At 39.8% G+C, this 144179-nt stretch overlaps 3 protein-coding genes across 7 annotated transcripts in view; 2 read left to right on the top strand and 1 right to left on the bottom strand.

Moving 5' to 3' along the window:
• The first annotated feature begins 30842 nt into the window (after positions 1–30842).
• On the top strand, positions 30843–138022 carry LOC127433447 (SH2 domain-containing protein 3C-like). Of its 4 annotated transcripts, XM_051685360.1 has the most exons (13): positions 30843–31008; positions 34787–35531; positions 66767–66806; positions 118777–118905; positions 120644–121071; positions 122044–122118; positions 122446–122570; positions 123758–124248; positions 126571–126686; positions 127333–127504; positions 128783–128894; positions 132705–132911; positions 133787–138022. In XM_051685360.1, the coding sequence occupies exons 1-13, from the start codon at positions 30990–30992 to the stop codon at positions 133960–133962; spliced, it is 2835 nt and encodes a 944-aa protein (XP_051541320.1). In that variant the 5' UTR covers positions 30843–30989; the 3' UTR covers positions 133963–138022. The 4 variants fall into 4 exon arrangements, with proteins under 4 accessions (XP_051541320.1, XP_051541321.1, XP_051541322.1 ...); XM_051685361.1 differs by lacking the exon at positions 122044–122118 and having other exon boundaries at positions 30844–31008; XM_051685362.1 differs by lacking the exons at positions 30843–31008; positions 34787–35531; positions 66767–66806 and adding an exon at positions 84009–84486.
• Positions 70510–73676, bottom strand: LOC127433448 (uncharacterized). The gene is made up of 2 exons (XM_051685364.1): positions 71323–73676; positions 70510–71049 (listed from the first exon to the last, which is right to left on the bottom strand). The coding sequence occupies exons 1-2, from the start codon at positions 72351–72353 to the stop codon at positions 70662–70664; spliced, it is 1419 nt and encodes a 472-aa protein (XP_051541324.1). The 5' UTR covers positions 72354–73676; the 3' UTR covers positions 70510–70661.
• Positions 138023–143129: 5107 nt separating the features above from the next.
• LOC127433626 (ubiquitin-related modifier 1-like) overlaps positions 143130–144179 on the top strand; it is a 15471-nt gene continuing 14421 nt past the window's right edge. For both annotated transcript variants that reach the window (XM_051685671.1, XM_051685670.1), the window contains exon 1: positions 143130–143207. In XM_051685671.1, coding sequence (XP_051541631.1) covers positions 143173–143207 — 35 coding nt within the window. In that variant the 5' untranslated portion in view covers positions 143130–143172. The remainder of the gene's footprint in view (positions 143208–144179) is intronic.

Raw genomic sequence — 144179 nt, 5'->3', positions numbered from 1 at the left:
CAGAGTCCCAATATGAAAATGTATCAAAGGAATTTTGAACTTTCGATTCATCGTCAAATGGTAAGCCAAAACGTACATAGTTGGTGTGGCCACTTTTACTCAAATGGTTATAACTCATGAATGGAATGAGATATTATCACCAAAAAATAAAATAAAAAAATTGCATGCCTCTGCTTCTTGGTGGTGCTATAATAATTATAAATCTAAAAATGGCTTTAACTATGGAACTTGTGGTCCGATCAACTTGAAATTTTGCATGCAGTGTCTTTGTCACAGTCTTTGGACAGTCTCATATCTTGAAAAACATGGCCGCCATCGACCAATCAACTTTTAGCAGCTATTAGATAGGGTTAGAAAAGGCAGATCAGAACGAAACATGGTAGGCCTATTTGTCTCTTGGCCCAAGAGGTCTGTGCAAAATATGAAAAAAAAAAAAAAATTGGCCACCGGGAGGTGCTATCATGTTTTTCATGCACGTAAATCAGTGTATATACCGCTGTGTTTCATTCAGACACACACGCGAGCTATCGTGTTTTCATGCGTGTAAATCCTTGTATATACCACTGTGTTTCACTCAGACACACGTTATTCATACCATATGATAGATTTCCTCATTCTGAACAACTTTGCCTCAAGAAGCATTGGTGTGAATCAAATTTGTTGTGAATCGTTTGTTAAATATTTATGATTATTTAAAAAATTACCTTTTTAAACTAGTCCTAGGCTGTTCGCCTGATCGGAGCCAAACCAGTGAAGAGAGATTCTCTGGAGTCCCAATATCAATAATTATAATTTTTTTTTTTTACTTTCGATTCATCGTCGTAACGGTATGCCAAAACGTTCAAACTGGGTGTGGCCACATTTACTTAAATGGTTATAACTCCTGAACGGTACGAGATATTATCACCAAATTTTAGACATTTATGTAGGATGTCAATCTGAGGACACATGCCTCTTGGTGGCGCTATAACAGTCATGAATGTAAAACAATGCCATATGTCTGTGCTACCTACAGTAATATGATGGTTCTAAAAAATTAAGGCACTTTATCATTGTTTTAGGTGCTAATGGACTGTCTAATTAATACTTCATATTGGTTGCATATGTACTTAAAGGACCTTAATAGCTTGAACCCCATTAATTGCTGCTTGCAGCTATATTTTAATTGTCTCTTTTCTGCAATCAAGGCTCATATTCATCAAGTACCCTACACTAGGGTGTTAATTGCCACATGGTTTAAGATTTAAGCTTTCAGCTAAAAGGTTACTTTTTTTTTACAAAGCTGATGAGAAATGGTAATTAACCAGATACTAAACTAATCTAAAATTTGTCTTCCCTGTATTAGCAGTCAGAAGCTGTGTGTGTGGAGAGACTTATGCATTAGTTTATACATTTCACAAATTAATCATCTGACTCTTTACATGCTGCAGTTTTTAAACACACACACAAACACAGGAGTCTACTTTTCGGGATGAGCTGTCTACCCTGCAGACACAGTAAATGGAAAAGTGTGTGGGTGGGGGTGGGGGTGGGGGACCCTTGAGAGGCATTAACGTAATTTCTAATGTCAGAATAATTTGCATGAAGTGGAACATATTTTTTGAATGTTTGTTTGGTAACATTGAGCTATGTGTAGTTCCACGTGTATGTCTGAAAATGTGCATACAGGGTGGAGGTCCCAAATAGAAAAAAAGACAAGAACAAAAGAAAAAAAAACATTTTGTTGGAGGGGGAAAATAATGTTGCCAAGCACGAAAAGCAAGAGAGCACAAGCCACAGCTGAAAAACAAATTTAAGATACAATTAACATTTGATTTCCTTTCTGAATAAAAGCCCAAAAATTACATACCTAAATTTAACACAAGTTTTCAAACCTGGAATTGTTAACCCGGGGTCATTTTCAGTTTGAATCCATTGTTATCTTGTTCCATGTTTCACACTGATAATACTTTACCCTGGTTTAGTAATTTGCACGGCATACCTTTGGCACCATAATGGGGTTAAAAATGGTGCTAAGTCTGCTAACACTCTTTCAAAACTTCAAGTATGAAATGTTGCTTAACCCAGGGTTTAAAAACAATTTATTTGTACAATATTTTAGTTGTTAAATGTGATGTGCAAAGCAAGACAGCTTTCCCTTTGAGGGGACATATTCAACTCCAGCAATAAAATATCTGAAAACCCTCTACTGTACTCTGAAAAAAATGTTTACCTAAAAAAAAAATAAAAAAAAAAAATAAAAAAAAAATATATATATAATAATAATTTTAAAGTTTAGATCAGCTAGAAATAGCTCTTTTAGGGAAAAATTGCATGTTACTACTTTTTACACTGTATAGCACTGACTTCATCCTGTTTTTCTTGGTCAGACACTTAACCTTATAGTGGTACACAAGTGTCTATGGTGGTTACAGCCCTGGTACTTTGGGCCTAAGGTGGGAAAATATAATTTCTTGAAAGTTTATCAGTAACCTTTTTAACTGAAATGATAAATATTTTTGGCTGTGAGGAAAAACTCAAAGCAACAAGAATTCAAATATTGTTGCTATATTATATATATATATATATATATATATATATATATATATATATATATATATATATATATATATATATATATATATATATATATAATATTAGAGCTCAAAGTTTAACTAAATTAATGTACTACATTTTTTAAGCTAAAACATACAAGTTACAAAATGTTCTGTTATGACTGTAACCCTGGTTCCCTGAAAGGAGAAAGGGAAACTTCTCCTGGGAGTGACGGTCTTTGAAGCCCTTTAGAATCACACCAATCTATTGGCAGACGGTGCTTGACGCTCCACCACTGATGCGTGCATATAAACCGGAACACAGCGCCATTTCATCAGGATGTTACGACTGAAAGGAAAAGAGTGCTTCTCTCTGTCCTTAAACAGTGAGAACTCAGTAGTCGTGGCCTTTACTGAACAGACAAAGCTGCTTTAGATGGAGAAAATAAGAGATGCAAGGCCCAAGCTGGCGACAAATCATCCTCAAACTCTACTTGCTCTATATCCCGACCTCACGCCCATTCCTCGTGCAGCTCCTTGAGAGCCACAGAAGGAATATGGCGGGAGGAGAGGGGAGCAGATTAGGCTTTCATAATGAAAGCAAGCCGAAAGAAAATAATTTTGAGTTTCAGGAGTTCACAATGAACACAATCAATCGCAGCGAGCGCTATGTCAGCATGGGCTCAGCCCAGGAAATAACAGTGCTCATACTGAATGTGCAAAGCCACTTGATATGAAGTAGAGGAGGCACACAAGGCTGGGCCAGTGACAAATCCTCCTCAAATCTCTGCGGTTCCTCGGAAGCCACAGAAGGAGCATAGCGGGAGAAGAAGGAAACAGTTTTGGCTTTCAGAACGTAAGCGAGCCAAGAGCAAAGCGTCTGGAGTTTCATGCGTTCACAGTGAAAGCATCGGCCTCAACGAGCGCCGCTTATATAAAACAGTGCTCGTGCCTGTCACAGAGGGATACATCATGTGCTTGTGGAAATATTGCAAAATGTCATCTTTATAAAGGATACACTGTTCGTAGGAGCATAAGCAGGGTGGTAGAAATAATCCACTTGCTGTTAAGGTGTGCAGTTTCAATGACGAAGCGAAGATTCAGGTGTCCAGAGCACGAGAAATTAATTTGCAACCAATTCTGATGTGTTTCGGTTTATATGTCTGCGATGATGCTAGCATCAGGGGTACAGCATCAAGCCCCATCTGCCAATAGATTGCCATGATTCTAAAGGGCTTCAGAGATCGTCACTCCTGGGAGGAGTTTCCCATAGCATCAACTACTGACACAGCATCGAAGTGACCGACTTGAAAGGAAACCTCCCATTGTGGTTATCTTTAAAGAAAAAATTATTCATAAATAAACAATGTTTTTATTTTTGAAATTCTAAAAATGCAAAAAGCTTTTTTTAGGGTTAGGGGCCATTCACACCCGCTGTTATTTGCATCTGTCTGCACTGCAGTTGATGGACGTACTGTATTTGACCATTACATCACATCTCACTGTTTTTTCTGGGTCTCGCGAAGGAGCGCCACGTTTTTAGATGGCATGTCAAGTTAAGAAGAACTTCAGCTTTTAAAAACACATCTCAAGACACCTGTGTTCTGTTCTTTTCATTGCGCTGAATCTAGCTTTTTATAGCACAAAGACGCATTCGATGTGTAACATAGGCCACGTCAACACTAATCGGTTTAAGGCCACTTCCACAATAATCCATTTTCGTTTGAAAAAGCATTTATTTTGCCATATTTATGCCACTCTCCATAACCGCATACTTTGGAAACCGATGATGTTAGGAAAGGAGTTTTCAAAATGATTAGACTGGACATGAAACCTTAATTTTCAGTTTCCTAACATTATAGTTTTCCAAAGTATGCGGTTATGGAAAGTGTTTTTCAGGTCACTAATATGTTTTCACTTGAAAATGCATTAATTTTGCTACACTAACACCTCTCTTCCAAAGTAGAGCGCTGTTTTCTTTCACCAAAATTTTTGAAAATGCTCTCCATTACTGCATACTAAAAACAGAGGTTTCAAACAAAAACAGATTAATGTGGATGTGGCCTTAGTCTGTACTAATTATAATAAATAGACAAACAATAAGTCTATGGTATGTCCTCATTTACATTGACGTGTAGGATATAAACATGTAAACGTGTTTGTTTGTTTGTATAGATAGAGAGAGCAGTATGAGAGAAACTAAAATGATTTATTTGTGTTGGGGATAAATGACCAAATAAAAGCCTAGATAAAAAAACAAGGGACAGCCAATAAAGAAAGAGCAAACAGAGAGCCAGTGAGACAGCACTAAAAGCACACCTGCTCAGCTGCTGTGAATCGAGCTCTCCTGCAGGGGTCACCTTCAAATCCCCTGCCATCAGTACAGAGCATCTCAACTTCATCATTACCTCACACCTGGCCTGGACCACTTTGCCAACTGTCCTTCACATGTAAAAACAGTTGTGACACACAATCTACATTAAAGGAGGATAAGGAGACAGCCAGCGCTCCGTCACTCCCTTGAACTTCCTGTTCCTTGACCCATATTGTCACAACCCTCATCCATCTCCTTAGTAAACAGCAACCACTTTTGCCTTCTTCCAGCCTTAAAGGAATACTTCACCCAGAAATGGTGTGTTCATTATATATATATATATATATATATATATATATATATATTCATTATTTATTTGCTATTATTTACTCAACATAATGTCATTCCAAACCTGTTTGCTATTTTTTTATTATTGTTATACATTTTTTTTTGTGGAACACTAAAGAAGAAATGTTTAAATAATTCTTATGCAGCTCTTGCCATACAACAACAGTGTGTAGTGACCAGGGTTTGTCAAGCTTTAAAGAGAGTGGGTCTCCATCATCACCCATATATCAACAAGCTGACTCGCTTCAAAAACACAGACAGCTTTTGAACCCTTAGAGAGGTCATGTTGATGAACCAAACCAATATCTCTTGATAGATGTTACTGGATGTTATCCAATTACGGATGGCACATTTTAGTAATAATTTAGTTATGTGAATTCCGACACACACACACACACACACAAACAAACACACACACACACACACACACACACACACACACACACACACTCACACACACACACGCATACACACACACACACACACACACACATTTAAAGGTAGTCCATACAACTCATGCTATATATATTTCTGTTATTCTGAAGCAATATGATAGGCCTGTGTGATGCAAGCTTCAGGGGAGAGCAAAATTATTAGTGAATAATGACCAAATTCTTGAATTGTTTCTCACACAAATTTATCGTATGGCTACTGAAGATTTGAAATATAGCACACATATCATATGGACCATTTTTATAATATTTTATTGGTGCTTTTATGTTTTTTTTTCTTCAAAAATGTCTCATTTTGAACACCGAATTGACATAAGGGTGAGTAAATGAATGAATTTTCATTTTTGGGTGAACTATTCTTTTGAGACTCTCTTTATCCATTACTGCAGCTTATAGACATTCTTTACTTGTGAGCTTAATTGTAATACCCTGAGTGCCGACTTAGACTAGGCCCACATAATGTAAGAACTTACAATTATCCAGGATCACCTCCCACACTATTCATGTAATGTTATGAATTAAGATAAAGGAGACAATTACTGATCTTTGTGTGTCACTTGTATGGATACTTCACTTAAAAATGAAAATTCTGTTATCATCTATTCAGTCCTCATGTGATATAATTTCTTTCAGTGGAACACAAAAGGAATTGGGTCATTCTCAGAAAAAATTGTGTCAATGTGTGTGTGTCAGTATGACATCCTACTGATATAATTAACTGGTTACTGAACTTAGTCACATTATTTGATAGATTTAACTCAGGGTAGTGCATAATGGAAAATAACTTTTAAATAAATTATTTATTTATTTTTAAATGTTTGTTTTTCATCAGAATATCAGCCACTTTGCAGTTTTTTATGTCCCCATTCATCACTATTATATTTTAATGTGTTATATAGGATAAAAAAAAGTTTAATTCATACATTTTGCTTTTATTGATATACCTACATTATACGTAATGTTATTATTATTAAAATGTAATATATATTTAAGTTTTATATTTAAGTTATACTTTATTTGGTTATAGATTACTCTTGATGAAAATTTGTACAATTGAAATGCATAAATATAAATATAAAATGTTATTTATTTCTACACTTGCCTTCATATTAAAATCATATCTATGAATTTCTATACTCCTGTAATTCATGAGTGCCTTCTCCCATGCAGTGAACATTGTGTGACTGGCAACATAAAATGACGTGGTTCATTACACGTCTCAGGGCAGTTCTAATGTGAAATGTCCACTGTGTGGCGCTAAAAGCAAGTGAAATGTTCTCCCGAACAGATGAGGTTTTTAAAGTTAATGTTTTATTGAGATTTAAATCAACAAAACCTACAGTACCTCCCTACCCTAAACCTTAAACCTAAACCTAACCGATAGTGTCAGAAAAAACAAAATGCAACCACGTCATTTTGTGGCGCTTCTGTGACACTTTCTGCTCACGTGTCGACTCGCATGCATTGTGTGAGGAACAGGGTGAAAAGTAAGTTGTTATGAACTGATAATCTGCCGTTTTACTAGTGATTTGTGTGAAAAGGGATAAAAGTCATTGTTGTTTTAGCGCCTCTAGTGTTCATTCCACCAGGAAATTGGCGTGTTACGTACAGCAGCTTACATGAAAATCATTTTGCACAAATTTAGTTATTGTAACATGATTCTATCACCAGGTTGCAAATGCCACTGAGGGAGAAATATGACAATCATCAGAGACAGTAAAAAGGTGACTTAACAAACTGATCTAATTGAACAACATCCTCTCTCACACAATCTCCTCTCCTGATTTTATTCTAGCTAGGAGAAAAGTTACTTTTCTTTTCTAATACTTTTTACTTTCACTCAAGTATGTTTTTGGCTAGATACTTGGACTTTTAATTTAGTAAAATTTTCACTCAGTATCCATACTTTCACTTAAGTATAATTTCTGAGTACTTTTTACACCCCTGCAAATTATGTAGTTTTACACATTATACCAATGAATCAAATTTCTGTAAAGCATCTGTGACTGTTTGCCACCCTCCGTTAATCCACAACTCACCCCAGCGGAGTTAATCTGGTGTAGTGTGGAGGAGAGTGACAAGATGCATTGAAAAATACTTCTCACAAGTACACACACACACACACACACACACACACACACGTGGATACACAGAGATAATGGCAGTTGAACCACAGGATTGCTCTCATTTAAAAAAAATTACATTTCAACACATCCCTCCAGTTGCCTCCTTCTCACTGAACACATCTGTCTATCATGTTGCACTTTCTTTCTCTCTATCTTTCTCATGTATAATAGTTATTTTGTTCTCATTTCCACTACTTTTCCCCATTTCCATCTCTGTTGAGTATAATAGTGAGCAGAATTCTTTGTGAATATAATACCAAGCATAAGATGGGGAAATCTTTTGTTTTCATATATAATCATCTTCTCTCAGTGGATCTCTCTCTGGAAAGAGGGATTATGGGTAAAGAAAAGGTCAGTGATGTAAGACTGATCTCTATCTGGATTCTCCACACTTTAATAATTAATATAATTAATAATAATTAATAATCACTCCGTTTGAAATATAATTTAACTCTGTAGCACAAACAGTGTGGGGTGATTTATGGAACCAAAATGTAAAACTTAACCCCTAACCCTTAATAGTGATGTTTGCCTTTGTGTGCATGTGTGTGTGTGGAGGGAAAAGGAAAATGAGTGACAGAGGAAAAGAGATGTTATCAAATTGTTATGAATTATTAACATCTTGCTTGTCTCCAAAATGTGAGAACTCTGTGAGAAAATATCTCACAGAAACAGCAAAAGCTTTAACCAGCTGGATCCATTAGCTACTGAAAAGCTTTTTTCCTGTAAAGTAATATTCACAGTCACAATGGCTTTTGTCACGTGCAAGAGGAATAAAAGCCCTTGACTCCGACTCACAGGCTGTTGATCTTAAACATCCTCGACTGTGTCAGAAAGCAATATCTGTACTCACAGGGTCATGAGCAGCATCAGGCCTCAGGGAGCTGACGTTTCTTCAAATCCCTTTATCAGAGAGGGAACCATTTTACAAATGACATTTATCATTATTTGTTTTCCTTGACTGTCTTCATAGCTTCTGATTCCTCTTCTGAGAGGAAGAGAGAGAGAGAGAGAGGGACGGTGGGATACGAATGACCTGGGGAGGAAGAGCAGGAAAGATTATGTTTAAATGGAGAGATAGACAGCACACACTGTGCACACATATATTTTATGTGTGGTTTATGGGTGGTGTGGCTTAGTGGTTATAGATCTGGGCCACTTTCCCCAAAAGCATTGTAAGTTGATCATTGAATACATTTTACAATTCATCTTACTTTGGTGACCTGTTTCCCAAAGGCATTGTAACTTAAGTAGTAGTTGAAAACAGTCATTGCTCTGGAGTAAACATAGAGCGCTAAGAGCATTGTAAGGAGACAGACTTATGCAGGACATCGCAAAATTACACTTAAAGGAATAGTTTATGCACACATGTCTTTCCGGCATTTCTCCACCTCCCCATCTCCAACCTCAATCTTTTAAGAGTTCCTATCCTAAAGCTTCCTCCATATATATTAAGTAGTCAGAACTTGAGTTGAGCATCATCCTCGAGCCCCTCCTTTGCGGACAGCAAGCCAAATACGTTTATCCTTTATCACTCAAAGATTATATGGGCAGGTGATCTCATGAAATATAATGGCGTTACAATGACGTGCCAACATAGTGGTCAACATAGGTCATGTGACAATGTAGTATACTATCAAATATAATTGCTTTTGTTGCATATTGCATACTGTTTTAGCATAAGTAAAAAAAAAATGTTAAAAAACACAGTAGTGTATACTGCACAGTAGGCCTATGTAGTAAGCAGTGTACTAGGAGGCCCTATACCTCCCAAAATTAGCCAAGACAATTTTTAATCTGGCTCCAGTGATTTGTGTTCAACATACAATTTACAATTATGTGCTCAATACATGTTAAAAGAATATTCCCAGATAGCACACGTACATCTCTGAGATATCTGTTTTAGATATTTTCATCTGGACAGCATCACAGTCTTCTTAACGTCTGCTAATCATCTAAAACAGATTACATAAACATCTCAAAGCTGAATGTCTTACTGACGTCCAAGACATACTAATTCACATACATCTTAAAGATGTATTGCAGATGAGCAAACAATGTAAAAATATACTTCTTCCAGATGTAAACACACACATTAAATAGATGTCTAGGTGATGTACGTGTGCTATCAGGGTTCTGGGTTCAATACAAGTTAAACTTAATCGACAGCTTTTGTGGCATATTGTTGATCACCACAAAAATACATTTCAACTCATCCCTCCTTTTCTTTAAAAAAAAAAAGCTAAAATCTACGTTACACTGAGGCACTTACAATACTGTAAACCCTAAAGTTTTGGACTCATAACTCAAATATTTAAGTTCATTGAACATATTTTTCTTAATAATCCATAGACTTAAGATTTGATGTGTTAATAACTCAAACTATTGAGTACAAACTTGAGGCTATGGGGAATACCCACAATCCCTTGCTGCTTGAATTATGTTTCTTGGTCAGAGGGAACAGATTGGGGAATTTAAATAATTGTTATTAAGAATACATAGATGTTTTAGCTCTTTTGTTGTATTATTTATACTTTGTTGCAAATAGATGTTTGGTATAATGTCACTATTAGGGTGATCTGTGTCTCTTTGGTCAAGTTGGACCCCGGTCACACTATCTTAGTTCTCTTTGTGCATGTGCAGCTGAAGTGCATATATGCATTTCTGTAAAGAATTATTTAATAACTGACCTACAATCAGTTATCATCTTTATTTGAGCTGTGCTGTTGTTTGATCTAAAATTTACAGTAGAAACAACAATATTTAAATTCAAATCTGAGTTAAGTCTACTTGCATGTAATTAACTCAACTTAAATACAATACTAATAGATACTCTACTTGAAAACCAAGTTAATTGAACTTAAATACTCAAGTTTTGGGAGACCCCATTATTCAATTGAATTGAGGGAATGAGTTTACTCAATAAAATGAGTGCAATGAACTAATTAGGGTTTTCAGTGAATGGAAGTGAATGGGGCCCATTTTTGGAGGGTATAGAGGCAGAAATGTGAAGCTTATAATTTTATAAAAGCACTTGCATTCATTCTTCTATTAAAACTTGTGTAATATTTGAGCTGTAAAGTTTAAATTGTAATTTGTGAGGCAGACTACTGTTCTAGGTGGTTGAACTTAAAAATTGGACATAACTTTACACAGAAAAGGTTAGTTAGCAATTTTATCAAACTAAAATCATGTTAACACGCATATCCTTTATGTTTGTGGCTATACGTTTGATACAGTGAGTATTTTAATGTTTACAGATTGGTCCCATTTACTTCCATTGTAAGTGCCTCACTGTAATCCAGATTGTTGCTTTTTTGAAGAAAAGAAGGGACGAGTCGAAATACATTTTTGTGGTAATCAACATTATGGCTCAAATGCAGTAGATTGAGCTTAAATTTAATTTTTTTAATTTTTCTGATTGGCTAAAAATTTATTAATCAGTTTTACTGTAAAAGTCTCAAGCTGTCTTTGGTAGGTGTTTAAACTGAAGGAGTCTGAAGACATTTCTAAATTTCAAAGATTTTTTCAGTATGTCCTCTTGGGACCTTTGAGCCCAGAGGTCTAAGATGTTCATGTTGCCTTCCTTTTAGCACTAATGTGAGCATACAGACCTCTAGTGCCCTGAACCTTTTCATTCCATTAAAATCCATTAATAAATGTTTTCACATTGATGTCCTGCTGCACACATATCAAACAACCCTGTGGTGATAACACTTTGGTAAAACTTAAAAACTTTCTCAATAAACCATTGACTCATATCAAACTGACATTGTGTGTGAGTGTGTTGGGGCAGGTTTGGGTGGTTTATGAGGACATTTTTTTAGGTTAGGTTAATTACAAGGGTATTATGCTATAAATGTGGTTTATGAGGACATTTCTAGCGTCCCCATAATTCAAATCACTTAAAAAACATACTAAACGATGTTTTTTGAAAATTTAAAAATGCAGATAGGTCTCTGTGAGGGTTAGGTTTAGGGGTAGGGTTAGGGTTAGGAGATAGTTCGTACAGTATAAAAATCATTATGTCTATGGAGAGTCCTCATAATGATAGCCGCACCAACATGTGTGTGTGTGTGTTTCATGTGTAGCTTTAAATATCCATGTGCACTTTCACCACTAAAATACTTTCCATTACATTCTATTGTCACTCCTGAATGTAGTCGGATACGCCCGTTTGGAGCGGGTCGAGCAGGACCGGTTACATGAGTATTTCACACAGGTGTCTTGCTGTCAGAGAGAAAACATGGAGGACAGCAGTTTCATTCTTGTATATTTCTTGGGGAACTCTTATTTTGACACCGACACAGAATCTGTACACTCCTCTGCCATGTTGAAAGTTTACATCTCCTCACAACTCGAAAACTTGGGTATCAGGTAGGCACCCGCATTGATTACTCCCTCAGTCGCAACTCTCAGCTGTGTTCGGCAGTAATGCTGAAGCTGTTAGTTTAACTCAATTTCTCAGCTGTAGTGTAGCAGTAAGCTGAGCGATCAAGGAGTGAGAGGAAAGCCAATGATGTCAATGAAACTCACACACAACGCAGTCTCTCCCAAAGTCAACTCCTCTCCCTCATAATACATAAAAGACAGTCTTTTGTCGCCAACTGCATGCTAAAAGGTTTAATGTCACAGGGATTAATCAAAATCCCTACATCTACACATACACAACTGCACTGCTCTTACATTTTAGTTTGAAATTCTACGAACACAGTGATACAAACAGTGAAGCATCCCAGTGCTGAAATAACTCCTTTATCAGCACTTTTGTAATGCCACGCGTCCAATCAGAATCAAGGACTGCTGTTGTATAATACACAATATAATAAGAGCTATGATGTGAAACACCTGATCACTTAGATAGGGTGTATTACTTTTCAACACCAATAGAGGCAACTCTTTACCATAGCAAAGTCTTTCTAGCAAGTCAGTCCACTTGGTGGCCATCTTTGGAACGCTCACGGGCAGCAATTGTTCTATGTAAAAAAGCAGCATACATGAGCAGCTCCTATCTACTTGAATGGGGAAAGTCAAAAACTCCAAAACTGTTGGTCAAGATTGACAGGTGATGTCTGTATCTAAAAGGTGATAGGCTCTTTTACCTGTAAGATGGGACTTCCTTTCTACATCCACTGGGCATTCCAATTTCCCCCATTCATTTTAATAGAGTTGTCCCGTCTCTGCTAAATACTCTCTGACCATATTTTACATGTCACTCGCTTAATAAAATACTTTTAAATAAATATTTGTGTCCTTAATATTTTTATCATGTACTAATATAGGATGCTCAAGGCAGTGTTATATTGAGAATATAGTCATGGCTGAAGGGGTTGATGGTATTCTATCGCACATGTGCCTAACAACAAATATAGTCCCATTAGATGGGACTATATTTACAATATTATGTCCTTCCATACCTTATTGCTTATTTATGGAATGTATTTAATTATTCATGCTTTAATTCACTAATGACAACTGCTAATAACTACCAAGGTAAAGCTAATGTTTTGTTGGGCATAGTATTCTTTGAAGTACCTTGGAGTACCATATTGAATTAATTTGTACAAATCTACATATCAAACCATGTTTTTACCATCTGATACCATCGCTGTAACATATGGTGCCACAGCAGTGTACCGTAAGAATTGTTTGTTTTAATGTTGAACAGGTCAGTAGCTGCCCATGGAAAAGTCTAGCATCTAGCATTTATTAAGCCTCTTAAAATATTGTAGGCATTAATATAATTGCCCAGTATATTGCTTCAACAATGGCACATCATATACATCTTTCCTCGCAACTTAGCAGTGCTCCATTTGATGAACTGCCATAAAGTTATTAAAAGCCTCCAGTTATGAATTTGTTCACAGGCTTTCACTTACATGATGTAATGTTCCATGACTGAATTACAGAAGATTGATTTTTGCCTAATTTTACTTGGGGCATTTGTTGCACATGAAACAAACTCAAGGCTAATATGCTGCTTATATCTGCTCAGTTCATTCTTAATCATGAGTGTGGTAGTTGAGCGTGCAGCATGAGCACTGCTGTCCTCTGATGGTCAAACGGATTATTGCATGTGACAGTTACAGGCAAGCATGTCAGCTGCTGAGTGTACCCCAATTTGCATACTTATACTATGGACTAAAAGTATATACTTCGCTGGTGATAAAGATACTAGTAAGACAGTACACTTATTGGAACTTAGCCTGCATCCATGTCATAATTGTGTCTTGCTATCCCAGAACTCCTTGTCACATATTATTTACATTTGCATGCAAGTATTAGCATATAACTAAATTCATTACCTTCAAATTTATTATTAAGTTCATACATTTAAAAAAACTGCTGTGGCAGCTTTGACCCCATGCATAGGCTACTTCAAAAATCCCTTTTGAATACTACTTTTAACATACTACGATTTGGGACACATTAATTATAATCTCTATTTTTGATAGATAGTATGCAAATTAGGACACAGAGAATTGCCTTCTGCAAGTCAGGGAGATGTTTGACCGGATTTGATGGCATATTAAACTCATGTATGTCTTCACAGTGCAATGCTGCAAAGTGTCAAAATCAACAACACTATGTTCTTGCTAAAAAAAAACAACAAAAAAAAAAACAACTCAAGTCAATTATGATATCATAATTTATTATTAAGATATTTAGGATCTGTTAAAAAAAAGTTGTATTTGTGTCTATGTCTTTAAAGAAATTATTTACCAAAAATGAAAAATATAATTCCAAACCAGTATAACTTTCTTTCTTCTGTGGAACACAAAAGGAGATGTAAGTTTGAATGACTGGCTTGGTCACCATTCACTTTCATTGTATGGACTGAGGCTAATATTCAGCTTAACCTCTCTATATGAAAAAAGTCATATGGGTTAGGAATAACAAGAAGGTGTGTAAACGATTACACAATTTTATGTTTTTGAGTGAACTATCTATCCATTTAGCTCTTAAACAATACAGCAAGATGAATTAGATTGCAGGTTTTCAACACTTTCCTGACTCAACAAAACTAGCTACACCCTTTCACACTTCTTGATTTCTCTCTCCCCTGTTTATAACACACACACACACATACACCCTCACAAACAACTCAACTTTCAACAGGAAGTAACGTTCACAGTGTCAGATAACAAAAACGGAAGTGCAATGCAACACATTTGTACATTTACACATGTCTTGCTTCTTCTACAAACCCGCCACATCACGTCTTAGTGTATGTGTTATAAGAGGCTTCAAGTTCATCACAAAAAGTTGCATCAGTGTTTATTTTTCATGTGGACAGTACCCATTGTATGGACTGAGGCTTATATTCATGCTTAGCTTCTACGTATGAAAAACAGTCATTGGTCATAGTGGTTAGGTTAGGGTTAGGGTTAGTCCACTGGACACTACACATTACACAGAGAATATATTATATTTATATTTAACCCTATAAAATAATGCACATAATATTTGATATTTGATTCTCTAAAGCCCTTACATTATTAATAAGATTCTTCGCTGAAAAACCTGTTGTATGCAATATCTACTGGTCAAAGTTTTTATGCTTTTCTGGAAAAGAACTTTTAATGTCATTTCCAAAATGGCAGCCTTCATATTGTGATGCAGATGTGTTTTTGCTGTAAAACCTGCTGATTTTGGAAAATGTAGGAGTAACAATAACATTTATATTGTTACTGATATTTCAAAATGAGTACTTGCTGAATTGAAGCAACTTGTGCTTGGTTAAAAGTTTGTACATTATTTTATAGAAAAATCACATTGAAATGCATGTATCAAATATGATACAACAGGCTTTTGAGGTCTATCGCTCAATCACCATTCCATTCCATTCATGCCCACAACAATAAAAAATACAGTTTCAAAAATACTGACATATCATTTTTATTAAGATTAAAGTGTGAACTGATATTTACATGTATTTTTATATATGCAGCTTGCTCAGTCATTATAAGGATCTCATTGTTTCACATTACAATTTTTTAACATTTTACATTACAAAGTCATCTCACTATAACCTCCTGAAAAAGTTAACTCCACACAAATTATTGTTTTTAAATTGTACTTATCGAAAACATCATTTAAACATTCAAAGTGTAGGTTCGAGAAAGTATGTGAACCCCTAGGCTACTGACGTCAACAAAAGCTAATTAGAATCAGGGTTATGTTGGCAAACAAGAAAAAAAAAAAGCATCCAATGAATGAAACGAGATCTGAGGTATGGGTTAGAGCTACTTTGACTTATAAAAAGCACTCAAACATTTTGAGTTTGCTATTAACAAGAAACATCTGTTGACGTGGACCATGCCCCGCAAAAAAGAGATCTCAGAAGACATACAATCAAGAATTGTTGTTTTGCATAAAGCTGGAAAGGTTTCCAAAGTTATCTTGAAGAGCTTAGATATTCATCTGTCCATAGTTAGACAAATATCTATAAATGGAAATGATTTAGTACTGTGGCTACTCTCCGCAGAAGTGGCCTTCCAGCCAAGATGACTCAAAGGGCACACCGCAGAATGCTCAATGAGGAGTGACAGCTAAAGACTTGAAAAAGTCATTGGAACTGGTTAACATCTCTGTTCTTGAGTCACTTCTTCTTATTCTTTCGGCTGCTCCCGTTAGGGGTCGCCACAGCGGACCATCCGTGATCCGCATATTTGACTAGGCAGAGGTTTTATGCTGGATGCCCTTCCTGATGCAACCCCCAGTGGCTTGGGGACTCTCCCTTACACCTACGGGGCAATCTAGAGAATCCAATTCACCTAACCTGTATGTTTTTGGACTTGTGGGGCAAACCGGAGCACCCAGAGGATACCCACACGAACACGGGGAGAACATGCAAACTCCACACCGAAAGGCCCAGTTGAGCCAGGGACTCGAACCTGGGAACTTTTTATCTCTGTTCTTGAGTCTATTATACAGAAAGCATTAAACAGGCATGTTGTCCATGGCAGGACACCACGAAGGAAGCCGGAAGAACGGTGGAAGCAGGATCATGATTTGGGGCTGCTTTGCTGCTTCAGGGCCTGGACCACTTGCCATCATCGAGGGATCAAGGCTTCACTAACTTATACAAGTGTTGTTAGCTAAAGCAGATTGTGTTTGTCTATAACAGTGCCTGATGAAAATGAGATCACATTTTATGACCCATTAATGCAGAAAACCAGCTAGTTCCAAAGGGTTCACATATTTTTCTTGCCACTATATATATATATATATATATATATATATATATATATATATATATATATATATATATATATATATAACATGACATACAATTCAAATAATATAATAATATTTCTAGGTCACTAAGCAACTTTGTTCCACTTGGTCCAAAAGTTTTTGTCAGCTTGAGTGCAAAAAGGGAATGTAGGCCTACTAAAATATTAGGAAATTCAGAAATTCATCTAAAATTTTCAGTTAAACTTTTCCCTCAAATTGTCATGCTGATAATATAATGTCATGAAAACAGTTGAATTTTTTTTTTTTTTTTATAAATTTTTTTTTATTGATTCATATATTAAACACAGAAAAACAAAACATATATACACTATACACAGAATCAATATTTAACCCCCACTATAACCCCTCCCAATCCCCAACCCCACCCTGGCCCTCAACAACATCTCAGTGGTCATACATGATTATGAAATAATAGTAATAATAATAATAATAATAATAATACTCACACATATTAACAACTACACCTCTCTCTCCAATTCCTCTCCCCGAGAGCCCTCCAAAAATGCCAGATATCTGCCCCATTTCCCCACAAATGAGTCCAATTGTTCTAGAAGACCCTTCTTCAAAAGCCGCCACCCTCCCCATCTCCGAGCACCAGCCCAACTCTTTATGTGTCTATTCTCTACATCGATGACTGCCCCATCACCCAAAATACAGAGTCTGGGGCAAAATGAAACCCGAGTGCCCAATACGTCACACACAAAACTCTGAAACTTCAACCAAAATTACTGGATCTTAACACACCACCAAAAGACATGGGTTGTGTCTCCATCCTCTGATTGGCATCGCCAGCAGGTGGGTGTGTCTTTAAGACCAAGCCTATACAATCTAGAGGGGGTCAATAGAACTGATGTAAAATCTTGATTTGCATAAGGCACACCATTGCATCTCTAGATGCAGACTTGACATTTTTTAGAATCTCAGCCCACACTCCCTCCTGCAATACCAAGTTTAAATCTTTCTCCCATAATCTCTTGATAGAAGTTAAAGCTCCGTCCCCCAGACTCTGAATTAGCAGGGAGTAATACACTGATGCCTCATGACCTTTTCCAGAAGCAGTAATCACCACTCCCAGAGTGTCTGCCGCTTTAGAAGGTGTATTCTTCTCCCAAAAATAGTACAGAGCAGTTGGCGCAGCTGTAAATACCTAAAAAACTGAGATCTGGGAATCCCAAAATGTTGAACCAAATTTTCAAAGGATCTCAACACTTTCATATAGGTCACAGAGTGTAGTAATCCCCCTCACAATCCACTCTGACCAGCAGAAAGGGGACTTATTAATACGTAATTTTGGGTTCAGCCATATTCTTGAGACAACATTTCAATAAATGTCCGAATTAAACACTCTGGACACTTTTGTCCATACCGAGTGCAAATGCGAGATAACAGGGTGTAACTTAACTTCTCCGGTTAGTTTGATAGAAAGGTTTTGCAATGGCGAAATAGGGGCAAGAACTTCCTGTTCAATACAAACCAGGGAGGAGCTCTCTCAGGTGGAAGTGACCAATGGGCCAAATGTCTGAGACTGAACGCATAATAATAAAACAAAATCTTGGGTAGGCCAAGCCCACCATTGTCAATCGGCCTATGCAGTTTACTGAAATGTAACCTGGGACCTTTATCATTCCAAATGAAGGACTTTGCTATGCTATCAAATTGCTTGAAATAAGAGAGGGGGACATCTATAGGGAGAGACTGTAGCAGGTAGTTGAATTTTGGAATACAATTCATTTTAATAACATTGCTAATCATAGATAAATGTAATGAAGCCCACCTGCCCACATCACTCAAAAACCTTTTAATTAAAGATTCAAAATTAACTCTAACTAAATCACACAAATTTGCTGGGAATAAAATACCCAAATACTTAATGTCCTGTTTAGACCACTGAAAGGCGCCCGGCTGAAAAGCCGTTACCAGGCAGTACGCTGTCAGAGCCAAAGCTTCGGATTTAGACCAATTAACCAATTAATTATTCTCCTTTTTTATTACGGCTGCTAATGGTTCCAGGGCAAGACAGAACAATAATGGGGAAAGAGGGCAATCCTGCCGGGTGCCCCTGTAACAATGTTGGCAACAGGCAGACGAAGAGACGATGACGATGAAATAAAGATGAACCCAAGTGCAGTTTATTTACAAACATGGAATCACAAAAAACCCTAACTATAAACATGAACTAAACATGAACATAAACTACTTGATTTGACATGAAACTAGACTTGACATGAAACTAGACCTGACTTGACTTAAACAAAACAACAAAGATACATTCGCAATATCTCACACCAGACAATGGCAAACATGAGGGCTTAAATACAAGGACATGGGTAACAATATCAGAATATCAGAATGAGCTTTATTGCCAAGTATGCTTACACATACAAGGAATTTGTCTTGGTGACAGGAGCTTCCAGTGTACAACAATACAAAAACAAAACAAAAACAGCAGCAAGACATAGATAATAATAAAATAATAATAATAATAATAATAATAATTATACACATATGTTCAGACACACACATACATACATACACACATACACATGGGTAGTGCAAATCTAATACAATCTGTTATGTACAGTGTAAATACAAATCTGTTTTGTACAGTGCAAATGTTTTGTTATTTTTTTTGTTTTTTTCAGAGGAATGAAATGGCAGAAGAGGTTGGATGTGTTGGATAAATATATGAAAGACTAAACTGTGTATTGCACATAGTTATTGCTCAATGGGGCAATTTAACTGTTCAAGAGATGGATAGCCTGAGGGAAAAAACTGTTCCTGTGCCTGACGATTCTGGTGCTCAGATCTCTGAAGTGTCAGCCAGAAGGCAACAGTTCCAAAAGGTAGTGGGCTGGGTGAGTGGGGTCCAGAGTGATTTTTCCAGCCTTTTTCCTCACTCTGGAAGTGTATAGTTCTTGAAGGTGGGGGGGGCAGGGGGCAACCAATAATCCTCTCAGCAGTCCGAATTGTCCTTTGTAGTCTTCTGATGTCTGATTTCGTAGCTGAACCAAACCAGACAGTTACTGAAGTACAGAGGACAGACTCAATGACTGCTGAGTAGAACTGTATCAGCAGCATCTGTGGCAGGTTGAATTTCCTCAGCTGGTGAAGGAAGTACAACCTCTGCTGGGCCTTTTTCACAATGGAGTCAATGTGGGTCTCCCACTTCAGGTCCTGTGAGATGGTAGTGCCCAGGAACCTGAATGACTCCACTGCTGCCACAGTGCTGTTTAGAATGGAGAGGGGGGTCAGTGTTGGGGTGTTCCTCCTAAAGTCCATAATCATCTCCACCGTTTTGAGCGTGTTCAGCTCAAGGTTGTTTTGACTGCACCAGACAACCAGCTGTTTAACCTCCCTTCTGTATGCAGACTCATCATTATCTCGGATGAGGCTGATGACAGTGGTGTCATCTGCAAACTTCAGGAGCTTGACAGAGGGGTCCTTGGCGATGCAGTCATTGGTGTAGAGGGAGAAGAGTAGTGGGGAGAGCACACATCCCTGGGGGGCACCAGTGATGATTGTACAGGTGCTGGAAGTGAGTTTCCCCTGTCTCACAAGCTGCTGCCTGTCTGTCAGAAAGCTGGTAATCCACTGACAGATAGACATGGGAACAGAGTGTTGGTGTAATTTATTCTGGAGTATAGCTGGGATGATGGTGTTGAAAGCCGAACTGAAGTCCACAAAAAGGATCCTTGCATATGTCCCTGGTCTGTCCAGATGTTGCAGGATATGATGCAATATGATGACTGCATCATCCACAGACCTGTTTGCTCGATAAACAAATTGAAGGGGATCTAGAAATGGTCCAGTTATGTTCTTCAGGTGGGCCAACACCAGTCTCTCAAATGATTTCATGACCACAGACATCAGGGCGACAGGTCTATAGTCATTAAGTCCTGTGATTTTTGGTTTCTTTGGGACAGGAATAATGATTGAGTGTTTGAAGCAGCATGGGACTTCACACTGCTCCAGTGATCTATTGAAGATCTGTGTGAAGATGGGGGCCAGCTGGTTAGCACAGGATCTAAGACATGCAGGTGAAACACCATCTGGGCCTTGTGCTTTCCTTATCCTTTGTTGTCGAAAGATGCGGCTCACATCATCTTCACAGCTCTTAAGTGCAGGTTGAGTAGCAGGAGAGGGGAGGAGGGGGGTTGCAGGAGGTGTTGGTGTTTGTGTGAAGTGAAGGTCAGAGTGGGTGTGGGGTGTGAGATTGGGCCTTTCAAATCTACAGTAGAACACATTCAGGTCGTCAGCCAGTTATTGGTCCACCACAGGGTTGGGGCAGGAGTCCTGTAATTCGTAAGTTGTTTCATGCCACTCCACACTGATGCAGGGTCGTTAGCTGAAAACTTGTTTTTCAGCTTCTCAGAGTATCTTCTTTTAGCCACTCTGATTCCCTTATTCAGTGTGTTCCTGGTCTGATTGTACATGACTTTATCCCCAACTCTGTAAGCATCCTCTTTGGCCTGACGAAGCTGCCTGAGTTCCGCTGTAAACCATGGTTTGTCGTTGTTAAATGTTAAATAAGTCCTAGTAGGAATGCACATATCCTCACAAAAACTGATATATGATGTAACAGTATCTGTGAGCTCATCCAGATTGGTGTCTGCAGCCTCAAAAACACTCCAATCAGTGCAGTCAAAGCAGGCTTGTAGTTCCAGCTCTGCTTCGTTGGTCCATCTGTTTACAGTCCTTAATACAGGCTTAGCAGATTTTAATTTCTGTCTGTAGGTTGGAAAAAGATGAACCAGACAGTGATCAGATAGTCCCAAAACTGCTCTACGAACATAGCGATATGCATCCTTTATTGTTGTGTAGCAATGATCCAGTATGTTCCTGTCTCTGGTTGGGCATGTAATGTGCTGTTTGTATTTGGGCAGTTCACGTGTGAGGTTTGCTTTGTTAAAATCCCCAAGAATAATAATAACTGAGTCCGGGTATTGTTTTTCCATGTCTGTGATTTGATCAGCTAGCTGTTGCAGCGCTGTGTTCAAACACGCGTTTGGCGCAATATACACACTCACCAGAATAAACTAGGAAAACTCCTGTGGCGAGTATAAAGACTTACAGTTAATAAAGAATGCTTCCAAATTAGGACAGCACATCTTCTTTAACGTTGTTACATCTGTACACCAACTTTCATTGATGTAAAAGCATATTCCACCACCTCTCGTTTTCCCCATTAACTCCGCGATGTGATCTGCTCTGAACAGCTGAAAGCCCGGCAGATGTAACGTGCTGTCCGGAATGGCTTCACTCAGCCAGGTTTCTGTGAAGCACAAGGCAGCAGAGGTTGAAAAGTCCTTGTTTGTGTGGGTGAGATGTAGTTCGTCCGTTTTGTTAGGGAGAGAGTGGAGATTTGCTAGATGAATGCTCGGCAGTGTTGTTCGAAAGCCCTGCCGATGGAGTTTGACCAGCGCACCTGCTCGTCTCCCTCGCCTGCGTCTCATAGCGCATTTAAATCACAAGACTAAACTAATAAACAAGATAACAAGACTAAATGAACTTAAACCAATGAAAGGACAAGACTAATAACAAAGTAATCAAACAAAGAACCAATGAAAACAAGACACATGAACAGAGGAAACACATGACAAGATCACATGAGGGAACAGGAAATCACATGACATGAACAGGAACTAAACTTGAAAAAAAAAAAGACATGAAAAACATGAACCAAAACACATAAACGTGACATAACCGCAAACGAAGAGACGATAACGATGAAATAAAGATGAACCCAAGTGCCATTTATTTACAAAAGTGGAATCCCAAAAAACCCTATGTCTGCACCTCATTTATTGACCACGGCGTGGTTTTGCGCACAGCCATTTCTTTTTACAATTCGAGTCACTTGAGCAAGTTGGTCAACAAGTTCTTTACCTGTTGGTCATCGGTTATCTTTGTTACCTCATATCCTGATTTAATCTGTGGTTTTTCCTTTTGTTTGTCTGTTTACCCCTGAGTTGTGCAATAAACTGCATCTGGGTTCAACTCCTTGTCTCGACTTCGTAACATAAGACTAGATTGCTAAACATGAACCCAGCAGGTACGGCGTCAGCCATGGAGCATTTTCTTGAACACGAACTACAACTATTACAACACAACGAAGCGCTTCATGACATTCAGCATCATCTGGAGAAACTATCACTTACCCCGACTACTGCAGCATGTACTCCTGCTCCAGACTTAACTGCAGCGCTGGTGGCGCCAATCTCTGACTCTCCTCCTCCGTTCACTCTTTTTCCTGGTAACTTCTGCCCTCTGGCCCCACCAAAGTGTTTCTCTGGCGATGCAGAGACGTGCAGCGGCTTCCTCCTTCAATGTTCTCTGGCTTTTGAATTACAACCTCAACACTTCTCCACGGATCGCTCCAAGATGGCATACATTATTTCTATCCTCTCCGGGAAGGCTCTACAATGGGGACATGCCATCTGGAATCAGGGAGGTCCTGTGATGCAAATCCATTGATGCCTTCACAACCCATTTCCATGAGGTTTTTGAGTCTGCTGCTGGAGCCTGGAGTGAACAACTAAGCTGTTTCCATCAAGGCAAGCTATCTGTTGCTGATTACGCCCTGTGCTTCCGCATGCTCGCCTCCGCCAGTCATTGGAACGCCAGGGTTTAAACGTCTCTTCAAATGCACCTAGCTGGTGTAGATGACTCTCGTGGATTGGAATCCCTCATTCAGTTCTCTCTTCATGTTGATCACCACCTTAAACAGTGCTCGACAGACTGCGACCATTCAGCCTGTCACTTCCCATAACAAGGACTGAGGAGGAGGAGCCAATGCAACTAGGCACAACCCACCTGACACTGACTGAATGAAAGAGGCGGATTATCAACAACCTTTGCCTCTAATGTGGAGCGGCCGATCACCACATTTCCACCTGCCCTATTCGTCCTCCCAGGCTGCTGGTAAACTCTGTTTCTTGTGAACCTGTATGTGGGAAACCCTTTTGTATAGACATCACGGTTTCGACTTCCACTTCCTCAATCCTTGTACATGCTCTTCTAGACTCCGATTTGGCCGGCAACTTCATCACTCCCTCACTCGTCAAACAGCTCCACCTCTGGACAGAACAAATAACTAAGCCCTTACCCATTCTCTCAGTCATTGGCAAACCTATCGGCTCAGGCTTGATCACACACCAGACTGCACCACTCACCATCCAAGTAGGAGTCCTTCATACGGAGTCATTGCCATTACTCCTCCCCGATTCCACAACAGATCTCATACTCGGTCTACCATGGCTTCTCCATCACAATCCAGTCATTTCCTGGTCCACCAAAGAGGTAGCTGCCTGGGGAGAATGCTGCTTTACCCAATGCCTTACATTACCCACTCGCCCTTCATTCTCTGGACCCATCCATTGCTTGGCCACTTCTGTAGAGAGCCCTCAAATCTCGCCAAACACCTCCATCCCATCGGCATACCAAGATTATCTACAAGTGTTCAGCGTTCAAAAGGCCTCCCTACTTCCTCCACACTGTCCCTGGGATTGCGCCATAGACCTACTCCCGGGCTCATCTCTCCCTAGAGGCAAATATATCCCCTAGAGCTAAGGAGGTATATGTGGAGGAAGCCCTGAAACAGGACTATAGTTACCCATCGACTTCTCCAGCCACCTCAAGTTTCTTCTTTGTGGCCAAAAAGGATGGAGGCATTCGCCCATGCATTGACTATCGTGCCCTTAACAGTATCACCATGAAGTTCTCTTATCCATTGCCTTTGGTGCCAGCTGCTTTGGAACTTCTCAGAGGGGCCAACATTTCTACTAAACTCGACCTCTGCAGTGCTTATAACTTTATCCGTATCCGTAAGGGGGACGAGTAGAAGACCGCTTTCATCACCTCTAGCGGCCACTTTGAATACCGGGTGATGCCATATGGCCTGGTCAATTCCCCATCAGTTTTCCAATCCTACATGAATGAGATCTTCCGTGAAGTACTCCATCGTTTTGTCTTGGTTTACGTTGACAATATACTCATCTACTCGACATCCTTAAAGGAACACAGTCTGTACCTTAAGGCCGAAAAATTCCTCTTCCACCAGTCCTCCATTCAATTTCTGGGTTATATCATCAGTTCCAGCGGAGTTCAGATGGACACTTCCAAAGTAAAAGCCGTAACTACCTGGCCCCAACCTACCACCATTAAGGAGTTACAGAGGTTCCTTGGTTTTGCCAACTTTTATCAGAGATTTATCTGGAACTTCAGCACTGTGGTTGCCCCTCTCACCAGCCTTCTAAGAGGTAAACCCAAGACCCTCTCTTGGTCTCCACAAACCTCTAAAGCCTTCCAGCTTTTAAAGACTTCCTTTACTTCAGCGCCCATCCTCAGACACCCCAACCCGGACCTTCCCTTCGTCATCAAGGTAGACGCTTCAACCTCAGGGGTAGGGGCCATACTCTCCCAACGTCAAGGTAATCCTCCCAAACTGTTCCCTTGCGCTTTCTATTCAAAGAAACTTTCTCCTGCCGAGATGAACTATGACATTGGAAACAGAGAACTACTGGCCATCAAGCTGGCGCTCGAAGAGTGGCGCCAATTCATCATCCCTTTACCGTAATCTCCGAACATCGCAATCTTGATTATCTGCAATCCGCTAAACGCCTAAACCCACGTCAAGCAAGATGGGCACTGTTCTTCACCCGTTTCCATTTTACTGTCACCTATCGCCCAGGATCCAAAAATAATAAAGCTGATGCCCTTTCCTGGTTGCACTCCTCTGACCAGTCCATATCACCAGAATCCATCCTTCCTCCTTCACACTTTGTCAACCCCCTGCAGTGGGACATTGACCTACAGATTACTCAGGCAACTGCCTCGGAACCCGCACCAGCCAGCACATACCAACCAGCAGGAGTGGAGCCGCTACCTACCCTGGGCAGAATATGCACAGAACTCTCTCCGCCACCCTTCCACTGGTCTCACCTTGTTCCATTGCATCCTTGGCTACCAACCACCTCTGTATCCCTGGTCTGGAGAATCTTCCGAAGTGCCAGCTGTGGATCACTGGTTCCAGAACAGCGAACGGATCTGGAATGCCACTCATGTACACCTTCAGCATGCTGTTCGACGCCAGAAGACCCAAGCTGACACCAGACGCTCTACCACTCCCAAGTACCATCCAGGGCAGAAGGTTTGGCTCTCCACTAGGGACATTCATCTCAAGCTCCACTGTCAGAAGCTAAGTCCTCGTTACATCGGCCCATTCACCATCACAAAACAAATTAACCCAGTCACATACCGTCTAGCACTGCCTTCACAATATCGTATCTCTCCTTCATTCCATGTATCCCTTCTGAAACCTCATATACGTTCTCCCCGTTCTCCCTCAACAGAGTCTGATGAGGGTGACCTACCTCCCAGCTTACATCGTCAAGGCCATCTTGGACACTCAACGTCACCTGTATCGACTAGAATACCTTGTCGACTGGAAGGGCTACGGTCCAGAGGAGCGGTCCTGGGTTCCCCGACATGACATCCTGGACCCATCACTTCTCACTGACTTCCATAATCAACATCCTGATCGTCCAGTTCCTCGAGGTCACCCCAGACGTCGAGTGTTCTGGTCCGCAGGAGCTGCCCGTGGAGGGGGAGGGTGGGGGGTACTGTCACGCCCTCATCAGCCTATGTTCCTCCAAACCCCTCGCACTCTACTGATTATTCATTATTTTCACCTGCTCCCCATCTAACCATCAATCAGAACACTATAAATTCTCACCACTCTCCCTCAGTCTTTATCTAGTCTCATTTGGACCTGCTTCTAGTGTGTTCACCTCTTCCTTGAATCCTAGATTCATGAGTTCTTTACCTGTTGGTCATCGGTTAACTTTGTTACTTCATATCCTGATTTAATCTGTGGTTTTTCCTTGTGTTTGTCTATTTACCCCTGAGTTGTGCAATAAACTGCATCTGGGTTCAACTCCTTGTCTCAGCTTCGTAACAGCCTCTAGGCAAGGCCTTAATTATCTCACCCATGAGTTCTCGTGCTTTGGATTTTTTGGTGAATGAGGCATACTGTATGATCCGGCCCCTAAGAACCACTTTAAGTGCCTCCCAAGCCACGCCCACAGAGGACACTGAGGACCAGTTGGTCTCCATATAAACATTGATTTCAGCCATTAACATTTGTTGGAATTCAGGATTTTTCACAAGGGATACATTAATGCGCCAACTATATGATTTCCTTTTCTCCATATGTGGCAACACCTCTAAACTCACCAGGGCATGATCTGAGACTAAAATGTTTCCAATTGAGCAGTCAACAACAGATGAAATGAGGGACTTTGATATAAAAAAAAATCTATTCTAGAATAAATCTTATGGACTGATGAAAACAAAATGTATAGTCCCTTCCAGATGGGTTCAAAGGTCTCCAAATATCAGTAAGACCAAGATTTTGACACATCCTGTGTCAATGTTGCTCTAGGAGGCTTATACACTTTAGCTTCACTTTGATCAAGGACTGAGTCCATCAAAAGATAAAAGTCTCCTCCCAATATTGTATCATGAGGGGTGCCCATGACTTGCAACATCCCTTCAAGATCTATAAAAAAGCCCTGATGATCAACATTAGGTGCGTATATATTAGCCAAAATAAGACTCTGCCCCTGAATTTCTGCTAAAACAATAATGACTCTTCCTAATTTATCTTTAATCTGTTTGAGATATTTGAATTGTAGATGCTTACTTATCAGTGTAATGACTCCCCTGCCCTTACTTGAGCCAGCACTAAAGAAAACATGTCCACCCCATATCTTCACAAATTTTTAAGCTTCCTGCGGGGATAGATGCATTTCTTAAAGAAACACTATATCATATTTCTTACGTTTAATAAGAGAAATAACCAACCTTCTTTTTATGGGGTGCCCCAACCCATTCACATTCCACATGGAGAGAAACAATCCACTCATACAAACATTTGACATTTTGACATATTAGAAAAAATAGATTGTGTGTCAAAAATAAAATTATAAAGACCACATTCCAACATTAGTGCAACAATCAAACCCCAAACTACCTCCCGAACCAAACAAACAGGAAAAACGTGCACATTAACCCCGTGCACGACAGCGCCAACTGGCGTCCATCCCTCTAAACTCAAACAGTCCATGTACGCCTACGAGAGCCACCGCAACAACTTTGCCGTCAGATTGCTCAAGTCCGGTGTTTCTATACAAATTTTGTGAAACAGAATTACACAACAGAAGATAATTGTGGCATGGGGGGCGTGGTCATGTGTCAGTCTGCGGGAGAGGGAGAGCGGTAAGGCTCGTCACCTGGCTCATAATTATCTCTAACACCTGTCTCTCATTATAGTGATGGCAGAGGGAGACTTAAAAGGCACACCAGAGCATCAGAGAGAGGGAGAGAGAGTGACCGACAAGTCCAGAAATGGCCACGAATATTGTTATTTATTATTTAATCTGTATCAACGGTTACCGTCGATTGCGTGTGTGTGTGAGAAGCTGAGGATTAAAAGACTGACCTTGAATCTGCTTCACTGTCTCCTGACTCCTCCATTTGCCCAAACTAAGAACTTGTTACAATAATCTATCAAGCAAACTCCAGCCAATAGGCGGAATAAACACAAAAAACTTGTAGATTCATCCACACAACTGTCCCGAAGGTGTGTTCCTTCACAAAACAAACTCCAGCCACTAGCGGAAAATTAAATAAAAATGCTGTTCAGTTTCCTCGGACAGTCAAACGAATGTTCAGTAAGCTGGCCCATTCAGCTGTTACATGAGTGCAACAAATGACCTAACCACTCCAATGTCTTGCAAGAAATACTCCACAAAACAAACTCTAACCAATATGAGGCATAAGCACATAGAAAATGCAGATTCATCCACAACACTGTCCTGAAGGAGTGTTAGTACACAAAACAAACTCCAGCCATAAAAAAAGAAACAAGAAAGGCGCTCGGTTTCCTTGGACGGTCAAGTGAATGTTCAGTGAGTCGGTCTGCTTGGCTGCAATGTGAGTACCACAAAATAACTTACTCAGTCCATTGACTTTATGAAGGACATAGATCATTGGGGACATGTAAATATTTTACGGCCATCCTTAGCATCTGTTCTCAATTTGGCCAGAAACATCAGTGCAAAAACGACCTTCCATTGATGTAAGAGTTTCTTGCATTCCTTGAAACAATCACGTTTCTCTCTTGTCGAATTCACAAAGTCTGGGAACCAGAAATGCTGTGGTTCTTCCAAGAAAACCTTCTTTTACACCTTGCCTCGCATAACACGAGATCTTTACCTTGCCTCGAGTAACACGAGATCTTTATCGGATGATCTCCGAAATTTGGCCAGAATTGATCCTCTCAGCGGATCGCCGAGCCGGAACCCTGTGAGCTTGCTCGATTTCCAGCTTATGACCTGTTATTTCGATCAGACTCGGAAGGAGCCCTTCCAGGAATTTCACCTTATCCCGACCTTCTTTGGCCTCAGGAATTCCAACAATCCAGACATTTTTCCGCTGACTACGAATTTCCATATCCTCCAACTTTTCCCAGACGCGCTCCAAATCCACCTTGGTCGCTAGCGGATTAGCAGCTAATTCCCTATCCGATGACTGCAGATAATCAATTTGTTTCTCGACATCCCCCACTCTTGTAACCATCTCAGTGAATTTCATCTCCATGGCAGTGATCGATCAACGTATTACAGCAAGATCCTCCAAGTCAGCAACCACCTTCGTCAGCATTGTTGTCAAGTTCAACAATTCTTGCAGAATTTCCCTCTTACGGCCTGGTGCACGGGGGTGTCAGCTTGAGCATGTAAGTGTCTTTTAATGTCTCCAGAGACTGAGGATTTTGAATTCTTTGACATATCGTCTTCCTAGAACAGTTAAGAATCAGGGTATATTGAATCTCACCGGTTTATGACATAAAAAGTATTAAAACCAGCAAAGTGCGCAGAGCTCGTCGTTCACACGTCTGAACCTCACATGGCGTCATGTGACTCTCAAAAACTGTTGTATTAAATTGGAAAGTAATGCAAAATATAAACGTTTTCATTAGAGTTCTCAGACTTTTGGATTTTTGGACTTGGAAAAATAACAATAGAATACTGGTGTGCAAGATGTGAAATGTTTTTAACCAGAATATTTTTGTTATAATTCGTTGTAGTATTTTACAGTACAGTATATTATGGTATAATATGATTTATTATAGTAGCCTTTGGTCTTATCATTCAGTCTTGAAAAGAAGACAGCATTCTACACTGGAAAATAAAAAAATAATCCTTTTCAAAATTAATATTTTTTTGTCTTGTGTTACAATAAAAATATCAAAACATCCTGAAAAGAGGATACATTTACTATAGAAGCGAAACGACAAGATGTTAAATCTTTTTTTTCCCCAGAGAAATGTAGAAAGATTGAGGTTTATGCTTAAAAGAAGAAAAGAAAAACTATTACATTTTAATTCTTAAATTGTTAAATAAACTTTTCTTGTTTTGAACATAAACCTCACTAGATTTTGTTAGATTTTTCTGAAAACAAGACTTAATATCTTATGTTATTTCACATCTCAAGTAAATACATCTTGCTTTAAGGATGTTTTTTTTTTTTTTTTTGTAGTGTGCTCTGACATACACAGCACATTTATTTGTATGCGGATGCCGAGACAAATTCTGGTGGTGTCACCTTTGACAGAGTGACCCTTGAAACTTTCTTGCATGTCAACATCTAGTGCTATTATTGAGTAAAAATGGTATTGCTTGCTGTAAAGTATATGCATATGTCTACGCCCAGCAACCACAGGAAGTCTTCGTTCACTCTTGCTTATTACAGAGATCAACCTTGTGCAACGAAAGTACACACTTGTATCCGCACACTTGCATACAAACACACCTAAAAGAGCCAGCAGTGGAAAAACTGTGGCTCTGCATCCCAGAAAAGACCATCCACATCCTGTCAGACAGAGTCAGACACCATGATCAAGCGCAAACTGAGTAAGTATATTTGATTGAGGATTTCATTGAGGTAGGGAGTTATCATTGAGAGTGCTATTGCTTTGCCATGAGGTTTCTGACTGTGGTTAAATTCTCTGGTTGGTTAAGAAATACTATTTATTTATTTGGCTGTATTGATTTTCACAGGGGCCGTAAAAGCCTAATGTTTCTTTTCTTATGAAGTTTAGTGTATTTTATTGTACCAGTGCATAGAAAAAATACATTAAAGTGGTATTTTATGTCTTAATCCATGTGGCATGCATTGAGGTAAAGTCAAAGCCAGTATCATCCCATTCTGAAGACAGTGATGGGATATGGATTACCGTAATGACATTTGAGGTTTCAGCTGCGCAAAGCAAATTAATGTACTTCAGACTAGGTCAATATGAGCTGAATTGAACATTGACCAAAAGAAAACAAACTCATGATGAAAATAAAAGTCCAGTTTAAATCAGATTTGGTTGTGTATTATAAGGTCAAATAAGGGCAAATTGTATATTGTACATGGATAAACCACAACTAATGTATAATTCTATGACTCAGTGAGAGCAAATAAATGTAAAAGCAAACATGCTATTGAAAACCTCATAAAGACTTAAAAGTGAACATTTTTACCACAGAAGGCTTGTGAAACAAACCACACACACTAAGTTCTTATGTTTATCACTGTGAAACCAAAAGAAAAATATCCTTAAAGAGCTAAATATATTAATATATACCTGTACACATCCTAGATTGCTGTACAGTATTTATGGAAAACTGTCTAGCTACAGTATATTTAATATGTATTATATAGAATTAAATGTAATTATTGACTCATTTATCTATTTATTGATGTGATATGTCATGTGAAACATCTTTACATATTTGTCATAAATGTGTTTCAATGAGAAATCATTGTCTATGTTTAATTCTCTAAATTAACAGTAAAATAGACATCCTATCTAAATAGTAAGCAAAAACAAAAAACAACAAAAACATTGGATTTGGTGTTTTGTCATTAGTACTATATTTAATCTTTAACAGATGTTTGCACATAGAGGAATAATTTATTAATAATAATAATTAATTATCTTTAATAATGTTTAGTTTGTGGAATCTAATTGTGCCAACATGTAATTATTGTTCAGGACCTAAAGCCTAAAGAAAAATATGGTTAAGGTAAAAGGTATAAATTACTGTATGTAATATATGGTTAAAAGCTGTTTTGTATTTGTGTTTTGTAGCTAACACCTTTAACCTTTCACATCTTTCACCAATATTTTGTTTTGTTTGCCTTCATTTATAAAGGGATAGTTCACCCAAATATGAAAATTCTCTCATCATTTACTCACTTTTATGCCATCCCAGATGTGTATGACTTTTTTTCTTCTGCTGAAAACAAATTAAGATTTTTAGAAGAATATTTCAGCTCTGTAAGTTCATACAATGCAAATGAATGGTGGCCAGAACTTTGAAGCTCCAAAAATCACATTAATTCAGCATAAAAGTAATCCATAAGACCTCAGGGGTGTAATATATGTCTTCCGAAGAGATGCAGTCACTTTGGGTGAGAAACAGATCAATATTTCAAATCTTTTATACTATCAATCTCCACTTTCACTTTCACTTTCAGAATGTGAAAGAATGTGAAAGTGAAAGTGGAGATTGATAGTAAAAAAGGACCTAAATATTTATCTGTTTCTCACCCACATCTATCATATGGCTTCTGAACATATGGATTTAACAACTGGAGTCACCTTGTATGCTAAAAGCACCTTATGTGCTTTTTGACGCTTCAATGCTTTGTTCACCATTCACCACTACAGAACTGAGATATTCTTGTAAAAAACTTTGCTTGTGTCCAGCAGAAGAAAGTCATACACATCTTTTTTTTTTCTCCCCAATTTGGAATGCCCAATTCCCAGTGCGCTCTAGGTCCTCGTGGTGGTGTATTGTGACTCGCCTCAATCCAGGTGGCAGAGGACTGTCAATCCACGCAACTTATCACGTGGCTTGTTGAGCACGTTACCGCGGAGACATAGCTTATGTGGAGGCTTCACACTATTCTCCGCGGCATCCACACACAACTCACCACGTGCCCCACCGAGAGCGAGAACCACATTATAGCAACTACGAGGAGGTTACCCAATGTGACTCTACCCTCCCTAGCAACCGGGCCAATTTGGTTGCTTAGGAGACCTGGCTGGAGTCACTCAGCACTCCAGGGGTGGCAGTCAGTGTCTTTACTCACTGAGCTACCCTGGCCCCCCATCAGCATGAACATTTAAGAGAAAGGTTTAACTGAAAAATTTTTATTTCAGAATTTCTTAGTATTTGGTACATCCCCTTTTGGCATCTGCACAGTGGAAAAAAATTGCGTGGTGACCCAGATTTTAAAAATTTCTTCATTTTTCATCATAACTTTTCTTTGTATTAACATTTTCAGAACTGTAAAATATATATATATATATATATATATATATATATATATATATATATACACACTACCGGTCAAAAGTTTTGAAACACTTACTCATTCTTTCTTATAATTTTTTTTCACATTTTAGAATAATAGTAAAGTCATTAAAACTATGGAATAACATAAATGGAACTATGGGAATTATGTTGTGACTAAACAAAATCCAAAATAAATCAAAACTGTGTTATATTTTAGCATCTTCAAAGTACTCACCCTTTGCCTAGAATTTTCAGAAATGTACTCAACCAACTTCTTGAGGTATCACCCTGGGATATTTTTTAAACAGTATTGAAGGAGTTCCCATCTATATACTGGACACTTATTGGCTGCTTTTCTTTATTATTTGTCCAAGTCATCAATTTCAAAAATGTTTTAGATTTATAATGAAATAAATTAATATGGTGGCACAATTATATTTTTGTCTACGAAACTAATTTCAAACATTTAAGCATACACCTTCAGATCAAAAGATTTTTAAGATCATGAGAAACATTTCGGTCAAGTGTTTCAAAACTTGTGTGTATATATATATATATATACATATATATATATATATATATATATATATATATATACACACACACACACACACATACATACATACATACATAGAGTATAATTCAAATGTTTCGTGTTTAAAAGGATGTCATAATTAAAATGGATGTAACCAAATTTTAAGGATTGTGAACATTTAGTACCTTTGTTATCATTTTATGTATTAATATAATCAAATGTTCAGGAAAGTGCAAAAAAAAAAAAAAAAAAAAAAAAAAGCTGTATTTTTCTACTGTCTCTAAAACAGAATACCCAGAAATGTCCCATGTGCTATTTCAATGTGACTAAGTCCATGACTGAATATTCTCAGGAGCAATCTGGACCATAAAACCAGACAACTTGACTAGAGTCAAAACAGAAGGGTTTAGACTGGAGCTATAACTATTAAGATGTATAGATAGACATTCCAAAATTGGCAATGACAAAATTCAGGCCCTGACACTGCAGATCATACTGGAAACATTTCATATATGATATAGCATTATTTTTATCTAAATTTCCTCCCCCGTTAATCAGTGTTTTTAGGGACGTAAGGGACCAATTCATTTTCCCCCCAGACAAGGTCAGGACTCATATATTTACTTAAAGACTGCATGTTGCACTCTCATGTTAAAGGAACTCTTGGAATGACAGAAACCCAAGAATGCATATTTAGCCCCATTGGGTACACAGTTATCACTATATAAGCTATTTATTGGCCATTAAGGGGTTTAGATACAAAACTGTGCTGAGTTACATACAAAATGTTTTCTTATTTCTCAGATTTCAAGTGGTTTGGTAGTCTCACCAACCTGCGACGAAAGTCAGATGCCCAAAAGGATGAAGGACCTGATCCGCTGTCAGTTAAAGAGGTGTCAACTGACGACATGGGGATGCATCCATGGAGCCCGAGCTATGCCAGTTCCAGTGAAATGTACACCCACATGGGCACCATGCCACGTCACCAGAAAAAAGACAGAGGTTCGAAGAAGAGCAAGTCCAAAGACAAGACCAACCTGGGTCGGAGCCTGAGCTTAAGACCTTCACAGGACTATGTAGTTGATTCACCCCTTCTAAGTGTGCTTTCTGGGAAGGGCTTGGAAGCCCTGGAGAAGCCCATCATAGAGGACAAACCAGCTATGCAGACAAGAGATACAAGAAACATTCAGAATCGTGATCTTCCTCTTCCACCAACTCTGGATGGATGCTCAACAGAGCAAGGAACTGCAGATAAGGACCCGGTACTTGAGTCTATACAGCATGTTGATCAGGCAGCTCTGTGTCTACAACCTTCAGATGTTTTGCCACCAGAACTAAGTCTGACCAAAGAGTTAAAGTTTCAGCCAGTGCTGCCTATGAAGAGACTCAAAGGAGACACCTCCATGAAATGTTCAGAGGAGCTCCATTTGGACAGTAACTTGATTAATTTGCCTCAGAAGATTGTCAGTCACGTAGAGCAGAAGAAAGAGCCAGAGGCTAATATGGGATCAGGCTGTAAACAAGACAAAAAAGAGAAGGAACCCAACAGGTAGGAATCAGATCAATTTCTTGACTCATTCTTTGAAAAATGGCTGATCTTTGTTTTATTCCCATGAAACACCATTTGCAACAGATTTTATTTGTGTAATCTGATGTATTTTCGAGTGAAACAGGAAATGCAATGAGACATTTTTTTTTAAGTTACTCAAAGATCTTTTCCTTTTTGTTCTCTAATTCTTTAGAAAAACATCTATGTATTGATAACTTAAAGAACCTAGAAACTATGAGAGCTGTTCAGCCGTGACATCAGTTTGTAGGCGAACAACACCCCCTCCCCCCCTTTTAAAGTTGAGATCTGTTATTTACAGCAAGATTAATTCAAACACACAGCACGGATGTGGTACAGAAACCACTCAACCGAAACACATTCACTGAACAGCCACTGTTCTTAAAGAGAAAGTACCATTTTAACGTTTGTTAATGTTTTGTTTGTTTTTTCCTCATAATTTGGAATGCCCAATTCCCAATGTGCTCTAAGTCCTCATGGTGGCGTAGTGACTTGCCTCAATCCGGGTGACGGAGGACGAATCTCAGCTGCCTCCACGTCTGAGACCGTCAACCCGTGCATCTTACCACGTGGCTTGTTGAGCGCATTACCGTGGAGATATAGTGCGTGTGGAGGCTTCACGCCATCCACCCACAACTCACCACACGCCCCACCGAGAGCGAACCACATTATAGTGATCATGAGGAGGTTACGCTGTGTGACTGTACCCTCCCTAGCAACTGGGCCAATTTGGTTGCTTAGGAGACCCGGCTGGAGTCACTCAGCATGCCCTGGGATTCAGACTAGCGAACTCTAGGTGGTAGCCAGTGTCTTTACCACTGAGCTACCTAGGCCCCCCATTTTAACGTTTGTTAAATACAATGTAAACTCAATATAAATACTACAGATTATGCGTAAAAAATGCATATATTTAAAGGGGCCATAATAAATTATTAATTTTTTTAACTTCATCAAACACTTTAAATATTTATGAATTTAACAAATACAGTAGGCTCCTACAGTATCTGCTCAAGAGAAACTTGGCAAAGAGTTCAGGCAGTTCTGGCTCGCGCTACCACATCTTTTGTAACTCATCTGAATGATGGGGTGTGTTCCGTTCAGAAGTGATCATCCCTACACCCTCTTTCCTTCAAAGACTTGTTCCATTGTGAGAACTTTGAAGGGCTGAAAGATGTGGGGCTCAAAAAATAATGGTCATTTGGTCATATTTTGGGAAATTCTGTTTGGAACAACCCTACAGCTTGGCTACCATTATTATTCTTCCATCAAAAAGCCCTGCTAAGGCATCATTTAAGCCATTTTAAAGTGTCCAAAAATCCCCTAGACTACATTACATTGACAGAATATTTAAATGAGCTACGAGTCTGTTTTGGAATGTTTGTAATTTCAAACTTCAGCTGTCAAAACTTACACACAAGCCTTTTAATCTGCTTTAAGATGCTCTCTTCTTTCTTTCTTTCTTTCTTTCTTTCTTACTGTTAAACCTGTAACAATTTCTAACTTCAAGCATTTAAAACTATTTTATACTTTCAGACAAGGTTTTGTCAGACCAACATTATAGTTTGTCTCAACCAACTTTACATATCTATTTTAATCAGTTATTTTGAACCACACAAAGTAAAATATTAATATTGTCTTTTTCTCAACCACCTAAGCTAAGGTATTTTTTGTAATGTAGGGCAAACATGCAATTATAGCAATGAATAGTATAATAAACGTTTTTGTTCAACATATAAAGCCTAACATAATAAATAAAAGTCAGAAAATTATATTTTTAAACCTGTTTAAACCTATTTTTCTATAAAAGATTGAAATTTTAAGCACATGTTGCTTGAATTCAATAAATACTCATTTTGAAATATCAGTAACAATATAAACATTATTGTTAATTTTACTTGATCAAAATCAGCAAAGATTTCAAATAAAAAAAGATGAGTGCATCAAAATATGAAGGGAGCTATTTTGGAAATGATTTTACAAGGTCTTCTGCTTCCAGAAGAGCATGGGAACCTTTACCAGGCGGCGTTATAAAATTTGTCCCAATTTGTCTGTTTTAGATCTTTTCATCTGGAAAGCATCACAATCTATTTAAAATCAGTTAAAGATCTTAAAATTGTCAGATTTACAAACATTCTAAATCATTAACATCTTAAAGACATCTGTTGAATGTCTTATTGATATCTGAGACATAACTATTGACATATGTCTTATAGACATATTGCAGATGAGCAAAAAACCTTTACAAAAATACATCTTCCAGATGTAAACACACAAATCAAATAGACATCTGGGTGATGTATGTGTGCTATCAGGGTATAGTATGGGCCCATTTGAGTGTTTACATGCACAACGGTACCCTGATAACTATCAAAAAGCATTTTAAAAAATGAAAGCATATGAAAACCACGTTCACATATTTAAAATCAACAGGGATTTCTTTGGTTTTGACATCAAAACTTAAACAAGCGGGTCCAAAGGGGGTCTCTATATCATGAAAAAGTTTACGCTTAAAACGTTAAAGTCTCCATATACCAGGGTTTCCACCAGCCAGTAATTACCATTTTTTTTATGCTATGAAAAATCTGAGAAATATAATAAAAAATAAAGAGTCAAAGAAATTAGCCAAGGTGAGAAATTAAATGACATAAGGAGTAGGCGATATGACCAAAATCTTACATCACGTGTGAGTAATTTTATTACCATAATGATATCACAGTATAGTATTTTATTTTTAATCAATTAAAATTGGTTTAAATACTTTGTCATTCCCAGACACGTTGGCAGGCACCAACATTTCTTAACAGAAACTCTGCCCTATACACACTGTAAGTCAGGCATATGAGGAATCATTTGAAAGCTTAGAATCTGAACTGTTCAGAGATAACCATAACTTCTGCATATATGTTCCTTAAAATAACAAAATAAGGCCTCAAAACATTCACTTTGAAAATTCTGTAGCTAAATGAAATAGTACATTTAGATTTTATATTATTAATACATTTAAGAGACTCCATAAACAAAAATAAATCAGTTATAAAAACATTAAAACATGGTTTAGATTTACTTATTTTGATTTTATGTATATTAAATTTACCAAATAAAATCAAAAGGTTCACAATTTTTGGACTCAAGCGTTTACATGACCTTACACATTGTCGAGTTACTTTAGTGACCTCATAGATTTAGCTGTCCACATTAGTAGGCAGCAGAGAGCAACATGGATTCAGAGGATAGTTGCTATTCACTTCTATCAGCTTTCCAACAGGAACATAAAGCGTAGCCTGTATTAGGAAATTACATTTTCAGGTTTAAACGCGTAACTAGTAATTGAGACTTTTTATAAGAGCGCAATTTCATCTGTGGACATTCTTCAACAACAGCAAATCTTTTGTTGGTCCCATGTGTTGCTGGATCATGAAGTTGCAAACGAGTCTGAGGTGAGTTTATTATCTATGAAGGTAAAATAGTGCCTAAATGATTTGCATGCGCAGAGTAAGATTTGTAAAGGTGTAAATCAAGTTGCAAGTGTAAGAAAAAAATATTAGCAATACTTTAATGCTTTGCATAAGTTTAATCATGTGCTGTGAATCTGTAATTTCATATTAATATAAAGTAAATTTGGTGTGTATTCTTCTGACTTCCTTTTTTTCGCACTTACACTTTTAGCACTGTTTTTTTCACCTAAACACGGCCAAAAACATTGCAAACATGCAATCAGCGATATACAAGCAAAGAAAGGGTATCATGAACAGCAAAACGGATTGACCGCATAGAATCAGTCATGTGTAAAATAAACTACTGCAAACGTGTAAATGACTTGTGTATTTGGCATAAATCATTTCCAGAAATAATCCAATATACACTGTTCCGTCTTCCTTTTGTTGTGATTACACTTTTGGCACTTTTTTTTTTTTTTTTTTTTTTTTAGAGTTTTGCAAGTGTAAGGGTGAAGGCGGGTCTACCTGCTTCTAGTAACCAATCAAATGAGGTTTTCCTTGACCAGTTTACTCTGACCTGATTAGTTTAACAACGTGACAGACAGTTTCTTCTTCATATGACTCAGCGTCGTTTCTCTGGGTATCTTTCCTCTGAAATATTGAAATATTTAGGCAATATCACACGAGCAAGAGTGCGATATGGCCATACATCAGAATCAGAATCAGCTTTATTGCCAAGTATGCTTACACATACAAGGAATTTGTCTTGGTTACAGGAGCTTCCAGTGTACAACAATACAAAAGCAATACAAAAACAGCAGCAAGACATTGCTAATAATAAAAAATAAAAATGAATTATACACACACATACATACAGACACACACATACATACATACACACATACACATAGGTAGTGCAAATCTAATACAATCTGTTATCTGTTATGTACAGTGCAAATACAAATCTGTTATGTACAGTGCAAATGTTTTTTTTTCAGAGGAATGAAATGGCAGAAGAGGTTGGATGTGTTGTATAAATATAAAAAAGACTAAACTGTGTATTGCACATAGTTATTTCTCAATGGGGCAATTTAACTGTTCATGAGATGGATAGCCTGAGGGAAAAAACTGTTCCTGTGCCTGATGGTTCTGGTGCTTAGAGCTCTGAAGCGTCGGCCAGAAGGCAAAAGTCCAAAAAGGTAGTGGGCAGGGTGAGTGCGGTCCAGAGTGATTTTTCCAGCCTTTTTCCTCACTCTGGAAGTGTAAAGTTCTTGAAGGGGGGGCAGGGGGCAACCAATAATCCTCTCAGCAGTCCGAACTGTCCTTTGTAGTCTTCTGATGTCTGATTTCTTAGCTGAACCAAACCAGACAGTTATTGAAGTGCAGAGGACAGACTCAATGACTGCTGAGTAAAACTGTATCAGAGGCACCTGTGGCAGGTTGAATTTCCTCAGCTGGTGAAGGAAGTACAACCTCTGCTGGGCCTTTTTCACAATGGAGTCAATGTGGGTCTCCCACTTCAGGTCCTGTGAGATGGTAGTGCCCAGGAACCTGAATGACTCCGCTGCTGCCACAGTGCTGTTTAGAATGATGAGGGGGGTCAGTGTTGGGGTGTTCCTCCTAAAGTCCACAATGATCTCCACCGTTTTGAGCGTGTTCAGCTCAAGGTTGTTTTGACTGCACCAGACAGCCAGCTGCTAAACCTCCCTTCTGTATGCAGACTCATCGTCATCTCGGATGAGGCCGATGACAGTGGTGTCATCTGCAAACTTCAGGAGCTTGACAGAGGGGTCCTTGGCGATGCAGTCATTGGTTTAGAGGGAGAAGAGTAGTGGGGAGAGCACACATCCCTGGGGGGCACCAGTGCTGATTGTACAGGTGCTAGAAGTGAGTTTCCCCTGTCTCACAAGCTGCTGCCTGTCTGTCAGAAAGCTGGTAATCCACTGACAGATGGACATGGGAACAGAGAGTTGGTGTAATTTATTCTGGAGTATAGCTGGGATGATGGTGTTGAAAGCTGAACTGAAGTCCACAAAAAGAATCCTTGCATATGTCCCTGGTCTGTCCAGATGTTGCAGGATATGATGCAATCCTATGTTGACTGCATCATCCACAGACCTGTTTGCTCGATAAGCAAATTGAAGGGGATCTAGAAAGGGTCCAGTGATGTTCCTCAGGTGGACCAACACCAGTCTCTCAAGTGATTTCATGACCACAGACGTCAGGGCGACAGTCATTAAGTCCTCTGATTTTTGGTTTCTTTGGGACAGGAATAATGATTGAGTGTTTGAAGCAGCATGGGACTTCACACTGCTCCAGTGATCTATTGAAGGTCTGTGTGAAGATGGGGGCCAGCTGGTTAGCACAGGATCAAATACACGCTGGTGAGACGCCATCTGGGCCTGAAGCTTTCCTCGTCTTTTGTTTCTGAAAGACGCTGCTCACATCATCTTCACAGATCTTAAGTGCAGGTTGAGTAGCAGGAGGGGGAGGAGGGGGGTTGCAGGAGGTGTTGGTGTTTGTGTGAATTGAAGGTCAGAGTGGGTGTGGGGTGTGAGATTGGGCCTTTCAAATCTGCAGTAGAACACATTCAGGTCGTCAGCCAGTTGTTGGTTCCCTACAGGGTTGGGGGTAGGAGTCCTGTAATTTGTAAGTTGTTTCATGCCACTCCACACTGATGCAGGGTCATTAGCTGAAAACTTGTTTTTCGATATACACACACCAGAATAAACGAGGAAATCTCCCGCGGTGAGAAGAAATGCTTACAGTTAATAAAGAGTGCTTCCAAATTAGGACAGCACATCCTCTTTAATGTTGTTACAACTGTACACCAACTTTCATTGATGTAAAAGCATGTTCACCCGCCTCTCGTTTTCCCCGTTAACTCCGAGATGCGATCCGCTCTGAACAGCTGAAAGCCCGGCAGATGTAACGTGCTGTCCGGAATGGCTTCACTCAGCCAGGTTTCTGTGAAGCACAAGGCAGCAGAGGTTGAAAAGTCCTTGTTTCTGCAGGTGAGGAGATGTAGTTCGTCCATTTTGTTAGAAAGAGAGCGGAGATTCGCTAAGTGAATACTCGGCAGTGCTGTTCGAAATCCATGCCGACGGAGTTTGACCAGTGCACCAGCTCGTCTCCCTCGCCTGCGTCTCTTGAACAGCAGAGTTGTGCCTCCAAATAAAATGTCCAGCAAAACGTCTGAATATTCGAAAACCGGGAAAAGATTGTCTGGTATATGCTGTAGAATGTTCAGCAGTTCGTCTCTGGTAAAACTGACTGGAAAAAGATTACTAAACACAGGACAAACAAACAAAAACAACAAAACAATAGGAGCGCTCCACACCAAGGCAGCCATTCGCGGCACCATCAGGCCATACAGCACGATTGTGAGTGTGATATTGCTTATATAAAACAGTTCAATGAACAAGTAAATAAAAAAATAAAAACATAATTTTAGAACTACTAGTATCATGGCTTGGGCTGTTTCTAACATGTTATTGGAGAAACAGGGATGTGTGTGTGTATGTGTGTGTGTGTGTGTGTGAGAGAGAGAGAGATAGAGAGAGAGATGTGGAGCATGTGTGATCACCTGTTGATGATGCTGTAGTCTGTTAGTCAGCTTTCTGAAGATAATGTAATTTTGGTGAAATTCATCCTATTTTCTCAGTGAAAAAATAGCCATATAAGTGGGGGTATTCCTCCCTATTTCACGGTAGCTGGTGTGCAGGAGTCTTTCACTATAGAAACCGCAGTCTCCTCTGCCATTTGGAACAGGATGTCCTCTCCAAAGTGGAAACTCCGGTAAGAGGTATGCGCCCTGAGTTTGTGTAATTAATCAGTCTGTTGTGTCTCTCAGCTGTGATGAGCCTTAATGCTGAAGTTGTTAGTTTAAAGCCGTTTAAAGCTATTTCCAAGCTTTAGAAGTGTAATAGTAATACGAGCGATCACGTAGTGCTGATGAATAATAACACTGACTGATGCTGACTCACTTCACATCACCAACTGGCTCATATTACACACAAAAATTATCTTTTGCTCCACCTGCTGGCTAAAATATGTAATGTCACAATCTTAAATGTAAAGAGTCACATATAGCTCTTAACACATTTGCACTGCTCTTACACTTCAGTTTAGAATGGCACGAAAACAAGCGGAGTGATACACACAGTGAAGCGTCCGAGTGCTGATGGTGTGAGACCATCAGTACTCATGGAACGTCTCTCATACAATCTGATTCAAGGACCAGAACTAACTGTTGTATATTAATACATACAGATTCTTTTATTGCGAGTGTAAAGTTGAGCTGACACCATTTATTGATATAAATCTCAGTCTGGTGTTCAAATATTTCTTGTTGCTGTTTATTATTTTAATTATATTTTAATTACTTTTGATTATCATTGGCATGGTAAATGGATGGATGGATAGATGGATGGATGGATCTTGCTGGTATCATTGAACTCATTCTAAAAAACAAAATGATATAAGTAAACTATCTATCTAAACTCACCAAAAAAAGAAATGTCCCTTTTTCAGGACACTGTATTTTAAAGATAATTTTTTTTAAATCCAAATAACTTTACAGACCTTTATTGTAAAGGGTTTAAACAATGTTTTCCATGCTCGTTCAATGAACCATAAACAATTAATGAACATGCACCTGTGGAACGGTTATTAAGACACTAACAGCTTACAGACAGTAGGCAATTAAGGTCACAGTTATAAAAACTTAGGACACTAAAGAGACCTTTCTACTAAAAACACCAAAAAGAAAGATGCCCAGGGTCCCTGCTCATCTGTGTGAACGTGCCTCAGGCATGCTGCATGGAGGCATGAGGGCTGCAGATGTGGCCAGGGCAATAAATTGCAATGTCCGTACTGTGAGACACCTAAGACAGCACTACAGGGAGACAGGAAGGACAGCTGATCATCCTCGCAGTGGCAGACCACGTGTAACAACACCTACACAGGATCGGCACATCTGAACAGCACACCTGCGGGACAGGTAGAGGATGGCAACAACAACTGCCCGAGTTACACCAGGAATGCACAATCCCTCCATCAGTGCTCAGACTGTCCACAATAGGCTGAGAGAGGCTGGACTGAGGGCTTGTGGGCCTGTTGTAAGGCAGGTCCTTACCAGACATCACCGGCAACAATGTCGCCTATGGGCACAAACCCACCTTTGCTAGACCAGCCAGGACTGGCAAAAAAGTGCTCTTCACTGACGAGTTGCGGTTTTGTCTCACCAGGGATGATGGTCGGATTCGCGTTTATCATCAAAGGAATGAGCGTTACACCGAGGCCTGTACTCTGGAGTGGGATCAATTTGGAGGTGGAGGGTCCTTCATGGTCTGGGGCAGTGTCACAGCATCATTGGACTGAGCTTGTTGTCATTGCAGGCAATCTAAACGCTGTGCGTTACAGGGAAGACATCCTCCTCCCTCATGTGGTACCCTTCCTGCAGGCTCATCATGATGACCCTCCATCATGACAATGCCACCAGCCATACTGCTCATTCTGTGCATGATTTCCTGCAAGACAGGAATGCCAGTGTTCTGCCATGGCCAGCGAAGTGCTTAGATCTCAATCCCATTGAGCATATCTGGGACATGTTGGATCAGATGTTGAGGGCTAGGTCCATTCCCCCCAGAAATGTGGGAACTTGCAAGTGCCTTGGTGGAAGAGTGGGGTAACATCTCACAGCAAGAACTGGCAAATCTGGTGCAGTCCATGAGGAGGAGATGCACTGCAGTACTTAATGCAGCTGGTGGCCACACCAGATACTGACCTTTGTTCAGGGACACATTATTCCATTTCCGTTGGTCACATGTCTGTGAAACTTGTTCAGTTTATGTCTTAGTTGTTGAATCTTTTTATGTTCATACAAATATTTACACATGTTAAGTTTGCTGAAAATAAAAGCAGTTGAAAGTGAGAGGATGTTTCTTTTTTTGCTGAGTTTATCTATCTATCTATCTATCTATCTATCTATCTATCTATCTATCTATCTACCTGTTCACAGTTTTTTTATATGACTTACTTTTTTAATTTGTTTTCTAGCATGAGTTCTGTGATACCAGCTAATTCCATCTATTCACCAAAATGCCTTGCCAATGATAATTGAATATAATTGCATCGTGTAAGTATTAATATTTCAGTTTAATATTTAAGAGAGGAGAGATACCCAGAGAAATGACACTGAGCCATATGAAGAAGAAGCAGTCTGTCACGTTATTAAACCAATCAGGTCAGAGTAAACTGGTCAAGGAAAACCTCATTTGATTGGTTACTAGAAGCAGGTAGACCCGCCTTCCCCCTTACGCTTGCAGAACTCGTTTCAGTGAGAAATTTGTGCCAAAAGTGTAATCGCAACAATAGGAAGACGGAACGGTGTATATCTGATTTTTTCTGGAAATTATTTTTGCCACAAACACAAGTCATTTACACGTTTGCAATAGTTTATTTTACACATACAGACTGATTCTACACAGTCAATCCGTTTTGCTGTTCATGATACCCTTTCTTTGCTTGCATATCAATGATTGCATGTTTGCAGTGTTTTTGGGCATGTTTAGGTGCAAAAACAGTGCCAAAAATGTAAGCGCGAAAAAGAATACAAGTCAGAAGAATACACACCAAATTTACTTTGTGTTAATACAAAATTACAGATTCACAACACATGATTTAAACTTATGCAAAGCATTAAAGTATTGCTAATATTTTTTCTTACGCTTGCAACTTGATTTACACCTTTACAAAACGTTCTGTACGCATGCAATTTATATTTACACTTACAATTTGATTTACGCTTTCACAAATCATTTAGGCACTATTTTACCATCATAATTATCATCATTCACGATAAATTAAAGGATGTCTTCAAACTTTCAGTAAATTTGTTTAATTTCTTTTTTAGGTGTCTGTTGAGGCTAATGCCGAGTTAACACAGTGTTATTGTAGAAAAAGTGAGTGGTATATAGTATATGGTCAATTACCATGGTGAATATTTGTAAGGGATGTCAATATGAAACATGTCGTCACAGTCTCTGATTAATGTGGGCTGCCCAAAGTCAGTTTCAGTTGAGTGTCACTGTGTGTTTGTGTGAGTAAGTGAGTGAGAGGAAAACAGACTGTGGTGAGGGTGTTAAAGAGGTAAAGTGATCTAAATAGAGTGAATTAAAAAAATCATTTTGGTTATTTTGGAGTAATGCCATTGACATAAGCCACAAGTGATTGTGTACAGATGCCATAACAATTAGATTGCACTTGGTCAGAGCTTATTACAAAAGACTGATGATGAAAGACTGTTTATTGCAAACATGATCTGCAAATGAGACTGAAGGAGGATGCGGTGAAGGATGCAAGATAAATATTTTAAGGAAACCACAGTGTTAAAGTCTTCCTGCTTTTGTATTCACTGTCTGAGGACACTGCGTCCCCGTTCTGTATATTTTATTATCTCTGAATAACCATTATTTCTTTAATGCTTGTTTACCAATCCTCTTGACATACTCTGATCTCCATTATAAAGTACTCTTTCTGCCTTTGCTTTTTAAATGCAGAATCTTAAAGTCTTTTTAATCCAATTAATGAATAATTATCAATTAAAAACTCATTGTGCTCTAAAGGCCATCTATTTAATGGATGGCATGAATGAATTTAATAGGGGGTTTACACTCTTCATCTTAGTGTTTCATCTTAGACTCCCAAACATTACTTTTGAAAATAGAAAATATTAGAATAGAAGAACAGGGAGCCCTGCAGCAGGTGTCATGTCCCCCACAAAGCACTCCACTGAACATCGTATCAGTCTGAGATTACACAAACTAACAGAAGCAATTGAGAGAGATATGTTGGTCTTGACAATGCTGCTCAGTTTCTAAGCTGAAACTTTCCAACGTGTACTCCATTGTTTCACTTTGATTGACTCAAACTGAAGTGCTGAGGGCATTTATAGCATGTCTTTTCAGTGTTTGGCAGTGGCTTCCACACGCTTGTGCTTGTCTGAGACTCTTCCCACGCTCAATGCTGTTTCTTGGCCTCCTTTTTTAACTTCCTTGTTAAAAACTCCTCCCACACTGAGGGACTTTTTTTCTCTCATTACATATAAATTGTCTGGAGGTTAAAAACTTTGAAATATTTTTCACCCAAAACATTTTTTATATAAATTATAGGGGAAACCAGGGCTATTTGTACTATTTTTACTCCATTTCTCAGGGTAGGTTTATTTTTGAAAGTCAATTTCTTTGTAAAGAAATACCTTGAAGTCTTGACTACAATAAAGCCATTGGACATTTCCACCTTTACTGACCAGAGAGAAAAAAAAGATACAGTTAATTTGACACTCTTTTGATAATAGGAACCTGATGGTTATTTACAGTGTGTCTGTTTACATGCACACCAATACGCTGATAACTCCCAAAAATCATCTTATTTAAAAAAGCAAGAGAAGATATTTTAAATAATCATTCTCAGCTTTTGATGTCAAACCATGAAAAGGCAATTGCACAACATGTGCGTACATTCGATAAGCCAGTAAGAACGCTCGTAATGGTGTTTACATGGAACATAAAATCAGGGTAATGGGCAAAAATCTCCCTGTGTCAATCGGTTTATTCTTTTTTATTTATTTATTTTTTGTTTTTTTTTCCCCATTTTTCTCCCCAATTTGGAATGCCCAATTTCCAATGCACTCTAGGTCCTTGTGGTGGTGTAGTGACTTGCCTCAATCCGGGTGGCAGAGGACAAATCTCAGTTGCCTCCGAGTCTGAGACCTTTAATCTGTGCATCTTATCATGTGGCTTGTTGAGTGCATTACCATTAGCGCATGTGGAGGCTTCACGCTATTCTACAAGGCATCCACACACAACTCACCAAGCGCCCCACCAAGAGCAAGAACCACACATTATAGTGTGACTCTACCCACCCTAGCATCTGGGCCAATTGGTTGCTTAGGAAGCCTGACTGGAGTCACACAGCACGCCCTGGATTCAAACTTGCGACTCCAGGTGTGGTAGTCAGCGTCTTTACTTGCTGAGCTACCCAGGCCCCGAATAATCGGTTTATTCTTAAGCGGTTTATGACCAAACACTGATAAAGGTCGTTTAATGTGTTTACATGATCACACGTTTTCGGCTCATTAAGCATAATTGGTGTAAGAACGTGTATGTAGACAAACGAAAACAAACAGGACTGAAACTGGAGCATGAACTGGGGAGAAACATTAACAACTGACAAAGGTGAACAGAAAACAGGGCATTATATACATGTGGGATAATTAGGTAAATGACACACAGGTGAAAACAATAGGGAACGTCATGGTTACTTTCGTAACCTCTGTTACTTGATGGAGGGAACGAGACGTTGTGTCAATGTAGTGACACTGGGGGTCAATCTTGGGAGCCCCAAACACCTCTGCTTTTTATAAAAAAGGCCAATGAGAATTGGCGAGTGGAATTTGCATGCCACTCCCCCAGACATATGGGTATAAAAGGAGCTGGTATGCAACCACTCATTCAGGTTTTGTGCTGAGGAGCCGAGACCAGGTCTCGGCCATTTCAGCGGGTAGTTCAGCGTTGTGGCAAGAGGGACACAATGTCTCATTCCCTCCATCAGGGAAGGGAGGTTACGAAAGTAACCATGACGTTCTCTATCTGTCACTCACTCGACGTTGTGTCGATGTAGTGACACTAGTGGTCCCTATAAAAAACGCCACAACAATCTGAACTGTATTACATGAACTGGCGGTGTACGATGGGCAGACGAGCTGTGTGCGTCATAGCCAGCACACCAGGCCATCACGTAACCTCCCCCAATGCTCTTATGTGCATCGAACTATCCTTGAGGAACAAGTCGACTGCCCAACGATAGGGACAGTCTAGCCCAGCCGAGGCCTCTTTTCCTCTCTTTTCTCCCCAAAAAGAGTGGAATTTGTTAACCAACTGGGAGCCATAAGTGTCTGCGTCGGGGGGTGTCCCTCCCAAGGGGAAGACACCGTGGAGACCACACCCCAAGGAAGATGCAGTTTACCGACAGGGAAACGATTTTGTGGAAGATATCACATGGGGTCACCTTCGGGGAACCAGCACATATGGAGCATCTACCTCAGTACAGGGTCTCATTATCGCACATACTAGGCTGTCAAAATCAACTGCCAGAGGGCTGAGGAGGAAAGTCATCCAGGGATCACAGTCTGTGAACACGACTGGGAGTCAAGAGCACACATCTTCACCTCAAGGGAGGGGAAAGGTGCTATGCGCAAACGGTACACCCGTCCAGCTTCCCGGAACTTACCTGCTCATGCCTGCCAATACACGGGACGAGACCGGCTCAAACTGGAGATTGTAGAACCTTGCAAAGGTGTTGGGTGTTCCCCAGCCCGCTGCTCTGCAGATGTCTGCCAAAGAGGCGCCACTGGCCAGGGCCCAGGAGGCCGCCACACTCCTGGTAGAGTGGACTCATAACCCTGCAGGGGGTGGCACTTCCTGAGCCTGATATGCCATTGTGATGGCGTCAATGACCCAGTGGGCAATCCTCTGTTTGGAGACAGCGCTTCCTTTCCGCTGTCCACCAAAGCAGACAAAGAGCTGCTCAGAGCTTATAAAGCTCTGCGTATGATCCAAATAGATGCGTAGAGCTTGCACCAGACACAGCAATGCCAAGGCTGGGTCTGCCTTCCCCTGGGGCAGCGCTCGCAGGTTCACCACCTAATCCCTAAAAGGGTTCGTGGGAACCTTGGGCACAAAGCCCGGTAGGGGTCTCAGGATCATGTGAGAGTAACCTAGACCAAACTCCAGGCATGATTCACTGACAGAGAACGCCTGCAGGTCCCCTACCCTTTTGATGGAAGTGAGCGCAGTCAGGAGGGCAGTCTTCAAAGAGAGTGCCTTAAGCTCAGCTGACTCCAAGGGCTCAAAGGGAGCTCCCTGTAGACCCCGAAGGACTACAGAGAGGTCCCACGAGGGGATGAGGCGCGGTCTGGAGGGATTCAACCTCCTAGCGCCTCTCAGGAAACTGATGATCAAGTCGTGCTTCCCCAAGTACTTACAATCTACTGCATCGTGATGAGCCGAAATAGCGGCTACATACACCTTCAGGGTGGAGGGGGACAACCGCCCATCCAGCCTCTCCTGCAGGAAGGAAAGCACCGATCCAACTGCGCATCTCTGGGGGTCTTCGCATCGGGAAGAACACCACTTAGCGAACAGACGCCACTTCAAGGCATTCAGGCGCCTTGTAGAGGGAGCCCTAGCCTGAGTGATCGTGTCTACCACCGCAGGTGGTAGGTCACTTAGGTCTTCCACGTCCCATCCAAGGGCCAGACGTGAAGATTCCAGAGGTCTGGTCGCGGGTGCCAGATGGTGCCTCATCCCTGAGAAAGAAGGTCCTTCCTCAGGGGAATTCGGCAGGGGGGGGCTGTTGCGAGGAGCATGAGATCCGAGAACCACATCTGGGTGGGCCAGTAGGGTGCTGCTAGGATGATCTGCTCCTCATCCTCCCTGACCTTGCACAGGGTCTGTGCAAGTAGGCTCATTGGGAAAACATGTATTTGCATAGTCCAGGGGGCCAGCTGTGTGCCCGTGCATCTATACCGAGGGGTGCCTCAGTCAGGGCGTACCAAAGCGGGCAAAGGGAGGATTCCCGGGAAGCAAACAGGTCTACCTGTGCTCGACCAAATCGACTCCAAATCAGCTGGAACACCTGAGGGTGGAGTCTCCACTCTCCCCTGAGGGTAACCTGATGTGACAGTGCATCTGCTGAGGTGTTGAGGTCGCCCGGGATGAGAGTAGGAGACGGCGGGTGAGTTGTGACATGCTCGTTCGTGAGGCGCGCTGTCATCGAGACTGAGTCCAACTCCAAACCAAGAAAAGAGACGCTCTGAACCGGGGAGAGCTTGCTCTTTTCCCAGTTGACCCGAAGCCCCAGTCGGCTGAGGTGCCGGAGCACGAGGTCCCTGTGTGCGCACAGCAACTCTCAAGAGTGAGCTAGGATTAGCCAGTCGTCGAAGATAGTTGAGGATGCGGATGCCCACTTCCAAGGAGCAAGGGTTGCCTCTGCGACCTTCACGAAGACGCGAGGGCACAAGGACAGTCCGAAGGGGAGGACCTTGTACTGATACACCTGGCCTTCGAAGGCAAACCGTAGGAAGGATCTGTGTCAAGGTAAGACCGAGATGTGGAAGTACGCGTCCTTCAGATCTACCGCCGTGAACCAATCTTGATGCCGGACGCTCGCTAGAATGTGTTTTTGCATCAGCATCTTGGACAGGAGTCTGTGCAAAGCCCGGTTCAGTACTCACAGGTCCAGGATTGTTCGCAACCCACCGCTTTTCTTCAGTATGATGAAGTAAGGGCTGTAGAACCCTTTCTTAATCTCGGCTGGAGGGACAGGCTCTATCGCACCATTGCACAGAAGTGTAGCGATCTGCCTGGGAAAGCATGTCCGTCATTTCCACATCAGCCTGAGACTGGGCGACCATTCCCAAAGGAGGAAGCCCAGCCGAAGCCTCTGCGTCAGACTGGACGAGCCCGCTCTCCGATGCTGTGCTCAATAACTCATCATCTTCCCGAGCTCCGAACGAGAAGTCAATCTCGCCATGAGACGAAATGGGAGGTCTGTGGGGGGATACCCGGCGGAGGTGGTCCCATTGATGTCCCCAAATCTCCCCCAGTGCTAACCGACGGGGCCTCAAACCCGTAGGTAGAAGGACCGGTGCGGGGAGCCGCTGGGGTGGCTTGCTTTCTTATGAAAGATAAGAAAGCAAGGAGAGATAATGACCGCAACCAAGAATAACACACAAACGGAAAGTCATCTTTAAAAAGACGTTCCGTGTGTGCCGCTCTTTTTGTGAATGAAAATATACTCTTTTAGAATATACTCTCTTATTTTCGCTCTGCTGAAGCACCCAGGGGCGTTCTCTGCACTCCACGGGTGCAGAGGGGGAGAGGCCGCTGAAATGCGCCGTAAATCCAGCAGTTTTGATGTGCGTCTTTTGAGGAAATTGAATTCAGTGCACTGAATACAACCGCTCGGCTCCAAAGAGAAAATCTGAATGAGTGGTTGCATACCAGCTCCTTTTATACCCGTATGTCCGGGGGAGTGGCATGCAAATTCCACTCGCCAATTCTCATTGGCCTTTTTCAAAAAAGCAGAGGTGTTTGGGGCTCCCAAGAGTGACCCCTAGTGTCACTACATCGACACAACGTCGAGTGAGTGACAGATAGGGAACAGCTGGTAGCGATCAGGGCAGGGAATCATGGGAAGTGTAGTCCAGGGGGAAACAGATGACAGAGGCAAAACACAGGGCAAACAACAGAGAATCGTAACAGGTGCCCTTCGCAGACAGCGTAATCTGTGTAAAGGGAGCGCAGTAAACGGCTTTCTGGTGTCCATGTAAACAAGCTCTGATTTGAAAAGCACACCTTTGTTTGAAATATGAAATTATATCTAAATTAATAAAATATATATATATAATGAAGTAAAACAATAATGAAACACCAAACAATTCTTGAAACAGCAAGAATAGAAAAAGTAACATAAAAATAATCAAACCAGTGTTTTGGCCAACACAAATTGTAATTAATACATTGTTTAAAATTTCAACATTTAAAAAATGTGACAACTAACCTTTATATAATTCTGACAACCTGACCTGACATTTATTTAAAAATAAAGCTGACGAAATGAATATGTTTATGCATGTGATTTTTATTTATTTATTTTTTTTTTACACGATTAACGCATTTAAAAACTTTGACATTAGATTGTGACATTTTATTCAGCTCTGTGTGAGTTTTGAACACTGTTTGGAATAGGTCAGAACCTTTGCGATGTGTCCAGGGTCAATTCACTGACAAACCAATCAAAACACACACAACAGCGATTCCATGTAATCAATTGATGAAGAAAGGACCTCTTACAAAACAAACTCAGATGGGACTTGTGACAAAAATAAAGTACTTTGCATCATTTGTAAATACAACAGAAGCATGTTAAGTCTTAACAATCAGCTAAAAGCCAAACACACGATACATGTGTCACGGTTTTGACCACCGGCTTCCCAGACAAGGGGATCTGCCGACCCTCAAACTCCGCCTTGGCCCTCGAGCCCTGGACACTGCCTTGGCCATCCGATACCTCGCCGTCACCTCAGCTCTGCATCCCCTCGTCTCCGCCGTGGTTCTCCAGACTATCGGCGTCACTGGGGTTCCTCGTCCCTCCAGCTCAGCCTCGGCCCTTCGAGCCTTCGGCTGCTCTCTGGGCACTAAGATCCCCAGTTCCGCCCCTCGAGCCTCTCACGGCTCCACCTTCTATGGCTCCGCCCCTCGAGCCTCCCTTGGCTCCGCATTCCCTTGCTCCGCCTTCCTTGGCGCCGTCCCTCGAGCTTTCCATGGCTCCGCCCCCCTTGGCTCCGCCTCCCATGACAGCCTCCCAGGCCTCCTGACCTTGTCCCTGCTCTGTGGCTGCCTCTCAGGCCTCCTGACCCTGTCCCTGCCCTGAAGCCACCCCCCAGGCCTCCCGACTCTATCCCAGTCCTGAGGCCACCCCCCCAGGCCTCCCGACTCTATCCCTGCCCTGAGGCTGCCCCCCAGACCTCCTGATCCAATCCCAGCCCTGAGGCCACCCCACAGACCTCCTGACCCAGTCCCTACCCTGTGGCCACCTGATCGTCTTCCTGGATCCTTCCTCACCTTCTGCGTCATCCTACCCTCCTCATCCATTTTTGGGACACCAGAAGTCGCCCTTTTAAAAGGGGGGGGGTTGCGTAATATCACTGTTTTGTCACCTTTCTGTTCCAAAGAGTTTTATTTTAAAATGGCTTTTGTCTTCTGTCGTTAGTTTCTCCCAGACTACATCTCCCATGATGCACTGCCCTCATCACTGTCATCTGTTCCATCTTCCTCACCTGTTCTCCGTTCCCTCATCAGCACCTTTGTGTATAAATACCCTCCAGCTTTGTTCATTCCTGGTCAGTTCTTGTATTGTTACGTTGTAGATTATCCAGTGTTGTTTTCTTATAGTTTCCTTGTATTATATTTGTCCACTCCAGCATCTCATTATTAAAAGCCTGCAAATAGATCCAACGCCTCTCATCTCATCTCTCCATACAACTGTTACAACATGGCACTGATGAGGTACCACTGCGTCCGGCTAGCTTGTTCGAGTTCTTTTGTGGAAGATTTGTCATAGCACCAACTTTGACCCAGTTACCGCTGATCTTTTGAACCGAACTGTCAGCTAATGATTACCGGACAATTCGGATTAATGAGTCACTTGTTTCCTAGCAAGACATAATGCTGTCATGTGCTGACTTACATTTATATCGTTGTTCTTGGCAGATACTTTTAACAAAAATTTTAACTCAAAAGGAGGTGTTGGACAGAAGTCACCATTCACTTTTACTGCACTTTTTTTTTTCAATACAATGAATACTGAGACTAACATTCTGCCTAACATCTCCTTTTGAGTTCCACAGAAGAAAAAAGTCATGAGTTTGCAAAAATGTGGAAATATGAAGTGATGACAGAATTTTCATTTTGGGTGGACTATCCCTTTAACAGTCAAGCGCACAAGTTCAAAGTAGACAAAATACACTGAATATGTTAAACAATGGAAACCTAAAAAAGGATGTTGCTAAATCAGTTATGATGTTTACTGAAAGATAATAACATGTACATAAAGAATTATATTTTGAATATAATGCATGTATATTACATGTATTTATATTATAGTATTTATATTATTATTAAGTATACTATTACTGGTACATACAGGTGCATCTCAATAAATTAGAATGTCATGGAAAAGTTCATTTATTTCAGTAATTCAACTCAAATTGTGAAACTCGTGTATTAAATAAATTCAATGCACACAGACTGAAGTAGTTTAAGTCTTTGGTTCTTTTAATTGTGATGATTTTGGCTCACATTTAACAAAAACCCACCAATTCACTATCTCAAAAAATTAGAATATGGTGACATGCCAATCAGCTAATCAATTCAAAACACCTGCAAAGGTTTCCTGAGCCTTCAAAATGGTCTCTCAGTTTGGTTCACTAGGCTACACAGTCATGGGGAAGACTGCTGATCTGACAGTTGTCCAGAAGACAATCATTGACACCCTTCACAAGGAGGGTAAGCCACAAACATTCATTGCCAAAGAAGCTGGCTGTTCACAGAGTGCTGTATCCAAGCATGTTAACAGAAAGTTGAGTGGAAGGAAAAAGTGTGGAAGAAAAAGATGCACAACCAACCGAGAGAACCACAGCCTTATGAGGATTGTCAAGCAAAATCGATTCAAGAATTTGGGAGAACTTCACAAGGAATGGACTGAGGCTGGGGTCAAGGCATCAAGAGCCACCACACACAGACGTGTCAAGGAATTTGGCTACAGTTGTCTTATTCCTCTTGTTAAGCCACTCCTGAACCACAGACAACATCAGAGGCGTCTTACCTGGGCTAAGGAGAAGAACTGGACTGTTGCCCAGTGGTCCAAAGTCCTCTTTTCAGATGAGAGCAAGTTTTGTATTTCATTTGGAAACCAAGGTCCTAGAGTCTGGAGGAAGGGTGGAGAAGCTCATAGCCCAAGTTGCTTGAAGTCCAGTGTTAAGTTTCCACAGTCTGTGATGATTTGGGGTGCAATGTCATCTGCTGGTGTTGGTCCATTGTGTTTTTTGAAAACCAAAGTCACTGCACCCGTTTAGCAAGAAATTTTGGAGCACTTCATGCTTCCTTCTGCTGACCAGCTTTTTAAAGATGCTGATTTCATTTTCCAGCAGGATTTGGCACCTGCCCACACTGCCAAAAGCACCAAAAGTTGGTTAAATGACCATGGTGTTGGTGTGCTTGACTGGCCAGCAAACTCACCAGACCTGTATTGTCAAGAGGAAAATGAGAAACAAGAGACCAAAAAATGCAGTTGAGCTGAAGGCCACTTTCAAAGAAACCTGGGCTTCCATACCACCTCAGCAGTGCCACAAACTGATCACCTCCATGCCACGCCAAATTGAGGCAGTAATTAAAGCAAAAGGAGCCCCTACCAAGTATTGAGTACATATACAGTAAATGAACATACTTTCCAGAAGGCCAACAATTCACTAAAAATGTTTTTTTTATTGGTCTTATGATGTATTCTAATTTTTTGAGATAGTGAATTGGTGGGTTTTTGTTAAATGTGAGCCAAAATCATCACAATTAAAAGAACCAAAGACTTAAACTACTTCAGTCTGTGTGCATTGAATTTATTTAATACACGAGTTTCACAATTTGAGTTGAATTACTGAAATAAATGAACTTTTCCATGACATTCTAATTTATTGAGATGCACCTGTATGGCCTATTTATATAATTAAACTTGACTTATTCACAAGGCAGAGAAAATACCTATATAGCCTATGTCAGATGATGGGGATGAGGAATGTAACAGGTGTTTAGCAGGGAGATTAATTCTGTGTGAAGCTTTTCTCTTCACTCTGAGTAGGCATTACACACAAAGCAGTTTGCTGTTTCTTCCTTTCTTTTCAAAAGTGCTGATCTATGAGCGAGCAGCACGATGTGACATAAAGAGGAGCATCTGTTTTATCACGTCTCTTGCTTGCAAAGATGTGTGTAGAGCCGAGGAGGGCGGGGCCGGGCTGGAATGAGACACACCCGGTCCCCAATCAGCCTGATGGGGCGCGCGAGGGATAAAGGCGGCCGGGGACGACAGTTCGAGAGAGAGAGAATTGCAGGCAGCTGTACTGTGTGTTTTTAGTTGTGTGTTTTGGTTGTGTTTTTTGGTTAATAAATTGTTATTTAAGTTGTCAAGCCGGTTCTCGCCTCCTCCTTTCCACTAAACCCCCTTACAATGTGGTATAACACAATTTTGTGTTGAATTAGCTGGTTTATATAGGTTTGATCCTAAATTTCAGCAAATGTGTGACTTCCTTGTCTTAATGTGTGCTCACACTAAACTCTCGACAAGCATGCATTGAGAATGCTGCACGAGAGAGAGAGAGATTCAATACCTCTTTATTTATTCAAAACAGAGTTTTCTGCAACACAATGACCAATAACCAAATAAGTAAAATAAAAATAAAAACAAAAACATGTAACTCAAAACAGTCCCAAATAACAGAACATTCTCCACAACAGAACATAAAACATTTTTAAAACACCAAATGTTTGTGAAAACCTCTACATTATTTGTAGTATTATAAAATTCAAAATCAACTTTCAATCTAGCTTTCATCATTCTGACAAAACCGTGTTTGCATCAGAATCTAAGGACTCTTCTATCTTATTCTGTCTGCTGAGGTAGATAGCCATTTTTGCTTGACCCAATACAAAATTAAACAACAGACATTTCACTCTCCACTTCTGACTGTATCTAAAACCAAGTATAAAAAAATGCTTAGAAAACTTTTCTCCAAACATCATAAACATTCGTTGTAACAACTGAAAAAAAGAACACAGTCTGCTACAATCCAAAAAGCAGTGATAAACTGTTTCCCTCTGCAAACAAAAAGGACAATTTTCACTTACATTGGAATTAATAACAGAAATAAAAGCATTGAGAGCCACAATACCATGTAGGATTCTCCATTGTAAATCTCCTACCCTTTTTGTCAACGGTGGTTTGTATATCGCTCTCCACACAGGTCTGACCTCATTGTCAAGCCCTAAATGAGCTCTCCAAGGAGTGTCAGCCCTACCACTTAGTTTGCCCTTGTTTAAAACTTTAACAAACATTTTATACATGATTTTTCCTCCCATGACATCAAACTCATTTGTGAGAGTCTCTCTGGACTCTAACAGTTGACTGGTACAGTCTCTAAAATCAGGAAAAAGGGTCAATGCAGGAAAAGAATCATCAACAACTGGTTGACAGTGTCCATTACAGTAGTCATTTAGCAAAGATAGTTCAGTCTTAGTAAGTTCACACTTCCAAGTGCTGAGCAGTTGATTTATGAACCTGATAGATCTAACTCCCACATGAGAGGCTAGACCTGCAGTGTCGATCAAATTAGGTCCACATAGATCAACCACATGTCCCAGTGTGACAATCCCAGCCGAACAGAACAACTGCATCTCGAAGGGTCCTGTTATATGTTCTACGTTGAAGTGAGTGCCATGCACTACTGGCTCTTTCAACAGCCATGACAAAGACTCACAGCTTGTCATTCTCTTTTTATGGAACATCCCCCACAGAGTGAACAGTCCATGGTAAAACTTTGGGAGATTATACAGTTTATGAGCGCTCAGGTCCATCAAAAACAAAGGCTTAGCAAGACCCAAATTCCCGCCTCGGGTCAATATGGTTTGGGCTAAAGGTCTCCAGACAAGATCTATGGGCCCAACAAGGAGCCTCTGAATAAACTGGAGTCGGAAAGCAGCACCCCTACTGGCGAGATAAAATTAGTCCCTGCCCTCCTTCCTCTTTTGGTAGAAACAGTACGCTCTGCGGGACCCAATGCAGATGGTCCCAAAAAAAGTCCACCATCACCGCCTGTATCTTGGCCAGCAGTTGCACTCGAGGGTCTACACATGATAATCGATGCCACAGCATAAATGACACTAGGTTGTTGATCACTAGTGTACGACCCCCAAAATACATGTGTGGCAAGATCCATTTCCATTTTTTAAGACATCCTTCAACTTTCTCTAAAACATTGTCCCAATTTTTACACACAAAAGTATCATCACCAATATAAACACCAAGATATTTAAAACCACCCTTGTTCCAAATTAACCCGGTAGGTAAAACGAGTTTTCTGCTTAAGTCATCACTGATTGTTACGGCTTCACTTTTTCCCCAGTTAATCTTAGCAGAGGACAATACACCAAAATCATTTATATTTTCTACGAGGTTGTCAATATCTTGTTTTTTGACAATGACAACAACATCATCGGCATACGCAGATAATTTAAAAACTGTTTCACATCCAGGAAGGTTTACACCCAAAAGAGAACATGTTAATTTGTACAGGAGAGGCTCTATGACCAGGGATTACAGCATGCCAGATAATGAACAGCCTTGTCTGACTACCCTCTGAACCTTAAAAGGAGCACTTAAACCACCGTTGATCTTTAAAAAACTCTCAATGTCATTATACAAGACTCGAATCATGTTTATAAGACCAGAGCTGAACCCAAATGCATCTAGCGTTTGCCACAAATACTGATGTTCAACTCTGTCAAAAGCTTTTTTCTTGATCTATTGAAATCAGACAAATTTCACAGCCCAATGAATTGGAGAGGTCCTAAACATCACGAATTAAAATAATGTTGTCAGATATCAACCTATTGGGTATACAATAAGTCTGGTCAACATGAATGATATGCTCCATAACTTTTCTCAGCCTCATGGCCAACAACTTTGACAAAAGTTTGTAGTCAGTGCAGAGCAGAGCCACTGGTCGCCAGTTCTTAATCTCTTGTAAATCTCCTTTTTTGGGGAGAAGAGTAAGGATCACTCTCCTGCAGCTCGATGGTAAATGTCCTTTAATTAAACTGTCTCTGATAACAAGCAGCAAATCTTTGCCAATCACAGGCCAGAAAACTTTATAAAAGTCTACAGGAAGGCCATCAATGCCTGGAGCCTTGCCGCTCTTTAGGCTCTGCAACGCAGAATGTAGCTCATCAGCAGAGATTTGTGTATCCAACTCTGCGTTAGCCTCCTCGGAAACCTTAGGTAAGCCCTCAAAGAAGGACTGCGCCACCTCTGGTCTCTCTTGGAACTCCTTCTTGAAAAGTTTCTCATAAAAAGCAACTGCACATTTACGGATATCCACAGACTCTTGAAGCATATGCCCGGTACTGGACCGCAGAAAGTGCATGAGTCTCCTTTGTCCATTTTTGCGTTCAAGGCCAAAAAAAAAAAAAAGTGAGAGGGTGCATCCATTTTAACAATATTTTGATAACGGGAGCAAACCAGAGCACCTTGGGCAGAAAAACCCAACAGGATGGATAGAGCTGACTTTTTTCTTTTGAGAACTTTAAAATGTTCTCTTTCTCTTGTGGAGTCTGCCAAATCTTGCAGCTTCACTATTTCACTCTCCAAAGCTTTCATAGACCTAGTCATGTCCCTTGTGACATTGAGAGTATACTGTAAGCAAGTTGTTTTATCTTGCCCTTCCCTATGTCCCACCACTGTTGTAAAGAAGTGTATTCAGATTTTGTCTTTGTATAACCACTCCAAAAATATTTAAAAGCATCTTTAAAAACATTATCAGAAAGTAGGGACACATTAAAATGCTAATAGAAACAAGATACCAACTCCACCACTGTTACTACTCTTATGACTGAGAAAAACTTCCCCATTCCTTCTTCCATGCAGTTTCATTCTCAGCTGTGCTGTGCATTTCTTGTAAAAAGATGACATTTAATTTCTTAACCATAAACAAAACGAAAAGAGAAGCTCTCTTCACATCTTCTCTGGCACCATTAATGTTTAAAGAACCCAGCTTTATGTCACACATATTAAATATAAAGCTGCATTTAAACAAAACAGAGAGGTTAACACAAAAAAAGAAAAAGAAAAAACACTTAGCCATCATTCGCTAATTGCACTCTAACTTTTATCATCAATTTTTTAAGACGAAAAACTTCTTGGTCAGTAAAAGTCGGTTGGCCGGTGCGTTCTATATTTTTCATGAATATTCTAACTGAAACTGCAAGTTTAACAAACCGTCATCTGACTGAGAAGAACAGCTCACTGGATTTGTCTTTGACACTTTTGTAACTTGTTCAGTGTTTGATTTGTTTTCTGGATTTTTTCTCTTGGTTGACAAATTGGAAAGATCAGCATCCATCAAAACATCTTCCTCATTAAACAACACCGACTCTGCTACTCTAGTCGCAGTGTGACCAACATTTAGGTCTGCCCTCACGTCATCTTGTACTTTTTGTTCACTTTGTTTGCTCGCTAAATTTTCCATCACCTAATTTTCTTGATCGCTATCATCTCGGTTTTCTTCCTGCACAATACCTTGCGGTTAGTCCAGTAAATGGGCTCCGCTTTCAGCCCAAACAGATGACGGTTCCACTGCATTAGTGGTTGCCCGGCTCTCACCTACTCTCTCCAGGCACGAATGAATCACATGCCCTACAGTTCCACACCCAAAGCATTTCATTGTTTCTGATGATATGTGCACAGTATAATCAAAATCATCAATTTTAAACTTAAATACCAAGTTAAATTCTTCATCACTCTTTTTAAGAATAATTTGAACTTGTCTCCTAAAAGACACAACGTGTTTAAGATGAGGAGATTTACAGCTGATGGGAATCATTTTTATCAGAGGCACTAATTTTCTGTGTTTCCAAAAGCTGATTTTTCAGAAACGGGGGTACATTCGAAATGATGACCTTTTTGTCAGGACTTACTAGTGACAAATCTGGTGTGTAGGTACCTTGAATCACAAGTCCGCTCTCAAGTAACTGGTTTACTTTTTCCACATTATCTAGAAAAATCACCAAGGCACTATTCATCCTAGGAGCATATTTAACACTTTCATATCCAACAATCTCACCTACCACTAGACTACACTCTTCAACCGAACACCCGTCAGGCAGAGACAGTTTAATAGCATGTCGGCGTGTGAGTTTGTGTAAACTAAACTGTTCACCTGCAGCCATGCTGACCAGCCATGCCGGCAGCCGCCACCTCCACAAAACAAACAAAAAAATAAAACCACACCAAACACTGTTTCTCTAAACAACACCACAAAAACTCAACAGAGAAACAAGAGTTTAGGAAAAAGAGAATGAGAAAACTCACAATCTTCAACACGCTCTCAGCAGCACTCACCACACTCACTCTCAACACACACTCAGAGATAGAGAGAGAGAGAGAGAGATGCGGCAGGCGGCGCTTGAGACAAAAAATCAGGTTAATGAAGATGTAAGAACGGAGAAAAGTAGTATGCCGAGCAATACTAAAAATAAAAGTAGTATTGCCATGGCAATACTATGTGAATGAGTGTCCCACCAACCAACGGGTATTTGTAGAGGATGTGATAGACCTATTTCACAGACTGTGATGACGTGTTTCCGCCTTATTTAGCAGCGTAAATCTTTTTATTTTATACATTTTTAAAATATTGAGTGTAAACTTATAACATTATGCTTTGTGTTATATTACCCTGGAATTAGTTTTAAAAACTGAATTACTACAGCTGCGAGGGGGTTTCTATTAGAGCTGCCGAGAGAGTGACAGTAAATTTATCATCTCCCATCTGACTGGCTTAATCCAACGCTCTCTATTTTTTTCCTCTTCTGGAAAGTCATTCAAACGTAATAGTGGTCTTTTTCTTTTTCTCTTGGAGCAAATGGGTAAGTGAAAATAATATTTGCTGTGATCTCCCATTCACTCCTATTCACTGCTGTCGAAGTTTACCCTGCAAACGTTTACTTCCGTGTTCCAAAACCCAGAGTGTGAAAAAGGTCTATTAGTTCTTAAGAATGCTAATTCATTGATTTGAGCTAATCTCAACATCCTGTTTGTAAAGTTATGGAGTCAAACAAAATAATTTAATCCTGTATTAGGGTTGACTCCGATACTAGGAGTCAGAGTCGAGGAATCGACTTCCCATCTCTATTTGTCGCATATTTTAACCACGGTATTCGTAGTAAAACCACAGTAATAATACAGGGAAATGAAAACTATGGTAATAAAAATCACAATTTTGTGGTTATTATAGTTTTACTACAAATACCATGGCAGACAAAAAACAAAAACAAAACATGGTTAGCCTACAACTGTCATGGTTACTATAATAATACTAAAGAAAAATGATTTCTGCCAAAAACTATGGTTAGGCTACTGTGGTTTTATTGTGTTCCCTTATTTACCCAACAGCTATTACAAAAATATGATGATATTGCAACTAGTTTGGAGGTTAGAATTCTCAGAAGACAATAACAAATGTTGATAATTTAAGACATAAATAACTACTGCAGGTAAAACAAGCATTTATGCATCTACCCTATAGAGCTTTTCTCTAGTATTTCATTTCACTTCTATTATCAAATCTATAAAAAATATTGCTAATGCATTCCTCTCTTATTCATAACAATTTCACCAAACTTGAAATAGCAGTGTTATTAATGGTCAGTAAATAGAGATCTCTTATATGCATATATTCATTAATTATAACAAACACACTTGTTACTTGACATGAATATTGATGAGGGGAAAAAAAGTGAATTCTTGTAAAAATATGCTTTCTCCTAAAATAAAGAAAAACAGTCACGAAAGGCTTGCAGAGGCTCACATACACAATTTTGCATAAAAGAAAAAATCTCAGTTTTTGGTGGCTTTGGACCCTTTAGTGATGCCCCTCCTCTACAATTTATCTCTCTGATGCTGCCTTCCTCTTTTTTTATGATTTCTTTGGTTTAGAAAGACAAGATTTAATGGGAACAAAATGAGAGAGAATGATTTTATCTTGTCTTTTTAATTAAGTCTTATAATTATAAAAATGTTCAGGATGTTACTGTGCTCACATGCACATGTGTTTGTACTTCCCTATCTGATCTGGCCATTGATGTGGTGTGTGAAAAGGAGTAACATGAACACACAAGTCACATCCTTTAAATGTTAACAGGAGGTGAAGTTCCTCTCTTTGTTTAACTAAGCATTTTGTGATGTCAAAAGAAATGAAACAGGAATAACAATAAAGTATAGAGCAACCCAGTGATGAAATCTCATAACAGCTCTCATTATAAGTCTCAGTCTCTCCATTAATTAAAGCATGACGCTGAGTTGCCTTTCAACATCTTTCATATATACTGTACTGTGGGTGTCTCTTCATCTTCAGGCATTTTGATGTCCCAGCTGATTTGTATTAAACAAACACATCTTTCATTTTTATATATCTGAAAGTAACATTAAAACTGACACATTAAAACTTTTTCCTGGCCTTTATCATTTATTGTTGCTACCTTTCAAATGGCCTGTACAGTGCTTACAGAAAATTATCAAACCCCTTTGGAATAGTCACTTTTTTGTCTTATAGCCTAAAATCAAAACCCATAAAAAAAACACAGCTTTATTTACAAATTTTTCCTTACAACATTCAGGTAATGAAAAATAATGCAATAGTAAGAAAATATATATAAAAGATGAAAAACTAGAATAACAGGTTTTACTGTAAAAAGTGATCATACCCCTGGATTTAAAACTTCAAAGAGCTACCTTTTGCTTTAATGACCAGCCTGATCTCACATAAAATTCGGTAAGTGTATGCCGATTTTTCTTTAGCCAAAATTGGTATGCGTTGACCGAATTTGAAAAAACTGCCTAAGAGGCTAAAGCGGTAAGTGCTTCAGAGCTTATAAACAAGTGTGACATCCATTTATATCCAGGAGAGGTTGCCAGAAGCCAGTTGTAAAAAGAATTGTTTTCAGCTGAACAGGGTGTAAAACAGTGAAGAGAAATGCTTATTTTAATTAATCTACCCCCAACCAAAACCCAAATCTAACCCTAACCATTAGTAGAGACAAAATGCAATGTTAGGGACAAAAATACAACCTCCTTTTCACGCTTGTGATTGTTTATACAAACATGATTACTTCTTCATTTGAATGGGGATTGAACTGTGGTCTCCCATTCGACTGACGCAACGCGCTACCAGTCGTGCCACGAGGGAAATAATTGTTATTGAGCCATTCCAAATATGTCCGATGGGAGATAGGGCATGTCAGTGAGTCGGCATACTGTTGCCGATCCTAGAGTACCGGAACTTTCAGAAACAGCATGCCGACTTCCTGTGTGATCATGTTGTAATGACAGCCATCAGTCTGTTTAGATATGTCTCTCTTAGCTTTGCGCAACTAGTTTGGGGAATATTTGCCAATTCTTCCTTGCAGAATTGTTTGAGTTCAGTCAAACTGCAGGATGAGCAGCAGTGGACTGCTCTCTTCAAGTCCATCCACAGGTTTTCCATTGGATTTAGTTCAGGGCTCTGACTTGGCCACTCAAGGACTTGGACCTTCCTATCTTTAAGCCACTGCATTTTTTTTTTTTTTTTTTTTTTTTTGCAGTGTGTTTAGGGTGATTGTCCTGCTGAAAGGTGAACCACCTACCCATTTTCAGTGGTCGAGAAGAGGGCCGCAGCCCGCAGATTTTCCTCAAGAATTTGAGTGTACATGGCAGCATCCATTTTCCCTTCAATCCTGACCCATTTGCCCAGTCCCTGCTGAAGAGAAACACCCCCACAAAATAATGTTGCCACCACCATACTTCACAGTAGGTATAGTATGTTCTGGGTGGTGTGCTGTATTTGGTTTTCTCCAAACACAGAGCTTGAAGTTCAGTCCACAAAGTTCCATTTTTGTCTCATTTGACCATAAAACCTGTTACCATATGACATCAGAATCCTCCAAGTGTTTTTTCACAAAGTGCAAACGAGTCTTAGTGTGGCACTTTTTCAGAAGAGGCTTCTTTCTTTCCACCCTGCCATACAGGCCAACTTTGTGTAGAGCTTGGGAGATTGTTTTTACATGCACATACAAATCTATCTCAACCATAAAGTCTTGTAAATCTTTCAAAGTTGCCTTTGGCCTCATGATAGCTTCCCTGTTCAATATCCACCTGGCACGGTCATCCAGTTTATAGGGATGGCCAGATCTAGGCAAGGTTTTGGTGGTGCCATGCGCTTTCTTTTTTTCCTTCTCCTAACCTGTGACTTTCCAAATGTATCAAGGAGCCCTTCTGAAAGCACCTTTCTAACCATGGTGAATTCTTAAATTCATTACCATGCACTACCAGTAATGGAATCCTCATGGAACAGCCGGTTTTATTCTGAAGAAATCAAAACCACTACAGTTGATGTCAGGTGGGGGCCAGTTAGCCAGGTGTGAGATCTGAAAGGTGATTAGTTGCACCTGAGCAAGTTTGTAATGGTTAATCTTAGAGAGAGATCACTTCTCTCAACTATTTACTAATTCATTTTTAATAATTGTTCAGAATTTACTTGTTATTTTCATTATGATGTTGAAGGTGTAATGTGACAAATGATCAGGATTTTGACAAGGTAAGATGATTTTTCTGTTTTAGCCCTGCCTTGTCCCAGACCCAGACTTTTAATATTCAACGAAAATCAAATATAAAAATACAAATGCTTACATATTGCATTATAACATTGTCATTATTTGTTATAAATAACCAAAAATGTTCCCCCTATATCTTCTTTTTTCAAACGTTAGTGTACTTGTTAACAAGGTCAACAAAAGTGTCAATGAAGAGCATGCTTGAGATGAAAAATTTGAAAAATTTAGTTTTATGTTTTATTTGGTGTCATTTCCAATAAAGCTGTAATTTTGCCAAAGTAAGCAAAAAGTGTGAAAATATTTAACTATGTGTATTTATGATACATAAAATGTAAGCTATACAATTAGTCTTAGAAAGACAAAAGAGGTGACCATTTTTTTCCCACAAATGTTACAAATTTCATTTCCATCAGCTTCTTTTCCACTACGGAACACTATACAGAATTGAATATGTGCTGGAAATGACAATGCTGTGGGAGAAAATGATAAAAAATGACATAAATCTCCTGTGCTGCATGAACATACTGTACGCTGCTGGACATTGTTAGTAGACAAATGAAGAAAACACAAATAGTGAAAGTGTGCAAATGTTTTAAAGAGACTTTACTCTCTAGAAATCCATAGTGCTTAAAGTGCCAAAGTTGAAGAAACACCAATACATGAATATATATTAAAAAAAAATTTTTTTAAAAAACATAAGAATACTTTGTGTTAATCATTTGTCACACTGTCAATGTCTTTTTCACAGACAGCTGGACACCACAGATGGCCAAGAAGAATATGTAGAGGTGAGACATTTTTAATTCTTTCTTTCTTTCTTTCTTTCTTGTGTAATTTCTGTACCAGAATTGTGAAAACAATGACCTTTTTCAAACTAATTTCAGGGACACTCCCACCTCTGCCATTGGTCTAAAAAACTTTTAGTCCTGTGTCCAAACTCACACCATTGAGTCAATGTTCCAAGCTGGGTTGAGGGAAATTTTCAAAATAGAAAAACAGTTTGTGTGCGTCCTTATGAATTTTAGCTGCAAGAAATTGTGCTTGTGTCTGTATGTTCTTTAATCTAGGCTATATCTCCAAAAATCTCACTATTTTTGTTGAAGAAGCATTAAATGTGGTTATTTTATACTTAATTAGGTAAAACATCCATTAAAACCCTGTATTCATTAACTAAAAGCAGCACTTAAATATGTAATGAGAAATGAGTGTAATGAGTTCTTATGGTAAGTGCTGATTTGGTCCAAATTAATGTCTTTGCTATCCCCGGTCCTTTGCTCTGTCATTAAGATATTAGAATCTATGTGTGTAGTACACTCTGCTACCACTAGATGGAGCTGTAAATTGTTTTAAAATCATGAAGCTAGAAAACTGAGTTAGCCTTCGAAACACACAGTGCTAAACATATGCACATTCACACACATTACATATGAATACATGCACACATATACTCAGAATTCCTCTAGGTCCAAAACCTATTAGGGTTATACAGACATATTAGACACCTCACTTGTGCACACAGTCTAATGCAGCACAACTAAGACCCAGTTTTACATTTGACATCAAGTGGAAACCCAACGCAGTTTGCTTATCGAACAAAGGTAAACAAAAGTGTCCTTAAAATCAGACATTGAAATTGAAATATTTAATAATTTAAGAACTGCATAGGCCCAACAATATGCTAAAGTATTAACATTACTGAATAGGCTTAATAGGAAAATTGCCAATTGACAAACAATCACCAATTTTGGTTTCTAAATTACTCTTGAATTTTGATGGTTTCATGCTCTCAGCAGCCAATAATTCACAGCACAATACACATTGTGATCAACCATGTTTATCCTCACTGCATTTTACCCTTCATAGTTTTTCCATAGTTTTCGAGGATGTGGGCATGTCACACAACCTGACCATGTTGGCATCTGTCTAATTTGGCTTAGCTTCGACCAAGTTACTGATGAATAGGGATGGAAATCGAGAACCAGTTCTTGTTCACAACCTGTGCCATTCTTTACAAAATACCAGAATCATATGAACTTCTTGACTTTAGGTTCCGTTAATGGTTCCCGAACACTGTCTTAAAATACTCAAAGTGTTTCCAGCACTGCATTTCAACAGCAGCGCTGCCCTCTACTGGGTCAAAAGCTTAAAACACACAAACAAATTACTCTTATGAGCTGGCTCTGTTGAATCTACAGTGCAAAACAGACAGCACTTCCAGTATGGTCTGATTCCCGAAAGAATGATTTAGATGAGCCGTTTCTTTTGAATCTACAGCACAAAACATACAGCGCTTCCGGTCTAGTCCGGTATAGTATTAATCTTACACTGATGTGCAAATTATCAATGTCCAACTCGAAATCATATAAGAACTGTTGAAGTCTTACAAGCTTGAAGTACAACATTAGACAACAGAACACCGTCTAAACAGTCTCTGGAACTGTGAGACTTTAAATCAAGCAGTGCAGTTACTAACTGGTTGTTCACATTAGAGGTCTACAACCTGACCCGGGCCCAACGGGTTTCGGGCCGTGTTCGGGTCAGTTTTTCAAGTAGGACTTCGGGTCAGGTTCTGATTTGTAATTAATGAAAAAATAAACAGGCTTACTGAACTTGTTTCAAGCACACGCTCTCACTCACAGACACGCGCGAAAGGACGAGTTAGGGGCCATTCACACCGAACATGTTTTTGCACGTGTCTGTTCTGTTTTCCCATTGTTTAAAAATGCTGGATGAATGTCTTTGACATTTGCACTGCGTCTCGCTTTTTCTTCAGCGTCACATGTACGACGGCATATTTTAAACACTATGTCAAGTTAAAAAGAACTTCAAATTTTTTTAAATGCATGTCGAGTCACCTGCGTTCTGTTTAATTATTTACACTAGATTGTTTTCAGCACAGTTGTCACAAAAATTCAACATTCTAATAAAATTCAGGCTGCATAGGGGGTACTGTTGCATTGTTTCATATTATTCCAGATTGTTCTGCACCAGGTGAAGTTTCAACAAATAAAACGGTAAGGCAATGCTTTTTTCCCCTTCTGCTCTAGTGCACTGAGGGGCTGCTGTGCCTAGTTAAAACTGTATGTTTACTGTTTCAGTACTGTTATGAATGTTGCCTACAGTATATGCTTACATAAAACAGTTGCCTATTGCAACAGTACTTGCTAGAAGAAATTAGATAGTAAGTGAATTCGGGTCGGGTTCGGGCTTAAAATCTGACAGTATCGTTCGGACCGGGTAGGATACACTGTCTCAGGTACGGGCCACACGGTCTCAGGTATGGGTCAGGTTTCATTTTAAGGCTTGTAACGAGGCAGATGTGGAATGAGGATCTAAATGCAGCTTTTAATGGAAACCAAAAATAAACAAAGCAACTCAGAATAGAATGAAACAAAAACACGGGAAACCAAGCACAGAACAAGACAACACATATGAAGACTAACAAAGAAACCAGGGGAAACAAGGGCTTAAATACAAATGGGCAAACGAGGAACACCTGGGGAAAACAATCAGGGGAAAACCAATCATGAAAAGAAACTACAAAGGACTACAAAATTAACAGGAAACAGGAACGGGGAACTAAACAAGAATTTCAAAATAAAAGTCTAAGCAAAAACACAGGGAATACGTGACAGAGCCCCCTTTTTAAGGAGCGGATTCCAGACACTCCAAAAAACAAAACAAACTGTCCATGGAGTGTGGGAGAAAACAGGTAGTTCAGGGGGGCACAAGGGGTAAACAGGCAGTTCAGGGGGACACAAAGGACAAGGGGAGTAGAGGAACAAGGCAAAGTCAGGGAGGTTTGAAACCAAGGTGGAGCTGGATGGAGAGCCAGAGCGACGCTGCAGGCTTGGAGGACCAAGTAGACCAGAGCAGATCAGGTGGGCAGCCAGGAGGCCAGGGAGACCAGAGCAGATCAGGCGGATGGCCAGGAGACCAGAGCAGATCAGACGGACGGCCAGCAGACCAGGGAGACCAGGGCAGATCAGGCGGACGGCCAGGAGACCAGGGAGACCAGGGCAGATCAGGCGGACGGCCAGGAGACCAGGGAGACCAGGGCAGATCAGGCGGACGGCCAGGAGACCAGGGAGACCAGGGCAGATCAGGCGGACGGCCAGGAGACCAGGGAGACCAGGGCAGATCAGGCGGACGGCCAGGAGACCAGGGAGACCAGGGCAGATCAGGCGGACGGCCAGGAGACCAGGGAGACCAGGGCAGATCAGGCGGACGGCCAGGAGACCAGGGAGACCAGGGCAGATCAGGCGGACGGCCAGGAGACCAGGGAGACCAGGGCAGATCAGGCGGACGGCCAGGAGACCAGGGAGACCAGGGCAGATCAGGCGGACGGCCAGGAGACCAGGGAGACCAGGGCAGATCAGGCGGACGGCCAGGAGACCAGGGAGACCAGGGCAGATCAGGCGGACGGCCAGGAGACCAGGGAGACCAGGGCAGATCAGGCGGACGGCCAGGAGACCAGGGAGACCAGGGCAGATCAGGCAGACGGCCAGGAGACCAGGAAGACCAGAGCAGATCAGGCGGACGGCCAGGAGACCAAGGAGACCAGAGCAGATCAGGCGGATGGCCAGGAGACCAGGGAGACCAGAGCAGATCAGGCTGACGGCCAGGAGACCAAGGAGATGACCTCAAGGTGGAGACTGGGTCAGGAGTTCTGGGAGGCCACAGGGTCGAGACAGGGTAAGGAGGCCTGGGAGGCGGCCGCAGGGCCGAGACTGGGTCAGGAGGCCTGGGAGGTGGCCGCAGGACAGGGACTGGGTCAGGCGGTGGAGCCGCTGTAAGAGGAGTCTCTGGGGGAGCGGGCGGAGCCACTGGAGGTATAGGCTCTGGGGGCAGAGCTGTGGAAGGCGGTGCCATGGCAGGCTCGAGGGGCGAAGCCGTGGAAGACAGAGTTGTGGCAGGCTCGAGGGACGAAGCCGTGGAAGGCGGAGCCGTGGCAGGCTTGAGACAAAGAGTCCTGGATGAATGGAAAATGACCTCCATTGTCGCGAACATGGGAAAGGACTCGGGAACGACCTCTGTGGTTGTGGGCATGGGCAGAGACTCGGAAACGATCTCCGTGGTCGTGTTCATGGGATGAGACTTGGGAACGACCTCCGTAGTCGTGGGCATGGGCAGAGACTCGGGAACGACCTCCGTGGTCGTGGGCATGGGAGGAGACTCGGGAACAACCTCCGTGGTCGTGGGCATGGGAGGAGACTCGGGAACAACCTCCGTGGTCGTGGGCATGGGAGGAGACTCGGAAACGACCTCCGTGGTCTTGGGCATGGGAAGAGACTCGGGAACGACCTCCGTGGTCGTGGGCATGGGAGGAGACTCGGGAACGGCCTCCGTGGTCGTGGGCATGGGAGGAGACTCGGGAACGGCCTCCGTGGTCGTGGGCATGGGAGGAGACTCGGGAACGGCCTCCGTGGTCGGGGCATGGGAGGAGACTCGGGAACGGCCTCCGTGGTCGTGGGTATGGGAGGAGACTCGGGAACGACCTCCGTGGTCGTGGGCATGGGAGGAGACTCGGGAACGACCTCCGTGGTTGTGTACACGGGAAGAGACTTGGGAACAGAAACTTTTCTTCTCCTCCTCCGGATGGCCGAAGTTGACAACGCAAGCTCTGGGACGGATGAGGCTTCTAGCTCGTTGGCCGTGGCAGGTGTGGGCGTTGGCTCGTTGGCTGTGGGCATGGGCTCATTGGCCGAGGCGGGTGTGGGCTCGTTGGCCGAGGTGGGCGCTGGCTCGTTGGCCGAGGCGGGCGCTGGCTCGTTGGCCGAGGCGGGCGCTGGCTCGTTGGCCGAGGCGGGCGCTGGCTCGTTGGCCGTGGCGGGCGTGAGTACTGACAAGCTTTGAGGAAGGGTCTTCATGACCCTACGCACTGACATAAGTGGTGGATAATTTAACTTGGAATCAAGGGCCGTGGGAGGCTGGGTTGTGGTATGGCGTGGAGCAGACTCAGGCGTAGCTGTGGCATGGCGTGAAGCAGGCTGAGGTTTGGCTGAGACATGGTATAGAGCAGGCTGAGCCGTTGACATGACATGACATGGAACAGGCTGAGGTGTGGAAGACTCAGAAACCGGAACCGGGGTTGAGAGAGGAGGTTCCTCTGAAGCGAATGTCTCTAAAATTAACTCCACATACTCCTCCCACGTGTAATCACCGGTCTCTGGCAATTCCCTCCACTTGTGAGCTAGGAGACCGATCTGATATAAGGACTTCAAGTGGGAATCGGTAACTCCCGTGTATCTGGCAACAGTGCTAAACAGACGATAGTATTCTCTAATTGGTAAGTTTGCTCGGCTCAACTGGACAAAGCATGCTGCTAGATCCATTTCGGATGGTCAGTCTTTCTGTAACGAGGCAGACGTGGAATGAGGATCTAAATGCAGCTTTTAATGGAAACCAAAAATAAACAAAGTAACTCAGAATAGAATGAAACAAAAACACAGGAAACCAAACACAGAACAAGACAACACATATGAAGACTTACAAAGAAACCAGGGGAAACAAGGGCTTAAATACAAATGGGCAAACAAGGAAACGAGAAACACCTGGGGAAAACAATCAGGGGAAAACCAATTATGAAAAGAAACTACAAAGGACTACAAAATTAACAGGAAACAGGAATGGGGAACTAAACAAGAATTTCAAAATAAAAGTCTAAGCAAACACACAGGGAATACGTGACAAGGCCCATGCAGACCTCTAGTTCATATGACAATGTTTCATTAAAGATACACAAGTTTTGTAATACAAGGAATTGTATATTTTAAAAAAAAAATTATGAATGAAATATGCCATCACATTTCTTGTTTGTTTAGATACAGTCCAGATATAGCCTAGTTAGGAATAATTATTGGATTGGATATATGACTCTAAAAAGTCAGCAAACACACCTTTTGCAAGAATTGTATTACATTTATTTCTGATTTGTTATATCTGCTCTGTAGAAATCTAAAAGTATCTCATCATTTGGTAACAGACTGCAGAGGACAGTAAATCCAATAAAAAATTGAATTTCTCATTTTCAAATATTTCTTCTTCAAAAGTACTAAAAGAACCACTGGAATCATTACTGGAACCATTAAGGAACCGGAATCGTTAAGAGGAACCGGACTGGAATTGTTAAATTCCTAACAATTCCCATCCCTACTGATGAATTTGTGCTAAAGTACTGTAGAGTTTGATTTGACCCTCAGCGTTTTCTGCTCCCTTTTATAAGTCTATTTATTTTGCTATTCTAACTATGATAGTGGTCCAAACTACATGATTATATTGTCAGTTGCATTTTATTATTTGTATTTTGCAATGTTTTCCCTGGTGTTTGCTACCCTATTAGTACCAGTCCCACTGGTCTAATGCATACTGTATATTGCCTTACCTCTTCCAGCCATCCTTAAACAGTTTTTTTAATACATAAAAATGCTTTTTTAGACTCACCATTTTTTTTATTCACATTCTCTCTCTTTTCTCCACCTTGAACATCTGAAACTTTAATGGTGTCAAATGGAGTTAAAATGAGTCTTTGCCCTGAATGATCACTTTAATGGCAAAAAAAAGAGCTCTTTCATCTGGAAACAGATGAACAACTGGTCTTCACTCTAGAACAGAACGTTCCCAGAGGCCAGAATGCGAGTGGTCGATTGAATTGTTTGTAATTGTATTTTTCCATTCAGCCGTTTCCACCTGATGTTTATTTGCAACTGGACGGGGTCTCATTATCTCAGCAGTACCTGGATCTCTCACCTTTTCTACAACCTTTGGATTGAACTCCTAGCTAACCTTTCTGCTAGCAGTAAGGACACCAACACCAATTAGCTGGGTCCTCAATGCTGATATAATTGAAATTCTACTAAAAGCCAATGATCTGTCCTTTCAAATTAGTACTGTGGCTGTACCATGGTACAGTGATGGTATCAGATTGTAATACTGTGGTACTTTGATATATCCCATGGTAATGAATGATTACCATTTTAATGTACCATGGTATCTGCGTACATAGTACTGTAAGGTATTTCAAGGATGTCCAAAAAACATGGTATTACAATGGCATCATGTCCAAAAAACCTAGTAGTACCATGGTACGTTTTGACACATTTTGGTTAGTGTGGTCTGTAGTGTAGAGGCAATGAATTAGACATAATTAAAGAGATGTTTACTTTAAAAAAATGTAATTTAGACACAACAAGCAGAAGGATAAATTAGATTTTTACTAAGGCTGCCAATCTATTAAAACTTGTATCAAATTAATTGCATATATTAATGTTTAATGAGAAAGGCCCCCAAATAAACATCATTTAGTATATATTAAATATATATATGTAATATTCTATATAATATTAATGATAATTCAGATAATTCAAATACATGTCATCATATTTAGATAAAACAAATGTGGCTTTAAAAGTCTAAATATTGTTTGTTTTATTTCCATATCATTGAACACAACCCTATGGACCATTTTCACAGATTGTGATGATGCATTTCTGCCTTATTTAGCAGCGTAAATTTAAGTAACTTTTTTATATGTGCAATTTTGTAATTATTTAGTGTACATTCCTAACATTACACTTTGTATTATATTACCCTGAAATAAGCTTTAATAAAGTTTTTTACTTCTGCATTCTTTGGTTTGCACTATTGTTAATTGTCAGTCTATGGACTCATGCATCAGACGGATGCTTTTAAATGTCTCACTTTGGTTGCGTTGCGTCTCACTAGTTGTCAGCGTCTAGTCATAAGCGCTGTGTTTTTAGGATGCGAGATTCCTGCATTCTGTTGTGCTCGATCCAGCTGTCTCTGAGCACATGGGCACATCATCTGTGGAAGGCTCTCGTTGGTTTGCCTGTACAGTCACACTGACTGCCCCCTACTGATTTGCAAAACATCATACTTAAATTACTCTGATGGTAAGAACATTCCTTATGACGGAATTTATGTAGGGGTCGGGGGTATGATTCATTGTGTCAATTGTTTTAATGTAATATTTTTCATATAATTTAAATGCAGGCTATGTCCACATTAATCCAGATACATTTGAAAACAGCATTTTCATTTTCGAAACGCTCTGCATCCATGTACAGTCTGAAATGCAATTGTCCTCGTGTTCCACCTTTGAAGGAATGCAATGTGAAAGTTGCACAAAGTAACATTTATCTTTAACAACACTATTAAAGTGACTATTAGGCACAACAACGCCGCTACAACATGGGCCGCCATCTTGATTGTTGTATGTTAAATGGATCAAATGACTGTCACATGACAACAAATATGTAATCGTTTTCAAATATCTCAGTTTTCCCTGTCCACACTACACTGCAAAGATTGCATTTTCAAATTAATCAATTTGTGAGAGCGTTTTCGAAAAGCTCAGTTTTCGTTGTCAAAAACGCCATCATCAGTATGGACAGATGGCCAAAACGTAGAAAAAAAGGTATTAGGGTGAATGTGAATGCAGTAAATGAATGTGTTAAATAAACAGACCTAATTTTTAGTGGTGCTTGCCTATGCCCAAGTTGCCGCCACAATGCTAGGGTGTTGTGGACGCTTGACAGGTTGTTGCCAAAAGGTGCTCTGAATAGTTTTTAGGTTGCTAGAATGTTCTGTGTTATTGCTAGGTCATTGCTAGGTTCTTATGGTATTCTGGATGGTTACTAGGTGGTTGCTCAGTGTACCAAGTCTCATGATCTCATGAAAATCATGTGAATGTGGCTACATTTTTCCAAAATGATATTACTTGCAGCAGTTCCAAAATGAAATGTCTACTGTGTGGCACTAAAATTGGGTGACCAGACCTCCCCGTTTTCCGGGGACAGTCCTGATTTTTGACAGTCTGTCCCTGACTGGAGCTGTCCCTGGAAATGTCCCCATTTATACTGCACGTTCAAAACAATCTGCAATAAAGCCCCTATTGAAAGGCTAATCGTGTGCTGTTTATTTTGACCAACAGAGGGAGCTGCTTGCTATTGCAGCTTTAAGTCATTTGTCTTCCTTTACTGATAACTTATTTGCGCCAGTTTTGCCATTAAGAACTGGACCAGGGAGCAAGCGCAATTGAAAAGAATCATTGAAAATAATTAAAAAAGAATCATATCAGCTCCGAGGTGAGGCACATACTTGCATACTTACATACTATGGTATGATAAAGAAGTTATATTGTTATGTATTATATAAAATTAATGCATTTTAAAATATGAATATGACATAAATAATATGGACAAATAAATTAAATGTATAATAAAGTATCTGCAGTAAATGTAAGTCAGCACATTACAGCATAGATTACATTGCGCCTTGTTGGGAAACAAGTGACTGAAAAGAAACACCATAGTGCATAAGAATTGATCAAAATAAAAGGTATAATTAAGAAAAACAGGTCCATGAGATATACCATATGAGACAACTGATAGAAACAGGTGAAATAGTGTAATAATAATTATTATTTTTCCAATTAACATTTTTTATTGACTCAAACATTTACAAAGGCCAGGAGGTAATTAACATTCAAAGAAAAAACAACATATTTACATTGAGTCAACATTTAACCCCCACTATTACCCCTCCCCCTCCCCCTCCCCAATCACCAACCCCACCCCGATCCCCAGTGAACACCCCTGTGGTCACAAATAGAATATACACACACACACAAAAAACAACCCCCCCCCACTGAACCTTCAACCAAAACTCTTGGATCTTAACACACCCCCAAAAAACATGGGTTGTGTCTCCATCCTCTGATTGGCATCGCCAGCATGTGGGTGTGTCTTTAAGACCAAGCCTATACAATCTAGAGGGGGTCCAATAGAATCTATGTAAAATCTTGAATTGCATGAGGCAAACCCGTGCATCTCTAGATGCAGACTTGATGTTTTTTAGAATCCTATCCCATACTCCCTCATCCAATACCAAGTTTAAATCTTTCTCCCGTAATCTTTACTGGTTGTTTAGATCAGTGTTACTATCAGAAATAATTGATAATTATTTCTTTAGTTATTCATTATTATTTAAATAATTAATTAAATCTAACTCATTAAAACCTCATATGGGGCTCCAGTAAATGTATTGCGCTACGTTTAGGAGCGGGTTTGGTTATTAGCAATAATTAATAATTATCAAAGATAATTATCAATTATTAAAATCAACAGAACATTGATGAGAATCAATGTTAGCTTTTTTTAATCCTTTAAATCAATGATTATCAAAGATAATCACCAATCATTAACATCGATGAAACATTAATTAAAATTAACACTAGCTTATTGATCCTTCAAATTCAACAATCATCAAAAATAATTATCAATTATCAAAAATCAACAGAATATTAATAAGGATTAATATTGCCGGGGCACCACCCTGGAATCAGGGACTAATAACCAGATAGTATAACAGTCTCAATATTAGATTGTTTTCTTAGGAAAATCGATAGAATATCGATTTTCGGGAAAAAAAACAATGAATGAAGGCTTGAATCCTAGCACTGACATCCCGTCAGCATGACATCCCGTCAGCATGACACAGGTGTATGCAAAACAAACCAAAACACTTCTCTTTGAAATATAACAAAGTTTATTTATGCAGTAATATTAATTAATAATTAATACAATGCAGTCAATAAACTTCCGACTTACAATTACAAACTAACAGTGATATGATTAGATATGGAAATCAAAATAATCCTATAACACATGAGGGTGTATGTGTGTGAGAGTGTGTGTGTGTGTGTGTGTGTGTGTGTGTGTGTGTGTGTGTGTGTGTGTAAGGAGGGACGTGCACAAAATGGCGGATGTGACTCTCGTGGAGAGTATGTCACGCGAGACTTCCGGCCAGAGAATATGGCCGCGAATGTGGGTGGAGAGAAACCAGTCAATGGCATCTACCAGTTTACTGCGTGTATCCGCTTGTACGATAGCTTAGGGACAAAGCTTAGCTTTATCACAAAGCTATCTACTAGACAAAAATGTGTGCGAGAATGTTTGTGAGGGGTCGCATGTGTGTGGTTAATACGAGAGAGAGAGAATTAAGTGATGGCCCCAAAACCGGTTTTGCGATCGTGGGAGAGTAAGCAGCTGTTAGTTTATCACTCAGAGATGCAGTGGACGGCTCGTAAACCATCCCGCGGTCTTTGATTCTTTAATGGATAAACTCAGTGTGCCGGTCTCACCCGCGATGGTGGAAATGCACAACAGTCCAATGTGGTTGGACTACAACACAGCAGATCTCATTCATGATAATTAAATACCTTGAGTATTAGCCGCAATGAGCGGACTCGGCGGTCCATAAACTGTACAAGCAATAACCTTGATACACAAGAAAAACACACTATAATATTTTATCTCTGCCCAGACGTAAACCTCTTACTTGAATCGCATGAGGACACAGACGAATGTGTGTTCATCCGTCCTTTAACTCCGACTCGGTTCCTCGAGGCTTGGGTGATGACGGGAGGCCGTTTCCCCGCTCGCCTCGGGCTGGCAGATAAATCAGCGACGTCGACTTGATTGAAGATGGAAGAGAAATCTTTTATCTCTTCACTTCTGCAGGCAAACGGATGAAGATGCGGACTGTACGGTGGTCTCCTTTGGATCCGTTAGAGTGTTCGATGGAACACAGAGTAATCTCAACTCGCCTAGCGAGATGGAGATTGTATGGCCACAGTTTCAAGTCGGACGTTACTTCCTTGTGCCACGAGGCTACACCTGAGAGCAGCGATGAGCTGCGTCTACACACGGCGAGCAAAGTTGCTGGAAGCAAATCCCGGAAGCAACTCAGAGTTATTTCTACTCCCGATGACATCATGGTTGAGGGCCGTTCTGTTGTGTGCCTCATCCAATAGGAGTTGAGAGTTAGATCCTTTAGTGAGCAAGGCTTCATGGGATTTGTAGTCTGTTTTGGACTCCCTTTGTTTGATTTTGGCACGGTTTTATCAGTAAGATTTATGACTTTGTATGTGGGCCTCAGTTAGGTTTTATGACTGGGTTAGGCCTGCCTTTGTCTTCTATCTGAATACATGAGGCCCAACAATCTCTTAAGAGATGTTGAAGTTCCATCCCCCAGACTCTGAATTAGCAGGGAGTAATACACTGATGCCTCATGACCTTTTCCAAAAGCAGTAATCACCTCTCCCAGAGTATCTGCTGCTTTAGTGGGTTGTATGCTACTCCCAAAAACAATACAGAGCAGGTGGTGCAGCTGTAAATACCTATAGAATTGAGATCTGGGAATCCCAAAATGTTGAACCACACATCACACACATGCTCAATGTCAGCAGCTCATCGGTTCTCAGGATGTCGGACACCTCCGAAAGAGGCGATTCTCAGTTCAGTGTACTGTTGACTCAAGAACTGTTACGAGCAACTCATTGTACAGTTGACTCGAGAGCTGTTGCGACCCGAGCGTTCAGTCCAATTTGTGAACTAGTTGGAGCGGTTAATTGCAAAGAAGATATCACCAGTTCTAGGACCATATTACTCCCGGTTATCGACTCATTTTGATTCGGAGTGTCAGGCACATCCGAGAGACAGGTTAAGATTAAGTAACTTGTGGATCAGTGTTGTCTCGAGACGCGAACTGTTTCAAATGATTTGGTGAACTAGTTCAACTCATTCACTAAAAAGAACCGGTTCAAAAGAACGATTCATTCACAAACTGGACATCACTAGAATAAAATGCCCAAATACTTAATGTCCTGTTTGGGCCACTGGAAGGTGCCCGGCTGGAAAGCCGTAACTGGGCAGTATGCTGTCAGAGCCAAAGCTTCGGGTTTACACCAATTGATTTTGTATCCTGAGAATTTAGAAAAGGAATTAATAATTCTGTGGAGGCAAGGCATAGTTCTAGTAGGGTCGGAGACAAATAATAACATATCATCTGCATTAAGCAAAAGCTTATGTGCCATACCTCCTGCCACCACCCCTGGAAAATCATCCTCCTTTCTTGCTAATGGTTCCAGGACCAGACAGAACAATAAGGGGGAAAGAGGGCACCCCTGCCGGGTGCCCCTATCCAGAGTAAAATAATCTGAAATTAATCAATTTGTTTGTACCGCCACTTCCGGGTGTCTATAAAGTAACTTAATCCATCCAATAAAAGTTTTCCCAAACCTGTATTTTTCCAAAATCTTAAAAAGCTAATCCCATTCTACCATATCAAATGCCTTTTTGGCATCAAGTGAGATAGCAGCGACCAGAGTCTGATAATTCGCCACTGACCACATGATATTGATGAAACACCTAATGTTTTCAGAAGAGCTGCGGCCCCCAATAAACCCCACCTGATCTATATGTATAAGAGATGTCATAACTTTACTTAATCGGTTAGCCAGAATTTTTGACAATATTTTTAAGTCTAGCTGGATCATGGAAATTGGATGGTAACTCTTACACTCGCTTGGATTTTTGTCTTTTTTAAGAACCATACTGATCTGGGCTTGTGTCATGGTTGGTGGAAGCTTTCCATTCTTTAATGATTCCGTATAAACCTCTAATAAAAGTGGAGCCAGTTATGTAGCATAAGATCTAAAAAATTCAGCGGCAAAGCCATCTGGCCCCAGAGCCTTCCTATAGGCAAGGCCTTAATTACCTTGCCAAGCTCCTCCAAGGTTATCTCAGAATCAAGATAATTTTTTTGCTCAGTCATCAGTTTAGGGAGTTCTAATGGTTCCACAAAGTTGTATTGTGTAGTGTATTCAGGGGAATACAATGGTCCATCTTGCTGGACTCAAGATGGCGCCGAGTATGGCTGCTGCGTTGCGAGCTCTGACACAACACTGTAGTGTTTTGTTTGTTTTGTTTACAATTCTTATGTTTTTTGTACTGGATGTTGTCTGCCTTATTGTCTACGACAGACAAACACTTTTGGACATTGGTCCAGCAATTACACAATTATGTGTATATTAGATTTTAAACTGTGTTGTAAATCTGATGTTTATAGTAAACTGTCTCATCACTGTCACGACTACTATGTTCCTCGGAACTGCACCCAAGAATTTCACACATTATTGCACTTGTGTATATGGTTGTGTGACAATAAAAGTGATTTGATTTAATTTGAGATTTGTGTGAAAGTGAATAAAAGTAATTGTCATTTTAGTGCCTCTAGTGTTCATTTCACCAGGAAACTGAAGAGAAACATACAACGAGGCACGTAAAAATAATTTTGCACAAATGTAGTTATAGTAAAAAGATTCTATGAGACCTGGTTGCAAGAGTTAGTGGTTTGTTCAAATTCCCAACCCTGTCATTAATCTGTCATGATTTAATCAAAAGTATGAGCAATAGCCATAGTGATGCAGCCAATCAAGATCCACTTTGCAAAATGGACACAGTTGTTACACATGCATAAACCAGTATTTAGAAAGATACAGTGATATAGACCCAGCTGGAGAAAGATTTGGGTGGAGATCAGCCTCTATTTCACCACCCCCTTGTTTATCAGCATGGAAATGCAAACAGAAGTGCCAATTATTAATTTAAATCAAATCAATACACAGCTCTGAATTGATTAGCCCAGTAAATCGACTTCACTTTACTCACTAACATGCTTCTCATGGTCTTGTATTACTGCAAAAGATCAAACTAAATGACCGATCTGCTCGATCAGCAAAACAGTCCTGACTTGGGAAGGAGCCATACCACATGCCAAACTACAATACCCAGAATTCTAAAGAGGCCAAGCTCATTAATGTTAATGGAAATGGTGAGGTGAGGTGTTTGGGCCCTGTAGGCAGATGGAGGTTTAGACAGAACACCCCCACCCCCGCCCCCTTCCACCTTCCTCATTATCAGTGCACTTACAGAGTCTACACTCCTCTCCATTGTACTACTGCACCCTGCCTGCAGGACACTCACTGTGTAATTAATATTTAACTGGGAGAGAGACAGAGAGAGTTTGAATGAAGAAGTGAGGAGGGGTTGTGAAGGAAAAGCCTCAATCAGCATAGATACAGAACAGCATGAGGCAAAGTGACAGAAAACGAGAAAGCGAGAGGGAACATTGGGAAATAGGGGAAAGAGAGGTTTAAAAATTTAGGAAAAGTTACTCTTAGGAAAGAAAAATCAAGATCTCTTTTATATCTCATTTGTTTCTTCTAGACAGCAATGAGATTAAATAGAGTGCAAATGTAGACATTTGCTGAAATTTCCTGCTTCTCAGATTATTCTCAAGAGAAAAAGATCTCACTATAATCTCACGTTTCTCATCTAGAGTTATAGAGGATATATCAACAATGTTTAAAACTGTGCTCAGATTTGCCAAGATACCAAAGTTTGCACTCAAACATCAGAGATTTTACAGTAATTCGAACTCCCAACATTTCTCATTAATTTCTTCCAAGACCAAACTATTATAACTATTATTATTACATTAAACTGGGAAAGAAGAAAGTATTTTAACATATACTGTAAAATAACACCCATCACCTTTAAATGGACTATGGAATGAAGAAGTATGGAATGCAAGTGAATTATAGAAGTAATTTCCTCTCTCAAAAATATATGTTTTTGTGCATGCATGTATGCACGTGTGTATTACCAGGTGTGTGTCATGTGAATTTCCTCATTATATGTGGTGTAGGAGCACCAAATCCTTATTTCATTCCCTGATCTCAAGAGACACACACACACGCACCATAACACATGACATTAACCCACGCCCCGTATTTATACCACGTGCTATCTTTCCCTCTTTAAGAGCTTCAACTTGACATTCATCCTCCTTTTGTCTCAAGCTGATCAGCGTTGAACATGAAATGAACATGTTCTCACAAGAATATCTGAATATCCACAAAAGCATCCGTGAGATTTCTTTACAGAATGGGTCTCACCTAATTATCTCTTAGTTTTTTTATTGTGTGGCTTCCCTAGAATTCACTGTAAGCTTTATCATTAAGTAAGCTTACTACAGACACGCATATGCACATGTATACTTTACACGTAAACATGATATCAAAGATGGCGACGTTCATGACACCAGAAAGTGTTATCATGATTGGAGCCGTGTTATGAAATAAACGAGTTCAATTGATGCGCGAATTCATTCACCAGATCTTGATTAACTGACAGCCGCTTTGAATCCTATCGGTTAATTAAGTGCAAAACACAGCATTTGTGTCATGCAGCTCATGCCCAGACCATAAAACTGAAGCGACTAGCTCTATGGAAGACAGCGAATGGATCTTCGGATGATTCGGAATAACACGAGACACGCAAGTGTACAGTGCAGCCTGGCTCTCACATTATATGACCTGACAGACAACTAGTTGTCCAGTGCAGTTCTAATCACACAGCATGGATATATGGCTGTGAGTCCTGAAAATTTACGGGTGTCAGTTTACTTATCGAATGTGGCTGTAAATAACCATATTCTGCTGCAGTGTGAACTTGGCCATTTTTGGGTAAACTGTACCTTTAAGGGTGTTGTTGTAAAAGTTTTGAGTTGATTGCCATAGCAAGGCGTCCATTCTGATGTCACAATGATCCCCAGGGAGCAAACACCCCACCCTAGATTGCTGTGCTGAAGTCAACATCATTTAACTGGAGTGGGTGTGTGTGACATAAGTGTGTGTGTACGTGGGTAGTGTGCGATATTCTAAAGGACTGAGGCTCATCAGCAGGTTTTTGCCATTTTCCTAGAAAACATAATTTTATTTCCAAGCACAACTCAGACTCGAAATAGCTCATGCATGCATAGTCATACTGCATCTACTCTTGTGTAAAAATGAACAGATATGTGTGCCTGGATTTAATTGTTTTGCTGCATGTGTGACTTGAGTGTGGGAGTGCGTTTGTGTGTGGGTGTGTGTATAGACTCTATTCCCTGACAGCCCCCCTCTCCCTTCTACTTTTCTTTTATGCTCTTTCAAATCGTAAAAAAGAGAAAATTCCTTTGAGTAGGTGCTGAATACATGCGCCACATACCACTGTATCTCGCTTTCTCTCTCTCTCTCCCCCCAGCATTGTTTGGAGCCCTGGAGGAGGGGGTGGGTGGGGTCTTGGTGCCTGCAAGCATCTCTCTCTTTCTACATCCCTCCCTCTTCCACTCTGTTCCTCCCCCCACCCACCACTTTCATCCAAGAGCGATGAGGTAATCCCTGCCAGCGCTGTGAAGCATAGCATGCACTAGAGTGAGAGTGAGAGGTAGCAGAACTGAGCAAGAGGGATACATTGAGAGTCTGAGAGGGAAAGAGAGAGAACAAGATATTGAGAGGAAGAGAGAGAGAGAGGAAGCCGGTGCAGATCTGGGATGACACTGGCTCCAGCGGAACAACGATAGCACTGATCACTTGCGGCGGTGGCTTGTGTGCGGGTGTACACGAGGGGATAGGGGCATGACCCTGTGCTTCTAGTGGACTCCAGGGGTGGAAGAGCCGAAGAGAGGAGGACAGGAGCCATGACGGAAAGATGCAGCCTTTGGAGTGCCCTGTCAGCCGCTGCCTGCTGTTTCTACAGGGGCTCCTTCATGCAGGTGCAGGTAAGAGGGGGGCCGCCTGTGTGCGTGCAGCTACAGAGTCTGTGCATGCAAACACTGTGTAATGTGGAAGAAAAGGTGTGGATCTGGGTTACATCATCTCTCAGGAGTTCTTGCATGAAAAGTGGAGGTAGATGCATGTCAGATCGGCAGGGTGTGTGGTGTATGTAAGCATACATATGGATTCTTGTGATTTCCTCCAGGGCATCTGCTTATAGGGAAGGGTGCCCCTCAAGGCTATGTTTTTGGCCCGTTGCAATTGTGCAACCCCAACAACTGTGTCATTCCACCAGTCTGAACAATGATATCACTGCACCGAGCATGTGGGTGTGTATATGTATGTGCACTAACTAGGGTGAGCTCACTTTGGCTCAGCTGTAACACTAGTGCTGATGATGCACAGTTGGATGAGCAGGCAGGCAGGGCTCTGTTGTAACCCTACGGTTAGTTATGTAGTGGATTGTAATGGGCCTCAGGAAACAGAATCCAAAGACAGAGAGCAAAGTAGCTCTGGAGGTCATGCTTTTTATATCTGAAAGTGAAGATACAGTATATTGTTTCATGTATGGCTCAAAATAATAAAAAAAAACCTTGCATTACACTGTCAAGGACTGATATATGATCCCAATATGACACAGGATTTGAGTGGAAAAGCATGAGTGAGAGAATGGGTGTTGTCTAATTGTCCTCAATATTGCAGCCAACTTGGACTAGAGAACAGCAGTGTTATTTTGGCTGTGTTGAGTTTGGGTTGTGCACTATAGAATTAGGGACAATACTTTTTTGCCTCATCTCTCTCTCTATCGGTTAGGATTATCACGCTCTGTTTTATTTATTTATTTATTTTTTATTTTATTTATTTATTTATTTTTTATTTTTTGCTGGTCCATTCAGTTTTGATAAGAACAGGAGTTGTTTACACTTTTTAAGTGTTTGTATTCTTCTATTTGCCAAAGTGACCTACTCTATCACTACTACAAAACCTTAAAGCACCATAAATGCATATCTGGAAGAAGATGGTTTAAATGTGCCCCCAAGAAAATAAAAACACATGAAATCTTTACATTTTAGCATATGAGGTAATAGGCAGGTTAGTGTAGTTCTAACCCATAGCCCTAACCCTTAGGTTAAGGTAACACTAACCCTTTTGTAAGGTAACCATAACCCTCTGTATACCTCAAATGGGGGTGCTTTCATGTTTACTGTTATCAACTGCATTCAGGTAAGACACGTAGCTAGTACAAGTCCAGTACAGCATGCAACATACTAAGAATGAAATTGAACTATTTACAATATCGAGGTAGGGGTCAAAAGGGTCTACTGAGTGTCTTTAATGATGTTTGTGTTTGGGGGGCCTGGGTGGCTCAGTGGTAAAAGACTAACTCCGCTAGTTCGCTAATTCGAATCCCAGGGCTTGCTGAGTGACTCCAGCCAGGCTTCCTAAGCAACCAAATTGGCCCAGTTGCTAGGGAGGGTAGAGTCACATGGAGTAACCTCCTCGTGGTTGCTGTAATGTGGTTTGTTCTCAGTGGGGCACATGGTGAATTGAGCGTGGATGCCGTGGTGGATGGAGTGAAGCCTCCACATGCGCTATGTCTCCGTGGCAACACGCTCAACAAGCCACATGATAAGATGTGCGGGTTGACGGTCTCAGACATGGAGGCAACTGGGATTCGTCCTCTGCCACCCGGATTGAGGCGAATCACTACGTGACCAAAAGGACTTAAAAGCACAATGGGAATTGGGCATTCCAAATTAGGGAGAAAAGGGGAAAAATCAACACAAAAAAAATTATGTATGTGTTTGTCCTGTTGGCCACTCGAGCTCAGAGAGGCACCAGGAGAGATGATGGTGTCTCAGCTGCATATTGATAATGGCCTTTCTGGCTTGATATGAAAATGAAGAAACAGACCATGGAGATATTCTTTTTGTGTGTAGATTTCAGTCAGGCATATTGACCTGGTCTGTACCTTTATGTTAATCACAGATCTTATGCTTTACAGGTTATGGAATTTACAAGAGAGATTGCTGGATATTATAGTTGTGTTTGTTTTACATTAATATAATTGCCCTAAACCTGATGTTACTAGCCCGACAGTACCCTTAACCCTAACCCAGCTATAAGGCATAGCATGCATCTTGTCAAAGGATCTTTCACCTTAGACCTGAGTTTGAGTCCTGAGATCCAGTTTGGATCCTGAAGTCCAGTGTATGCAGTTCTCACATTGATCCTAGATCTGCCCCTGCAGATACTGATGTTCTTTTGCTTTTGATGCCAATCCATCAGTCTTATTACCATTAAAGATGGTGTGGTCTTTATTCTAATTGGGCTAGGGTGCTGTGCATTTGTTAGGGATCAACCCCAAATCCCCCATCTGCCTCTCGCAGTTGAACTTTGATTGTTTCAGTCTATCCTAATCCCCCCCTACCCCCCATTTCTCTGCCGGATGGCGGTTCGGTGATCTTCTCGTCTGTGACCCCACTTGCATATGTGGTTATGCCAGTTTTAACCCCAGGGGTTGGGAATCGTATTTACAAAGAGAGTTTAAAACTAATACCCTACTACTTTTAACACAGATTCCAGACACATTAAGGCTAGTGTGATTGTCTGTTTTGGTGGGTCGTCACTCTAAGCTGGTGGGTGAATCGGCAAATTCCACCCTCACATCTCTCCCTCTCAGACATTGCAAAAAAAAAAATTTCATATTTAAATATTCAGGGGTACAACCCTCCTCCCCTTCCTCTCTCTTTCTTCTTCTTGTGTTTTTCTTTCTGTACTCTCCAAATCCTCTCTGGAGCTGCCGGATCTTCCCCAGGGCTGCCGCGGCTTAGCAGCTGTTAAACAGAATAGTTCAAGAGTAAATCTGGATGTTACTGAATGTGAGGATAACCTAATTACACAGGGCTGTTTTCTCTCCTAATGAATGCCACGCGGATTTGGAGTGCTAGGGTTTTTTATCCCTCCCCCTAAACTGCTTTTATACTGAGTTTTCTTCATCCGTCACTCCCCTGCGACTTTACATTTGGAGGGCAGGGTTTTGATGAATGTGGCTGAACTAGAAGCCCCTCAGAGTGTGGATTAGTTTTTTATTCATATTGTGTATACTTATCAGTCTAATGATGTTTGTTCTGCTTTGCTTATTACACAAATAAAAATGCTGAAATTGTCAAAAAAATCTTACATTAGACACAGACAATCTGTGCAAAAGTTGGATGTTGTTGTAAATCTTAGTGATCCTGAAATATGGAAGGATAGTTATCCTGAAGTTCACAGGATGGTCTATTTCAGTGTTTCCCAATCCTGGTCCTGGTTTATCCTTAACTTTTAGATGTCTCTCTTATTTGACGCACCCAATTCAGGTCATGGGTCCACAACTAATAAACTGATTGGTTAAATCAGTTGTGTTATAGAGATATTCCAGGACAAGGACTGGAAAAAATTAGTCTATTTGATCTGGCAGTTGATAGTCTTCAAATTGCTTCAACAAATGGCTACCTTCTCTTTCATCTTTGTTAGCTTAATATCCAGGAAATGGATGCTTTAATAAGAAGAAAATCAATATGGTTGAGACTTTATAGTGGCTTATCCTGACCCTGTCAGTGCACTGTCTATAAAAATATGGGCTGGTTGTATGCTATTTTAGATTTGTTTTACATAAGTGTTAGTGGAACGGAAGTGAACTTAACGAGAGAGATTTTGTATTTTCTGAACAGAGATCAGAGGGAGAAGATTTTTATGGCTGTCCGTTAGCAGTCTTTTATGCTCTCATCCTTTTTAGAGAGCGGTGAGATCACAGGTAGACAATGAGATGCTTACAGCTCATCTCCGTCCAGTTTTTACTGCATACTGCCTCTCTTCCTTCCATTCCTCTACTCATCCTCTCCTCTTCTTCCAAGACAATAACAGTGTCAGTCCAAAATATCAATATGATTGGTTGTTTTGTCTAAACAGGAAGTAGCTGTGACTTAGGTGTCCACTATTAGATACATCATTGACAGCACATTATCAACACCACCAGGAATTAATTTCCTTTGAAAAGGTAGGCCGACTTGTCCTATAGTTTCGGTCCCTCAAAAGGTCTGTTGATCAGGTGGGTGTGGACTGGAGAAAAGGGTGCTGGGTGCTGGAGTAGGCTGGAGTCAGGTCTCTTATGTATGTCCACTTGACCTTAAGTCTAGCTTAACCTCCATGGTCAATATGCAGTGGGACGCCCTTTTCTAGTTCACTGATAAAAAAAGGTGCATGCAGGTTTGTGAGGAGACTTTTTGGTAGACATCCCAAGAAATATAATATAGCTTCTCTTTTAACCTTCATTAGACAGCGAGGAACCTTGTCATTACTCACTTGTTTTGGTCACAAGAGAGGGGACCACTTCAAGGCCATCAGTGGGGCCAATTCACCAGTTGAATCAATCATGCATTCAGGATACACTTGAACGTAGTTGAGGGTTTAAGACATGGCCTGTCCTTTTTTAACTTGCTGTCTTTTTTTTTACCCCAGTCATTTTAAAACTATGTTGTGTAAGTGGCTTTATCTGGATTTGAAAACATGGTGTGTATGTAACTTGGGTTCATGCTTTATCTATACACAAGGTTTCGTGAAGTATCTATTGATCTTTATTGTTTTGTTTGAGATGTTATATCTAATCACCTGTTTTTGTGGCATATCAAAAATGGTTGTACTGTGTATATTTTGCATGGATCAGACATAGGAGATACCTGATTTGTGGTTAGAAAAGTGTGCAGATAATTAAATTGGAATTGCAGCAGAAAATGGCATAATTGGAATCTTTTAAGCTTCTTTAGACTGTTGTGTTGGGTGGATTGGATTAGTTATAGACTCGTGTAGAGCATGTAATCTCTAGTTTTGCATTGTATATTAAATTTAATTAACCCAGTTTTTGCTAGGGTCGCGCAAGGTAGGGGGCTCTAGTCGTATTTATTGGCCTATACTGGCAGAGGACTTCTGTGAGAAGCAAAAAGGAATGAGGACAAGGAGTCGGAAACCATGAAGATCTAGAGGTGTGGAGCAATGATTTTTCCTTGGAGCTCTTGGATGGAATCATATTCATACAGTATGCCTCTACAGCAACTACAGAGAGACAATAATGACATCATATTCTTGGTGGAGAAGAAGAGAGAGTGGGCAAGAGAACAGAAAAAGAGAAGTTGACATCACAGTGGGAGATTGCTGGCTAATATCTAGTGTGAGTGGTACGGTTTAGCACATGCTGAGCAGGGATAGTGTACATCCAGTGGGAGAATTGCCAAGTGGCAATAAACATGCACATGCACAAACATGCAGTCTGGTGTGTGTTTATCGGTGTATGAGGGAGTTCCCTAGCACTCTCCATCTTTACTCTGCTTCCCCCACTCCAGGAGGAGTGCATCAACATCTGCGACATCACCATGGTGACAGCCTCACACTCCTGGATAACCCTCCTGTGCACCCTTATTCCAACCCCCATCAGAGACGCACTGATTAGCTTCCTCCAGTCACCATGTGGCTGTGTGTAAATGTGTGTGTAATGAATGTGTGAACACAGTTAAGCCTGCTGGTGCAGACATATACTTATTTGCATGTGTGTGTGTGTGTGCACACCTGAGCTGTATGGACAAAGCCCCAGGTGTTACACTTCCTTTCATCCTATTATAAACTCCCATTAGCACTACATTCTAGTGTTTGTCTGAAGTATCATTGTGCCAGGACAGTTTTAACAGTGTACCACTATAATGCAACAACCCTGCCTGCGAGGCCACGAGTTGCCCGCCAATGCATGCCCCACCCCAGCTGCACTAAATCCAGCTCCACACATGAATGAAAGTGAGAGCTCAGCGCTCCACTACAGTCTGCACTATTGGCCAATAGCATGCACCGCTGTGGAGCTCTTCAGAAGCGATGACATCATCTCCAGCCAATTGCGACAAAGCTTAAGGGTTGACTGTTGCAGGCTCAACAATGCAATGAGATATACTGAGAGAGAGAGAGACACTGAGGTGACACAGGAAGTGAGAAAAAAGCATATATGTAAGAGGAAGCGAGTTACGATACCCTTCCTTTCACTGCAAACACCAGACATGATGTTGAAATGACCTCAGAGGCATTCTGGGTGCTATCAGGGGTGCATGTCAGGATGACAAAAGGGCAGTGTGTGTGTGTGTGTGTGTGTGTGTGTGTGTGTGTATCTGACAGTGATATCTCTCTGTGATCTGCCAGCTGGCATTATGAGGCAAATCTTTTTCCTAATGTGTGTATGTGTGCTACCCAATTGGTGTGATACATTTTTGCCCTCATGTTGCTAACCAGATTGTATGTTTAAAATATCCCAAAATCCTGTGAGTGTGGTTCGCTGGTTGGTAGAAAGAATAAACATGGCATCTGATAGAGCAGGTGAAAGCAGCAATTAGTTTATAAATGTCCTGTTTTTAATTTTTTTCAACATATGACATATGTTGAAAAGTTTTTGTGAGAAATAAGCAATGTAGTTTCTAAATATTTGCTGGTTTATGTCTAAAGCTAACTTTAAATATTTTAAGATAATTCTGGATATGACATTATGGTGGCCAGGGTTGGGGAGTAACGGAATACATGCAATAGGAATATGTATTTAATATACAAAATATAAGTAACTGTATTCCACTACAGTTACAATTTAAATCATTGGTATTTAGAATACAGTTACATTCTAAAAGTATTTTGATTACTGAAGAGATTACTTTGCATTTTATTGTCATTTGTTTCATTTAATATTTAGTCCTTTCAGATGGAAAACATTTATACATATAAATGATGTGATCCAAAGTGCATTTGAACAGCAGTGAAACACTTTCTTATGATGTGTTATACGAGCAGACAGAGAACTAAGTTTGAAGTAAGTTTGGAGCAGAAGAAATAGAAATAAACCTTGTGTAAATTGTCAGCTTATGCTAAGCTAAAATGCTATTTCTAGACATTTTACATGCACGTTACCAGGCATGATCATATTTTTTTATCAAGAAAATTCACGTTGGATCATAATTTCTTTTTTCTAGTAAGACCTTTGATATTAGGGCAAAAATCATATTCTTGATAATAATTTTTGTATTGTTTTCCTGTAAAAAATATCTAAAAATCCTTAAAACAAGATCAATTTGATTAATCTTGTTTTAGAAACAACACTGCATAAGATATTTAGGTTTTTCAGAGAATGTATTTTTAACATGTGTATTTTGTCACTGTACTGGCAGAGTTTTTATAGTCAAAACAAGTGAAAAAATCTACCAGTGCTGAAGAAGTAATCCAAAGTATTTAGAATACGTTACTGACCTTAAGTAATCTAACGGAATATGTTACAAATTACATTTTACAGTATGTATTCTGTTATCTGTAGTGGAATAAATTTAAAAAGTAACCCTCCCAACCCTGATGGTGCCTTGGAAGGCCGTCTGAAACCAGCGTCCTTACAAGGTGCCAAAATATGCAAATCGCTCCCTGTGAAGTCATTGACAGACTGGACAGGGAGGCATCAAGACAGCTGCCTAAGCATTCGGATGCAGCCATACTCTGCACATGTATGAAAACAGAGACACTAATGCTTGGCCAATGTATTTCAAGCGCTTATGTGTTCTTGCATAACTATGGCTGTAACAAACCTGAAGGCAATAAAGTTACCTTAAAATGTCTGTGCCATTGAACCATGTTATTATCACGTAACAAGCTCTACAATGTTTATAAGCTCTAACTTGCTCAGCATACTTCACCATGGCAGTAGTTGACCAGAAAGAGAAAATTCTGTTTGCGCTACTGGCTGTTATAGTGCCCCTTGTGGTACGCAAAGAATGCAATGCATATTTGTGTTGTGTTATGAATTGCATTCGGACTGATTCCGGAACATAATCACATTAAATTGTGCTTGCATAGTTAGAAGCGTCTACATTCATGTACTTGGATCATACGCCAGGTACATATTGTCCTAAGCTTTGCTTGTTTCCAGTGACAAGCAATTTGTCTGTCCACACTGAAAGTGAAATTGCTGCGTGACGTGACAATTTCAGCCAATCAAAAGATATGTGATGTTTGATGCATAGTTATAAGGAGCAGGGTTTTGTACCAATGAGATTTCACAGCGGGTGGGGCAGAAATAGAAACAAAGCATCAAAATCTCCTGTCCTGTTGCAGATAGTTAGGACAAAAACTCTGATTTACATTAAAAAGATAGCTTTATTCCTTGCCGCTTTATTGCGTCATGCCTGTTTAAGAAATTGTGTTATGTGAGTTGTGCTTATGTGTAATGTCAGGACATCAGTAGGTCATCAGAGTTTGTATAGGTGTTTTATAATGTGCTAAGTGTGTAGGAACAGTTTTGATACATCAGCGATAGCTATGCTACTCTTTAACTGGATGTCCTTCTGAGGGCTGATGGTGTGTGACTATGTGTATGTGTATTGATCAGAGCGGAGTATGCATCACTTCTCATGTGTCTCTCTTAAAAGTCATCATTGCAAAAGTTCAGTTGAAGGAATATTTTGGGTTCTATACAAGCTGAGCTCAGTCAACAGCATTTGTGGTATAATGTTGATTACCACAAAAATTTATTTAGACTTTTCTTTAAAAAAAAAAAAAAAAGCAAAAATCTGGGTTACAGTGAGGCACTTACAGTGGAAGTGAATGGGGCCACTCAGTAAACGTTAAAATACTCACTGTTTCAAAAGTGTATAGCCACAAGACATTAACAATATGTGTGTTAACATGATTTTAGTGTGACAAAATCACTTACTAACCTTTTTTGTGTAAAATTATATCCAATTTTACAACTTTGTTGCCATGACGAGAAAACGGTGTAAACCCTGAAACCTTAGACAACCATAAAAACGGTTTAAACAACTTATTAGCTCAAATAATACACCAGTTTTAACACAAGAATAAATGTATATAGTTTTATAAAATTATAAGCTCCACATTTCTGCCTTTAAACCCTCCAAAAATGGGCCCCATTCACTTCCATTGTAAGTGTCTCACCTGATTACTGCTTCTTCTTTTTTTATAAGTTGAAATCAATATTTGTTGGTAATCAACATTATACCACAAATGCTGTCAAATGAGCTTATCTTGTACTGAAGCCGGAATATTCCTTTATGTTTTCAAGTTAGTCATGATGTCAATGAACCGGAACATAATTTGAATGTATTTACTTTATTTGTTTTTGTTTTTTATGACACTCAGACATCTTTTACCAGTTTGTTCTTATAAGCATTTTTAATCATATTTATCATATTTTATATTTAAATATATACTATATAACTATCATAGGTTAGAGTAGACACTGTTAGTAACCCCTACAAAAAATGACAGTAAATCCTGTTTTGGGTGGAACTATTTGTTTACGGCACAATGTTATGATTATACATATGAAAAATGTTGCCATTTTTTGCCTCCTAGTCCTCGTAATTAATCGCCTTTACAAACCAGTGTCTGATATGGGCAACATTTAAAAGCAAAACATATTTTAGCAGAAAATCAGAATTGGGCACTTTGGATTACAATGAGAATGGAGCCATAATCACATGCACACATCCATACCACTTTAGAGTTCCATTAGCAAAGGTCATAGAGTGATCCGTTAACATTTATTAAAGCACAAACTCTGCCAGGGGACTATGTGCTTGCTAGAGGCCCAAGTTCTCTGTCTGAGCTTTCTCCTCCACTTCCGTTCATTTTTCTTTTTTACATTTATCTTCAGTCCTCCTCTCTGAAGGTCTGAGAGATGGATGATGCTTGCAATGAAAGATGCTTGTAAGGCTAAACTCATAAATTCCCTTGCATTGACCTTTCAGACCGACCTTTCACTTCGTGACAGCATGGTGATTTGTTCACGTGAATCAAAAACTGCGAAAACAGCTAATGAAACAAGCTCAATTGGATTGAGTTAAGCACTAAGAATTATTTCTGAATCGGTTTGCAAGAATCAAATGAGTTGGCCCATGTTCCCAGACCTTTTACTTTTATAACATAACTGATGCTCCCCAGAAGTGCTGCCCAAAGTTTTAATTGAATCTGGTGTCTTCATAATTTCAGCTGGTACAGTCTTCCAGGCTGTGTAATTAATCTACGGCTGACGTTTATTGATTAATCAATCAGACGTGTCTCTATATTCTTTCGCCAACTCACCCCCACTGCAGTATCCTCCTCTGGAGCCATGCCTAGTGTGGAATTGTGGGTTCAGCTTTTTTTGACATAAAACAGCCCCTGGCCTTACTCTTTCACACTAGGCTAATGCACAGGGCTGCTTACTAACACAGACTTTACCATTTAGAGACATGATGCATTCGTATCAGTATCTTATGGGGTTATATTGATGTGCCCTAAGACCCCACAATCCATCAGTGCCGTGACCCTCTGACCCCCTCACAGCCTGTAAATTGGCTCCTTATTGGTAGCTCTCTTGGAGTAACAGGAAGCAGAGGTGTTGCCGCAGATTGTAATGGTACATTGTGACAGTTCATTAATATTAACGTATGTGCAGTCCGGTCAGGCGACTGTCAGTGGTCCAAAATACCTATGTTTGGGCATTAAAATAATTACTGTTATTGCAACTGACTCGTTAGCTCTGTTCAAAACTCAGTGAGCTGCCTTTTTGCCTATGGCATGCTGCTTTTAAGGCAACATCCTAACAGAATTTGAACCTCGTAAGTTACTGATTTGAAACACTCTACACAAGCAACAACTTTGTGTCACACATATACTGTAATGCTCCTCATGTTATGCGCACTGGAGACTCAACTCACAATCTATTCAAATTACGTTTGCCATTAGCATGTTGCTAAGCTAACAACACAATACTCTAACAAGCAGGGCTGGGTATACAGGTGCATCTCAATAAATTAGAATGTCATGGAAAAGTTCATTTATTTCAGTAATTCAACTCAAATTGTGAAACTTGTGTATTAAATAAATTCAATGCACACAGACTGAAGTAGTTTAAGTCTTTGGTTCTTTTAATTGTGACGATTTTGGCTCACATTTAACAAAAACCCACCAATTCACTATCTCAAAAAATTTGAATACATCATAAGACCAATAAAAAAAACATTTTTAGTGAATTGTTGGCCTTCTGGAAAGTATGTTCATTTACTGTATATGTACTCAATACTTGGTAGGGGCTCCTTTTGCTTTAATTACTGCCTCAATTCGGCGTGGCATGGAGGTGATCAGTTTGTGGCACTGCTGAGGTGGTATGGAAGCCCAGGTTTCTTTGACAGTGGCCTTCAGCTCATCTGCATTTTTTGGTCTCTTGTTTCTCATTTTCCTCTTGACAATACCCCATAGATTCTCTATGGGATTCAGGTCTGGTGAGTTTGCTGGCCTGTCAAGCACACCAACACCATGGTCATTTAACCAACTTTTGGTGCTTTTGGCAGTGTGGGCAGGTGCCAAATCCTGCTGGAAAATGAAATCAGCATCTTTCAGCAGAAGGAAGCATGAAGTGCTCCAAAATTTCTTGGTAAACGAGTGCAGTGACTTTGGTTTTCAAAAAACACAATGGACCAACACCAGCAGATGACATTGCACCCCAAATCATCACAGACTGTGGAAACTTAACACTGGACTTCAAGCAACTTGGGCTATGAGCTTCTCCACCCTTCCTCCAGACTCTAGGACCTTGGTTTCCAAATGAAATAAAAAACTTGCTCTCATATGAAAAGAGGACTTTGGACCACTGGGCAACAGTCCAGTTCTTCTTCTCCTTAGCCCAGGTAAGAAGCCTCTGACGTTGTCTGTGGTTCAGGAGTAGCTTAACAAGAGGAATACAACAACTGTAGCCAAATTCCTTGACACGTCTGTGTGTGGTGGCTCTTGATGCCTTGACCCCAGCCTCAGTCCATTCCTTGTGAAGTTCACCCAAATTCTTGAATCGATTTTGCTTGACAATTCTCATAAGGCTCTCGGTTGGTTGTGCATCTTTTTCTTCCACACTTTTTCCTTCCACTCAACTTTCTGTTAACATGCTTGGATACAGCACTCTGTGAACAGCCAGCTTCTTTGGCAATGAATGTTTGTGGCTTACCCTCCTTGTGAAGGGTGTCAATGATTGTCTTCTGGACAACTGTCAGATCAGCAGTCTTCCCCATGATTGTGTAGCCTAGTGAACCAAACTGAGAGACCATTTTGAAGGCTCAGGAAACCTTTGCAGGTGTTTTGAGTTGATTAGCTGATTGGCATGTCACCATATTCTAATTTTTTGAGATAGTGAATTGGTGGGTTTTTGTTAAATGTGAGCCAAAATCATCACAATTAAAAGAACCAAAGACTTAAACTACTTCAGTCTGTGTGCACTGAATTTATTTAATACACGAGTTTCACAATTTGAGTTGAATTACTGAAATAAATTAACTTTTCCACGACATTCTAATTTATTGAGATGCACCTGTATACAGATTTACCGACAGATTTGAGGGCCCAGACTATGCAGTTCAATTGCTATTTATTTAACAAATATAATAATGAGCACAACTAAAACTGACGTAAACTTTAAAGTGAAAGTAAAAGATCGATCGTGGGATTTTAAAAATCGATATTGGGATTGCTCAAATGAAGATAGCTATTAATCTGGAAATCTATATTTCTACCCAGCCCTGCTAATAAGCTTAAAATATACACACACAAATACTGAGTAAAATAGTCACATTTTTATTATTTTAAACTATTTTTAGGCCACTTTTTTATTTTATTCAGTATTGAAAGACATACAAGTGTATTTATGATTAACATCAACACTATTTTTATTCACATTTTTAGTATTTTATTCTGTTTGGAACAGCCTTCACGCCAGGAGCTAGCCTACAATATGATGCCTCTTGATGTTAACCAACACAATCATTATGGATCCTCCAATTATTGCGTTTTTGCTACTCTTTGCGGTAATTCAAATCTTGGATGAGGCTCCCACTGTTCTCATGATTTCAGCTTTGTAACACTCATTAAATCACGGCATAAAGACGCTATCTGGCTAATGCGGATGCCGTGAATGTTGAGGTATTTATCTGCAGTGATTATCCTCTACAAAGCCATGATGAAAGATAAGTCATGTGTGTTTTCCTGTGGAACTTGCCCCCCTAGATGACAGCATATGCCCCAAACCATCTGAAACACACTCGCTCTGTGCTGCTCCCCTAACACACAAGACCAAACCACACGTAGATCCCATATGCCCAGATTCCTCCTGCTGCCTGTCCTCTCTCTCTCTCTCTCTCTCTCTCTCTCTCTCTCTCTCTCTCTCTCTCTCTCTCTCTCTCTCTCTCTCTCTCTGTGTGTGTCTTATTCTCTCTCTTTCTGGTTAGCCCAGAGAGAAGAGGGTGATCAGGATGTTTCTCCTGTGCCTGTCAGAGTAACAGGGTCATGTGTCATAGAGCTGCATTACAAACCTGCAGTAGCACACAAAAGATACCCATACTGGTGTTGCCAGGTTTCAGTAAAAAAAAAATCAAGCAACCTGGTCTGACAAAACAAGCAAAAAAAAAAAAAATGACTTGCCTAGCCTACATAAACCTAAATAAGCAATCTCAGTTTATTGTGCTTCCTGTGGGGTGTTAATGGATCAAGGAGAATTGCCTGATTTCATTGATCTGATTTTTTGTATTAACAAGATCGAATTGCTTCTTGTTGCAAAAAAATAAATAAATAAATAAATAAATATTCAATAACATCCTTTTACAATAATAATTAAAATGTCTCTGAAAAAGAATACTAGTATAATAAGACTAGTGGTCAGTCATACTTTATTTTGTTTGGAGGCAAAGCACTAGCAAGCCCAAATACGCAATTATATTACAGTGTGATGATGCATTTCGGCCTTATTTAGCTGCATAAATCTAGCCAACTTTATATTTTTTATATTTTTGTAACTACTTTTTAATTATTTAGTGTAAATTTATAACATTATACTTTGTATAATATCACCCTGGCATAAATGTAAAAAATTTAGTCACCACAGCTGTAATGGGGTTTCTAATACAGATACTGAGTGAGTGACAGTAAATTTGGCATCTTTCTCTCTTCTGACTGCCATAATCCACCGCTCTCTATTTTTTCCTCTTATAGAAAGTTGTGGAAACTTAATAGTGATTTTTTTATTTTGCTGTTGGTGTAAAGGGGAACGCAAAATTAATAATCCCATTCACCACTATAGAAGTTTATACCACTATAGTAACTTTTGCGTTCCAAACCCGGCAATGTGAAAAGGGTCCATTAATGCAACTGACAACTGCATATTTATTTAGCCACTTAAAAAAAATCGCAAAGTTACTAAGTGGACATGGCACTGTCATCCACAGATACACATATGTCCCTATTTTAAGAGTAGTGCTAAGCGATACGTCATACTCACAAAGTCAGTGGGCATGGCCATTACGTTTTTTTTTATTTTCGTGCAAGAATGCGCTAAGTCTAGGCACAAGTAGGTTTGCAGCTAGACAAGGCAGGCAGAGTCAGGAGGGGAGCCAGGGAGAGAGGAGGCCAGGGATGAGAAGCTAGGGAGATGGTCTACCCAGGCTAAGCTAGAGGAGAATCCTTACAGGTAATGTGGTCCAGGCAAACAAAGCCTAGACCACCAGTAACAGGACAGGACAGGACAGGACAGGACAGGACAGGACAGGACAGGACAAAGTGTAGTGCGCAGAAAGAGCACCCTCCAACACCTAGACAGGGCAATGAACCACAACAAACTAACGCAAGACAAATCACACAGGAAGATAAAATAGAGGGAGAAACAAGGAGGGTAACGAGCGAGACAGGTGCAAATACTGAACTAATAACAAGGCAAATGAGGGGGCGGGAAGAAACAAGACAAAGAACTGATAGGAGAGCACATGGCAAGAGAACCAAAACAGAAGCAGTGTGATCAACACAAAAACAAAAGAAGTAAAGGATGTCAGGATCCTGACACGAAGAACTATTAACCAATCTGACTGAAGTGACAGGATCCTGACACACAGAAACTCCATTATGCAGCAAATTCAAATAATTCCCAACGTTCCTGAGTCAAATTGGAGGTGTGGAAGCTAATTCATAATTGATGCTTAATTTTCAATCTCATTTGAAACAGTCATTACTTATGCATAGGAAATCATTCAAACCCCCAGGCTTGATAGACCACAACAAGCGTTCATGGTATGCAAACACACTTGAAATAGAATGTGTGCTAGTACACCCAGAATTCCCAAAACGCTCAGGGTAAAAACAGTACATCAGTGGACTGACATTGCGTGGAGACCTAATGTTGCGGACAGAACAGCTGGCTGACAAGTGTTGTCCTCGTCCAACCTGCGTTTCACCCCCATTTCCCACATCTAGACTGAATTCCCCTTCATTACCCCATGCCACAGCTCATCCGACCTTGAGTCGCCCCAACAGAGGGGACAAAGTAGCATTTCCATGACAACAGCACACCCAGGTCTTTGGTCTCAGAGAGCTGAGGTCACAATGTTGGCACATGACATGCTGACCTCTTTCTTACACCCACACATACATACTCCATACTCCTTGTGTGACCCTTGGGTGAGCACAGCAAAACAAAATGTCTCCAGTGGCATGCAGCTGACTGATTGTGTTTGACAGGAAAGTGTGTGTTGTGTGTGTGCACGCGCACAGTTATCTTTGGGATATTGGACTGTCAAAATGTTACAATTCAATCTTTAATTTTTTTTACTCCCCAGTTTGGAATGCCCAATTCCCAATGTGCTCTAGGTCCTCGTGGTGGCGTGGTGACTCACCTCAATCCAGGTGGTGGAAGACGAATCTCAGTTGCCTCTGTGTCTGAGACCGTCAATCCACGCATCTTATCATGTGGCTTGTTGAGCATGTTACCACAGAGATATAGCACGTGTGGAGGCTTCACACTATTCTCTGTGGCATCCATGCACAACTCACCATGCGCCCCACCAAGAACTAACAACATTATAGCAACCACGAGGAGGTTACCCCATGTGACTCTACCCTCCCTAGCAACCGGGCCAATTCGGTTGCTTAGGAGACCTGGCTGGAGTCACTCAGCACATGCTGGATTCGAACTCATGACTCTAGGGGTTGAAGTCAGCATCTTTACTTGCTGAGCTACCCAGGCCCCCTGATCATTAATTTTTAATGAGTCAGGAGGGTTGGCAATAACAGGAATGGTGGGTAGGTTGGAAATTACTTAATTACTGGACAATGTACCATGCTACTATCGAGAAATTTCAGCATTAAGGAAGTGGTATTTGCAGGGAAATGTGAATTTCAAATTCACATACAATGTTCTTATTAACAGTTTATCAAGATATTTGTATGTATTATCATAAACCCATGCAGATAGAGTTCAGACATCAGAAAAAAGTTTTTTATCCATTTAAGTCTGTAAATGAACTTGCATCATGGACGTGTCAAAAATTGACACGAGTTTTTAGGAGAACCAAAACACTGTAAAATCTTGTGTGAATTGGCACTCCTAAGAACATGAAATATTCCATCTCTATTCATTGTCATTTTCACACGTTTCACATGTTACGTATGTGGCATCTCTTAGTTACAGATTTGAGACCACTTTTTGTACATTGGGCACAATTATGTGTTTTTGTGTATGTGCATAGACCCCCATTTCTATGGAACAGATGGTAGCCCTGCAGCCTACTTTAGCTTTTAAAACAGGTGGACAACAAGATCACAGACTTCACAGTCAAAAGTTATTAGACCCAAGTTTATCTGCAAAGCACAAGAGGGAGAAACAAGTGCAATGTATAGACAGAATGAGAGATAAAGAGAGAAATGGGAGAGGAGGATAGAGAGATAGAGTTTTTTTGAAGAAAGAAATAGATTAAAAGAAAGAGGGTGAGAAAGAGAGATAGATTGGAATTGAAGTAGTGTGAGCTCTGCATATGAATGCAATGGGCACAATGAAAGGGTGTTTCAATGCTTTATGGAATCTCACATGAGAAAGAAACTTTCTAAGGGTATTTTCACACCTGGCTCGTTTGAAGCATTTTTTTTCAGAACCTGGTGTGGTTTCTTCCTTAGTTTAGTTTGTTTAGGCATATATGAACAATGCAATCGCACTCAGATCCGCACACAAACAATCGGTCCAAGACCACATTGACGAGGTAGTCTCAGTCCAATTGCAAATTAACTCTGGAACGGTTCGCTTGTGGTGAGAATGTACCATGCGGTGATGTTTTGCATTACCGTGACATAAACAATACTCTACAATTTGTACCGGTTGACACATTTTTTTGCATATTTTTGCAGGGATATCATTTTAACCAGTATATTGATTTATTAACTAAATCCTGGAGCAGCGCACAAACATTCTGATCAATGAAGGAGCAGTTTGCTCACATGTGACTTTTATTATCACAGTTTTGGTCTGTTTTGAAATTTTACCTTGTTAAAGTGAACTGAACCAAGAAGAAACTGCAACATTGTAACAATTTTAGGCCCTGATTCAGAACAAATCAAATGAGCTAAAGGTCTAAAAATGCCCTAAAACTCATACACTCACAAAACTGTCTGCTGAAGAGAGGAGATCTGGTTTAGATCTGCATTTCTCAACAAGAGAAACTGATCTGGAATCAGTAAAATATTAGGTTTTAGGGGGTCAGACATCACACTGTGCATACAAATCCGTTCACAATGCAGAGCGCATCATTCCACATACATTAATAAAATGATCCGGTTTGTCTTAGCACTAACCGTGTGCTGTAGTTCCTCAAGGTGTTCCAGGCCAGTGATTAAGCTCTTTGCTAGAAGAATAAAGATGAGAACTGTCTTACCCTCAGAGTTAATATATGCAGTGCTTATTTACAGTGAAATTACCTTTAGCTTTGCTGAGACTGTCTGAATTCATGGGGAACTGAAAGAGTATTAAGCTCTGTGGTGAAATCTTACGTAAAGTACCTTAGAATGCCTTTGAATATAGGATTAAGTTTTGATCAAACTTAAAGGAATAGTTCACCCCAAAAAGTAGCTTGACAGCCCCTGATCACTGCATGATTTCATCATATGGAAATAAGCAGTGAAAATATTCTTTAAACCATGTTTTGTATTCCACAGAAAAATTAAAAAATACAGGGTTCGAACAACATAAGGTGAGTAAATAATAACTATAAACTGTATATTTTAGAGTGAACTATTCCTTCAAGAAAATGTTTTCATGAACGTTAGTGTGTGTGTGTGTGTTCACTAGGTGGCCAGTGTGTCATGACAATCTTTGACAGTGACAACTGTTTATATATATATATATATATATATATATATATATATATATATATATATATATATATATATATACAGGTGCATCTCAATAAATTAGAATGTCGTGGAAAAGTTCATTTATTTCAGTAATTCAACTCAAATTGTGAAACTCGTGTATTAAATAAATTCAATGCACACAGACTGAAGTAGTTTAAGTCTTTGGTTCTTTTAATTGTGATGATTTTGGCTCACATTTAACAAAAACCCACCAATTCACTATCTCAAAAAATTAGAATATGGTGACATGCCAATCAGCTAATCAACTCAAAACACCTGCAAAGGTTTCCTGAGCCTTCAAAATGGTCTCTCAGTTTGGTTCACTAGGCTACACAATCATGGGGAAGACTGCTGATCTGACAGTTGTCCAGAAGACAATCATTGACACCCTTCACAAGGAGGGTAAGCCACAAACATTCATTGCCAAAGAAGCTGGCTGTTCACAGAGTGCTGTATCCAAGCATGTTAACAGAAAGTTGAGTGGAAGGAAAAAGTGTGGAAGAAAAAGATACGCAACCAACCGAGAGAACCGCGGCCTTATGAGAATTGTCAAGCAAAATCGATTCAAGAATTTGGGTGAACTTCAGAAGGAATGGACTGAGGCTGGTGTCAAGGCATCAAGAGCCACCACACACAGACACTACAGTTGTTGTATTCCTCTTGTTAAGCCACTCCTGAACCACAGACAACATCAGAGGCGTCTTACCTGGGCTAAGGAGAAGAAGAACTGGACTGTTGCCCAGTGGTCCAAAGTCCTCTTTTCAGATGAGAGCAAGTTCTGTATTTCATTTGGAAACCAAGGTCCTAGAGTCTGGAGGAAGGGTGGAGAAGCTCATAGCCCAAGTTGCTTGAAGTCCAGTGTTAAGTTTCCACAGTCTGTGATGATTTGGGGTGCAATGTCATCTGCTGGTTTTGGTCCATTGTGTTTTTTGAAAACCAAAGTCACTGCACCTGTTTACCAAGAAATTTTGGAGCACTTCATGCTTCCTTCTGCTGACCAGCTTTTTAAAGATGCTGATTTCATTTTCCAGCAGGATTTGGCACCTGCCCACACTGCCAAAAGCACCAAAAGTTGGTTAAATGACCATGGTGTTGGTGTGCTTGACTTCACCAGACCTGAACCCCATAGAGAATCTATGGGGTATTGTCAAGAGGAAAATGAGAAACAAGAGACCAAAAAATGCAGATGAGCTGAAGGCCACTGTCAAAGAAACCTGGGCTTCCATACCACCTCAGCAGTGCCACAAACTGATCACCTCCATGCCACGCCGAATTGAGGCAGTAATTAAAGCAAAAGGAGCCCCTACCAAGTATTGAGTACATATACAGTAAATGAACATACTTTCCAGAAGGCCAACAATTCACTAAAAATGTTTTTTTTTATTGGTCTTATGATGTATTCTAATTTTTTGAGATAGTGAATTGGTGGGTTTTTGTTAAATGTGAGCCAAAATCATCACAATTAAAAGAACCAAAGACTTAAACTACTTCAGTCTGTGTGCATTGAATTTATTTAATACACGAGTTTCACAATTTGAGTTGAATTACTGAAATAAATGAACTTTTCCACGACATTCTAATTTATTGAGATGCACCTGTATATATATATAAAAATTGACATTTCTCAAAATTAACATTTTAATTGTACATTGTCATTTTTTAAGAGTGGTTTATTCTGCTGCAGTATATGGCCTACTTGTAAAAGTGTGGATCTTTAAAAAAAGACCTATATATGATCAGTATCATAATAGTATATCACAGTTTTTATTTTATTTTTAAGAACCACACTTTTGGGGGCCTGGGTAGCTCAGCGAGTAAAACCGCTGACTACCACCCCTGGAGTCACGAGTTTGAATCCAGGGCGTGCTGAGTGACTCCAGCCAGGTCTCCTAAGCAACCAAATTGGCCCATTGCTAGGGAGGGCAGAGTCACATGGGGTAACCTCCTAGTGGTTGCTATAATGTGTGGTTCTCGCTGTCAGTGGGGCACGTGGTGAGTTGTGTGTGGATGCTGCGGAGAATAGCACATGTGCTATGTCTCCGCAGTAACACACTCAGCAAGGCATGTGATAAGATGCATGGATTGACGGTCTCAGACACAAAGGCAACTGAGATTTGTCCTCTGCCACTCAGATTGAGGTGAGCTACTATGCCACCATGATGACTTAGAGCACACTGGGAATTGGGCATTCCAAATTGGGGAGGAAAGGGGAGGGGAAAAACCCCCCACATTTTTACAAGAATTTTGCTATATATTATATGTAATGATTTATTTTACTTGTGTTAAAAACATGTGTCCATGATGTATTAAATAGCATATAGCATAGTCTGCTCACCTTATTAATATTAAAAAAGTAATTAAAATATGTTTTAATAAATAAATAAATAAAGAGTGCGGCCCTTGAGGCTAAAGGGATCCTGCCCTCTGGCCCCCCGTCTTTCCAAAGTTGAGTACGCTTTCTCCAGAGGGTGTGTTTGTGGGTGTGTGTTTGAAAGAGAGACAGACAGACAGAGAGACAGTCTAAACAAAACAGTTTGCTTTAAGATGTAATATGTTGGGATGAAGACCAGTGATGACAGATAGGGGGATTTGCTGGAGTTGGGTGGTGTAGAGAAGCAGGGATATAGGGATGTTAAATAGAGGGATAAGGCAAAGTTGGTTATCTGTGAGATGAAGGCATGATAGGGGGTTTAAGATGGCTTAAGGTGGGATCAGAGGACAACAACACCGCATGGGCAGCAGATGGACCACATCTTAAAATCAGGACCCCTAGGTCAACCGGAGGGAAAGGTCATAGGACTGTATGTGTGTTGCCGTATCCATGCAGATCTTATTTTTAGTGGACTGGACTCAAACCACAAACCTAAACACCACAAACCTACAAAATATTATGCAAAACCAATTTATAATCTAAACGTCCTATTACCATTGTCCAATTACCTTGTTGTGTCTCATCTTCAAATCTTGAGTCATTGTCCTAACGATTTAATGCGCAGTTGCTTTTTGATATGGGTCAGACTGCAATTCGTACCACAGCGCAAGTATTGCATTCTCAGCTTTGCTTCAAGGGGCGCTAAAGTGACCAATAGCTAAACATTTCTTCTTCCAGTTTTCTCTTTTATGTCAACTACTGATACAGCAGAACAAAAGTTTGAAGAGAATTTGCTGAGCAAACTAGTTATAGCTCAACTGTCCATGCATTTATAGTAGGGCTGTCAATCGATTAAAATAAATTTTAATTGTCAATTTTAATCAAATTAATTACATGAGGTTCCGATTAATTAATCCAATTACTCGCAAAAAAAAATCGCATCACCCAGCGTGAGTTCTTTAACCCTTGTGCTGTGTTTAAATTTTTTACCTAATTTGGTGTTCCCAGTCAAAAATGACCGCCCTATTAAAAATTGCTTATAAATCTCTCGTTATGCTATATTATCACCAAATATTGGATTAGATCTTTTTGTCAACTTGTTTTCTTTCAATTAGAACAGGTTTTGTATTTCTTTTTGGAGCTTATTGTTCATAGGCTTCACTGACCTGAGCTTATGCACCTCCATTTTTGAGACAACTCTAGGAGTAGTATAACATATATTTTTTATTCTATATACTGTTTATGACATGATGTGGGCTTGGTCTTGGTGGACTAGATCTGCTCTACGCATGCTGCTGCTGCTGCTACTTGACATGAGTAAATATGCTGCTGCTGTTGCACGGAGCCCATGCGCTGCTGCTGCTGACAGAGAAGCGAGCTGCTTCTATTGAACAAATATAAAATCCCCCAAAACCACATTAAAAAAAAAAATAAGACAAGACAAGCAAATAAGGTGATCCCTCCCCCCCCCCCCCAACAAGCAGATCTGACCGCCAAACATGTGGGCTGCAGTGAGGTGGATTTCAGTCACATGTAGCTAGCAGTGTATCCCTAGGGTGTGTTAAAAATGTGTCCCCACTGGGGTTTATCTAGTGACCTGAATAACTATGTGTGATTGTTAAGTAATCAAAAAAAATTTCCTCCCTTGGCTTGAGCCAAGTTAGACAATGACTAGCATGGCGCAAGCTGACAGCACACCCTAGCCAGTTTAGGCGACGACTAGCACGGCACAGCTGACAGCATACCCCAGCAAACACCTGAGCAATTGTATGATCAACTGAATCAAGAATACATCGCTTGAGTATTCAGAATAAATTGAACTGGTCTAAGATACATGCTGCTGAAAACCAACATTGCATTCTTTTAGATAGCCGATAAGGTAACTCTGGATGCTGAAGTGATCTTGCTCTGGCTCTGAAGAGTGCTGGTGTATGCTTCTGCATACAGAGTCCCTTCTGGACACAGAGTCCCTTTAGTAGACATATTTGCTTCATTGCAGGCGAACCATGACTCGTCATAGGTTATCCGTTAACCGTTAGGAAGAGAGGGTCATAAAAGGACATGACACATTTGCACTGCTTACAGTGTTGTTAGGTTTAGTAGCTCGGCCCTAAGATGCCACAGTTACGGCACCTAAACAGCACATTTGTGCTGCTTTGCAGTGTCGTGAGAGGTTTAGTTGCTCGGCCTAAAGATGCTGCAGTTGCGGCACCTGAACAGCACACTGTGCTCAGCAGGCTGAGTAGATGACAAGCATAATGAATTATGATTGGACACCACTGATTATGGATTAAGAAGTTTAAGCCACAGAGGGAATATTCTATTTAATATCTTATACTTGAACAGTAGGTGCGATCATGCGATACAGCCACAGACCCTATTGGTATATTGGTATGAATTTGTTGCTGCATTACACGAGCAGTATGTCTTTCAAAGCTTATAATGCTTGTCAAGCGTGAGTGACCCTAGATGATACATACCAATTTATGCAAATCGAATGTAACTAAAATGATGGAGAGGAGGATGCTGACCATGCAAATAAAGTCATCATATCAACAGGATATTTTGACGTAACTGGTTGTTTAAAAATGCCAAAGCATGCAAAATACAGATTTACATCCAATTACTGCATGCCTGTTAATTTCGTTTTTATGATAGACTGAAACCATTTTTTGAAGGAAGATCCCATAATAGTCGGTCTGATAATACCGTGAGAGGGTCCGAACAGTATGTCTCTGGAAGATGCCTAGACACTGCTAGACACAGAAAACGTGGAATAGAAGATGCATCTAAAACAGTGGTTCTCAACTGGGGGTGGGGACCCATTAAGGGGCCTCGGCACACTTCCAGGGGGCCTCAAGATCTTTCAAATTATTTAGATAAGGAAGATTATTATGATTTAAATATTTATTACTTTATATTACTAACTAAAAATTAATACTCCCTTCAATATCTTGCTTTTAATGAAGAATATACAGTTCTAGACGTTCTGGAGTACAAATTATAATGATTAATAGATTTAATCTATTGTCGATAGTAGTTTCTTTCATTAAAACATGAAAACAGCCTTTTTCATCATTACAGTAGAAACAGAGGAAATATCTTATAATAATAAATAATAAAATACCCTACATGGAATGCCTTTGAATATTTTTTCTGACAGTGGGGGAGCTTGAAGTCAAAGGGTGGAGAACACTGATCAAAATGCATTCAGGTAAATTTTCAAACAGATTAATGGTATTCAGTGGGCATGCATGCATTTATACATCAGTTATATTGCAACAACTGAGATGGCCATTATGCTTTAAAATATCAAATCAAATATGCTTATATGACAAGTTTATAGCTGCTCTGAAGCTGCCACCATTTATGCAAATCCAGTGTACAAAACTTACACCGAGGCTGAGTTTGTGGAGTAGGGAGATTTATGCAGGGTTCGGAATGGCACACCACCCCTACTACCTCCACCGCGTTTGTCAATGGCAAAAATAGCATGAGGAGTATGTTAGTATTCAATTCCAAACCCAGCCCTAGTCTGGTTTCAATGCGGCACTGCGTTCAAGCTAGACGGATAACTTTCTGCTGAAATACTATTCTAAAGCATTTTAAAACAAATGATTAAAGCAATTCTGTTTACTTAAAACTGAATTGTGCAGGTACAGAGCAGGCTTAACACAGCTATATAAAGATACCTTTAAAAGCTTGAATTATCTTCTAGAAAAAAAATATATATAAAATTGATCTCGTTAGCTGCTAAAATCTCCTATGAAGGATGGTGGTATGCTGCTGCAGAAGGAATCATACAGCTGTAGATAAAGGATTTGCTGCTGCCAAAAGAACGGAGTGACGTCACGATCAGCCAAAGGACCCCCACGGTCCCTGCAGGTGATGCCGGTGTCATGAGCAATTGAGTCCACCCGGTAAATCGAGTCCCCATGGGGGTAACCATTTGTAATACCTGAGCAAAAACCTAATATGTTTTCATGATAGCATGTCTAGGCTAACTATCTAGGCTAACTGAAAAACACAAACAACAACACATCTTTAATTTCACAATCTATAACTTCAGTTATATATTATTATGTGTAACGTGATTTAAAAGACATTAAATATCATATTTACAAACTGCATATACCAGAAAGTGAATTTGTAAGATTTTTAATCAGGCACTGAATAGAGTACCTATTACTAGTTCTTTGAGCCAATGGAACCGCTGTTATGTCATATGAGGTCTCCATTTACCAGGCGGACTCAATTTAACATGACAATGGAGATCTTTTATATACTCTTTGATGACATATTTGAAGAAAGATCTTTATCTCCTCTCCAGCGTAGCGCCCATACTTGACGGTAGACTACTGCGTTAGCTGAATGAGTAGGCTCCATTTATAAGGGCTCTGGTGATAGCTGCCTGTAATAACATTCTAAAATAATGCTCTAAAATAATGCTTTATCCTACCCTGAACTGCATCCAACATCCATTCATACATCCCACATAACCACACACACACACACACACACACACACACCAGAACTGTCTTTTCCACACAGTGACCCCTCTCCGATAGAATCAATAGAATTGTGGTGTACCTGGTCAAAGATGACCGACCACTGAAAACGAATGGGTAAGATCACAAAAAAGAGGACTTTTATTTTGAAATGCCTTTATTTTCTGAAAAGGGGCACAAAGTAACATTAACCAAATCAACGAACACCTGGTGGTTTTGTGTCCTCATGCACATGACTGACAATAGCTTTTTGCTTGTACCTTTCAAATATGTGCTCTGCATATGAAACACACAATACTTGAAAGAAAGATAATCAAAGAAAGATTCTATTGCAGAGGGGACACTGTGGGGCAAAGACTGGTGTGTTCTGAGTTCTGGTGTGTGTGTGTGTGTGTGTGTGTGTGTGTGTGTGTGTGTGTGTGTGTTGGATGGATGGATGGATGGATGGATGAATGGATGTTGGTTGCAGTTCACGGTAGTATAAAGTTCATCTCTGTGTGAGTGTGTGTTAGTGCGCATATGTGTATGTGCGCGTGCAAAGATCTGAGGCCTTTATTTTTGCAAGCACATATGCACATATGTGAACACCAACATGTAAGAAAGCATGTAATACTCAAAGGGTTTGTGCTTGTACATGAGCATGTGTGTTCGTGTGTGTGCATGTATGTGTGCATGCACAGATCCGAGGCCTTTATATGCAAGCACACATCCACATATGTGCATGTACATGAGTATGTGTGTGTTCATGTGTGCACGCATGTGTTTGTGTGTTAGTGTGTATGTGCGTGTGCACAGATCCAGGCCTTCATGTTTGCAAGCACACATGCACATATGTGAACATGAACATGATGAACATGCTCCTGAACACTACATTTTTCTCTTATTTTTGATCTCCCCCATTCATTTTCAATGGCCGGTCATTTTGTGACTTTGTGCCATTTTGTACATATTTTATTTAATATTGCCAAAATTATCCACAAATCACTTAAAAACCGAGGTGCATAAGCTCAGGTCAATAAGCCCTTCAATCAATAAGTTCCAAAAAGAAATACAAAACCTGTGCTAACTGAAAGAAAACAAGTTGGCAAAAAGATCTAATCCAATATTTGGTGATAATATAGCATAATGAGAGATTTATAAGCAAATTTTATAGGCCGGTAATTTTTGACCGGGAACACCAAAATTAATGAGGTGAAAGTCAGTGTCTCTACTCATAAATGCTGTGTTTTTGGGACGCTGTGTCAAGTTAAACCTAGTTTGAAACTCTTGAAATTCCTGCATTCTCCTGTGCTCTGTCCAGCTGTCTTTGAGTGCGCACCATCTATGGAAGACTGCACTGCCTGTTGCACTTGTTGGTTTGACGAAGCGTGTTGCCTGTACAGCTGGAGGCGCACTGACTGCCCCCTTCTGCCACAGATTTGCAAAAAACTTCAAAGTGATACGTCAAGCTTGAATTAGGAACAGTCCTAATTATGGAATTTATGTATGGGTCGGGGCATGATTAATTATGTAAAATTTGTAACACTTTGTTTTTCATTTAATTAATCACTAAATGAACATGTTAAATCAACAGCCCTAGTTTATAGCTGTCTACTGAATAATAATAGAACAGCCATTGTAGGGAACTCTAATGAGCTCTGAGGTTTGCTATTGCCACAGTAAACGCAAAAACATGTTAAATATGCACAATAGCGCGCTTGCAGTGCATTGACCAAGCATTCGCAACTGCTTTTGTGTACTTGCATAGAGTATTTATCTCCCCTAAATCAAATTCCAGATCTGTGTGGCAGGTGATTTTAACACCAGCTGTCCCGTTATCTCTCAAAGCACTGGGTCAGCATTCAGTGGGGCCAACTGGATTAGCTCTACCCCAGAGAGCAGACTCAATGGCAGGCGCTGACCCGTGATTCTTTATCTGCTATATCTACGGTTTGTGTTTGCCTAATGTTTTTTTTTTTTTTTTTGTCTATGGCTTTCCTTTCACCCAGAGAAGCAGCTGCAGTCAATCACACGGGATCTGATTGCACAGGTTCATCTCATTGGTTGAGGTGAAATTAGGGGATGAGGGTCAGGTTAGATGGAGCGCTGTGATTTGTGGGAGGAGAGAATGGGGGTGCTGAGTGAAATTGGGTGATGAATCATGCTTGGATATTATTCATGACAAGCAAGGACAGCTTAAGATCTGAGAGGCCCATGGGCCGGTACACCGTGGAGGCCCCCCATGACGTGACTAAATTCACCTTTATGTGCTACAGGACGCTTGGCAAATTTGGTCGGATTTTTCAAATAGATGGAAGAAACGTTTGTAGCAATGGCTGACACGGCCAATTAAATGTAATTTTTAATTACGAACCAATCCAAAATAATGCGTTATTAATAGGGGTGTGCACGGTATTCAAATACTAAAATCACTATTCGGTTATTCTGCACATGTTTAGAGGTCTTCAACCTGATTGGAGTCCGACAGTACCCGACAAACCATCAGGTTTTGGGCCAGGTTCGGGTCAGTTTTTCAAGCAGGCTATAGGGTGAGTTACGGGCTGTTCAGATGTGCATCTGTGCTGTTTTTAAATTGTTTTCCTATGTAAAGACACACTGGATGAACTTGTTTGATCGTTACGGCGCGCCTCAACTCAGGACTGTTGAATTTTTTTAGACACTGTATTAAGTTTAAAAGAACTTTAATATTTATAAACACATTTCGAGACACCTGTGTTCTGTTTCATCATTTGTTGTGCTGCATCAAGCTTTTTCAGCAGTGGGGGCAGTGGTGGCTCAGCAGTTAAAGGCTCTGGGTTACTGACCAGAAGGTCAGGGGTTCAAGCCCCAACACTGCCAAGATGCCACTGTTGGGCCCTTGAGCAAGGCCCTTGACCCTATCTGCTCCAGGGGTGCCATATCATGGCTGACCTTGCACTCTGACCCCAGCTTAGCTGGGATATGTGAAAACAAAGAAATGTCACTGTATATATGAAAATGTATAATGTGTGACAATAATAAAGGCTTTCTTCTAAACTGCATCTTATGTTTGGAAGCATTTTATGAATCAGACACTGTTCTCTGTAGTCCTTCAAATAAGCACGCTGCACCTGTGAGACGCATATTCCTGAGCATGTGCTCGAGTGCCTGTGCTCACACTGCTGTAGTCCAGCACGCATTCAGCCGAACAAATGGTATTTCACATAAGGCTGACATTTACATGGATTTATAATAGAAATCTCAAAATAAATAAATAACTGATTTAGAGCTTGGGGCCCTTTGGGTTTAGAGGCCCCTGGGCAATGGCCCAATCAGCCCATTGGTTAACCCGTCCTTAATGACAAGCCATGGGGGTCTGGAGAGAAACATCTTAGAATGGGTCAGTTGGTGTTTGTGTACACATTTACCCAAAGATTTTTAGTCTTTCAAACTCCCACAAGAATAAAGGAGACTAAATTTATAAAGCAACTGAAAACTAGAGACCTTTGGCTGCTTCAACATCAGTAACATTACTCAAAACATAAGAGTTCTCAAAACACAAGTATTTATGATTACTTGTATTCCAAATGGAATGATTGACATAAGAGGCAAAAAGGCCAATTTGTTGAACATAAAGTCTAGTCCTAATCTAATCTCATAATCAATATGTTGTACATAAATTACCTCTATTTTTTACAACCCATGTTTGTGGAAATGTATCGAGGGCATCAGTTTTATCGGCTGAATGGTCAACACCCTGGAACGCAACAGAAAGTCAAATTAAAGGAACTGAACTTCTTCCCTTCAGCTTCGTCTTTGAGTCAAATTTAATATGGCGTCTGCTCTGACTGAGGCCTTTAATGGTCAAAAAATATGGGTTATGCTAATACCGATATCTAGAGAGCAGGATGGCAATTGTGGGAAGTAAAAAACATATTTTACACAACATTTACTCAAAATTCACAAAAATAAAAAAAATAATAAATAAAAAACAGTAGATAATCTTCAAATGACTAAATATTAGCCGATATACATGTTTATACTATATATACTATATATACTTTAGAGACCAGCTGCTGGTTAAATGCAAAAAATCCCCAAAAGTTTACCGTGTGTGTGTGTGTGTGTGTGTACATGTTTATACTACATTGTGGGGACCAGCCAGCAGTCCCCACGAAGGAAATGGCATATTAAACATACTAAACAATGTTTTTTTGAAAATGTAAAAATGCAAAAAGGTTTCTGTGAGGGTTAGGTTTAGGGGTAGGGTTAGGGTTAGGGGATAGAAATTATCATTAGATCTGTATAAAATCCAAAAAATGCATGGAAGTCTATGGAGAGTCCCCACAATGATATAAAAACATAGTGTGTGTGTGTGTGTGCGTGCGTGTGTGCGTGTGCGCGTGCGGTGGAACACACCAGTGGTACATGAAACGTATCAAGGCACCAGGACGACTCACACACAATAGGAGGTTTCCAAGACAACCAGAGCTTCAGTACTGGGGTGTGTGAATAGCACACCTAAATATCACACGTACGTCTCCAAGATGTCTGTTTTAGATCTTTTCATTTGGAAAGCATCACAATATAATTAAAATAGGCTAAACATCTTAAAAAGATCTGATTTAAAAACATTTTAAATCATAAACATCTCAAGGACATCTGCTGAATGTCTTTTTGACATCCGAGACATACTCATTGACATACGTATTGCAGATGAGCAATAAATAAATAAATAAATAATTTTAAAATATGCCATCCAGATGTAAACACATGCATCAAATAGATTTCTGGGTGATGTACATGTGCCACCCACTCCATCTCTCTTTTTCTAATTTCCTTGAAATGTTCTATTCCTCATTGTCTGTCTCTACAGAGGTAATACACTGTGTGTGTGTGTGTGTGTGTGTGTGTGTGTGTGTGTGAGAGAGAGAGAGAGAGAGAGAGAGCATGCATGTGGTCAGGTTATTTCCTCCAGCATGCTCTTCATAAGACCGGCAGAAGTGGTTTCTCTGTGGAAGAAAGAGGGCAGTGAGAAAGACATTTTAGCCCTCAAGGAGCTACTCTAAGTGGGGCAAGGGAGTTGAATCAGCCCAGGTGCCTCTTCATAGTTCAGCGTTTAAAAAGCACAAAGTAGCTTGCACTCTTTCAATCTGTCTTCCATCTTTCTACAGAGCTGTCTGAATGAATGTGAACTTCTGCTGAAATTTCAAACCTGCATGCTAAAGTAGACTCCTCTCAGAGTGCCAGATATATTAACCTTCACTTCTCTTCTCTTCTCATTTTGTCATCTCATTTGTTCTCATCTCTTCTTGTGTCATCTCATCTTGCCTCTTCTCAGCTCATCTAATTTTTTCTCATCTCGTCTTGTCTCTTCTCATTTGTTCTTGTCTCGTCTCATCTTGTCTCTTCTCATTTATTCTCATCTTGTGTTGTCTCATCTCTTCTCGTCTTTATTTCTTCTCTTCTCATTTCATTTCTCTTTTCTTCTCTTTTTGTTGCATCTTGTCTCATTTGTTCTCATCTCTTCTTGTGTCATTTGTGTCATCTTGTCTTGTTATGTCTCTTCTCATCTAATGTTGTCTTATTTGTCCTCTTCTTGTCTCGTCTCATCTTGTCTCTTCTAATTAGTACTCTTCTTGTCTCATCTTGTCTTTTTTCGTCTCTTCTTGTGTTGTCTCATTTGTCCTAGTCTCATCTCTTTTCCTTTTGTTCTCATCACATCTCATCTCATTTTGTCTTGTCTCATTTGTTCTCTTCTTATCTCATCTTGTCTCTTCTCGTTTGTTCTCATTCTTTTGTGTCATCTCTTCTCGTCTAATTTTTTTCTTCATGTCTTCTCTCATTTTGTCTCATCACTTCTCATTTGTTCTTATTTCTTCTCGTCTCGTCTCATCTTGTCTCTTCTCATCTCGTCTCTTTTGTTCTCATCTTGTCTTTTTACATCTCTTTTCATTTGTTCTCTTTTTCTCTCATCTCATCTTCTTATTTATTCTCATATTTTCTTGTTATCTCATCTCTTCTCATCTTTTTTCTTCTCGTCTCGTCTCATCTTGTCTCTTTTCTTCTCTTTTTGTTGCATCTTGTCTCAATTGTTCTCAACACTTCTTGTGTCGTCTTGTCATGTCTCTTCTCATTTGTTCTCATGTCTTCTTGTGTCATCTCTTCTTGTCTTATCTTGTTTTGTCTCATCTCATCTCAACTGTTCTCATCTTGTCTCTTTTCATCTCTTCCCATTTGTTCTCTTCTTGTTCATCTCATCTTGTCTTCTCATTCTCATATTTTCTTGTGTTGTCTCTTCTCGTCTTTTTTCTTCTCTTCTCATCTCATCTACTCTCTTTTCTTCTCTTTTTGTTGCATCTTGTCTCATTTGTCCTCTTCTCGTCTAGTCTTGTGTCTTCTAATTTGTTATTTTCTTGTCTCGTCTCATATTGTCTATTCCCTCATTTTGTCATCTTTTCTCTTCTTGTCTTGTCTCATCTGTTCTCATCTCGTCTCATCTCTTTTCCTTTGTCCTCATCACTTCTCGTCTCATTTGTTCTCATCTCATCTTGTGTCTTCTCATCTCTTCTCTTATCATCTTGACTCATTTGTTCTCGTCTTATCTCATCTTGTCTCTTCTCATTTGTTCTCATCTCTTCTCGTCTAATTTTTCTCTTCTTCTCTCATTTCCTTTCATCTTGTCTCTCTTCATTTGTTCTTCTAGTGCAATCTCTTCTTGTCTTGTTTTGTCTCATTTCATCTCATCTAATTTGTTCTCATCTCATCTTGTCTCTTTTCATCTCTTCTCATTTGTTGTCTTCTTGTCTCATTGCATCTTGTCTCTTCTCGTCTTTTCTCATCTCATCTCGTCTCTTCTCTTCTTGTCTTTTCTCATGTGTTCTCATCTCATCTTGTGTCTTCTCTTCTCGTCTTATCTTGTCTCATTTGTTCTCTTCTCATCTTGTCTTGTCTTTTCTCATTTGTTCTCTTCTTGTCTCATATTATCATGTCTCTTCTCATTTGTTCTCATCTCATCTTGTGTCTTCTCTTCTCATCTTATCTTGTCTCATTTGTTCTCTTCTCATCTGGTCTTGTCTCTTCTCATTTGTTCTCTTCTTGTCTCATCTTATCATGTCTCTTCACATTTGTTCTCATCTCTTCTTGTGTCGTCTCTTGTGTCATCTCTTCTCACCTTATCTTTTTCCTCTCTTCTCATCTTGTCTCATTTGTTCTCTTATTTCATCTTGTCTCTTCTCATTTGTTCTCATCTCATTTTGTCTTCTCTTGTCATCTCATTTGCTCTCTTCTCATCTCATTTTTTCTCTTCTCATCTCTTCTCATTTTTTCTTATTTTCTTATTTCTTCTCATATTGTCTCATCTCATCTCATCTCATTTAAATTGTTCTCATCACATCTTCGTGTCTTCTCATCCCTTGTCATTTTATCCTGTCTTATCTCATTTGTTCTCTTCTTGTCTTGTCTCGTCTCTTCTCATTTGTTCTCATCTCTCCTTGTTATCTAATCATCTCATTTTCTGCATCTTGTCTTGTCAGTTCTTGTTCTCATCTCTTCTTGTCTCTTCCCTTCTCATCTCTTATGTCGTCTCTTGTCTCATCTCTTCTTGTTTCGTCTTTTCTTTTTTCTTCTTTTCTCATCTCATCATCTCATTTCTTCTCATCTTGTATCTTCTCTTTTATTCCTTTTATTCTTTTCTTGTGGTCATACCATAGGAAATGCAGTATAGATGGAACTTCTAAACACCAACTCACTACTCAAATAAACATTAATAAAGTTGGGGCACTGAGGAAAGAATTTCATAAAATTGGAAATGGGTCATCCATCTCCTGTGAAAGGCACCTCTCATATGTCAATATGAACTCCTTCATATTACTCGCAGACTGTTTTTCTCTATGGTCCAAAATACAGAATATATGAGACCAGAAAACTGTACCTTGTGGCCATCTTCAATCAGCAAAAGACAATTACAGAAACCTATATGAGATAACAGAGAGGCCTCATTAAGCCCAGGCAGTGGATTCGCCCTTGGAGGCAGAAGCAAAGCAATAATTCCCTATACTTGACCCTGCCTCACCAGATCATATTTATACACATGTACACACACATTTAAACACAACCAATCAAAAAACTGTGGAAGAGCTTAAATCTAGCATCTTCCCCTGTGTAAAAGAGGATCTAAGAGAGATGAAGAAGATGTCTAATCTATTTATCTTAAAACAAGAGAGGAAGAGACAATCAGAGTGACCCAGGACAGCTAAATTGATCCTGCATATATCTCATATTCACCCTCACACACACACCCCACATTGCTCTTATATTCTTAACAATCTTACACAGAGCTTTGCAACTTATTATTGCTGTAAGCTTTGTTCGTTGTCCTTTTTATTGACTTGATTACAATGCTGTCTGTGTTTGGATTAGTTTTCCTGTGTCACTAAGGGTCAAGTCCTTGGCCTTGAACTGTCACATGCTTGGGACGGTGTTGATCTGTGGAAAGATAAGCAAGTGTCACATCTTGCTGTGTGTATTTGTATATGTTTGGCAGGGATAGATGTTACATAAATGAACTAATGCATATAGACATTCAAAATACAGTAGGGTTCAAAAGTAAACTTTTTTCATTTTTGAAGTCGAAATAAAAAAATAATAATATTAATTTTAGAATATGTAAGTATTTTAAAGATATTTTGCCTTTTAAGTGCATCTTGTGTGCTTCAATGAAAGCAAGGAAATCTGATCTTTTGTACGTAGGAGCTACCAAGGTCAATATCAATCTGCTTATTTGATTAGTGACTCTAAATATTTCTTATTCATTTTATGCCATAACATTTCTTTGTTTGACATTTTTCAAAATCCTGAAAATTTCTGCTTATTTCCAGGTTTAAATTAGAATTTGAATCCCATATACTCAATGTTGACACAGACATTTGAACCCCACTTTACTCTGTGTACACAAAGAGGTATAGACATCTATAATGAAGCTCTGCATGACTCAAATGGCATTTTAATCTCTTGTAGGTATTGATATGTCCATTTCATAAGTGAGGCAATAAACCTTACAATTCCTGTGCATGAATGTTTAGTTTTTCTTTAATTTATATATACTTCTTACAAGTGTGCTGTAGCTTAAGCAGATGCAGGTATGCATGTGTATTTGAGGTAAGATGATATAATTAATTATACGTTTTTGTATGTTTTTACAGTTCTCCAAGGAGAAGTACCTGCTGGAGTCACCCCCAGAGAAACTCAGGAAAGAGCTGGAGGAGGAACTCAAGCTCAGTAGCAGTGACATGAGGAGCCACGGCTGGTACCATGGCCATATTCCACGAGAGGTCAGGTTTTGCTTTCTTAGTCATTTTATTTTTGGCCTTTTCGCCACTTTTAGTATGGGAAATTTTGTGTGCTGGACTCGCGAGGAAAAGACAAAAAGTTATATTTTAGTAAGAGAGGTATAGAAAGTTGGTGTGTTAACATGTCTGTTTAAGTGTATGTATGTGCATTTATTTAAGTGTTCTGCAAGTATCTTTGTGTATTCTGTCTGTGATTACGTTTATGTGTTTATGTGTGCCTTTATTTTTTACCGCTGCCCACGCTGTCTGTACAATGAGACCTAACCCTAACCCAGCCATCTGGGCATTAGCATAATGTATTCCAACTCCAGCTGGAGTAAGGAGAAACTCCAGCCCTCTCTATTAAAAACTATATCCAGTCACCATGGCGATACGCCCCCATGCTGCACTTCTGACCTCAACAAATGTGCTGTAGGGCCATCTGCTGGAGGACAGAGCATAGACATATAGTACAATACATCTCTGTGGCTTTAATCCACTTTACATTAGAACTTTATTTGGAAAGTATACATTTTACAAAGAACTAGTATTGGTGCAGGTGCCAAAACAATGAAGGCAAAACATGTTTTACTCAAATAACAACATCACAAATTGAATCAAGCTGACATGCTCTTGTTAACCAAAGAAAATTATTTGGACTCGTACCTTAGTTTGTATCACCAATAACTGTTTGAACTAATGTTTGTGAAAAATTAAAATATGCATTAAACAAAAATACAATATTAAGATAAATTCAACTAAAGCTAAAGTTCAGCTAAATGCTTCACTCTTCTTTCCACATTCCTCCCACATCATGAATACTAAATTATTGACTAAATATGAAATTATATTTTGATATTAAGAAAAATAATCTTTCATTAAGGACCATTAAGATTTTTTGCATAGTGACATTATTTTCAGGACATTTTATGCCCTAATTTTCATTCCTATAACACGTCTGGACATTTTACTTTTACTATTCTCATTATTTGCAATGAGGATTCTTATTACCAAAACAGTCATTTTTTACTCTATTACACTAAAAAACTGTTGCATAATGCTTTTTTTACCCACTTTATATTAGGTGTCATTAACTTACTTTCTACCTAAGCATTTGATACAATGTACTTATTTACATGTGTAGTTGCATTGTACGTACATTTAAAGTTCCTGCATTTAATTACATCTGTAGTTACACTGTTAACCTAACCCTTAACCCTAACCCTAAACCTTAACCCTACCCCAAACCTACCTGTACCTAAACTTCAGTGCGTAACTTTCATAAAAATAACATCACAATGTAAAAAATCTTAATGGCTCTAAAATAGGCCTAATTTGCTGTATACAGAAATAAACAAACTAACAGTGCTTATTCTGTTCGAAAGAGTCAGGTTTACGTTAGACATCAAAATCTGTACAAAAGAAAGAACTCTGGGCTGTTTAGAAACATATTTAAGTCAGAACTATGTAATGCTTTTGGAGCCGCGGCCTAGCAGTTAGTGCAGATGTTCTGACACATTGATCTATGGTGATCATGCAGACAATGCAGGTTCGAGTCCAGCTTGCAACATTTCTCATAATTAAAGTGGCAAAAAAGCCAAAACGAAAATGTGAGAAATATGCAAAGACTGTGCTAAAGTTGACCTCACTCTGTGAAACAGAGTGGTTACTTTTGGCTTTGCTCTTCTCAGACATGACATTTTCATTTCTACCCCATCTTCTTTTATTTGTGCCAACACAGGTCTCAGAAACTTTGGTCCAACGTAGCGGTGACTTCCTTGTCCGGGACTCCCTGTCCACTGTGGGTGACTACATCCTGACGTGTCGCTGGCAGCAGGAAGTGATTCACTGTCGGATCAGTAAAGTCCTGGTGAAGAGCGGGCAGAGTAAAATCCAGTACATGCTAGAGCACGAGAGCTTTGACTCTGTGCCCACGCTGGTCAGGCACCACGCTGGCACGGGTCGATCCGTGTGTCCACGCACTGGCGCACAGCTACTGTGTCCGGTCAACAGAACGCTGCCGCTGAGATACCTGGAGGCGATGTTTGCGTTAGCAGGTGGAAGACCAGGATCCGCAAATTCACCATCGACCCAGAGGGGGGCCCACATCAAGAGACGGAGCGTTACTATGACAGATGGACTCACAACAGAGAAGCTTATTCCTCACAGGTAGAGATGCAACCTCCATCAACTCATTTTTTATATTGTAGCTATTAAACCTTACTTATGGTGCCTTTACAACATTTGTAATGTTACCAACTTCAATTAGTGCCTGTAGTTATCAACAGGGGTTAATTGGCATTCTGGTCCCTTTGATTTAAAACAAATAAATATTAGCAGTTTATTTGTCAATCCATTCTATTTCCTGTATGTTCCAGTCTAGTTTTGTTTGATCCAATACACACACTACCTCTCTATTTAGAAGGAAATATAGGCTTTAGTATATACAAATATTAGTACTATAACAAAAGGATTTCAATAGAGGACACCACAATCACCACCAGATTTTAGGGTTCCCCCACCCTATCCCAGTTTAACCCCTCGTGACCACAAAGGTTTGTCATCAAAAACAGAACTCGAAGGAATATTGAAAATTCTGTCACCCTACAGTAATGTCACTCAAAAGCACAAAAAGAGACATTTTATAACGTCTTCACAGGGTTTATTTGCCACATAATGAAAGTGAATAGTGACTACGGTCTGTCAAGCTTGAAAAAGGACAGAAAACACCATAATACCTAAGTTAATCAATACAACTCAATGTGCCTTATTTTTAATTTATTCCAAGTCTTCTGAAGCCATACGATCACTTTGTGCCATGAATAGAATGAAATTCAAGTCGTTATTCACTCTCAGATCCAAAAATTTATAAAGTACTTATATCAAATATGGCGGCTACGTCAATATCGTCAAACCTTATTGGTTCTTGTGACATGATGACGTCTTGATGTTTGGTCATGAGGTGTGATAAGAACCAATCAGGTATAATGAGGGATATTTGTATACATTCTTTACATTTAGGTATCTCAGGTCTATGATTAGGTGTGTTGATAAGTACACATAGTGTTTTAATAAAGTTGTACACACATGTGCCATAGATGCAGATGTGATTTACTCATGTAGGATGTCTTGTATCATCAGTGCCATCCAGTCTACAGAGCCAGATAAGTCTCTGACAGTCAAGCCTGAAGAGAAACCGGTGGAGGGCAGCAGCTGGTGTGTGTGTGTGATGTGTGTTTACATGTGTACATAAAATATATAAAAATATTTGGCCACATGGAAACCTATCACTTCACCTACTTGTGTGCATGTCTTCTCTCATGTCACAATAAACACAATCACAATAGCAATGGATGTGTGTAGTTTAGAAGGCTTTCTGCTATGGCTTGTGCCTTATTATGTTCACCTGACTTGTTGTTCATAAAATCAAAGGTCAAGAAATGCTTTGTACACCTACAACCTCCACAATGTATTGTTTTGAAGTATCAAAAGTGTTTTGAGAAAAGAACAAGGGATTTAATAGTGTGTTTGTTTTTTTTCCAGCCATTCTACTGTGCACCATAAGGATGCAATGAGGAACTGTGCCATGAGCATGGATCAGATTCAAGAGTACCGCTACCCCCTGTCCCCGGTGGGGGAGACCCCCCTGTCCCCTGCCTACAACTCCAGTGAGTTTAAACACACACACACAGTATATCTGGGTATTTAATCACATTCTGTTCAGATTGATAGCAGTGTTCAATAAACACATTATATCTAGAAGCAACTATAAGTAAGCAATTTGTATGTAACTGTATAATTTTTCTTTCGAAAACTGTAAATACGGTGTCTCTGTGGCGCTATAAAAAGTCCTCTGTTTGTTTTGAATGGCCCATCCAGCCCATTGACTCAACCAGTGGTGTAAGTTGGGGGCGGGACTATCTGTTAGTTCAAACAACAGCAGATGGGGGACATATTTGGAAGGCTGTTTGAAAAGAGTCTTTATTTTTGCAATTCCATTAGTTGGGGCAGAAATTACACACTTAAGTTTTAAAGGAATAGTTCACCAAAAAGTTAAGGTCATCATTTGCTCACCCTCATGTTTTTCCAAACCTGTATGACTTTCTGTCTTCTGATGAACTCATAAAGAGATAAAAAGTCCTCAAAATGTTCATGCTGCTCTTTTCAATACAATGAAAGTGAATGGGGAAGGATGCTATCAAGCTCCAAAATAGCACCATAAATATACAATAAAAGTAGTCCATATGAACCGTGCAATATAATATATTAAAATCAGTCTTCCAAAGCCATACATTTGCTTTGTGCATGGAACAGACCAAAATTTAAAGCATTATTTTCTGAAAACCTTGCCCTCCACTGTAGCTCTCAACTCTCATTTGCTCTTGCACATAATCAGACTTGCCACACTGCACTTGGTTATAAGACATGCGACAACCAATGGCATTCTTTCTGCATCAACGTAAAACAAAAATGGCAAAACACATCTTCGCATGACATATTTTGAATGTACACAAACGTGAATGAGATTTAAGAGAAATTTAATGACTTAAATTTCTATCTGTTCAATGCTATCATACGACTTCAGAAGACTTGGAATGTAGCGCACAAGTCACATGGACTACTTTTCTAGTGGTTTTCTAGTGCTCTTTTGTCATTTTTGGAGCTTAACAGTATCCGTCTCCATTCTCTTTCATTTAAAAAAAAAAAAAAAAAAAGAAAAAAAAAGCATCACAATTCTGATAAACTTCATATCATTTGAGTTTGGAACAACAAGAGTACATTACAGAATTTTTTATTTTTGTGTGAACTATTCCTTTAATTCATCATTTTCTTATCTGTTTGTGTGTGTATCCAGTCTCCCGCCACAGACATGGCTCCGGTGGGCGTGTCCTCGCCATAATCCCACCTTCCCCCGTGTTGCGACGCTCTAGCGATCCCCATCTCTCACCCTCATCCTCCAATAACAACATTCCTTGCTCGGACACGCCCCCTAGCACCCACTCGACGCCTGCCCATGGTTACCCCTCGGAGAGTTCAGAGCCTGGGGGCAGCTACTGTGAGCTGAGACCCAGACAAGCCCCCCCACCACCCTGCAAGAGCTATGTGGAGAGGCTGAGGGTAGAAGAGGGCCAAAGCCTGGGCTCTGGAGCTCAGGATGGGGTGGAGGGCTTCATGCTGCCCCTGGTGGAGACCAGCTCCTCTTTCAAACCTGGCAAGTACCAGTCAATTCTTCTGCCAGCCGAGAATAAACCACTGGAGATGAGCGTGTTGAAGAGAGTGAAGGAGCTACTGGCAGAGGTGGATCCCAAGACAGCTGCCAAACACATCACCAAGGCAGACTGCATGGTAAATAATGCAGCTAAACACTTAACAGCATCATCACTTTTTGAAAGTGAGGCAGGTCACATCGAAACTCACACACAGTAGAAATTAAAAGTGTACAAGAGAACTCACAGGGCCGTTACTTGAATTCACAGGGCCTGGGACAATCCTGGGTTGTCTTGGCCTACCTGACGATAGTCTGGCTGGACCTTACAAAAGGCGATTTTCCACCATTTGGCCGAAAGTTTCTTGTTGCAGAACTGTGGCGTTCCATACCAATCCAGGTTGTTGGTACGGTTATCAGGATTAGAATGGACTAACTGTGCAAGTGACCAATTGCGAATCACCACTTCACTACAGCCATTCCACCGGCACAGTTCTCTGTCCTGAGTACGGTTAGCTAACCGTGTTGAGAAATCTGGCCTGGGAAGGGTTTTTAATCATACCTTACTGAACCTTGCTCAAGTGAAAATGCTACCGAACTGTTATTCGCCGTGCTCAGTACCATTTGGCCCGATGGTGGAAAAGCGCTTAATCTGTTATGTTTCAGGCTGGTTTCAGTTTTTCTTGTATACTTTAAGATAGTTAATAGTTTGAGTCAGGTTAATGTAAATGAATTTTTCTAATTATTATAATAAAATATAATTATGATAAATATTTTTATATTTTATTTTAAATTATGCTATAGTTTTTAATTAAGGTTAGAAATATTTAATAAGGGTTGTCAATTGATTAAAAGTTTTAATAGAATTAAATACATGTTGATAAATTACTGTAATCTAATTAATCAGAATTAATCACATATATTCAAGGAATGTTTCAGGTTCAATACAAGTTTAGCTTAATTAGCAGCATATGTTGCATAATGTTGATTACAACAAAAAATTATTTCGTCTCGTCCCGCATTTTAAAGCGGTTACACTAAGGGACTTACAATGGAAGTGAATGGGGCCACTTCCATATTAGTTTTCATTAGTTTTATATTCTTTTTTAAAAATCTTTGTGTCAGAGCTGTGAGATCTTTGCATCTTGGACTCCTCACTCGGAGAAAAAAAAAAAAAAAAATAGCAATTTTGGGCTTGAGTAGTGACAGTGCTGGTTGGGTTGGATTGGGTTAGTTCACATGGTCTCGGTTACGGGCTCGAGAACGCTACTGTGTCCTGACTACTCCCTTAACTGCACAGCTTCTCATAACTAATACCACCAAAAATGTATATTTATTATTACATAATAAATACACACATTTTGTGTCACAAGTTGTTGGGCTTGGGCCTCCCTTAGAGTGGGCCCCCCAGTCACCAGTGTTGGGTAAGATATTCAAAAAGTAATCCACTACAAATCTACAAATTGTAATAAGATTACACAACTCATTACTTCATGGGAAAAGTAATCAAATTACTAATTACTTTAGTTTTAAGTTACTTTCTAAAACACATTTGACAGAAAGGTTTTTCTGCTTAATGAATTCAAAATAATGTCTATATTTCCTTGTTCATTGTCGCATGAAAGTCATACATTGAGCAATATGCGTTTCTCCCTTTTAATGACTCCTTAGTGACTCTTTAGCTGTCACAAAAATGCAAACACACTTTGTACATAATATTGTTTTAGATTAATGTGTAACCCAAGTAATGTACTTAAAAGTAATTAACTTAAATGAAAGTCAGTAACTGTAATGTGATTACACATTTAAAATGTAATGTATTACACTACTTTTCTGACTACAATGCAGTTAGATTACAGTAACTAATTACTTTGTTATCAGATTACACCCAACACTGCTAGTCACGGGTCCTGGGACACATTTCCCAGTTACTTGTTCAAGCACTATTTTTAATACCCCAAACCAAGTTCGTAACCAAATATTTAAGATTGGAGGGACCAAATGTAAAAGTGACCACTATTCAAAATATTGAGGGGATGTATCCCCATCAATATCTATGGTGGTAACGGCCCTGCCCCAAATACTCCCAAAGAAGTACAAAGACAGGGAAAGACAACTGGTAAATCCCACAGCAGACAGATAGCATCACTCTTTACCATTATTTTCTGATCAATAAGAGCTCAGAAAGTGACCAACTCCCAACAGGCGACATTCCATCTCAAGCTGATTGATAAAGTCTGGACTGAACCTTCATCTGTTTGCACTCTTCCAGTGACATCTAAACCTTCAGGGTTAATAAACTCTGAGCTGAACTTTCCACACTACTGTTTACCACATTCATCATTTGATGTTAACTTCTAATCAGATGTCTTCTGTACTCAGTGTGAAAATATTATGCATATGAAAATATAAAGGGGTGAGGGTTGAATATATTGCTCTTGTAACTGTGCGGCCGTGCACAGGTTGCTAGGATTCTGGGCATTACCAAGGAGATGCAAAGGATGATGGGAGTGAGCTCGGGGCTGGAATTGCTGACTCTTCCGCATGGACATCAGCTAAGGCTGGATCTACTGGAGAGGTTAGAAAATAAACACACACACAGCTATGTAAATAAAGACTTTCAATTCTATATTTTGTTCTTAAAGTTTGCTTTATGGTGTGTTCACTTCATGTCAGAGTTACAGTAATTATGAGTTCACATCTTCGTTTAACATGTACATACAGGTTTGGAGGTTGCATTTTCGCTCTAAAATTACTTTTTTTTTTTTCTCCACTGATGGTTAGGGTTAGGGTTGGGGCTTTGGTTTGGAGGTAGGGTTAATAAAATGTACTGTACAGTATATTCCTTTTGACTGTTTGGCATCATTTACAATTAAAAATACAACTCGCTTTTGGTGCCACTCTGTGGACATTTCATGCAGAAACTGGAGCACACTTGTGCCCATACGTTAAACAACACTTCCAGCTTCAGCCACTGGGGGGCAGTGCAGCAGCAGAACTTTTGACCTACTGTCGCCGAATTCACAGTGCGATCAGTCTGAAATAATACAGCAATGATCAAGAAAGACATAACTCCAGATGGGGTAGTTAGTTAGCATCATGTTAGACTGACCCTCTTTCTCACTATGAAACATGTGACTTCCTCGATAGTCATCACTGTATTTGTGTTAAATGTATTGATAGTGATCATCTGTATTGTGTTATCTTTGTCTCTCCTTCTAAAGGTTTTACACCATGTCTATAATGATGGCAGTGGATTTGCTGGGCTGTACAGGGAGCACAGAGGAGAGAGCCATCCTCCTGCATAAAACCATCCAACTAGCTGCTGAACTCAAGAGCAACATGGGCAACATGTATGGATTTGCAGCGGTCATGAGAGCCCTGGAGCTACCACAGGTGAGAGAGATAAGAAACCATCTGTAGGAAAGAATATTAAAATGAGGATGGTGTACTTTTGTGGTTAAAGATCAGGAATGGTAACTGAAAGGTTGTAAGTTTAAATCATGCACGGGGTAGTCCATGAACTACCACTATTGTGAAGTGTACTGTAAGTCACATTGGGTAAAAAGTGTAAGCTAAATTACAAATTTGTAAAATCAAGGAAGGTTTTACAACATAAAAGCAACTAGATTTTTACATTTGCTGAAGAAAAGAAATGGCCCAAGCTTTTTGGCCCAAGTCAAAAGAGCCCATTCCAAACTTGTGGTCTCTAGATATGTGGTAGCCCGAGTTCCTCCTTCAGCGTACGTCTATGAGATTTTTTTATTTTTTGCCTGTTTTATCATTGGCCAGGCAAAGTTACAAGTTAGACTATTAATAGCACACCTCTCCTCAATAAGTCGCACAATTTAAGGTATTATTTATGTCCTTAGCACAAACAGTGAGGGATGAGTTAGACACCAAAATCTAATACTGATGAATGAGCAACATTATTAGTGATGCTTGCCTTAGAAAACACAATTAACAAGAAATAAATAAAAAGCGGGGAAGAACCTGAGAGAATGTGTACTTTTTGAGTGTTATTCAGATGAATTATTCAGCAGTGAAAGTGGTTTGCAGCTCGGAGCTGTCGCTGCGCTCTTGTCTTCGTTTGCACTGACATTTACCGCAACAGCAATTAAATCACATTCCATTTCAGCCGCTTGTGGAGTCATAACAAAAGAATTGAAGGGCAGCAAGTGGAGAGGGAGTATGGATGGAGATAAATGTAGAGGAAAAGATCAGGGGGGAGGGTTGAGAAATGAACAGCCTGGACTCGTGTACGGATCGAACAAGCATCAAAATGCCAGCAAGACATGAAGACAAGAACAGAAACTCAAATGTATAGTGTCTCAAGAGGTTCTGGCAGTGGGTAGGTTTAGGGGTTTGCAAAACTAGCAGAGATACACACATTTGCATCAGCATTTGGTATATGGGAAACAAGTAAATACATCATAGAAGTTCATACTAGTATTTTAGGTTGTATGTTACTATTGTTTTTAATACAGACAGACAGACAGACAGACAGACTGACTGACTGACTGACTGACGGACTGACGGACAGACAGACAGACAGACAGACAGACAGATAGATAGATTTGGACCTATAGAGTAGCTTATACTGGACATATATCTACTGTATGTACCTATATAAACTATATATTTATGCAATATGTTCTATGATGTTTGTTTTAGATCACACGGCTGGAGCAGACATGGATAACGTTGCGACAGAGACACACAGAAGGGGCCATCCTCTATGAGAAGAAACTCAAGCCATTCCTGAAAGCCATGAATGATGGCAAAGGTAAAATATATTGCCACTTTAGAAAGACAGAAACACAATACAAAATCTTCTTCCTTTATTACTAACCTTTACTAATACCAAAATAATGTTCACATTCTACACTGCAAGAACATTACTCATGAGTGGCAGATCAAAAGATGGCAGTCTAGAAGAATCGCTACTTTATAAAATTTTAATAATTATAATTATAAATGTTATTTATTTAATTCAGGGTTTCCCAAACTTTTAGTAGCTAAATTCTAAATTTTCATTTATTTTATTGAAATATCTCCTGAGATTTAAAGTTCTGTTCTAACCCTCAATTAGGGCTGCCAATCGATTAAAATATTTAATTGAATTAATTACATGGTGTGCCAATTAATTAATCGAATTAATCGCAATTAATCGCATATATAAATATTTGCTGAGAAAGACCCTCAAATAACAATAATTCAATTTATAATGATGAAATAATTACAAATAGTTATATTTAAATAATTACAAATAATATATGCTTTAAATTATTGTGGCAGAGGAGTTAAGCATTGATGAAACAATACGAAAACTGGCTTTAGAATCCAATGTATTATTTATTTGCATATTATTAAACATAAGCCAATCATTGGCCAACAGTTCACAGTAGTCCATTTTGCAACTGAATTTTTCAATCAGTCCGAGGTTCATTATGAGGGTCAATGTACACCAGCGTCAGACGGATGCTTTTGGAGCATCTCACTTTGGTTGCGTTGCGTCATAAACATAACATTTTCAGGTCTTTCCAGCAAGTCAGTCCACTGTCGGCCATCTTTGGAACGCTCTCTGTAGGCTATTTCCAGTCATGCCAGTGCAGCTCCTATACTTGAATGAAGAAAGACCAACATCTCAAAAATGGTTGGTCAAGATGACGATCTAAGAAAAATTTTCAAAACACTGGTATCATAAATTGTGATTCTTTACCTCATATTACACTAATAAACGAAATTTTCCGGCTTGTATAGCAAATGCGCATGTGTGTTCTAGAGTTGATTGACAGGTGATGTCTGTATCTAAAAGGTGATTGGCTCTTTTAACTGTAAGGAGGGACTTCCTTTCTACATCCGTTGACCATTGGGCGCTTAGAGCTCCTTGGTTGACCGTTCCAATTTCGCCCCATTCATTTTAGTAGAAGAGGCCCATCTTTGCTAAATAATCGCTGGTTAAATGTAGTTTAATACAAGAACGCGTCCTCGTGTTGTGCTGTCTGCTGAAGGGTTGGTTTGTTCTCTGTATTGACTGCCTCCTGGAGAAAACAGGTGGTACTTCAAGCTTTGCTTGCTCAGGAATCTTCCTTATTACAGTCCGGGGACATTATTAATTGCGTAAATTTTTTTAACACGTTATTTTTTATATAATTAATCGCACTGAATTAACATGTAAAATCAACAGCCCTACTTTAAATAAATATAATGATGAAAATTACATTTAATGACTCATTTTGTATAGAAGATAAAAGTATAGTGTTTTATGATCATTTAAATATAACTTACATAATTGTCTTTAAATATGACTAAATAAATATAATTTAAATAATGTATTATATAGGTCGTCAATGAGTCATTTAGCACCAGGTACTCCACAAAAGTGCTGTGTGATGGGAGAGGGGGCGGCACTCCCGGGCCAATAGGAGTCACGCGGCGCTGTGGTATCATTACTTTTAGGAGGGACTCTGACATAGAGGCTTTCAATCATAATCCCACAGATGGTAGCTTCGCACCAGTGGCTCCTCAGTCAAGCACACGCACCAAATGTCTGAACCTGCGGTTCGTCTTGTTCTGAGCAGGATTATTATTGCAACAATACATCATCAGTAGGGTAAAACTAACCTGTCTCATGATGGTCTAATATATATATATATATATATATATATATATATATATATATATATATATATATATATATATGCAGTGGTTAGTACCTACCAAAAGTGGTCCAAGGAAGGACAACCGGTGAACCGGCGACAGGGTCATGGGCGCCCAAGGCTCATTGATGCGCTTGGGGAGCGAAGGCTAGCCCATCTGGTCCTATCCCACAGAAGAGCTACTGTAGCCCAAATTGCTGAAAAACGTAATGCTGGCCATGATAGAAAGGTGTCAGAACACAGAGTGCATCGCAGCTTGCTGCGTACGGGGCTGCGTAGCCGCAGACCGGTCAGAGTGCCCATGCTGACCCCAGTCCACTGCCGAAAGTGCCTACAATGGGCATGTGAGCGTCAGAACTGGCCACTGGAGCAATGGAAGAAGGTGGCCTGGTCTGACGGCCGGGTGCTTGTGCGTCGTTTATCTGGGGAAGAGATGGCAGCAGGATGCACCATGGGAAGAAGGCAGGCCGGCGGAAGCAGTGTGATGCTCTGGGCAATGTTCTACTGGGAAACCATGGGTCCTGGCATTCATGAAAAATTTGTTCAGGAATGGTTTGAGGAACATGACAAAGAGTTCAAGGTGTTGACTTAGCCTCCAAATTCCCCAGATCTCAATCCAGTTGAGCATCTATGGGTTGTGCCTGGACCAACAAGTCCGATCCATGGAGGCCCCACCTCACAACTTACAGGACTTAAAGGATCTGCTGCTAACGTCTTGGTGCCAGATCCACAGGACACCTTCAGAAGTCTTGTGGAGTCCATGCCTCGACGGGTCAGAGCTGTTTTGGCTGCACGAGGGGGACCTACACGATATTAGGCAGGTGGTTTTAATGTTGTGGGTGATCGGTATACATATGTATATATATTATAATGTATTTAAATAATATATTTAATTGTATATCATTTTTAGGGCTGTCGATTTAACGTGTTAATTTAGTGCCATTCATTATTTTAAAAACAACACTTTAGATAAATTGATGCAATAAATCAAGCTCCCTGACCCATACGTAAATTCCGTAATAAAGGTATGTACAGTATTTTTCCTACCATCTGAGCAATTCAAGCTTAAAGTACATGTAACTTTGTGTTTTTACGAGCTGCGTCAGTGGGGGCTGTGCACCTCAACAAACCTCAAGGCAGCGCAGCCACAGAAATAGAGCTGGTCACACAGGACGCGTTCTTGGACGAAGCACAGCAGAATGCAGGGATCTCGAAACGTGATTTACAAAGTTTTAACTACTTTTATTTTGACACAGTGTCCTAAAAACACTTTGTTTATGATGCTAAAAACCAGCAACATGGTCCAAAAGCATCTGTCGGAAGCATATGTCCATGGACCAAACAATTAAAAATAACGCAGATGGAACGCAAGATCGTGTCCTGTGAGAACAGGAAAGATTGACAGCAAATGTTGATATATGCGATTAATTGTGATTAATCGCTCTTTAGCGGGTGTCCGACACATGCTGAGCAGCAGCAATATTAGATGATGAATGTCGATATTACATTTCAAATAGCGAAGATGCTGTAAGCTTAGTAAGCAGTCAAAGCAATAGTCAGCGATCTGTCTGAATCATCATGGTAAAAGAACGAGTGGTGGAGGTTTGATTTTCCCATTGATATCCATATGATTTGATATGAAGAGCCTGTAACTGTCGCGTCCATGACACATTATTATAGGTATTTACAGTATAGAAGGGAGACCATTTGTTCATCATACTTAATATGCGCACAACGCTGAGGCCAGTTACAGTCCAATTAAGGTCTATACATGCTGGACAAAGTAGAGCTAAAATCTCATTTAGTCCATCTAAGCAAAAATCAGACTGTGTTTACATGACATTTAAAAAAACTACTGTTTTAATCTGATTAAAATCTAAATTTTAAAATGCCTGAAAATGCATCGACTGATATAATGAATGTGTCTCCCTCAGAGACGTGTGTGCTGTCCAACACATCCTTCCCTCACGTGGTGCCGGTGTTGTCTTTGCTTGAGCGCGGTGTGGCGGCTGGGGAGGTGCTGGAGTCCTGGGAGAGTGTGGAGTTTGGGGTGGACGTGGTCATGAGTCACTTGGAAGCAGCACGCACAATCGCTCACCACGGAGGACTTTATCACACCAACGCTGAGAGCAAATTACATGGTAAACAATTACCCTGAGTGTAAAATTTTACTTGGGCTACATCCTGTTTCTCACTTCTACTATGCGCTAAAGGTATGCACTTCAGTGGTGATGGGAAAGTTCATACTTTTGAGTACACACTAACACAGTAAACAAGTATTGGGACATAATACAATGTCATAAAATTCCATCTCGCTACCACAGACCCTTTAGCATTTACAGGCTTGCAATTGCAAGTAAGTGTTAGCATCTAGCTAAATTATTTACATTAAAATGAAATATTACTTCACTTTTAGTTTAATACATTTTAAAACTGCTATAGTATCTTCAACCTTACATTCCTTACCAGTTTTTTTACAACTTGTTTTTTTTAAAAAGTCAAGAGACTCATCACAAACTCCTCTTACCTAGCGCAAGGACTTGTAGTATTGTTATATTACTTGTAGTGTAATATTAGCCTAAAAAGCTTAGTTTGGGTTAGGGTTGAGGTTGGGTTAGGGTTCCCTTTCTCAAAAATTCCAGTATAACCCCTGGCCGTATGAGATGCTTATTGTCCCATATTTTAGAGACACTTGACCCCAAGACGGATGGTGAAACGCTCGAGAGGGACTACATTTGCTACTTGTTTTAGAATGTTAGCCAACCTCAGTCCAACACTTATATCTCAAATAATACATATTCACAAGGCGTGGGTTGATGGTAAAGCATTGAACTCACCTTTGTAAGGTGCTGTCATCACTGAAGTTTCACTAGATGCCACATTCACCATTACTTACAGATGTTTTGTCAGGCCAGCACTGTGGCCCCATAACTCCACCCCTTCCACTACATTGGGCAGCCGTTTATGTGGTGATAACTCTCTCTTTTTTCTTTTTTTTACCACATTCTCCTTATAGATTTCCAAGAGCGTAAGGAGGTGCTGGAAATCTTCTGTACAGAGTTTCAGATGAGGCTTTTATGGGGCAGTCGAGGTTCGGAAGGCAACCAGTCCGAACGATACGAGAAGTTTGACAAGGTCCTCACCGCTCTTTCACACAAGCTAGAACCTCCCGTACGACACAGTGAATTATAGCACCCACCCTGATCACCCCTGCACCCACAAATGGTATGATCCCTCACCTCTCTGTCGCTTCCACTATTGGACTGGACTATTATGGGGTACGTACGGCAGAAATAGAGAATATGACAATGACGGAATGACTCATTTTTCAAAACAAGGCACAAAAGGGGACAGGCTTTATACGAGCATGATAGCGCCCCCTATAGAAAACAGATGTGAACTGCAGCAATTGAATTAAATAAAAACCTAAAGCCAAAATCTTCTTCAGTGGTTGGACAAAGAATCCAAGGAAACATATTGTGACGAAGGGTCTCAGCACTTCTTTTTCAAAAAGAAAGAATGTGATAAAGTGCAAGTTGACTCGAACCAGAATGGGACTGAATCCTGTTTACTGTGAATCAATGATTTTTTTCGCCATCAGCTTTTATGTCAATGAGAGCAAAGATATCTCCCATACAGGTTGTTTGCTCAGAGAGGAATTATGATTTACTGCCGGAATTGACTGAACACACACTCACTTGTCAAATGTCTGAATGTATGTTGCCAAATCATGAATTTAAACAGATACCTGCTGGATGCAATCTTATTTTTTTGCTAATTTTTGAGGCAAATTCACTTCTGTGGTTTTTGATGCTTTTATGGCTTTATCAGTAGACAGTTACTGTGAGGAATTGGGTTTTTATTTTATAAGTAGTGTCTTACAGACATTCACATTCACACTCTCTACAGGTTTGACAGCATCACTCCTCAGAGTGCAATGGTGTCTGTATGTTTTAGAGAAAGAGTGTAACATGATTTTTTCTTTTTCTCTATTTCTGTCATTCTGTTGTAGATTGTTTTATTATTATTTTTATTATTATTATTATTATATTTTATTTAAAGACCCCATGAAATTAAAATTTACATATATTAGCTTTAAAGCCATTTATATGCTAGTGATCTCTTAAAAGTTGACTAAATGAACTTTTGGCAAATATATGTAAAATATACAGACCAAAAATATTGATTACTCATCTGGTTTGCTGGAGCATATACAAACTTTTGTGGTCTCTGAAATGAGAATGACACCAACCCCTAAATTATACTGTAAGTACAACCAGCCACCAACTGGTTCACACCTGTGACATAAACTAAAGGGTATCAGATGTTAAAAATCAAGGACGAGCCCTTCAGTATGTCCCTCCCAACTTTCTGTTTCAATAGAAAATACATCAATACAGGAAAGAAAGCTGCTTGTCAAACCATTTCATGGAGTCTTTAATATCTTTCATCATAGAGCATTTTTGTCATTATGACCATAGCTTTTAGTTTTTGGCTGTCTTTTAAACACATATTCTCAATAAGAGATCACAATGAATGTCAGTTTGTATGAAATTATTCAAGAGCCCCATGTAGACAAACTTGAGAGCATTTTCTAACCCGTGCTCTATTCTGGAATAAATATACTCTATGTTAAAGATGATAAATGAACAGTCAAAATGAGCAATCTAACTTAGTCATGCACCATGCTTACTCCATGTCCAGATCATCAATTTAGTAGAGACATTTGCTTTTTAAAGGAATGTTTTGGGTTCAATTCAAGCCGAATCAACTGCATATGTGGCATGATGTTGATTTCCACAAAAATAATGTCAACGTGTCCCTCCTTTAAAAACATTTTTAAAAACAATAACAAAAAAAAAAAAAGCAAAAATCATAGTAACAGGGAGGCACTTACAATGAAAGTGAATGGGGCCAGTCCATAAATGCTAATATTGTTTACAAAGTAGGGCTGTCGATTTAATAGATTTATTCAGTGCGATTACTTATATAAAAAATTTGTTACAAAAATTTACGTAATTAATCATGTCCCCGGACCGTAATAAGGAATATTCTTACCATCGGAGCAATTCAAGCTTGAAGTACCATCAGTTTTCTCCAGGGGGCAGTAAGCGAAACTCACTGTATAGGCAACGCGCAGCTTATACATAGAACAAACCACACTCACCAACAGCAGACAGCACAAGATGAAGACGGACGCGTTCTTGCGTTCAAACACAGCTTGATAGAGCGCATATTTGAATGCAGGTATCTCAAGTGTTTTTCGAAGTTTCAAACTACGTTTAACAACTTGACACAGCGACCTAAAAATGGTATTCACAACCAAAGCGAGACCAAAAGCGTCCGTCTGACGCATGTGTACATTGACGCTTCCTTAGAAAAGCCCTCATAATAAACAAACTGCAAAATGGATTGCTCTGAACTGTAGACCAATGATTGGCTTATGTTCAATAATGTGGAATTAAACAATATATTGGATTCTAAGCATTCTTATCAATGCTTTACTCGTCTGCCACAATAATGTAGTGCATTTTAACTATTTATTATTGTTTCATAATATAAATGTATTTTATTTATAATTATGTAAATATAAATATGAATAATTATTTAATAATTTTATTTTGAATAACTGTTATTTGAGGACCTTTCTCAGCAAATATTTATATATGCGATTAATTCGATTAATCGGCATACCATGTAATTAATTTAATTAAAAATGTGAATCAATCAACAGCCCTATTACAAAGTATAGCCACAAGATGTAAACATTAAATATGTTAACATAATCTTGTTTAAATAGCTTACTAACCTTATCTGTGTGAAGTTATATCCAATGTTGTAATTTTTTTGTCATGACAGTGAACCCCAGTTTAATCCCAGTAATAGATATAACTTTACACAGATCAGATCAGTTAGCAATTTTATCACACTAAATTCATGTTAACATATACAGTATATATATATATATATATGGGGATTGAATTATTTTCTGTGATAATTAACATTATGCCACAAATACCTTTAATTGAGCATTACCTGTTTTGAACCTGGAACATTCCTTTAAAGTTTTTAGTTTTTCCGCCTATTATATTCAAAGAACGAAACATTCTAAATAATGTTACGCAATAATTCATATCGCAACCTACTACATGGAGGATATTTACGGGTTAAGCATTACTATTGGTATTCCTCATATTTAGGATTAGGGGGGTTTCAAAACATTCAACGGAATTACAGTTTTCACTTTGGCAGACGATGAAACGAGCTAAAAACTCCCATAGACTTACACTGAAGGAGGGGCCCAAGTCAAATCTTGGGACCTGAACTTCATAGAGACTTGGGGGTGGGCTCTTTTAACTTGGGCCAGCTAGCGATACACTAACAACCACTCAGAACAACACAGCAACCCCATAGCAACACCCTGGCAATCACCCACAAACACCCTACATGGTGTAGACTTTTGCACTGGCAAGTACCACTCATTTTCTACAGAAAATGTACAAATCTCGTTCAAACTGAATGTTAAATAAAAAAATAAAATAATAATGGAGTTCGAAAGAGTTCAGCTAACAACATAGCACCATGGCAACATTCAGTAGCTTACTTGTATTCAGATGCCCTTATTGGATTCCAGTGCTGTTTGCATATTTTGGTATATTTAGCCAAACAAAACCCAAAGTCACACACATTTTCTACCCTTATTTTGGGGGTAACAGCACTTACCCATTAAGAGTAAATGTTCTACTGCGATCTGTTGCGTATCACTTACAGGCTGCTTTACTTCACACCCAGTCTATTAATGCATATTTCCAGGGAATTTTCAAGAGGTATTTTTCAGGTATCTTAATAAGGGCACATCTCAAACTAGATGATGCTGTCATAGATAGGAGAGAATTATGGGATGAACGTCGCATAATATGCAATTCCACTTTTAGCCAGCAGAGGGGTCTGTTTAGTAAGCTAAAAACGAAAAAATTGACATTTTGGACCTTTTGAAACTTTTTTGTTTTGTTTTGTTTTTTTCAAAAATTTTGGGGCCTACTGGTCTAGGACTGTAACTTGTGTTTGGTTTCTCTATTGAAAAGTTTCTGTAAAGATAAACATATGACTATTTCGTTTTGTAAACAGTTACCCCTCAATGGACGATGGTGGAGAAAGTGGACGTAATTGCATCCATTTATCTGTATATACTGGTATGTCCTCTGTTTTGCACTCTTTTTTCAGAAAATAAATACAGTAAGCTTGTATCCTACTGTCTTTGTGATTTTTGGTCTGAAAAATTATTTAATGTAGGATTAAGTAATTTCTTGCTTACATCTGCTTCATAACTATCATTGTTTTCTCTAGTTTCAAGTGAACAGTCATGTAAAATAGAAAGAATGATGTAATCATTAGTTAAAGGTGCTGTAAGTGATTTTGGCCGTTCTGGAACTTCCATGAGACTGAGCCGTTAAACTAGACACGCCCCACTTTCCAAAACACCGCCCTCCAAAGATAGCGTTGAGACCATAACCGAACTGTAGAGCAGTGCGTCTTCTCATGGTTGTCAAACACAACAGTAGCAAAAAAGCACCCCCTTAGCTGACAACTGTTATGAATCTGAATATGACATTAAAGGGATAGTTCACCCTAAAATGAAACTTCTCTCATCATTTACTCACCCTCATGTCATTCAGGATGTGTATGACTTTCTTTCTTCTGCTGAACACAAACGAAGATTTTTAGAAGATTATTTCAGCTCTGTAGGCCCATACAATGCAAGTGAATTGTGGCCGGAAATTTGAAGCTCCAAAAAGCACATAAAGTCTGCATAAAAGTAATCCATAAGACTACAGTGGCTTAATCCATAACTTCAGAAGCGATATGATAGGTGTGGGTGAGAAATAGATCAATATTTAAGTCCTTTTGAAATGTGACAACTGCTTCAACTACTATACTATGAGAACGAATAAAATGATTTACAAGCAAAAAGCAGATCAAAGTCTTCTGATTGGCTGACCAAAGAATGTGTCAGGGTCCGCTGTCACATTTCAGTTTGCTGTTTACACAGTCTAGTGCTGTCACAGAGCACTAGAAAAAATATCTTAGGACTCTTCTTCTTTCAGCTGCTCCCGTTAGGGGTCACAACAGTGGATCATCCCTGATCTGCATATTTGACTTGGTGCAGGTGTTGCAACATATGCCCTTCCTGACACAACCCCCAGTGACTGGGGGACTCTCACTCACTATGGGGCAATTTAGAGTCTCAAATTCACTTAACCTGCATGTTTTTGAACTTGTGGTGGAAACCGGAGCACCTGGAGAAAACCCACACAAACACGGGGAGAACATGCAAACTCCACACGGAAAGGCCCAGTTGAGCCGGGACTCGAACCCGGGACCTTCTTGCTGTGAGGCGACAGTGACAACACCACCATGCTGTCCAGATATCTTAGGACACTAATTTCAGTGACATCTTTTAGGGAGAAGGAACATTTTCCATCCCATAAGAAATCACTTACAGCACCTATATATTTATGGATGGTACTAAATTATTACATTTATGGATGGTACTAAACCATCAGAATGGGGGAAAAAATTGGACTGTGGCATGATTGTTGGTGCCAGATGGGCTGGTTTGAGCATTTTCTGCATACCATCCCATAAGAAATCACTTACAGCACCTATACATTTATGGACGGTAATAAATTGAAATTAATTATCTGATAATGTGTTGATGAAGCATATTTCTGTTTTAGTTCCGGTTTGTAATGATCAATTGAAACATGTAAATGCTTCACGATGCAAGATCGAGGCCAGTCGTTACTTACTCCTTTTATTGATACAGTGCGGCTCTGCAGTATGACCACAAGGTGGTAGCAGTGGCAAGCCAGAGCGCTCAATACGGCATCAAGGGCGTCACGCAGTGACGTCAGCATTCACAGCATCTCACAGTACTTGGCCCTATTTCACAGATGTTATCATCTGTTTGATATATATATATATATATATATATATATATATATATATATATACACACAAGTTTAATAATGTAATTATTAAATATGATCTCTTCAAGGTTATATTAACCATGTTAGAAAGTTTCTCTAATTTTGCGATTCTAGCAGAATTGGGCATATCAAATCTGATTGTGAGGCTTTGAATGTAAATTCCAATCATAAAACGTGCATGCATCTCTCCAATTCAACAAGATTACAGAATTAAGCGTATGTATAAAGATGAAACATGACATCTAGCTATTTTATATAAAAATAACACCCATCTGTAGGTATGTGAGTGTGAAGTTGTGAATGCACTGCAACACAGAGCATGCGTGTTGGCTTTGAGTTGTGAGTGCGTCAGGCTAAAGTGACTTCACAGAGACAAGATGGTGGCTGTGGGTGGGTGTGTGTGGGGGGGGGTTGCAACATACCATGATGCAATCTTACAGTGTGTGCTTGTGTGTGCATGCACAAACACTTGCATACGTATGTGTGTGTGCTGTCCCTTGCAGAGCTGTGTCAGTCAGAGCGAGGTCCACCAGGCACTGCTGGCAAAGCGGGCACACTGACAGAGATGCAGGGGCCACTGTTCACTGAATACCCACTCACACAACACATAAAGGCACAGCCGAGCTGTCCGTCACACATCACTGTGTCAAATTATTATGGAAATGCAGATTAAGATCTTTTATCAAAGGCTGCTTTTGAGTATTCAGTCAAATGACAGATTAATAAATAAATATAATATAAATTCTAGGCTATATAAAAATTGGAGGATTATGCAATCTATTAAAACAGATACAGTATGTTTGATTTACTTAGAAACAGTAATGAGGTTTACATGGGGGGGGGGGGGGGGATACATGCTTTTGGGTAACTGACATTAAATACTTTTGAAAAGATGAAATGTCCTGCTGTGTGACATGCTACATCTAGAAATGTTTTAAACAGCATTTTGCTAATTAGTTTATAATTATTATGCATGCCATTTTATGGCCTCCATAGTCCAAGAGATTACTTGGAATATTTGTACTAAAATTTGTGTCACACATTTAAAATTAACTAGTGAAGGGAAAATGGTGATTAAAATGGTGAAAAGCACTTTATAAGGAACACCTGTACACCTACTTACACATGCGATTATCTAATCATCCAATCGTGTGGCAGCATGCAGAAAATCATGCATATACGGGTCAGGAGCTTTAGTTAATGTTTACATCAACCATCACAATGGGGGGAAATTTTGATCTCAGTGATTTGGACTGTGGCATGATTGTTGGTGCCAGACGGGCTGGTTTGAATATTTCTGTAACTGCTGATCTCCTGGGATTTTTACGCACAACAGTCTCTAGAATTTACTCATTTTGGTGCCAAAAACAAAAATAATTCAGGTAGCGGCAGTTCTGCGAATGGAAATGCCTTGTTGATGATAGAGGTCAACAGAGGATGCCCAGACTGGTTCAAGCTGACAGAAAGGCTACTGTAACTCAGATAACCACTCTGTGCAAATGTAGTGAGCAGAATAGCATCTCAGAATGCACAACACGTTGAACCTTGAGGCGGGGTTAGGGTTAGGGTTAGGGTCAAGCTTGAAAACTTGATCACAGATGATATGTTGCCTTTGTCTTTACCTGGGAATATTTCTTTCTACCTGGAAATAGTCAACTCTGAAAGCCAAATGTAATCTTTAAAACAAAAATAAATAGAAGTTCAAGGTGAACCTGCCGTTCAGCCGCAGTATTATATTACGTGACTTTATTATTTGTTTTTCAATCTTTTAAAAATGCTTTTTGTGTGCCTCTGGGCTATTTGTAGGCAAAGTGTTTTTCAAAACAACAGGGTTTTGGGGTTGGCATTACTGTTCTGAAAATGCATGCCCTGTCTTAGAAATTGTGTTAAAGCCATCGAGGAACGCCGTGACATGCAGTTTGAAATGGGGTGAAAAACATGTGCAACTCAATTTTTATCCAGATTACAGTAGTTATACCATCTTCTGTGGTTTTGTAGGAGTGAATTTATGTCCTTCTTTCTTTCTTTCTTGTTTTTGGAAGCAGAATTATTTACAGACAAATCCGATGGTGACAGCAAACGAACAGCCTGTCATGTTCTGAACAGCTAAGTACACGTGAAGTGACTGGATTACATGTCTTGGTGCTTTAACACTTTGTCATCTAAATCTAGAGCTCAAACACACACACACACACACACACACACAGTGTGAGGTTTTTTTTATTATTATTTTTAAAGGTATTTTCTATCCCCTAACCCTACACCAACCCCTAAACCTAACCCTCACCGCATTTTTAATGCATTTTTTTTTTTTTTTTTTTACATTTTCATTAAGAAACTATTTAGTTGCCGTTGTCATGAGGACTGTTGGCTGGTCCCTGTTATGTAGGTGAATTCAGGTTTTCTGTCCTTGTTGAGACATTTGGTTCTCACAATGTAGGCAAAAACTGACCCACACACAGATCTAACCCCTGCCTTTTTAAAAATTAATAAACCATTTTTTCCAGTATTTATAAGCCAAATTTCCAATTTAGGATGCCCCCGAATGTCCCCAAAGAGTGATTTGGTCAGATTTAGCTCATTTTTGTAGACAGTTCTGTCCCCAAAACAAGTACATACGTATGTACGTGCATACACGAAAATACAACTATGGCAAAATGTTCATCTATATGTAATATCTTTGATACAGGTTTAGTGCACATATAAAATTCATGTGATGCATATGGTATGAATAGTCAACTGTTTTTGGAAGTCCATCCTGATCGTCCTCTCGTGTGACTCTGGGCCCCCCTTGCCCCTCAGACTTCACATTACCACATAAATGACCGACTGCAAAGGGCCAGTTCAGCCTTGGAAGCCAACAGAAGGCAGGAGATTTGCAATTCAATCTGCTCCTGGTCGGGACAGACCTGTCACCAGTGTGACAGAGGCCGAGGGGGTGGGGGACCACTGCATCACACCACCATACATGACAGCGCTTCCCCCTTTCACTTTCATGTTAAGATGGAGACACATTTGGGATATATTGTAAAACTATTACTAATATTATCATTTTTTTTTGTCATGTAATTATTTAAACATTTAAATAAACATCACCATTAGATACTCATTTTATTCCAGGCTGCCTCAGAAAGAACTGTAGAACCACAAATGTTTTAGTACCTGCAGTTTAGTGCATTCAATGATTTTAAATATCAACCTACACATTAGAATTTCATTGTAAATTCATTTGAAATATAACCGACAATTTATCATTTTGTGGGGGTTAAGAGAGGTGGGAAAAGAAGACCCAGGGCTTTTCTGTGGATCATCACACAGACCCGCCCTCTCCAGTAAACTGGCCAATGGGATCCTCGGAGGAAGACGGAACTGCCGGTGAAGATGCGAGATTAGTTCCGGGTTTAACAGCAACATGGCAGCACCCTTAGCTCTCCACCTGGAGTTTGGGTTTGTATATATCGCTTTATTCATAAACCATCACATTTTACGTGCGTTTCCACAGCTGCGTTAATATACGTCATGCTTGACAGCTCTTTAAAACGACTCGATGAGTAAACGGAAACTTTTTCGTTAATACCTGGATGATGAAAGCTGCTTCTTCAGAGGTGTAGCGGGAATGATGACAGTAAAACGGCTTTTAATATAAAATACTACTTATTAGAAGTTATATTTGAGTTGTTTGTTTTCATGGAGCAGCATGTGTGCAGGGTCAGAAATTAAGGGGCTTTTGGCAAAAATGCCCCCATAATGAACTCTTCTGTTTTCATTTGTAACATTGAATTCTAGGCCTAGGTATACCCTATATATTATTGCATAGAGTATTTATGTTTATAAATTGGTTAAAGCATTTTTTATATTAGAAAAAATGCCCCTAAAAATTAAATGCAGAGGTGCAAATATTCCCACTTAAAGGGATAGTTCATCAAAACATTTAAATTCATAATTTATTCACCCTCATGCCATCCCAGATGTGTATGACTTTTTCTTCTGCTGAACACAAATGAAGATATTTAGAAGAATATTTCAGCTCTGTAATTTCCATACAATGCAAGTTAATGGTGACCAGAACTTTGAAGCTCCAAAAAGCACAAAGGCTGCATAAAAGTAATCCATAAGACTATTAATGTCTTCAGAAGCGATATAAGTGTGGGTGAGAAACAGATCAATATTTAAGTCCTTTTGCTTTCTATAAAGCTCTACTTTTACTTTCACGTCTACATTCCTCTTCTTTTGTTTTTGGCAATTCATGCATCGCCACCTACTGAACAGGGAGGATAGTTTAAAGTAAAAAAATACTTAAATATTTATCTGTTTATCACCTACACCTATCATATTACTTCTGAAGATATGAATTTAACCACTGGAGTCTTATGGATTACTTTTATGCTGCCTTTGTGTGCTTTTTGGAGCTCATACAAT

This window comes from Myxocyprinus asiaticus, chromosome 43, assembly GCF_019703515.2.
Source record: "Myxocyprinus asiaticus isolate MX2 ecotype Aquarium Trade chromosome 43, UBuf_Myxa_2, whole genome shotgun sequence".
Taxonomy (NCBI): Eukaryota; Metazoa; Chordata; class Actinopteri; order Cypriniformes; family Catostomidae; genus Myxocyprinus; species Myxocyprinus asiaticus.
The sequence above is the reverse complement of the archived record's forward strand: the minus strand, read 5'-3'. Positions and strand labels throughout refer to the sequence as shown.

What these genes read in the sequence shown, in the direction of transcription:
- LOC127433447 (XM_051685360.1), top strand. An exon ending in ATGGCCATATTCCACGAGAG is followed by an intron (nt 118,906 to 120,643) that starts GTCAGGTTTTGC and finishes GTGCCAACACAG; the next exon opens with GTCTCAGAAACTTTGGTCCA. An exon ending in GAGAAGCTTATTCCTCACAG is followed by an intron (nt 121,072 to 122,043) that starts GTAGAGATGCAA and finishes TTGTATCATCAG; the next exon opens with TGCCATCCAGTCTACAGAGC.
- LOC127433448 (XM_051685364.1), bottom strand. Translation starts at nt 72,353, where the DNA reads ATGGATCTAGCAGCATGCTTTGTCCAGTTGAGCCGAGCAAACTTACCA. An exon ending in CCATGCCCACGACCACGGAG is followed by an intron (nt 71,050 to 71,322) that starts GTCGTTCCCGAG and finishes ACAACCACAGAG; the next exon opens with GTCGTTCCCGAGTCCTTTCC.